General features: G+C 35.0%; 11 protein-coding genes and 1 long non-coding RNA gene across 28 annotated transcripts; 7 read left to right on the plus strand and 5 right to left on the minus strand.

Annotated features, from left to right (window-relative positions):
* The first annotated feature begins 881 nt into the window (after positions 1-881).
* Positions 882-6,979, plus strand: LOC115957573 (poly(A)-specific ribonuclease PARN-like). 2 transcript variants are annotated; one of them, XM_031075856.1, is made up of 7 exons: positions 882-1,367; positions 2,205-2,335; positions 3,073-3,401; positions 4,542-4,655; positions 5,119-5,245; positions 5,327-5,633; positions 5,936-6,979. In XM_031075856.1, exons 1-7 carry the CDS (start codon positions 1,012-1,014, stop codon positions 6,771-6,773), a joined length of 2,202 nt encoding a protein of 733 aa, XP_030931716.1. In that variant the 5' UTR covers positions 882-1,011; the 3' UTR covers positions 6,774-6,979. The 2 variants fall into 2 exon arrangements, with proteins under 2 accessions (XP_030931716.1, XP_030931717.1); XM_031075857.1 differs by having other exon boundaries at positions 5,327-5,597.
* A 202-nt stretch (positions 6,980-7,181) lies between these two features.
* On the minus strand, positions 7,182-8,296 carry LOC115954795 (early nodulin-like protein 2). Its single transcript, XM_031072733.1, has 2 exons — positions 8,048-8,296; positions 7,182-7,722 (listed from the first exon to the last, which is right to left on the minus strand). The coding sequence occupies exons 1-2, from the start codon at positions 8,247-8,249 to the stop codon at positions 7,343-7,345; spliced, it is 582 nt and encodes a 193-aa protein (XP_030928593.1). The 5' UTR covers positions 8,250-8,296; the 3' UTR covers positions 7,182-7,342.
* A 13,531-nt stretch (positions 8,297-21,827) lies between these two features.
* On the minus strand, positions 21,828-24,613 carry LOC115954984 (probable L-type lectin-domain containing receptor kinase S.7). The gene has a single exon (XM_031072998.1). It carries the CDS (start codon positions 24,156-24,158, stop codon positions 22,107-22,109), a length of 2,052 nt encoding a protein of 683 aa, XP_030928858.1. The 5' UTR covers positions 24,159-24,613; the 3' UTR covers positions 21,828-22,106.
* An 849-nt stretch (positions 24,614-25,462) lies between these two features.
* Positions 25,463-35,739, minus strand: LOC115955542. The gene is given in 10 exon segments (XM_031073696.1): positions 25,463-26,025; positions 26,212-26,316; positions 26,392-26,483; positions 26,737-26,897; positions 27,466-27,666; positions 27,757-28,106; positions 29,251-30,595; positions 31,503-32,127; positions 32,129-34,595; positions 35,402-35,739. Coding segments are annotated over 9 exon segments (5,457 nt in total). The 5' UTR covers positions 35,586-35,739; the 3' UTR covers positions 25,463-26,025; positions 26,212-26,284.
* Positions 35,740-47,505: 11,766 nt separating this feature from the next.
* LOC115955699 lies at positions 47,506-51,571 on the plus strand. Its single transcript, XR_004084184.1, has 3 exons — positions 47,506-47,781; positions 48,935-48,996; positions 51,557-51,571. It is a non-coding gene; the product is annotated as an uncharacterized LOC115955699 (long non-coding RNA).
* A 4,233-nt stretch (positions 51,572-55,804) lies between these two features.
* On the plus strand, positions 55,805-87,239 carry LOC115955697 (nicotinamide/nicotinic acid mononucleotide adenylyltransferase-like). 6 transcript variants are annotated; one of them, XM_031073949.1, is made up of 11 exons: positions 55,812-56,417; positions 56,581-56,676; positions 56,788-56,869; positions 57,017-57,090; positions 60,866-60,951; positions 61,549-61,632; positions 61,841-61,925; positions 62,458-62,537; positions 62,956-63,057; positions 63,371-63,429; positions 63,538-63,849. In XM_031073949.1, exons 3-11 carry the CDS (start codon positions 56,793-56,795, stop codon positions 63,638-63,640), a joined length of 750 nt encoding a protein of 249 aa, XP_030929809.1. In that variant the 5' UTR covers positions 55,812-56,417; positions 56,581-56,676; positions 56,788-56,792; the 3' UTR covers positions 63,641-63,849. The 6 variants fall into 6 exon arrangements, with proteins under 6 accessions (XP_030929811.1, XP_030929812.1, XP_030929813.1 ...); XM_031073950.1 differs by having other exon boundaries at positions 56,581-56,630; XM_031073951.1 differs by lacking the exons at positions 62,956-63,057; positions 63,371-63,429; positions 63,538-63,849 and adding exons at positions 86,393-86,494; positions 86,809-86,867; positions 86,963-87,239 and having other exon boundaries at positions 55,805-56,417; positions 56,581-56,869.
* LOC115955696 (nicotinamide/nicotinic acid mononucleotide adenylyltransferase-like) lies at positions 79,439-90,084 on the plus strand. Of its 4 annotated transcripts, XM_031073947.1 has the most exons (6): positions 79,439-80,719; positions 81,033-81,250; positions 83,515-83,600; positions 84,266-84,319; positions 84,547-84,631; positions 84,792-85,023. In XM_031073947.1, exons 2-6 carry the CDS (start codon positions 81,205-81,207, stop codon positions 84,836-84,838), a joined length of 318 nt encoding a protein of 105 aa, XP_030929807.1. In that variant the 5' UTR covers positions 79,439-80,719; positions 81,033-81,204; the 3' UTR covers positions 84,839-85,023. The 4 variants fall into 4 exon arrangements, 2 of the variants coding, with proteins under 2 accessions (XP_030929807.1, XP_030929806.1); XR_004084183.1 differs by lacking the exons at positions 83,515-83,600; positions 84,266-84,319; positions 84,547-84,631; positions 84,792-85,023 and adding an exon at positions 89,920-90,084 and having other exon boundaries at positions 81,033-81,388; XR_004084182.1 differs by lacking the exons at positions 84,266-84,319; positions 84,547-84,631; positions 84,792-85,023.
* Positions 87,901-94,691, plus strand: LOC115955695 (non-functional pseudokinase ZED1-like). Of its 5 annotated transcripts, XR_004084181.1 has the most exons (4): positions 87,901-89,081; positions 89,239-89,365; positions 90,387-90,445; positions 90,534-94,606. XR_004084181.1 is itself a non-coding variant. In XM_031073944.1 (3 exons), exons 1-2 carry the CDS (start codon positions 88,218-88,220, stop codon positions 90,412-90,414), a joined length of 1,176 nt encoding a protein of 391 aa, XP_030929804.1. In that variant the 5' UTR covers positions 87,901-88,217; the 3' UTR covers positions 90,415-90,445; positions 94,666-94,691. The 5 variants fall into 5 exon arrangements, 4 of the variants coding, with proteins under 4 accessions (XP_030929804.1, XP_030929803.1, XP_030929802.1 ...); XM_031073944.1 differs by lacking the exon at positions 90,534-94,606 and adding an exon at positions 94,666-94,691 and having other exon boundaries at positions 87,901-89,365; XM_031073943.1 differs by lacking the exon at positions 90,534-94,606 and adding an exon at positions 94,628-94,672 and having other exon boundaries at positions 87,901-89,365.
* Positions 92,073-97,234, plus strand: LOC115956130 (nicotinamide/nicotinic acid mononucleotide adenylyltransferase-like). Its single transcript, XM_031074599.1, has 6 exons — positions 92,073-92,163; positions 94,666-94,751; positions 95,651-95,735; positions 96,258-96,337; positions 96,756-96,857; positions 97,172-97,234. The coding sequence occupies exons 1-6, from the start codon at positions 92,073-92,075 to the stop codon at positions 97,232-97,234; spliced, it is 507 nt and encodes a 168-aa protein (XP_030930459.1).
* Positions 97,172-104,322, plus strand: LOC115955698 (nicotinamide/nicotinic acid mononucleotide adenylyltransferase-like). 4 transcript variants are annotated; one of them, XM_031073956.1, is made up of 8 exons: positions 97,172-97,230; positions 101,441-101,526; positions 102,129-102,212; positions 102,417-102,501; positions 103,023-103,102; positions 103,521-103,622; positions 103,934-103,992; positions 104,085-104,319. In XM_031073956.1, exons 2-8 carry the CDS (start codon positions 101,494-101,496, stop codon positions 104,185-104,187), a joined length of 546 nt encoding a protein of 181 aa, XP_030929816.1. In that variant the 5' UTR covers positions 97,172-97,230; positions 101,441-101,493; the 3' UTR covers positions 104,188-104,319. The 4 variants fall into 4 exon arrangements, with proteins under 4 accessions (XP_030929816.1, XP_030929815.1, XP_030929814.1 ...); XM_031073955.1 differs by lacking the exon at positions 97,172-97,230 and adding an exon at positions 97,261-97,412 and having other exon boundaries at positions 102,159-102,212; positions 104,085-104,322; XM_031073954.1 differs by lacking the exon at positions 97,172-97,230 and adding an exon at positions 97,272-97,412 and having other exon boundaries at positions 104,085-104,322.
* Positions 104,323-106,491: 2,169 nt separating this feature from the next.
* Positions 106,492-114,885, minus strand: LOC115956131 (nuclear transcription factor Y subunit B-9-like). Its single transcript, XM_031074600.1, has 4 exons — positions 114,866-114,885; positions 114,217-114,427; positions 113,783-114,017; positions 106,492-107,285 (listed from the first exon to the last, which is right to left on the minus strand). Exons 1-4 carry the CDS (start codon positions 114,883-114,885, stop codon positions 106,585-106,587), a joined length of 1,167 nt encoding a protein of 388 aa, XP_030930460.1. The 3' UTR covers positions 106,492-106,584.
* Positions 114,886-121,570: 6,685 nt separating this feature from the next.
* Positions 121,571-133,524, minus strand: LOC115957351 (NAD-dependent protein deacetylase SRT1). The gene is made up of 14 exons (XM_031075573.1): positions 133,125-133,524; positions 131,581-131,610; positions 131,382-131,474; positions 130,826-130,945; positions 130,225-130,325; positions 129,012-129,120; positions 126,977-127,056; positions 126,687-126,765; positions 125,752-125,805; positions 125,347-125,443; positions 124,563-124,645; positions 124,080-124,147; positions 122,831-122,933; positions 121,571-122,126 (listed from the first exon to the last, which is right to left on the minus strand). The coding sequence occupies exons 1-14, from the start codon at positions 133,221-133,223 to the stop codon at positions 121,827-121,829; spliced, it is 1,416 nt and encodes a 471-aa protein (XP_030931433.1). The 5' UTR covers positions 133,224-133,524; the 3' UTR covers positions 121,571-121,826.
* Between the last annotated feature and the right edge of the window lie 10,355 nt (positions 133,525-143,879).

Below are 143,879 nucleotides of genomic sequence, written 5' to 3' on the forward strand. Positions count from 1 at the left end.
TTAAAAAACATTTATTTATTCCTTTTTTTGGTTTTTTTCTCTAATTATTAAAAATACTGTTTACAAATTTTAAGGATTAAAAAAAAAAAAATTTAAAGTTTAGGGAGAAAAGAAAACTTTTGATAAAATTTAGGGCCTGTTTGGGTAAAGAATTTTCGTCACTCAATTTCCATCACTCAATTTCCATCACTCATCACTCATCACTTAATTTTTCACATCCGTTTGCCTTCATCACTCACTATTTTTCACACTATTTGGAGGGTCCACACCTGTCACGGTACAGTGTTTTTTTTTTTTCACTAGCAGCTTCTTTTTTTTTTTTTTTTTTTTCCCTCCTGGGTTGGCTGTTCGGTCTGGGGTTTTTTTTTTTTTTTCACTAAGTTTGGTGAGTCTAGGTACTTAAAAAAAAAAAAAAAAAAAAAAAAACCCAACGCCAACCCAGAAAAGAAAAAGAAAAAGGAAAAAAAAAAAAAAAAAAAAAACAGCCAACGCCAACCCAAAAAAAAAAAAAAAAAAAAAAGTTGGTCAAAAGTTGCGGCTGTGGGTCCCTCATGTGTGTTTATTTACGGAAATGCCATTGAGTTATGAGTTATGGAAACTGAAAACAGCCTTTTGTTGTTTTCAGTTTCCATAACTCATAACTCAAAAATCAGAGAATTGAGTGATGGAAACAGAGTTATGGAAACAGAGTTATCGTTTGGCCAAACAACCTTTTTGCTATGAACCCCACCATTTTTGAGTTATGAGTTATGGAAACTGAGAATTGAGTTATCAAAAAACTCAATCCAAACGGCCCCTTAGTACTCAAAATAGTATTTTGCCTTTTCTTTATTTATTTTTTATAATTTAGCCAAAAAATAGAAAGAGTTAAGAAATATCTTGACGAAACGACGACGTTTAGTTTAACGCCCACCCAGCTTCTTTTACCTCCTCTAAACCCCAAAATCCAAAACCACGAACAAAAACAAACAAACAGCATGCTCACACAGACACAGACACAGTCACACAACAATGAAGAAGCTCTATCCCATTACTCTCTCACGTGCGCTCTCACGTGCCCTATCTTTTTCATCTTCAACCTCAAGCTCAGCCCAATCGACTGCGTTCCCTCTGAAGCACGTGACGAAGGGGAACTTCGAGTCGGCTCTAGCGGAGCTCCGGCGCCACGTGGCGGCGGCGGACTTCGTCGCCATTGACTTGGAGATGAGCGGCGTCACCAGCGCCCCCTGGCGCGAGTCCTTCGAGTTCGACCGCTCCGACGTCCGCTACCTCAAAGTTAAGGACTCCGCCGAGAAGTTCGCCGTCGTTCAATTCGGCGTCTGTCCCTTTCGCTGGGACTCTTCCAAGCTCTCCTTCATCGCTCACCCGTATGTCACTTTAGCATTCCCTCACATTTTCTTTTTCCACGCTCTGTTTGGATGCTCAGAATTTCTTTGTTTTCATTATTTTATTAATTCTTTTTTTTAAGTTTCAATTTAGTGATTTATGATATTTGCAGTGTTGTGCTCTGTTTGGTTGCTCTGGATTTCTTTATTTATAAAAAGTGCTTTTATGGTGTTTAGGTTCAGAAAATGTAGGGAAATAAGCAATAGGGAGTTTATGGTTTGGGATGTTATGTTAAGTTATATGCTCTGTTTGCTTGCTTACATTTTTTCGCTATCAAAAAATTTGCTCACTTTGGCTGTTCAATTGAGTGAGTTTGTTTGGGGATGCTTGCACAATGCCAAATGGGGTTTATGAGCTTCTCAGATATTCAGCTTCATCTAAATTTAATGTGTACTTGTTAAAGAGGTAGAGAGATTTGCAGTGCTTACTTTAATCTATGAAATTTTGCAATGAATACCCTAATTTGATATTAATTTGTAATGTTGAACCACTATCCAAATTTTGTATCTGAGTTAACAGATTAGTCTCATCATATCAGGATATATTTTAGGATGCACATTGCTAATGCCCCCATCAAATGCTTCAGGTGTAAACATAGAAACTGATTTGGACAATGCGGTGGACATTGCAAAATAATCTCGTATCAGGGTGCTACTGCCAAATTTTATAATTTGGGATTCGCATTGCAAATTCCGTATAGCTTTTAGTTGACAGCTGTAATTAACTCACTTTTTTTGGCTCCAGGAAAAAATAGAAGTCAAATGATCTGAAGTTATTCTCACTTTGATAAATTTGACAATTATCATGTGCTTTGACAGGCACAATTTCTATGTCTTTCCGCGTCAAGAGGTTCCGATCGATGGCCCCTCTTACGAATTCCTCTGGCAGACAACATCAATTGAATTCTTAGCCAAATATCAGTTTGATTTCAATGCCTGCATACGAGAAGGTAGTTTATCTTGCTTTTGTTTTGGGTTGGATTGTATTGGACCTTTAGCTTACTATTATGATATTGTAGTTGTTGCACATGGTTTTTTGTTTTACCTGTGAAAGTTGTAATGTATAGAATTTGTGTTTGAATGGGCATGTAGTGCCTTAAATTAAATACAATAACACCCAGGATGTCTTATATATAAAATTATGAAAAGGTAGAACAGAAAGTTAGTGGGATTTCAGGGTGGGCAACTGGTCATGCTCTTCCCCACTGCCAGTAGATTGAACATTCAGATTTGAATGCATAAAGCCAAAAATGTTTCCAATTTGTTGCATTGATTATTAAGATCTGTCAATTAAGGAAGTAGTAAAAAATGACATGTCAATAGAGAGTATGACTTTGGATTGAGTAGAATGGCGAAAAAGAGTACATGTGGCCAACCTTGACTAATATGTTTAGGATCCATAGCTGACCCCAAAAAATTCAAGACTAAGGTTTGGTTGTTGTTGTTATAGAATTGATTATTAAGATCTAAGATGAGAAAACTGCAGGGATAAGCAGAGCTGCTGCCCCTGTGGAGAGGGAGAGAGGGGTGGGGGGGGTGTTTCCTTGCAGCATCTAGAATGCTAGAAAGGCTATTTTTTATTTAATTGATTATTTTGCCTTACAAATTAACACCTGTTTCCACCATGTCGTTCATCATGCTATTTATGATCTTTCAGTTTGAGAATTTAAATCTTGGATAATCTCAGGAATATCTTATTTATCCAGAGGACAAGAAGAGGAAGCATTAAGACGTTTGAGTATGGCATACGAGGATGAGTTATCAGATACATGGTGCAACTTGAAAGAAGTCAGAGACATTCCAATAAACCGCATGGCTGACGTTCTGTTTTCTGAACGAATCAAGAATACATTCAGCGAATGGCGTGATGGATTATTACAGGATAGAAATGGAGGGTCCCAACTTCAATTGAACTCAAATGACTCAAAGCAACAATTTCAAACTGTTTTCTTTAAAATGCGTCCAGCTCTTAGTCTGACCGGCTTTACTTCTCATCAGTTTAGGTTAATTCAAATGGTAATGTGTTGTATTCTCATTTATCTTCTAATTTAAGTTTGTTAATTGTGAGAAAATTCTCTTAGAAATGTAGTTTGGAAAATTATCCTTAGGAATGAGGTTGTGGGGTTGAAAGTTGAAACTCAGTGTGTCTAACTTACCAATTGAAAAATAAAAATAAAAATCCTTGAGAACTGTTTGGTAATTTCCCAAAGTCAGTCAGACCTTGTCTATCCACTCACCCTCTGTCATTCAGAGAAAATTATATCATTTTATATGCTAGATGTGGACTTACGTACAGCACTACAGCTGTATATTACCTAAAAAACAAAGTAAAATTTAATTAACTCAGTTTTTTCTTAGCAGACCTAGTTTCTTAGGCTTCTCGCAAGCATAGCTCAAGGTTTTTGTATGTATGTTTTGAGCATTAGGCATTTAGGAGTTGTGACCTGGATTTAGTTATTCACTTGCTTATTATGAAGCATGATGTACATTGAAACCATTTAACACTTAACTAACACTTCCTCAATTTTTTCTCATTGTTTTTTGATATACCTTATAGTCATAAACACTTTTTGGCTGTTAGCTGAAGTTAAAATGTGTTACGATCTTAAATCTAAAAGCTGTCGTCAACTCCAGTCTTCATAAAACATATTGAGAAATTCAACATTTTTTTTTTTGAGATTCTATTGTGCTCTGTCTAAGCTACTTTGAAATATTAAAAACTTATGTATAAGACATTAAACTTCTTAACTCAATTTCAATTCTAATTTTTTTCTACTATGCAAGATAGGTAGGTGGATTTTGGATGATTGATGGTTCAACTGGATTGCAAGTTGGTAGTTATGTTTTGCCTTTCCTGTCTTAACACTTCCTTTTGTCTTATGCAGTGTTCATTGTTAATGTACCAGGATTAGCATGCATGTTGGTTCTATATAGTTATAGCCTAATAAGATCTGCAAATGCATTTATTAACTTATCAAGTGTCTGCCTTATAGAACTTTAAAGTCCTCTTTCTAATCTCCAAATCTTTGTTTGGTCTGCAATTTATATCTAACATGTTTGAATTCATTTATTTATTTACTTTTTTGTAGATAATACGATGCTTCTTTTCTCACACAATGGCTTTATCTAGCTGAATATGAAATTGAAAATATGCAGGTCATTAACAAGCACTTCAGAGATCTTTCTTATGTTCGTGTGAATGGTGATGATTTATGTTCACAACATTTAGTAGTGTATACGGAATCGAAGGATGACAGGGGCATGCTTATGGTAAGATAAGTTTATATAAGTCCTTGGTGTAAAATCTATTTGATGTGCACATACATATGAAGTTATTTTCCAAATGTTCTGATATGGAAGTTGGTTAAATTGTTATCAATTTTTTTTTTCTTGCTTACAACAAGTGGGGGAAGGGGGGATTCGAACCCAACTAGGCCATGCCACTGAGGCTTTTAGCAATTATTATCAATTTCTAAAACTGTAATTTGAATTTATTTTTCCCTTCAAGGCAGTCTTAATGGTTTCAAGTTTTGTCTGGCTAGATTCTAAAATTTGAGCTCAGAATTTTAATTTCAGTGGATGAAAGGATAGAATTATTAAAATTTAAAAATATATATTGAAAATATGAATTCTGAGGCTTAGATTTTTGGCATCTCATGTCAAATCTATTTTTTGAGTGATTTCATCTGTACCTCACAAGAAATTAAATATTCTGTATCCTAATCTTTTGCAGAAAGAGGTGAAAGATGAAAATCGCAGAGTAGCAGAGATGAAAATCCAAGCTGCAATTGGGTTTCGCCATGTTATTGACCTCCTTTCAGCGGAGAAGAAGTTGATTGTTGGTCATAATTGCTTCCTGGGTACAATTTTCATTCCAAGTTTCATGAAGAGGTTTTTATCATTTTTTAGTATTACTAAAGTACTCTCCATCTGTGACACAGATATTGCACATGTATACAGCAAATTCGTAGGTCCTCTTCCTTCGGCTGCTGAAGAATTTGTCTCCTCTGTTAACAAGTTTTTTCCACATATCGTTGACACCAAAATACTTTTGAATGCCAATCATGTACTCCAACAACGGATGAAGAAGTCACGCACATCACTATCCTCAGCATTTGCTTTGTTGTGTCCACAAATTGCTGTTAGTGCTAAAAGTACGGGGCTTACTTTTCAGCAATGTGTGCAAGTGGAGGTTCAAGTGGATGATCTGAGGTGTGCTTGCCATTCTGCCCTTAAAACTATAGCTTGGTAGTGCTTTATTCCATTTGGTTTTGCAACTAAGTTATCATTGTAGACTTATACACTAGAGAACCATCCAAACTTGGTATATATTCAGTCTAATACACTAAATATCTGCATTATGGGATGTATAGTTGGGCACATATTGCTTCTGTGTCTTTCATACATCATAGTTATCTTCAACGCTTAAATATTCAAGCATAAAATGTTTACCATTTTATCTTGGCACAAATTGTTAATGAAGCATAGTAACTACTAGTCTTTTCTTATCCAAGTGGCCGAGTTGATACCTCTATTGAAAATATTTGCAGGTCCTCCAACTGGAACTCTGGAGCCAAGCATGAAGCTGGGTATGATGCTTTTATGACAGGATGTATCTTTGTGCAGGCCTGCAGTTATCTAGGCATTGATTTTAAACTCCATTCGCCCTCTGAAAATTTAGCTCACAATGAAAAGCTCTGTAAGCACGTCAACCATCTATATCTCAGTTGGATTAATGGAGACATCATTGATTTAAGTACTGGTAATAAGGTTGCAGAGTTGTTTGGAACTAATTACTTCAAAAAGAAGTACCTAAATATTTTGTTTGAGAACATTGTTTTAATCTGGGGATTCCCATCCAAACTTAAGGCAAGAGAGATAAGAGAATGCGTCTCTAAAGTCTTCGGCCCGACCTCTGTAACTTCTGTTTACCACTTAGATGAAACTGCAGTGTTTGTTCAGTTCAGCAAGCGAGAATTTGTCTCTGATTTTCTGCTTCTAAAGGAAACTTTAGAGAAAAGTGATGGTCCAATCTCAGTTTTGCATCCTCTTGCAAAACTTTTGGAAGGTGGAAACACTCGTGCTGGGAATTATGAAACTTATAAAGAGATTTGCAGCTCACCCATTTCGAAAGTCTTGTTTGCCAATCAGGCAGAGGCGGTCGGTATTAAATGGAAGAGGGAAGCTGTGGAACCCAAGATAGCAGTGGAGAGCAAAGAACATTCGAGTTTCTGGGAAGAAAATGCAGTAAACAATTCTACTAAATCTTCTGAAAAGTCAAAGCAAGGGAAGGTACACAATGCGGAAAAAGATATGTTGGGTGGCAATTATGAGATCATAGATTCTTTATATGCTGCTGAAGTCAATCAAATTAGAACAAAATTGTGACTTTGGTCCTAAGCTGCGGAATCTGTTACTTAAACGTTATTTTGTACCATTGCAATTCATTTAAAAAATGCCTTGTAAGCGTTGTATTTTATTAGTAAATGCTGTTTTTGGTTTACAAATGTTAGGATTAGGAATGTAACAAATAGGAACAGCAAAGGAAATTATATAATGAATTTGCATCAGAATGGCCTTTTCATTTCTCTTTATTATACTTTTTGAGCCATGTAATATTTGTGAGTTCACAATTTAATAATACGTTAGTTACTTCATTTTATCATCAACTGGCATGAAAGCCTGAATAAAAGCAACTGCACAGTATTAAGGGTTTCCAAATACTGACTGAGTTGCATCAACTCAATGGTTCCTTGTTGCTCAACTTGTTAATTAGTAATCACAACAGGCAAAGTACAATAAATTTAATGAAACTTGTAGCAACAAAAGCAAATTAAATAATACAACGCTCCATAGGCATTGATCAATCAATTTACAATACCAACAACCATAAAAATAAAAGATTAATCCCTAGGACTAGGATTACCTTAACTAATATAATCTATCCTATTAGTATTCTACATGAAAACATAGAAAATAAGCAACACACCCCCAAGAATAGTTAAAAAATATGATGCAAAAGAGAGCTTGATGGTAGAATTTAGTGGAGGCCCCCAGTTGAAATCCCAAGCATCATAATCGCCTGAATCACCACCTCCTTTAGGTGAAGGTGCGGAAGTTGGAGACTCAACTTCGGATTGCACCATTACGCGGATGACCAGTTTCTGACCAGCTTTGCAGTGATCAGGCTGCCCACTGATGAAGTAGAAAAACCCGTATCGATCAATTTGCAAAACTGTATTTCCATCTTCAAATTTGGAGATTGGGTTGGACACAACACAGTTCTGGTAATCAGTGTAGTTCACTACCAGCACTGAGTCATTCTGGTACTTAAAATCTGTAAGACATTTAAAGTAAGTAAGCAGAGTGTTAATTAAGTTTTTATTGGTTTAGATAGAAAATATTTAGTGAGAAATTCTTTAATCAAGAGAAAGAAGCAAATTTCATAGCAAAGAGATACTATTGCCTAAGGTAACTGAAAAGACACAAGTCCTCCTCAAAGCTTCACTAATGACCATTAACATCCTCATCAACAAAAACAACAACCAAGTCTTAGTTCAAAAATTTTTAAGCATACAATAGATTATAACACCCTCCAATACCAAAAACTTATTCAACAACTACATTCCATTGAAGAAAACCCTATGATGCTGTGAACTTACAAAGAATATCTCCAACATGGAACCTATTTTCTGTAGCCCACTTGAAGTAAGTATCAGACTCATTTCCAGTGGGTTTGATCCAACCCATCTCGCCACCAACTTGGAACTGAAAAGAAGACACAGGCACAGCAACCAAAGTGACACAAAATGCAGAAAAGATCATGACATTGTTGAAGAGTATAGTAACTGAAGGAGAAGCCATTGTCAAATGCTAGTGAAGAGTACTCAGCAAAATGGAACTAATGAAAAAGAAAGAGAGATCAATTCGAGAGTTTTAATGAGAGGGAAAAGAAAGTGGGATATCGGTTAAGTTAGTTATTCCTCACACGTTGGTGTGAAGCGGGGGAGGTGGGCAGTTAAAAACCTAGTAGCATTAGTAGACCACCACCTAGTACGGGGCACGTGCATGCGTGTTCGCACGTTCTATGATCAATTGGTTGAACGGTTTAGATCTTTTTTCTTGTGACACCAATTTTATCTGTATATATTAAGAGGATTCAAAAAGTTAATTATTATTTTTTTTCCTGTCAAAAATACTCTTAAATTAATTAACCAATAACTTAAAAATTGGGTTAAAATAGTAAATTGGCAAAAGAAAGTTAGTTATTATTTTTTTTTACTGTCAAAAATACCCCTACCTAAAACTTAAAAATGGAATTAAAATAGTAAATTAACAAAAATAATAAATTCATACTTCTACTTTGAAATATCTTCATGCTTCTAATAAACTCCTACTTTTACATTGATTTAAATTTCTACTTCTATTCACTTTCTCCCTACAAAATAGGATCACTCTTTTGTTAGTTTTAAAACTCCTCCAATCTACAAAACTCACTCCACGTATTATTATTTATTTATTTTATTTATTTATTTTTTTTGTAATTGAAAAAAGTAGAAATCCCAAATTATAATAAATGCAAATGATTAATCTTTACTCAAAAAATAGAAAAGCCTCTGAGCACGCGCTCAGAGGCTAGTATGTTATTAACACCCTTCTTTTGAGTTCCAGTTGATCAATTGGTAAAGTATGGTTGAATAAGAGATTTGGGATTCAACCCCCACTTATACTAAAGACTGATTGGTGTCTTAGTATGATGATAAAGAACTATTATCAGGAGCGGACATTATAGGTTGAAATTATCTATATAAAAAAAAAAAAAAAAATTTAAGTTGTGATTGGAGTAATACCATTTTTATTGTTTCACGCATTCTTACTAGAATAACTATTTAATATTTTTGTTGTTCCAATTAACTTAGTTAGGAAATTTTTTGTTATTAAATAAGATATTTGAGACTCCAACTCAGCCTACAGCAAGAGCTAATTGGTATTTTAGCTTGATGATAATAAAAAATTATTATTATGAAATGAGCGTCATAATTTAAAATTTTTTTTTTGTATCTATCAAAAAACAATTTAGTATTTCGGGAGTACATTGACTTGATACTCTCCCTTCATATGATAATAAGTCTCACTAATTAGATTCATACCAAAATCCATTATTCAAGGAAGGAGTTTAACATTACCGTATTCTAGTACTAGCTAAAAATTTTATATTCTATTGATAGGTTTTATTATATACCAATTACAATAAGTAGGAGTATGCATGCATGTGTCAAGTTGGAGGGTTTTTCAACCCAACCTGATGTTGGGTTGCGTTCAGTCAATGGATTGGATTTGGGTATACATGTGTTTATGTCTTGTTAAAATTTGTACCTTTATCATTTATTTAAATAAATTTTTAATAAATTATTATAGTTCACATAATATGCTTAAATTATATTCAAAAATTTCAAATTTATTAAAACTTATTAGCAAAATACATTCAATTAAACTAAAAATATTTAAATAAGGCTAATATTAATTGTCAACCCAAACTTGACTTGACTTGAGATTCAAAATAAAATTTCAACCTAACCCAACCCACCAACCCATGAAAATCAACTTGCACGCGTCGCATTGGGTTGGATTGATTTCATCAAGTTGGTGGATTTGATACATACCCCCTAACAACAGGTCATATCAATTATTTACACAATTTTTTTAAGAAATTATTACAGTTTACATAATATACTTAAATTATATTAAAAATTTTCAAATTTATTAAAACTTGTTCTCAATATACCAAAATCAATCAAAACTATAAAAAAAAGGTTAATAACTGTCAACCCGAATTCGACCCAACACAAGACTCAAAATAAAATTTTAACCCAACTCACAAAAACCAACCTAACATGTTGGTTTGGGTCGATTTGTCGAGTTGGTGGGTTTAATACACACCCCTAACAACAAATTCATCTCAATAATTATAAAATTTTGTGTCATTAATTATAATCGGTTTTTTTTTTTTTTTTCCCTTTAAATGAGAGTTATTTCTATATATTAAAAGGATTCAGAAAATACAAACTTTTTTCCTAAAAATTAGCATACTCTTTATTTGAATATATCTCCTGCAAGTTTAATACTGATAGAGACGCTTTTTGCCTATGTAAGCTGACGACCCTGTGAAGCTGTCGACTCCGTAGAGGCAGACAAACCCTTCAAGTGATGAGTGTCTCTCTCTCCAGGGACCGACGGGTGCATTGACCAACGGGGACCTTTGAAATAGTAGACGAGTTTAGATTAATGGAAGAAAAAGCCGACGGGTCCAGCGTGGCCTTGCGTGATTCTCACGATTACTCATATAAGGAAATATCTTGCGTAACACGCATGAAAACCCACTACTGATCCATATATCCCTCATACAGAAAGACACCCTAAAATCTTGGAAACCCTAAGTATCAAATCTCCCCTACTAGGAAAGATCCCTACTTTGAAGGGATCCCGATTCGCCACTTCTCACTATATAAACACCAAACCTTTTCCTTTCTCAGGTACGTAGAAAATCCCTAACTCCCTCACTATAGAATTCTTAGAGATTTCTCATTCCCTAACTTGACCTTCGGAGGATTCTTGACTTCTACCACATTGGTGCCTTCTGTTTGGTTCTTGTGTTTTTATTCCACAGGCACTCATTGGCGTGACTTGGAACTTACAATTCACTGACGATTTCACTTACAACTCACTGACGATTTCAACACATTATCAAATGCATTAATTTTTTCCTAAAAACTAGCACACACTAAACTTAGTATTAGATTAAGCTAGAGTTTAGAGAACATAAAAACAGTGCCTCAACCATGTACAACTCTACAACTTGACTGAACGAAACAAAACAACCACCAAACAGAGGCTTAAGACATGACCATCTTCCGCAACTTGACCGAGGAAATACACAGAACCGAGCTCGTGAGTCACAGAAACCACAGTAATCTTTTTGCAGAACCAGTACTGAGTACTGAACGTGTAACCCCGTTTAAAAGGAAAGTTCAAAAGAATATTTGCAGTAGGTCAACTATGGCTTCTTATGCTTACCTCATTTGCCTCTGCATGCATTAAGTAGCTTTGAAGTTACATAGCTTAGATGGAAAACTAAATGTGACAATACGATGTCATCCTTAAATTTATTGTTACCAATGTATATGTAATGATTTTAATGGAAAATATGACAGACAAATCAATGTGTTGAAGATGATATATTCATATGGAAGAAGCGTGAGATGGTTCAAAAACAAGAACCTGAAAGTGATGTCAATGAACATAATTTTGGAAAGGTACTGATGGACGCCCGCACGGGTTCATTTGGATTATAGCACTTGGAAATTAAATAATGTGTTTAATTTTTTTCTTCTATGTTTTCTTTTCTTCTGGGCTTGACCATGTTGGTTATAGTACTAGAATTTTCAAGTTGGATAGTTCTCTTTGGCTCTTCAAGATTTCTTGAGTATTAGAATACTAGATCGAAGCTAAAATCATTCCTCACAGAAAATGCTTAATATATTAGAATAATATTTTGATGAACATTGTCTGAAAATTGAGCTTGGTTGTTTACTGTACGATTGATTTGATTGCTTGGCTGTGATATCAGTTACATGGAGGAAAGAGAACGTTTATAAACACAAAATTATTTTGCAGTAAATTCTAAATGGTTAGTAGTTGATATATATATAAATATATATATATTAGAGGTGAACCCAAATGAGAATCAATACAAACTTGCAAATTTAATTATTATGAAAAATGTTATGAAATTTTTTGTGCATATAACATTGCTATGGAGAAAATATTGGAGGCACCCATGTCAATTAGAGTGTCAAACCAAGTAGTTGATGGTCAAATAATTTAAGATGATTGATTTGTTTTATTTTTTAAAAATAAGCTGAATAAAATTAAATTATGTAAAATAACAAGAAATCAAAAAATTGTACATATGTGACAATGAAAATAAGCTTAACTTTAAATTTATCTAAACACACTAAATATCAAGATATATAGCCCTTAATTGTTGAGGCTTCTGTTTAAGTTACATTCCTTGATCAATGGAAAATGAATTTGGTACAATATATGATTATGATCTCATTTATTATTTTTTGGCCAAAGAAGAATAGATCTAGTTGTCATATCAAGGAGGTGAAATTTGTGTTTTGGTTCGGAAAGAATAGTCCTAGGATGGTGGGAACCCACGCCCTTTCTATTTCAATTCAATAACCCCAAATTAAGGTAAGCAAACATTGACAGAGGTTAGAATTATTAAGGAAAGAAATGATGGGAGCAAATCTCATTATGGTGATATAGAAATTTTGTTTTTTTCTTCTTCTTCCTCTTCTTTGTTTTTTTTTTTTTAGCCCATTTACTATAGTAATGTATTGACATTTCTTGAGTGCCACTTTTAGAAATGTAGGTTGCAATTGTTACTTCTTCTTTTTTTGAACTGCAATTTTACTTTTTGATCTACAATTGGTACAGTATTTACTCTTGTGCTACAATCTATTCCTATTTGAGCATTCATTTTAGTCCAAGTTCAACTCTTCACAACTACATCATTCCTCATACAATAGATTCATCAAAGGACCCCAGTACTCTGTGCTATTGTCATTTATGAAATATGGAGGAGGTCAGTAGAGTCTGTTGGAGATGGACAACTAATGTGGATTCCAAGAGAGTTGTTGTGACAATTATTTTTCCCTATCTACCACGGAAGCCTTGTCTAACACGGACATGCATACTATATGGTCAAGTCATCTTCCCAAATTTTTCACAATTTTTTTTTTTTTTCCATTTGTGAATTGTGATTGGTCCAAATGAAATGAATGCATGAGAGAGTGAAAATTTTGATAAAAGTTTACCTATAACAACTCTTGTTTTTGGAAAAATTACACTTTACCCCCTAAAGTATACCCCATTTTATGATTACTTCATAAATTATGAAAATATACACTTTACCCCATTTGACTATAAGAATACACTTTTACGTTCTTAAACTATTAACCATGAGGTGTGGTGCAAAGTGTTATATAAGTAATAGTTTAGCGAAAGTGTGTACTCTCATAGTTATGAGGGCAAGCGCTACATGGGTAATAATTTAGGGAATAAGTATAAAATGGGGTATAGTTTATAGGGGTTTATAAAACATGCATATTTCTAATTGAAGATGTAGAGACTTCCATTTTAGATTGATGGTAAGTGCTTAAGTAGTGCATATAATGTGGGTGGAATTTGGTTTCATTTTGTTACTGCCTTTCAAATAAAACTGAACGAAAAAAAGAAAAAGAAAAAAGCAGAAATAAAAATTAGGCTTCAGGTATATTTTGGGCCCTAAAAATTTGGAGTTATTTTCATTTAACCCTTTACATTTTAAAATCTTCATTTTTGTCCTTCAAGTTTGATTTCATTTTCATATTTTTGATGTCGTCTATTTTCGTTAGTAATTTGGTGACACTTAGCATGATATGGGTGACATATCTTAATAGACAACACTTATCCCGCACTTAATAAGTAGATTACTAATAGGAATTGACTTATAAGGGTAACATATCTTAATGGACAACATTTATCTAGCACTTAATGGTCAAATTCATAACATTTATCTTACACTTAATAGACCTAATTACTAACCAAATTGTGCAACATGGCCAATACGAAAATGAAACCAAACATAAAAGGTCAAAATTAAAATTTTAAAACATAAAGTATGAAAATAAAAACAATCCTAAACTTTAAGGGGTAAAAATATATTTTAGTTTAAAAATTAATATGGTTGAACTTGATGACCTATATTTATAACGAAAAGCACTTTGTTATATCTTTAAAATATAAACGATAATGATCGAATCCAATATAGATTATATACAATAGTCAATCCTAAGCTAACTCTTAGGTTGTAATAATACTTACACCACAAAGATGTAAACAACCCTAAGCAGAACTCAGGTTAATTTATTTGCTCTTTTCAACCTGGCAAGTTGGAATGATGTAAGGTGAAATGATTCCCTAAAATATTGAAGTAACAAAATGAGTAAATATAAGTATATAAATCTTATTTCATACAATTTTTTTACAACTCGAGTTTGCATTAATTATTGGGAATTGAATTTTTCAACAGGGCAAGTTGGAATGATGAAAGGTGAAATGATTCCTTAAAAATGTTGAAGCAAAAGAATCAGTAAATATATGTATATAGTCTTTATTTCTTAGTACAATTTTTTTACAACCTGTGTTTGCATTATTGAAAATTGAGTTTATCTCATCTAAAATAAAACTTACAATTAATATGTCAAATATATAACAATACAGTTTTTTTAAAATTCTATATTTCACTATAGAAAAACATTCAAGTAAGTTCAAAATTCACCACCGCGCACTCTTGATGTGGTGGTCACTCCACAAGTATAAATGCTTGTGAGGTGTGGGGGGCAAAAGTCGGAATTCAAGTCTCCAGGAGGGAGTTTCACACATATACACTTAGATTAAGTTAGAGTAGAAATTTTATTTTATATAAAAAAAAAAAAGTAAGTCCAAAATTCTTTCCTGCATGCATTCCACGTGGCATGATAGTGGGGTCAATTTATCTCAAAAACACGAGAAAAAAGCCACTCTTAACTCCCATGCGTAAAACGGGTCTACCTGCTGTTAGCCAGTCACCCTCAGTCTCTTGAGATTTGGTTACCCATTTATGAGGTTTACTTCAAAACAAAAAGAAAATGGGGCCAGGCTAAAATAATGCTAAGGAGACTACCCTTTCCGGCAAACTGTTTACATGTCAACTTGTGAATGGTTGATAAGTTAGAAAAAAAAATCAGACACCTATATACAGTAATGGATAGAGCATAACGTGAAATACTATTTTGTATTCAACTTTTTTGTTTTTTTAGATAGGGTTCAACTGGCGTTCGCTTAGTTCTTTATTATTAAACTAAGATATCAATCGATTTTCAGTATAAACAGAAATTTAACCCCAAATCTCTTATTCAACCACCAGAAATTTACCAGTTGAGATAACTGGAAGTTACTTGTATTCACTTTATTTATTACATGTTAGACATGACATGTTTAATTTAGGGGCAATGATACTCTCAAACACGGTTTTTTTTTTTTTATATATATATATATTTTTATATCTACTTTCATGTTTTAAATATGGATATTTTACTTACTTTTTAAATTGTGGACATTTAGCATCAATTGTTAATGTTTGTATAAAATAATGGATGTAAACAAGTGTAAGAGGATAATTTTTTTCCTTAATTTGTTTACTATCCCTAGGCCTTACATATTAGACAACATATAGGATTCTACTCGGTAAGTAGAAATAAAATTGAAAATTCAACAATAGCACTCATTAAGGACAAAAATTCTTCTTAAAAAAAAAAAAAAAAGGACTAAAATTCTTCAACGGAATATGATCATTGATGAATAATGAAGCACTTTAATGCTAAAATCAGACATCAAACAATATTAATTAATAAGTAACAGTAGGATTCAATGAATCCTACCAATTAATTAATTATTCATATACATCATCATGAAAGGCTACAGAACGTAACAATAATTCTTCCTTAGGGTAGTCGGGTGAATTTCACTAACATCACAGACTTTGAATATCGATAGTACAAACACAAATTAAGCTGCATTAATATATTAAATAATAGTTTAAGTACTGATAAAGGAGAAAAAAAAAGTATTTTAAAAGTGGGTTTTAAAAAGAAAATTATATTGAATATAAAATTACGTAGTGTTGTAACAATAATTACTATTTTTTTTATTGAGAATTTCAACTTATAGCGTCTGCTTCTAATTGCTAAAATTTATACAATGTATAATTTGAATCTAGCCCACACACATATATATACACACTCACGCCCATGTGCACACATATATCCCATTGAAAAATTTCATGCTTTAGAAGAATGAAGTATAATAACACCTCTCAAAAGTTCTTAATTCAATTTCTTTTTTGAACTTTTAATATTATTAGTTTTAATTAGGTATCATCTTTTCATCTAAGATTTTATAAATTTCAATGAGAAATTATCATGCAATATTGAGAATTTTAAAAACATAATTTTATATTAATAAAATACAAATTAGATATTTTTATTGTGATTTGTAAGAAAAAATATTTTGTACATTCAGTATATTATGTCTCACAGGTGTGTTTTTAATATGCATGATCTATGACCCTTATATGAGAGGACATAAGATGTGGTGAAAAATTATAGTGGTTCATATCACATCCACATTGGCATAATGAATTAATGCACATTTTATTTTTTGGGTGAAATTAATAAATTTGACAGTGATGGTTCAAAAGTATAGTATTAGAAATCATAACCCAGAAGAATCCTAATTAAAATAGTAACTGCAAAATCATTATAAAAAAAATGCAGAAAGCATGGTAGTAATTAGAGAGAGGTCCACATTCACTCTCAATTGCAAGTCAAGTCCATGTTTTACTGGTTGTAGCCGGGGGGCAGGTGTCTATAAGGAGAGCTATCTAGCTAGACTCAAGTAGTGCAATGTTTTCCATTGTGGTCTAGAGTTTTTAGCTTTTACGTTTCTCTCTCTCTTTCTCTCTCTCCCTCTCTCTAAGCTTCATCTTCAGTTTTCTGCCTTGTCACCTGATTGGAAATGTTCTTTTTCTCATTGTTTTCTTCATGTTTAAACCAGTTGATGATTGTTTCTTTAGCTAAAGCCCAAAATCATCCTTTCATTTCAAACAAACCATCCATTTTGATGCTAGTATCTTTTTTTTTTTTGGTTGAAATTTTGATGCTAATATCAAGTTCTGTTTCTTTTACAAAATGATTCTTTCATGGAAAAGAAGAGAAACTTTCAGTTTTAACAAGCCCATCGGTCTCTCTTTCACTGTATTTTTGAATCTTACATAGCTCATAATCTATACTCAGTGGCCTAAGAAATAATAATCATTTCATGGGAGAATCTTGAACTGCTGTATACACAGAACAGGCAAGTTACTTGGTGCTTATCCTTATTTTTTTTTTCTTTTAATTTTTTATATGGTAATCTCTGTGTCTGGAACTTCATATATATTCTGTTATAATGCCTGCACATCCATACAATCATGCTAATATATTTAAAAAAAAAAAAATATATATATATATATATATATATTTTAATGGGGGAGGAAGGATTAAAACCTGGACACTATTAGAACACCAAGAAATACCATTTCACAACACAAAGAAGGGTCATTTGACTCAAAAGTTAGCCTGTGGCTAATGACTAATAAAATGATAACAAAGTTTAGCTCCAAACCGACAATTCATTTATGCATACATGGTACTGTACAAACATCTTGGCTAATGAGACAATTCATTTATGCAATACATGGTACCATACAAAGATTTTAATTTGTGTTTTTGTTCAATTGGTGCCTACATATGTAATTTTTTTTGTTTTAAAACATGGTTTTTATGTAAGAGATTGAGAATTTCAATTTTGCTGATGTTGATGGATTCTAACTCCAAAGACCCTATTACAAAGTCTTCCCCTTTTGTCTCATTTGGAGTATATGTTACGATAACTAGAGTCCTAAAAACCATTCGTTTAATATTTATGGCAAATTTTTGTACCCACAAGTATGCTTTTATGTTTCTCTCTTTCCCAATCAATTCCTTTGTATTGATGAATATAACATATACATGAATATGCATGGTTTGTGGCTTCATGCATAAATTGATCATGTATGAGTTCATACATCATATGGTGAGATTCAGATATATACATAGAAGCATGCATGTATCTGATCAGCTGTGATCTTATACTGAAGCAATTTTCATGGTTTTCCAATATTTCAGAGCTTGTTTGATGAGGAGGAATGCAATGCATATAAGGCAATGGCATTGATGGTGGATGTTGGAAATGGGATGAGAGTTCATGTTGACAGAAGAGAGAGAGCACAACCCGCCATTGGCTAAAGAGAGTCTTTGTCTTTGTTGGGAGTGTGCTTTCTCCTCTTCTGTCATCATCAGTTACATTACTTTATCCTTCTGGTCCTCATCCAATGGCAGTGTAAGATTTTTCTTTATTATTATCTTCTTAAAGTTTAAATCATACTTGGTACTGAAATTGGTTCATTCTGAGTCAAGAAGCCATAATTACATTTATCTTTTCCTCCTTGTACCAAAAAGTTTTCCTTTTTGGAAAAACAATAGGTGTGACACACAATATTTTTTTTATCATTTTTTTCACAATTATTGACATAATTTGTTGTGATTGTAGATATAATAAAAAAAGTGTTAATGGATACAAACGAAAAATATGTTACTCCAATTATAACAGACTATAAAAATATTGTGTCATTACTTTTGGAGAAAAAGCAAACGGGAATGCTAATTAATTAGGCATCAACAATGAGAAAATGAAGATTTAAAACCAAGGATTACAATTTAAATTTTTAGGAAATTATTTTTATTTGTTTTAAAGGGAGGAAATTATGTTTATTTGTGTTAAATGATAAAATACAATGATGAGGAACAGTTCATCCATTTATAGAAAAAGTACTTGACATAGTAAATAGAGGATATATATGGCAACTTTGAACATAGCTTTTTTTCATTATGCATTTCTAATTGCAGTGTCATCATCATTTACAAGAATATAGCTAAAACTAATAGGACATGCACAACTTACTAGAAAATGTGACTTTCTTGACCCCCCTAGAAGCTGAAATTTTCCTTGTATTTTCCTTGTGGTTACACATAGCGCTTCACTCAAAGAAGGTCAATTTAAAAATTCTACAAGGTGATGCACACTGCACAGTCCATAAGCTAGCTTCCAGTACTCTGTTGGCTGCTACTAGGGAAGAATATTTTCTGACACCACAAAAGTGTATGAGAAAAAACCCTGGTTAATTGTCACCCTGTGACAGGCACCACTGAAAGAAACCCTGGTTAAACACAAGAATGACAGTAATTCAAAACTATAGTACTGTCATTATGATTTAGAGCAATGTTAGTGACATTGAATGGTTCACATCATTTGGTTTTTGGGATGACTTTACTATATAGTTAGCATGCAATACTTATGTCAAGAATGAGGTTTACCATCTGCTTTATATGTTTTAGATATTAAATGTTAAATATACAGCTCAAGAGTCAAGTGCAAATCTCTAAGAAGATCATGAGGTGAAGGAATGTTCTCTTTTTGTTTTTTTTAATAACATGATTAATGATATTACAAGTGAAAGGATTAAGATAAAAAAGATTTGTAGAGCAAAAGCTGCTGTTGGTGAACTCCACACCAGACGCAGAAAGGGTTTTATTCCTTATAGATAAGGACAATAATGAAGTAAAATATGATATTATAATAGGAAGAAGTACAGGACCACAATTCTAGGGGATTTGGTAGCCCCTAGTAATCTAAAATTCACTAATATATACAGAATGTTACCTATGTTTTATTTATTAAAAAAGAAGGCCTATTCATAGACTTTAATTGACCCTAAAAGCATACTAGAACTTTTCAATCATAACGCAAGCAACTAAGCTGTAATACTAATCCTAAAAGATGTTATCTTTTGACATTCTCTATGCTATTTATCATGTGCTTTTTGTGCATGCCTGGTCTATCATGCTTCATTGCATAAAGATTTTACTTATTTCTTCCAAACTGACTTTACATGCTTCCAAATATTTGTTTATGATGCTTTGGGCCTACTAGTTCTCTCAATATAATTGGTTTTGAATCTTCAATAGCATTGAATCCAATGTTGAAAGGCTGAACTGTGACTTCTTTGTAATTGCAATCATAATGGTCAATTTGGAGAGAAATCATTTTTCATTATATCATGCGACAAAAGCCATCTTATATGTTTTTGGTACACATCATCCTCATGTTATTTATTATGTGCTTTTTGTGCATGCTTCATTGCATAAAGATTTTACTTATTTATTCCAAACTGACTTTACGTGCTTCCAAATATTTGTTTATGATGCTTTGGGCCTACTAGTTCTTTCAATATAATTGGTTTTGAATCTTCAATAGCATTGAATCCAATGTTGAAAGGCCGAACTGTGACTTCTTTTGTAATTGCAAACATAATGGTCAATTTGGAAGGAAATCATTTTTCCTTATATCATGTGACAAGAGCCTTCTTATATGTTTGTGGTACGTATCATCCTCTTGAGGGATTTTAATTCTTTGAGTTCCAAAATTTTTGATCATACAATGAGATGTACAGGTAAATTAATGCACTGTATAAAGCAGTAAGATCAGTTGCACTATTCCAACCATAAAAAGAGCATTCTTTGCATTTTGCATTAATATCACACAAGTGGGCTAGTGAACAAAAATCTCAGGTTGCTGTACAAGCCTAGTACAAACTGGAAGAAGAAATGGAACCCGGTGTAAATGCTGGATCAGAAGGGTCACAGTTGACAAGAGAGGCATCACAAGTATCATGACCAAGCTTTTCAGCCCAAGGCACATACAGTGGCCCAAGTAAAGCAAGAGGCACATCAACTTAATTTTAACAAACTAAGCCCAAAGGCTGGGAGACCTGATTGCAGATCTTTCTGCTGTGGCTTTGCCCTGTCTTCTAAGGGATTTCTTCCAAAAAGGAAATGAGAATAATACTTTGTAGTCTCTTGGAGAAGAAGATTGATTTGGAGTTATTGAGTTATTGGATAAGAACTCATTGTATTTAGTCCTTTTTACTAGTGTAAATTCTTGGTTGTAATAACTAATATTCCATTCAAATTATCACTTTCCCAGTTTCTGGTGGCAAAATAAGAGTTATCAGCAATTTGGTTTCAAATGTGAGTTTAGTGGTTTGCTCAATATACCATCCAATCAACCACTTTTAACATTAATACCAAATGACATCAAAAAACTTTCATCTATTTCCAAAATTAAGGTCACATTTTGTATTCAATTACATATTGTACCTATGACTCGAACACTCTTAAGCTTCTTACTACCCTTGCAATCTTGGACTCAAACCCCCAAAACAAGGAATGGTTTGCCAAGGGAAATATACAATCCAGAAGATCCTTATTCCATTGTTAAAGCCAATCTCAAGCCCAGAGTATTCTGAAGCATAAAACTTTTGTACACTTAATGCACACCTATAAAGCAAGGAACTTGAAACGAGCAAAAGAAAAACTTGACTTTAATTATACATCTTAATTTACTTATAATCATTATACTAAGCACTTCACTAAAGCTACAAACACATAGTTAAGGCTCTAGAATGAAGCTCAATAGAGAGACTCCCCCCATCGCAAGGCAGTGCAGCATTCAAAGATCAATCTGCCTCCAGACGCATTATATAATCACAAAATTTGTTCTGAGATTCATTTGCTTATATTAATACAAATTTCACAGAATGTGTCAAAAGTTACTCATTGCTTACCGCAAGAGAAAAAAGAAAACAATATCAGATTAAACTTTAAAGAAAAGCTTCATTTCAATAGCCACAAAGATGAGTTAGGACAGAGAACAAGTTCACAATTGAAACAATTAAGGCAGTTTCTTTTGTCCCAGATACAACAGAGACCACATAGTTCAATAGAAGTGTTTTGAACTCAGGCCAGTTAACTCCTACAGACTACAGCCTCTATTTTCCAAACTACAAAATAACTACACAAGAATATAGCTAAAAGAATAAAAGAATTCAAACTATCAATAAGCTTTGTGTAAGAAAAAATATGAATTCTTTCTTCAGTCAATTATAATCTCACGCATAGAGTTGGGGCTCTCACACTCTTCACCATCTGAAACGATGTCTTCTAGACTCAAAGGCAAACCATAAGAGAAACTGAAAGTAGGCTTAATCTTTGGCACGAAGAGTGGCTCCGCCTCGTTATTAAGGATTTGGAGCACTCTCCTCATGGTTGGCCTAGCCGCGCTATCTGGGTTTGCACAGCTTAATCCTACCAGTAACAGCTTCCTCATCTCTTCCTCCTTAAACTCCCCATTCAACCTTGCATCAGCTGCTTCAATGACCTTTCCTTGAGTATGCAATCCCCAAACCCAATCAACCAAATTCACCATCTTCATACTATCTGGTTCTCTCTCAATTGGCCTTCTCCCACAAGCCACTTCAAGTATAACCACACCATAGCTGAAAACATCAGTCTTCTCAGTTGCTTTCCCATACTGAAGATACTCAGGTGCAAGGTATCCCATTGTTCCAGCAGTAAGTGTTGACACAGGGCTCTTATCATGATCCATAAGTTTTGCCAATCCAAAATCACCAAGCCTTGGATTAAACCCCCCATCCAGCAATACATTACCAGTCTTTATGTCCCTATGAATGACTTGTTGTTCACATTCTTGATGCAAATATGTCAAAACTGAAGCTAACCCAACAGCAATGTTAAGCCTATGAGACCAATGTAACGATGTACCCTGCCCAGATTCTTGATACAACACCTTATCAAGACTCCCATTAGGCATAAAGTCATAAACAAGTAGTAACTCACTCTTGGCAACACACCAACCTTGGAGCTGAACCAAATTCTTGTGTCTTAAACCGGCTATAATAGACAATTCAGCTAAGAATTCAGTCTTACCTTCATGGGAATGCTTCGATCTTTTTACCGCTGCAATTGTTCCCCCCGTGGCTGATGACGTGAAAAAGGCCTTATAAACTGTCCCAAACGCCCCATGGCCAAGAATCCGGCTCGAATGAAAACCTTTTGTTGCTGAGTTTAACTCCTTGTAATTAAATTCTCTTGGCCCTGCAAGTAACTCTGCTTTGAAGCTCATCTGTGTCCTAATGCCTCTCCATTTTCTAACAGTAACATAACCAAAAACTGCAAGAACCACGCAGAAAAAGGCCGGACCAGCAATCCCAAGGCCGAAACCAATCTTATTGTGATGCTTATTGCTAGAATTCGATACGGGAATTTCTGGCATCACTGTCACCGTGTTTTCAGACACATTGTGAGGCCTTGATCTTGGCCTTGCCGGGACAAACCCGAAAGTCGAAAACCTCCAATTCTCGATCAAATGGAGCTCAGTGCTCCCCTCGGTTGAAGCTGAAAAACCCAGATACATAACCTCTTTTAGATGATCAGAGAGGTCGAAATTGACACTCAAGATTGGGTTTTCGGGCTTAGTTTTCGAATAACTCAAAGAAACATTGAGCTCTTGCTTATCATTCTTGTAATCAATCCAAGCTGTGATTGAAATCCCACTCTTGAGATCAATGTCTTGCAAGATTGGATCGGCAGTGTCAATGGATTTAAGGCTTTCAATATCCAAGCCGACATGGTTATCGTTCGGGTCACCAAAGAGCGAGTCGAGGCGCGTGTCAAATTCGATGGCCAAGAACTTGTTTTTGGTGAATTGGGACCTATTCACAAGACCCAAATAGCCTCCTGGGCTGCCGAGAGTCTGGTTATCCGGCGAGAGAAAGAATGCTAATCCGTCTCCAAACGAGCTCGGATTGACATTGGTGATGGAAAAGGAGAATCTTGTGGAGAAAGAAGCGGTGGTATTCGATTCGGGGTCAAAGAAAGTGACGGGTTTGTTGTAGATTGCAGTGCCGGAGCTCGAAGACGGGACGCCAAGCTGCCTGGTGAGGCCAACCACTCCGTCTCCTCGGAGGTAGGAGTCGCCGAGGAGAGTGAGGTTTCGGAGTGTGAAGGTGGGGAATTCAAGATTCACGTTGTTGGCTGAGGCAAAGGTGGTGAGAATGAGGAATAGTGATGCCAAGAAAACAAGAAGCCTTCTTGGAGACATGGGTGTGGAATTGTTGAATAGCATCACAACATTGAACAAAATTGAATGTAAAAGGATATGGGATTTGAAGAACTTGGGAGGTTCTTGTAGAGAGAGAGAGAGGCAAAAAGGTTATGACTTTGCAAAACTGTGAGAGTGAGTGTCTATGTGTCAGCCAAAAAGATTAACTTTGCAAGAGAGAGAGAGAGAGCCAAAGAGGTTAGATTTTGTGAGAGAGAGAGAGAGAGAGAGAGAGAGAGAGATATGTGGGGATGGGTGGGAAAATGGGGTTTAAACGGTGGGGGAAATAGGAGCCTTGGTCGGTTTGAAAGGGAAAAAGAATATAGGGTTTGTAACGGTCATTAAAAACTAGAGGTAGTGGGTGTAGAATATAAAGGAAACGACACCGTTTAAGAGTGGGGGCATTGTGGGCTAGTTGGACTCAGTCAAAAATTGGGGCACATTGAATTATATAGGATAAGGTGCGGGTCCATTTCAAAAAAGAAGAAGGTGCAGGTCATATAATGAGTAAAAAAGACTTAGTGAGGTAGTACTATAAAGGTAACCGTTCTCTTTTAAGATGTGTGTATTAATTAGTGTTTTTTTTCATGATAAGCATGTTGCTAATCCACGTTCTCATTAGCCCACTACTAAAATTGATGAGACTGCTAATGGTAATAGAAAATAGTATTATACGCTTTGAAAAGATTCTAAATTGTTAGTCAGCACTGTTCCTTTGAAAAGTGGGGGACTTTAATGGCACTGAATTTCACAATTTTTAAAAGCTTTTCACAAAAATTCTTTCACTATTGTTGTCGGTGAATTCAGTCCCTAAAATGATTCTTAATGAATTTGGAATTTAAACGGCAACATAAAAAGATTCTCTATCTGGCATTGAGCTTCGGAAATTGGGTCACTGTTAGTTTGTAGAATTCAATAATGACAATGGGAGGCCATGTGATTATGGGTCCCAAATCTATATCCATTATTTCAAAAGGTGAAAAATAATAGAATCACAGGTCATATAGCCGTTACAATTATGGACTTTTGTAGTGGACTGCTGTGTTGTGGTGTGATGAGAGGAAGAAGAAACTGGCCTCTTTAAAGTCTTTAATAACAGTGAGTAGATGGTCCAAAGCCATTGATGTTTCTTATAGAATAACTATACATAGTCCAAGGAAATTTTGCTTCAATTATTCAAGGCCTATATCAAAATTTTCCTTTCAAACCTCAAAAGTGTTACCTAGAAATCAACTTACTCTATTTGACTAGTTTTCAAAAGGAAACAGATTGGACAGATGTGCAACTTTTTAAACAATCAATTTACAATTTCATCTTTCTAGAACTCCTGCACGCCAAATCCTCAATTTAGATATGTATTGAAACAACTTGAGTCTCCTTGAATTTCTGCTAAAGCGTAAAAACAATTTATTTCCATTAAATAAGACTACAAAAAGATACACAGAAACTCACTATTTTTACAATTTTTTATCTGGACTATAGTCTTCCTCTGCTTTGGTAATGAGCCACTGTGGAAGCAACAGACAGTACATCTAGAGGTCAGAAACTTGTTTTTACTGGAATTCATTGAACGCTTGGGGGCTTTAAAATTAGAACTAGGAATTAGCAATGAGCAAGGAGAAGGGGGGAAGTAGGAGGATTAGTGTCTGAATTGGTTTATCTTCTATGGCAGCCATGGAAAGTTTGGCTTGATAAACCAATAAGCTGACCAACAGCTTCGCAATAGCCCTTCCCATTGACAATGGAACTTAGAAATTAAGGCCAGATTGTGAAATATCCAATATGACACAAAAGAAGTATATACATCATAAATTCTGCAATCTTCAGGTACAATCATGTTGGAAAGGAATCACCGAATCCTAAACTTTTCACAGTTATGTTCCTTGGAAGCCTGCCATATAAAACACAAACAATGACTTCCTGGTTCCAAATTTTGAAAACCAAAGAGGGAGGTAAAAATCTTGCTTCTTTAATTTTGAGTCTTTTGTTTAATGTGAATGGGCACAATAACACACAAAGCAAGCTAAAAAAGTAAAAAGGAAGACATGATGCTCCTCACATTCTAAAGGAAACATACCTAAACAGAATCTCTGATACTAGATGACTGAAGAAGTGCAAATTTATACAGTACATTTTCATTCTCCAGCGTGCTACTTTTTCTGAGGCTTCCGAGCTAGAAGAACTGCAAAAGCATAATTTATTTTTTTAGTCCATTTTCATTTATAGCTTTTAAAAAATAATAATAACAATATTTTACCTTCATCTATATTGCAAAAGCTTTCTAGGGGAAAAATGGATTCAGGATCTATTCTTTGCTGGGAAAAGACAACTTTAGCCACATAATGTCTACTGCAGAAACAAAACAGAGACTTGTGAGCGTTCATAGTCCAAGCAGCAACAGGATTCTATGCCTTTTCACCAGGATACAAATCAACAAAGAAATGGTTGCTATCATATCATCAGGCGCACTTATTCTAAAAGGAGAAATGGCTATGAAATAAGTCATTACACGGTTGCTTAGCTCTGTATGCGTGTGAAGTGATTCATATGTTGACTTTTGACAGCCATTTTTCATTTATGAGGATAAAACTGAGTGACAAACCTGGCCCATGAAGGAATAATTTTGCTGTTTGGTACATCATCGTCGTCGTCGTCATCTTCTTCATCATCTGAAACTTTGTATGGAGATATATCGTATTGTTCTTGATTTGTGTTGGCAAACGAGTTGTCTTTTTCTATTGCTTTGTCTAAATTGCTTGTTACCTTAAACAGTTATAGGAAGTCTCAGCATGAGGCAGTATATGCAAATCAAATATATACAGAATATTTTATAATTGTTCAAGTAATATAACTTTCTACAATTTCAGATTAAGAATTATATTAAGCTATTATAAATTTAACAAAAACAAATCCTTGCAATAGGAAGAGTAGAATGGAAACATTAAGGCCTCGACCGGTATTAAAAGGTCCATGCAAACAATAACAACAAAGGAATTGTGTTCAAGCCAACCTTTCATCTGATCAATCTGCTACATCCTAGCACAACTACAGTCCAGGTTGTCATACCACCTAGAACTTAATTTGAGATATCACATGACTTCTGAAGATGAATCCAAGACAGATGCACAGCGTGGAGTATGAGTGCAAAACCACTCACCATTAAGAGAAACTCTAGCTTTTTTTTTCTTTGGTGGGGGAAGGGGGAACAGGTTTGCTTGCTGTCAGATGAACCTCAGATTTTAAGTTCACTATATTTAAATTTATAATACATAAAGGTGAAACCATGAAGGAGAACTCTTTAGTGAAAAATCATGACAAAAATGAACTTTACCTGTACATTGTTACCAGAACCACTCAATGTCTTAGAATCTTCATGTAGAATGCTTGCTTTAATGATGTCACTTGTTGGAATACTGGTTGTCCTAAGTTCAGTTTCTGACACCTTCCTGATATTGTCCTCCCTAACTTTTTCAATGTTTCTATGCTTATCTGCTTCATTGTTAGATTCCTTCCTCTCATTTGTTCTTGTATCCTATAACAGACAGACAAATAAAATATGTTAATTCCTAAAACAGCAAGCACAAAGCAATCCTAAAATATATAGGAGCAAAAGGCATCTTACTGTGGCTCGGGATTTCAATTCTCTCTCATCTTTCTCGCCATGTAACTTCTCCTCATGTTCACGCTGCTGCCTACGTGATTCCTCAACACGTTTTCTCTTTCTCTCCTTCTCTTTTCTTTCATCTTCTTCCCTCTGCCTTTTCCTTGCTGCCATATCAGCATCTTTTTTCTTCTTTTCCTCTTCTTTCTTTCTCTTCTGCAACTCCAACTGCCTCAAATTTTCCTGCTCGAGTCTAGCTCGCTCAAGTTTCAAAGCTTCCTTCTTCATTTTACGTTCATTATCCTTCTTCTCTGCAAGACGTTTTGCAGCCTCAGCAGCCCCCAGGGCCTTCACTTTGATGTCTCTCTTCCCTATAAGGAAGCACAAGAACTTTCAAAAATACTATATAATCATTTAAAATAAAATAAGGAACTTTCAGAAAACATACACTGGCATCCAATTCAACAACTAAAAGAAGCTTATTCCAACCAGATTCTTAAATACCACAGAATTACAGACATGATTAACTAGTAGCTTCACTTTTAGAGGAAACCATTACTAAGCATATGAGATAAACAAAGGTTAATTGTAGCTACATCATACTTTCCCATTATCCCCAAGTCCTTATTGAACTCCTTGGGGTCAACAACATAGATCTTTCTAGCATTCCATTTTTATTACTATAATCATGTCTATTTAGGTAATCACATCAGGTTATGGCACAATCAACTTGAGCTTGTAATTCTTTTTTCTTTTCTTTTCTTTTCTTTTTTTAATAATTATATAAAACAGAGATTCCATTTCTTCAGGTAAAACTTAGCGTCTATGTCAGACGTTTTCAAAACATGTGCAAAGCATTTCATCCATGGCTCATTGTATCTATTGCATATTACTCCTCGATTTCAGAGATGATTTCTAGCATAAACCCTATTCACTTTTCCAACTATTCATACCAGAATCCACTTCTCTATTACAATTTATCTTGAGGGTACATAATTTACTTGGAAACTTTAAGGCACATGGCACCACTGATCCTACAGCTTGTTGGCAAAGAATTCTCTTTATAGTCTGATTTCAGACTTTTATGAAACATTATAGGACATAAGCTGAGAAAACAAGAAGCAAGCGTAGCAACAGCATTTCAGTTCCAGAGGATCAAGAGATGGATACCAAAATATCTGACTTAAATGGCATAGACTAATTTAAAATTTTAAAAAACAAAAGAACAAGCTAACAAATTGACCACAAAATGTAGTTCAACAAAGCACTTTGAAAAGAAAACTGAGACTTTCTTATGATCATGGTTAAGTTTGCAACGCCAAGTTGCATGGTCAATGGAACAGCAAATGATCCATGAAAAATCAAGTTGGGATCTCGTATACATTATCTTGAAGCATCTGTATACATGTGAAGCCAGATACCAAAATGAGGAGATCTTAACTTTTTTTCAGTAACCACATGTCAAAGAAAAACGGTGATTCTTCAACAACAAAAAAAGGAAGAGAAAAAAATTACCTGTGACAACTGCGGCTGCTTGCTTTTGTTGAACAAGTGGAATAAAGGAAGTGATATTGGAGATTATATTGTTAGTCTTTGACTCCCTCCCACTAGGGGCCCCATTTCTCATACTGGTTTTTCCAGATAATTTTGTCTTACTGAACCTACTATGGAATGATTCCTTGGCCCTCTTAACACCATTTGCTCCAATTGACACACTCTGTTTCTCTTTCACCTTCCTGTCATATCTTCTCCTAGAGCTGTTTTGGTTTCCATGCTTCTGTTTGACCCCAGTATGAGTCCCAGTGAAGCTGAATTCCGTGTTTACAGAATCTAGACTGTATCTATCAGCATGTATCTCCACCTCAGAAACTGATGCAGGAGGATTTGGATTTTCTGTCATGTCAGCAAGTGGTACTCTTTTGACTGAGCTAGTAGTCACTTCTGAAAAAATGCCTTCTGGTAATGTCTCGGCTACCTCATCTGCATTCTCATTTTCTTCATCAATGCAGGGAAGCTCTGGATTTGAGCTCACTTGCTTCTCTGAACTGCCAGTGTTTGATGTGATTCTATCCCAGAATTTCCCAACTGGAGATGAATAGGGATTTCTTATATTCCAAGTGGATTGACCACTAGAAGTTGGTAGGCAATCAGAATAGGACCTTCCATGAAAAGCAAACCCAACTTCTTCACTCAAGCAACCATTATGGAGCTGCTTGCCAGTACTATTCATAGAGAGGGTGCTTTTCATGTTAATGCCCTCTAGAAGCCCATTAGGAACAGACTGGTAAAGACTTGGTATTCTGTGCAATTTATGTGAAGTTGAAGAACAGGATAATGGGGTATTCATGCAAGCAGATCTGCATAGCTGCTCCAAAACACTAGCACGTTCTATTGCAGTATTTGGAAGGTCAAAGCTAATTCCCTCCTCAGCAATGCATGGCTGTTTGTCATCTGTTTGCATAATGAAACCCTCAAAATCAGGCATTATCTCATCAGCCCCAGTCAAATCCAAGGACTGGCTATGTGGTGAATTAACTGAGCAATATGAAAAATTTTCAATCCCTTCCAAATTACTTCTCTTTTCCTGCATGGTTCTTTCACTGTTAGTAAAATACTCTGTAATTCCCAGCTGTAATTTATCTTCAAGATGCAAAGGAACTGGGTTCTCTTCTACAAAGCATCGCATTCTTTCATCCAAGAGTTTGCTATTTGGATCAGCCACTCCTGCTTCCTCCGCTAAACTACCTTGAGAATCACCAGCAACCTGGTTAATCAAACTTGAGATATAGGAAACTCGTAACCCATCATCCATAAAAGTGAAAGGTGTGTTTCCATCCCAACCCTCCAAGCTATGTTCAACCTGTCAGACAATATTTCGACATATCCAATATCAGAAAAGCCTTAAGAAAAGCAAAAAATGCAACCTGTGGAGTTAAGAAAATGTTTCAAACCTGAACTTACAATAAAACAACAAAATGGTAATCAAAGTTATATGAGGTAAGAGCGAAATACACAACAGACAAGCATATAGCTTATCATAAGTGATTGCATGATTATATTACATATTAACAATTCCTTGTTAGTGTATTCAGTTACACATGCATAAGGCCATATACCCAAACTCCATCCATCCATAATCGGACCATACTAGAAATGAACAAGGATTGGTGATTAAAATGAAGTCTACCAAGCCAAACCATCTCTTCTGATAGACATATTTCAAAATCCCAACTACTTGAGGCTGATATATGAGTCCTTTTAGCCATTCAGCTAAAGCCATGTGTTTCCCCACTTTATCTACACATGCTCTTTTTGGTCACCACGGCAAACTTGGATATCATTGACCAACCTTGTCAAGGTTATGGGTAAACTTGGTGTGCTTATTTGCAGATGTGATAATTATCTAAAGTGTCAAAAATCGCTCTGGGGGAATGTAAATATCTAACATAATATCACAGAAAAGTGTCAGTGAAAAAGAAAAAGGACCAATTGTAAAATTTAAGTAATGAGTGTTCTAACTTAAAGATTATGATATTGAAGTGGTTGCCAATACTGAAGGCAACTGTCATTACTTAAATCACTTTTGCCTGAAGTTTTTTGGGATGGATGGTAAGTGACCAACCTAACCTGGTATTATTTTTTAAATTGAAATGACTATCAAACAACAAATCAAAGAATGTCCTAACCCAGTATACTTTTCCTGGGATTGTTGACGTGGCAGAAATCAACCTAAAAGGTTTTGGAATGTATGACAGAAAAACGAGTACCTCTTCAACTTGCAGCCCAGTTGAAGCTTCAGACCCTTCTATGATGTGGCCTTCCCCATTTTGTTGCAATTCTTCAACTGGGTTCTTACTGGCATCTGATTGTGCAGTGTCCTCCTCATAAGATAATGACAAGTGTTGAGATTCAAAGACAGCCTTCAGAATATCTTCTGCACCATCCAGGTTTTCACTAACAGAATCCCTGTCAATCAATTTAAGTCCCTCTTCCCTCAGGCTTGGTGAAGCTGAAAGGACTTCAGTTAGTTGAAAATCAATCTTTCTCCGCTTATGCTGAGGCTGCGAATCATGCAAGCCCAAGCTAAAACTTACACTTGGCATGCCATTATTCAAAATTTGCTCTTCAGTTGATTTTGAACCATAAACATGTTTGTCTTCACTGATAAAACTCCCCAAGGAGTCTTCATTTTGACACTGTGAAATGCCTGAATTTGTAGTCTGCTCCACCAAAGTACCTTCTGTTTCTTCCACCAAAACAGCACAAGGAGGCTCAAATGTAGAATCTCTTAAAGTTACGTCTGAATCTTTAAAAGGACCAGATCCCCTAACTATTCCAAAATTAGCACCTGTTAATTGCTTGAGATCACCACAAAGATCACTATCGAGTTTACACCAATTTGGTAGATTCTCCACCATCACGCTCCATGACAACATTCTCAACTGAAACATCCATCCTTGTATCAACACTATCATGCAACAGGTTATACCCCACTTGTTTTGGAAGTTCAAGCAAATCTTCACAGGAAAATTGCGATAGAGATAAATGATCTATCAAAGAAGATTCCTCCTCTTTGATAATTTTGTCACTTTCTAGCAAAGTGTGCGTAGCTGCATCCCTAGGAACCTGATATGTCTCTTTTACTGCTGACACAGCATTTCCATCTGAGCTTCTGATGGCTTCATCTGTCTTCTCCGCATGGACTTCAGATGAAAAACTCGGTTCCGATTCTTTTCTAAGATCTTCCTGCTCCTCCAGCAAAGTTTTCTCTTGAGATATGTTGCAATTTGCTTGGTAACTCACAGAGGCCACTTTGTCCATTATATCTGCAGGATCAGGCAAGGTAAGAGGACTTCTTTCTGTTTCTGATGACCTGCCCTGTATTTCCCTCTTGGATGCAGGACTTGAAACTACATTCAAACTGGACTCTTCCACATCATCAAAATTAAGTTGCTTGGGTCTCATAAGCACATTACAATCAGAGTGTGGCCTCGTGGCTAAAACCTCCACCCCAATCCGAAGGCTAGCAACGTCCAAGTTAGCCCCAGGAAAACCCGAACGAGCAGCAACAAGCTCATCAGGATCAATCTCAAATCCTGCAGCAGTTGAAGCACATCTCTCCGGGCCAACAGTATCACTGGTGAGAGTACAAGGCAGGACTTCTATTTGAGTGCCTGACACTTCCTTAAGGTCAATTTTCTCGGACCTGTTTAGAGATTGTGCAAGTGGAGGCTTGCTAGAAGCATTAGATGTGGAGTATGTAACTTTACAACCTAAAGCATGGGAGGAGTTGACAGGTTTTGATATTTTCTCAATGGTAGTAGTTTCTCCCCTTATATTTTTACCATCAGCAATATTTTCCTCATCTGAATAATATGCTGCATTAACTTTACATGGCTCTTTGTCTTGAATTGGCAATGACCCTCCATTGGAAATTTGAGCACCCTGAACTTTATTAGACTCAAAGGAAGCAGCAAATCTGGAGCAGGTAACTCTTTGATCAGACACATTGGAGCACACAGCCTTTGAACTTAATTTGATGTTATTAGTAGCAAATGATTTCCTTGAAATAAACTCGGCTTCAGAATTCCCCTTCATTGATTGTTCGCTTGCATCTGCTCTGTGAAACTCTTGATCCTTTTGACTTGGCAAGGACCTTCCATCATACATCTGAGGGCTCTCTCCACTTTGAAAAGCAGCATCTCCTCCAACCCAACGTGGAGATTGAGGCGGTTTTATGGATTTGCTAATGGACTGTGCCTGTGTGATACGGTTAACATTGTTGGATGGCTGGGAAGAACTTCTAGATTTTGGTATTCTACCAAAATTAACGTTGCTATCACAGTCCACTTCCTGCTTTGCTCCACAACTGTCATCAGTGATAACAGAGAATTTGACCAATTCCTTGGACTGATCAACATGGTTGGAATGTCCAACACCATCTACCTTATCCTTGTCATAAGAGCTATCCAGCTTCATCAATTTATTCATGTGGTTGGGCTGTTGACTAGAACTTCTAGATCTTGTTATTCTTCCATGGTAAACATTGCTTCGAATGTCCTCACTCCAGTTATCTCCTATTTTTGATTTCCTCCCCCTACTACTTCCATCAGTAATACAAGATGGTTCAGCTAAACCTGGTGGTTCATTCTCTTTTGATTTGATAATAGAACTTGCAAGTACATTACGATCTTCCCTACCAATATAAGAAGAGTTACCCTTGTTGAAAGAACTGACTTGCTGGCTAGAGCTTCTAGATCTTGTCATTCTACCAGAGCAAATATTGCTACCATCTTCCTTGCTGCGACAATCACCAATTTTTCCTTCTTCCACTACACAACTAACATTGTTGTTATCTACAGGATTGACAAACACCAACTCATCAACGGGGTCAGACTGGAGGGAAGCAATTGCAGACCCCGAAATCCCACCACCAAAAGTAGCAACAATATTCTCATCCCTTGCACAGCTTTTGGCTGCTTTTGCACTACTGCGAAGCTCCAGAGCCCTTTGTCTTGACTTGGACCTTTGAACTCTCGCCAATGATAAAGCTGGATTTTGGTAAGTGTCTGATATTCTCCTCTCTCTCGGATCTTGAGGAGATATAGCACTCGGACCCAGCTCAGAATCAGCACTCGGTGCACATCCAGCATGACACTCTGGCAAAAATGACGGCCCATCTTTGACGTCAAGGCCTTTGTCCAAAACACACACTTCTTTCAACGAACCATTTTGTGATGCACAATTATCACCTGCGACAACTGGCTTGTTGTACTGAGAGTAACGGCTACTAGAATAAGGGACAACAGGTTGTGGGCGTGGGAGCAACAATCCCGAAATGAGCTCCTCTTTATTGAACTCTGCAGTGACAAAAACAATGATTATGAAGCCATGGACATTAGTTCTTATCATACTCAAAAAGCTACCATATAAACACGATTTCATGTAAATCCAGTTTGAGCTATGAAATAAATTAATTATTTAGAAGAGATTGTGAAATTTTATAACTAGTGCCCTAAATCAAAAGGTTTATTATACCATACAAGAAGTTATTATGTAAACACAAATTATAAGAATTGTGAAGTACAAGAATTAGTGTTATTCAATAGTCACACTATAGCTTTTTATACTCTGTTTGGTTAATGAGAAAATTCTTAAATATGAACTTCCAATAAATTTTGCTCAAAAGCAGTTAGAAAATTACTTCCAGACTAACCAAACAATTCCTTACTGAATTCTAAAGCAAAACAAAGTTCAAAAATTGAACCAGATTTTTCACTATTTCATTTCTCGATTTGCTTGCTAGTATTAGAAGCAAAAGTCAAGGCAAATTTTGCTTCCAAAAAAGATAATCCAAAACCTAAAACACATAAACACGAAGGAATCGAACCAGAAACCTCGGAATTTTCCAAAATAACGAAACTAAAGCCACTATTTTCACTATTTTGCAAAAGTCAAGGCAAATTTTGCTTCCAAAAAAGCTAATCCAATACCTAAAACACATACACACTAAGAAATCGAACCAGAAACCTCGAAAATTTTCCAAAACAACGAAATCAAAAGCGCTTATTCACTATTCGATTTACAAATTAGGCACTTCGAAAGCAACGGTATCCAAACAAAACCTAAAAGAACAAAGTACGATTAGAGAGAGGTGTGAAATTACGATTTGGATCGGAGGAGTGAGCGTGGGGCGGAGGGGGCACCAGCCATGGAGGAGGGACGATGCCGTCAATGAGGAGTTTGGAAGCGAGGTTTTGGTCGAAGAGAAGGGTTTGGTGCTTGGCTTGGTCGATGATCGACCGTTTCCGATCGAAGATCTGCGCCAAAAGCTTCTCTATCGTCGACATTCTTCTTCTTCTTCTTCTTCTTCGTTCTTCGTTCTTCAGAGAATGGCCATGGAGATTCACTGTGAGAGAGAGAGAGAGAGAGAGAGAGAGAGAGAGAGAGAGAGAGAGGTTTGGGATGAACGGTGAGGATAGAGTGGCGTTTAGCGCGGAAAGGGATTTCAAATTTTGGGGAAATAGATAGTCAAATCAGAACTTATAGGTACAAAGGAAAGTTTACGTTGTGTTTAAAAAAAAAAAAAAAAAAACCAAGAAACCAAAATACTTTTTTTTTCCTTATAAAAAAATTTTTACTTTTTTTTCTTTTCTAATTTTCCTCCTAGTATTTGGTTTAATTGATTTTTGTACTTCTAATTAAAATTTTGTATTAATCCTTATTTTTTATTAAAAAAATTAATTTTTTGTTGTCTCAATTGTGTCAAGTTAAAAAATTTACTAGCTTTATAATGAATTTAGAATAAATGAAATGGATAGTTTTAAAAGCTTTCACGACTAAAATTAAATTGAGGATAAATTTTAGAGATGAAGAATATATTTCAACCTTTATTTTATTTTTATATTTTTGATTGAAACCTTTTTAAATAAATTTTTAATTAATTACAAGAAGTGTAATATTTTTTTTTTCTATTTAAAATAAATGACATAAGTTTCTTCGGGGACACTTACTTGTGGGTTTAATTATCAATGGATCTAAGGAATATGCCATAAGTTTAAAGGTCTCAAGTTTGGATTGAGATCAGGTGCAATACTTAGGGTACGCTTGGTATACTGAATGTGAATTATAACAGAAATGGTAATCTTTATTACCAGGAATAAAATGTGTTGTAATGGAATAACTAAACCTATTCATTAGTTTGGTTGTAAGTTGTAATATTAGAATAAAACTTATGATTTATTTTAGGAAAAATCTCATTCATACAATTACATTTCCTAGAAAATAATATATTTTAAATTTTAGAGAGATGAGTTATTTTTTTATGATTTTTTATTTCCATAATTGTTAGGTGGATATGAAAAGTTTATTTATTTGGAAATATATAAATGTTAGAAATTATTACATTTACTAAGGAATAACTATTACAACCCTTTTAGAGAGGAATAGTTATTCCTCGTTTTAAAGAATAGTTGTTCATAAGGAATGACTATTCCTTGTAATAAAAACATAACAAAACTATTGAATAGCTAAACCATAGGAATAACTATTATATTACAGTGCCTATTACAGTCTACCAAACATGCCATTAGGGTATTGCACCTGATGCAATTCTTATGAATGGTTGAGATTGATAGTTGCAAAAAACAACTTTCAATCTCAACCATTGTTTCAAAAAAGTGAGGGAAAGTAAAAAGTGAAAAAAAAAAAAAAAAAAATTGTAAGAAGAGATGGCTAAATTGTGCTGGATCCTAATCCCTCAAGTTTCATCTATTACACTATTAGCTTATGGGAATTTTAAGTTTTCTAATAGGCACAAAAGGATATAATGTTTGTCCAAACCCAACCAAGACTTGACAAAACCATCCAACCTAGAGCTACTTGAACCAAAACCAACTCAATCCGAGCAAGGAGCCGGTCAATGGCATGTCTCAGGCTTCAAGAACTGACTCTAGCAGTCAAGTGGCAAGTCTTCTTCTCTAAAACCCGATCTACCCAAACCGATCGACCAAATCATTGAAATAAAGCCAAATCTACCCAGATCCATTTAGATCTGACGACGATATGGTTTTTGTGGTCAAATTCAGTGAAGATCTGGTAGCATTTAGTCAAATTTGGTAAAGGTCTAGTCATTTTCACTTAGATTTGACGACAAGATAAAGGTTTTTGCTTAAATCTGGGCATAATGCGGTGTTTTTGCAAAAATTCGTCCAAGATCTAGTGGTTTTCACTTAGATTCAATGAAAAATATATAGATTGCCACCCAAAGATTGAGAAAAAACCTCTAAAAACTCCTCCATTGGCTTCAATCGAGCCTGACCATTGTCCAACTAAGACCAATTCGACTTGATCCATGGTTGTTTGTGGTCAAGGGCAAATCTTCTAGCCTTCCACTCAATGTCGCCAATTCTGATGTGAGTTGAGCATAAACTTGACCTACACCAACCCATAGACGCCACTTCCTTTTTTTAGAAAAAATTGACAATAATTTAAAATTAGTACAAAAACTTGGAATTGTCTTTTTGTTTTTTTGTTCTTTTAATTTTATATACAAAATAATTTTTCTTAAAACCCATTAAACCACTTATCATTGTTCACTCTTATATGCTGCATAGCCTTGTTAAACAAAAATCCATTATACGCTTTTGCAATTGCTTATCTTCCAATAACCACAAGCATATGTTTTTATAATCAAATTCACTACAAATGTAGTAAAACCATCAACAATCTGGTACTCATAATCACCAGCTTCTATTACCTTACAAAACCTTGAATCTTGTTGGATCAAGTCCAGTGTTTTCTTTATCTTAGGAGAAACCAAAGAATCTGATGTATTGGCCTTCTCAAACCTTTTATTTAGTCTTCCTATGATCTTGAAATGGATTCCATCTAACATGGTAAGAGTTGGTTTAGCTCTAAGGTCCCCAACCCATTGATTAAATGATTCTATCATGTTATTAGTTACATGGTCAATCTTAATTCTTGGATCATATGCATGTTTAGCCCACATGGTCAATCTTTATTCTTACTCCTATAGGCTACATCATTGTTCACTCTTGTACGTTACATAGCCTTGTTAAACAAAAATTCATTATACGCTTTTGCGGTAGCCCAAAATCTATCTTAAGCATGAAGCTTGGAAATTTAACCTTGTAATTATTGTATATGTGCCTACAACATAGCCTATGACTTGCTCCGAGGAAGACTTGAGCCACTGCATCAATTAAACCCTGAAAAACCATAATGACAAAGAAATGATTAACAACTTACCTTTCAAAAAATGCAATTCTTAAAAATAGAATATGTTCATGGCACAAACATACAAAAAATATATATATCTAATAATACTAGCTCTTAAAAAATAAAACAGCTTTACAAAATAATATCTAACTATATTACGATTGTGGCAAGTGCTAGCATTCAACTATAATTGACTAAACAAAGGGAAAAAAAAAGAAAAAAAGATTGATGAGTCAGAAGTTTATGATTGTCATTAATCAGAGATCGTCATTAACCAAGAGAAGACGTTGCGCATTTATTACGCTCATTGATGACAAAGTGTAATGGACAGAGCAACAATTACAAAGTGAGCTATGAACTTTAGACAAAGATTTTGTAATGCACTAGCCATTGAGCATAGATACAGCAATTCATTGCCCATTAATAAGGCACGTAGCTATAAAAAGAGAAGGCGATAGAAGTTAAAGGCACACACAAAATACTCTACAAAAATCACTCTCCAATCAATTCTCTCTAAAATCTTTCTCCCTTACTGACTTAGGCAGTGGAGGCAGTTTGGCTAACTCCACACCGGTGTGCTACTCTTTCACCTAGTTTATTTTTGCAAGTTTTCCTACAACAAAGACAACCCTAATCACAGCGTTGTCCATCCACTATTATGAGGAGCTCAACTACTAATTTTTTGCATCATCAAAGACTATAACAAATAAGATAATAATTATCAATGTCACTTTATGCTCCTAGCATATTAGATGCATTTGACATCCTCAAAGAGAGAGAGAGAAAAAAAACCCTTAGGGATTTAAAAAATTGACACATTAAAGTATTAAAAGAATCAATCTACATACCTTTTGCTAATCAGACATAATACAAAGCGCAGCTTATCAGTCATGCTAACCAATGCAAGATCTAAATGGTGCAAGAAAAATAGCCAATTACCCTTGCATTTAACCTCTACAATGGCGACTGCAACTGGAAATAAGCCATTGTCACCATCAAGAGAAATAGTAGCAAGTAGAACACCCCTAAATGGCCCCTTGAGGTGGCAACCATCAATTCCTAAGAATGACCTACAACCGTTGATAAAACATTTCTTCATAGCATCAAAGCATAAAAATAACCTCTTCAAGGTAGGATTAATTCATTGCAATGTTGGGTCTCTCATACTAAATCTTTGCTATACTGCCAAGGTTGGTTTCCAAGACCACATTAGCATAAGCTGGTATTTTCTTATAAGACCTTGCATGGTTTCCATAATCCTTTTCTCTAGCCTTTCTTTTTGCTCAATATAACCTCCTTTAGCTTACTAAAGCTTCAAACTATTGTTAAGCAAATCTTGTTGCATACTAGAATACCTCAAGTCAGGGTTAGCATAAAGTTTGCTCCTTAATTTCCTAGCAATCTAAGTGGAGGTAGCATTTGAATTTTTGGAGGACCTAATACATGTGTGTTGTGAATAGTAGGTTTTGATCCTAAATGTGATCTCATCGGGTGTTATAGCTAGTGGTAGAGTCAGGAATTTATCTTTGGGGGGTCATATATAATTTTTTTTTTTTTTTTGTGCATATGAAATCTAAAATGGTAATATAAAATACTTCATAACTTAATATGTGCTATAAACAACAACTAAATACATGTTAATTTTCTTTTGAAGTGCTAAATACATGTTAATATAGTAGCATATATTGTATATTTTAATCAAACTAATCAAGTACATTTATAAATTATAATGTCATACGGTATATAATATATTGATTAAAGCCCTTTTGGATATACACCACTGTCAATTTTTTTAAGACCTTCTTCTCTTTCCCCATGTGTGTGTGTTAAAATACTTAGTATTCTAAAAAAAAAAATTATTATAATAACAAATAATATATTATAAGGAAAAAAAAAAGTAAAGTAAAAAAATCAAAAGAAAGCAAATGAAAGTAAGGTAACAAAGGAGCACTAGACAGGGATGAAAGGCCTACAAAAGTTTCAAGCTTGTTTTTCACTTTTTCTTATTTAGTCTAGTCACACAAAACTTTTACTTTTATATTGTAAACACAATTGCAGCAGCAGTGGGAAAAGGAAAGAACTGGAAAAAAAAAAAAAAAAAAAAAAGACAAATGGTCAATGGAGAGAGAGAGAGAGAGAGAGAGAGAGAATCACATGTGAGAGCATTGTGAGAAAAATTTTCTGCAATTGTGTGGGGACTTGGTGCAGCGAATAAACAAAACTACTAATCTTTCAATTTTTCTATTGATATGGTACAAGTAAGCCCTAGATGTGCTAGGATGAAAATTAGAATTCCCCCTCCCCTTTTTTTTTTTATACAAGATAGAATTTCTACTATTGCCTAATCTAAGTGTATATATGTGTGAAACTCCCTTCTGGAAACTTAAACCCCGGCCTTTACTTCCCATACCCCACAAGCATTTATACTTGTGGAGTGACCACCGCACCAAATGTGCATAGTGGTTTTGTCTCTTTTATTTGTTAAGGTAATTATTAAAATACCTATGTGTTCATTTTAAAGATGCTAAATGTTTAATTATTGTAATTTTTTGACATATATATTTACGGGTTGTATTCTATTTTACAATATTTTTACAAAATTTTGATGTGGCTAACTTCTTATTGGTTTCATCTAGGCTAGCCATAAATATCACTTTTTCATTTATCAATAATCACTCATTACATCAACAGTTTGTAATATTTTTATAAAATAGTTTGTATCTCTAACATTATTCTTTTATTTAAATGAAAGTTATGTTTATTTTTATTTTTCTTAAATATATATTGTAGGGTCACGATTCGTATCAAACCACAACAGGGTTGGATTCGCACGTAAAAAGGCCCATACAATATCATTTGTAGAGCGTGAGTTTGAAAGGCTAGGCCCTGGTCACCAGGCGGTGGGTTTTTCGTGGTGTTCATGCATGGTTGAGTAGTCGTCACCCCTGGAGTCTTTCTTCTGGAGGTGGGCTGGGAGGCTCTGGTTTTTGGCCATTTTTCCCAGCCCCTTTTGGCGTAACTCCCTTTTTCCTTATATAGTCCATCTTGATTGATCCTAGCCCTCCACTTGTTGGTCGGGCAGATGTTTATTTCAGTATCCATCCCATCAATTGTCCCCTCTTACTTTTTACTAGTTACGAAGATCGAAGCTTACACCGTCCAAACGTCTTTTCTCATTAATCGGATCTGGACGTTGTCAGGTGCATTTAATGCGGAGGGGACGTATCTTCCTTGAGCCTGCTATGCACCGTACTTTCACGTGGGCCTTATTCCATTCACGTCCCCTTCAAAGGGCTGTTTGGGGATAGCCTTCACTAGGACGATGGTCTTCTCATTAAAGCCTCGGGGTGCCTAGGATAGGGTAATCCTCAGCCACTCCCCTTGGCACCCCGGCCATCGACCTTTCGTCCTCGGCACAAGACATCCTCGGCACGGGCCCTGGGCCCAGACAGAGTTTGGGCCGGATTGTAAACTTCCCGGCCCCACATATATGTATACTATCAAGTATAGGGGGCTAAAATGATAAGGTTCTTATAAAAGTTTTCAAATTATTTAGGATAATTCCATAAAAAATCCTCAATTTTATGAAAAATTTTAGGGGGGCCAAGCCCCCCTTAGTCATAATGATGGTCCGCCACTGGTTATAGTAGCATGAATCTGCCATAACACCCATCACTGGCACATGTGCAATCACTCTAGCTTTATTATTCTTCACCCTTACAAGTTCAAGTCCTTGAATTGCAAAATCCCTTAATGCTTCCCTAAACTCATTCACATTAGTAAGTACCATGACATTTTCTAGCCTTATTGAACCTTCTTCCTTGAATAACCCTATCCACATGAATATGCTTTATGTCAACATCAAAATCAAACCCATCCTCATCAACTTCTTCAGATCCATAGTCTGAAAGGCCACCATCCTCACCTTCAGATTTTTTTTCTCAACCACAGACCCATCTACTTCATACTTACTATCACTATCAATTTCATCTTCACTTTGCCACTCTTCATTAGAAGCACTAATATGAAGTTATTCTTCAAAATAATCAAACTCTACACCCATAGGAGTAAGAATATTAAAATCCTTAAGAACACTAGCCAATGCCAATAATATTTCATCAGTTAAACTCTTTCCCCTTAGTAACATTAATGTCATGGCTAAAATTCATAGCAGCCCTAGCCAAAAGATCATTGCCAAAATTGTCACTAAAATTAGGATCTTCAGATAAAGAAGTCATACCAACTATAGCTTATTCTTGAGTGGGTTGAGAAGTAGTGCATTGAGACTCATTAGGTACAAATGAAACATGAATGTGAATTTTATGACACCCTTCATCTTCATATGTGTCAAACATATGTAGCATATCAGTATCATTATTCACACTAGCTTGTAACTCCATGTATATGCATGGATATATTTAAAGATATATAATAAAATGCGTAATATAACTTCTATATATTAATTTAAATACTATTGATAGTCATTTTTATATTTTGTTAACTCTTTAAAAAAATTTATAAGGATATTATTAGGTATAAAATGCAAATTATCCCTTTTTTTAAATTATTGAGAAGCACTTTTTTTTATTTTTATGATTCATTTATTATAAACTCTTTGGTTTTTGTATTTAATAACTTACTTTGATGAATATTTATGATGTGGTCCTACATTTGATTCTAAAATTAAGAAATAAAATTCTTTTAAAAATAAATAATTTAGGACACATGGCACAAAATTGGAACTCTAATTTAGAATTCTAATTTGAGTTTCTCTCAGTTTCATCTATTATTATATATATAGATTCATGATGTCCATTGAATTTGGTATTTCACACTTGATGTTGATGTTTGCACCTATGTTTGCAGGCAAGTCCACAAGTACAATCTCTAATACATCTTGACACATATCCACATGGCAAGTCCACAAGTACAATCTCTAATACATCTTTACACATATCCATATACGAATACCAATTCGGATCAACATCGTGAATGATCGATGTTGTTGGACCATGATGAACAAGCAAAGAAAACAAAGTTGGTGTTGCTATCATTGATATCTATAAAACAAAGTTTGAAAAAGAAAATCAATAACTAAGATACAAAGTGGCCTTGAACACACTAGGTTTCTTGGCTTCAATTAAAATTAAAAAAGAAAAAAGGAAAACAATAAAACACTCTAAAACAGTTACATGCATAGTAATGAGATATTTTGCATGATTTTAGGATTAGAATAAGTTGTTGCATGATATTAGGATTTATTGCATTTGTGTTTGCATTTTAATAGGATTTTAATAGGATAAGGGAATATGTTAGTCATTTGATTGGATTTATTGAGGATACTTCAGAATAAAATTTTATTCACCATTAATGAAGCAAATTTGAATCAAGGATCCATGAATCTAGCAACTACAACAAACGTGGTAGCCAAAGTCAAATATATGCTAAATAAAGGAAATACTTAAATGATATCATTTAGAATATCATGATGAATAAACTTTGATTCTATCTAAATGATATTCATGATGAATAAACTTTGATTATGAAATATCCTCAATAGGATTGTAACGGCTAGTGGAGCTCTTTGAGTTTTATTAAGATAGGTTTTTCCTAAAATGCAGGGGTTATTTTGTATAGAAGTAGCAATAGTTTATTGGAATAAAATCATCAAAAAAACCATTTATGCAAAAATTCTATTGAGGTCAAGGATTTCTTAGTCGATCCTAATTTCTTTTTAGTGTTTATCCTTTAATTTCCATAAAAATCAAGTTCTGTACATACCAATACCTATAACTTAGAGAGGAAAAAAAAATCCAAGATTACATAACATAAGAGTCAAAATTATCAAGCAAAAGGGCCAAGTTGCTAAAAGTGCAACCTACAAAAGAAACCAGAACAAAAACTAAATCAACTATTTTTCAAGTAATTAATACTGATGGGGACTATGTTAAAGATATTCGTACATGGTGGTCGTCCACAGTCACCACGTTCATAACTTGATCACATCTAGAAAACCTTAAGAAGAGGAGAACAAGGACATTGTACTTAGGAGTAATACATGTCCCTTTATAAGAAGATCAGGTTAGTCGTCCATAGCACAAAAGCAAGGGCGACCAAATAACACTTGGTGAATTCTACAAAAGAACTTTTCATAAAGTTCCTTATGATTTGACCATAATATGCTACTCTTAAAACGTGGAAGGAGTTCCTCGTAATTCACTCCACATATTCCATTTACCTATTTTCTCCATTAACTACTCATATCACCCACGATGGTGGTGGATCCGAACAAGTAGACCCACTCCAAACTCTCTATAAAAGAAGCAAGTCCCATTCACTCGAGATAAGTTCTACTATTCACAATTTCCTATCCTTGTGTTCTAGAGAGAAAACTGACTTAACCGTCAAAAGGTCCTTGGTCGAGTTACATCGGGTTACATCGGTCACCCTTGACATTTATTTATTTTTTTAAGGATCATAGAGTGACTACCATAGTCTGAAGTATTCCAGCCTATTGATTTTCGTGCATTATCAGTTGGCGTCGTTTGTGGGAAAGACGAGTTAGTTAAATTTCAAAGCGTTAACTTCTTAGCTTTCCAAGACAAAAAGGCTGCATGGTTCGAACTAGGTTGATGGCCACCAGTTCGGGACACCAAGAGAGTGGAAACGCCTCCATTCACCCAAATCGTGCACCAGCACCCCCGATGATCGTTTAACAACAATTGCAGTCCTTGGCAGTAATGATGGCAGAACTGACACAATAGAACCAGGAGTTAACTAGAGAAGTTAATAGACAACATCAGTGAAGAATGAGGCAGAATTCAGAGAATGAAGGGGCTGAGAATAATGCTGAAGGAGACCAGTCCAAAGGTATCGTTACTCGTAGGGTACCACATTTGGAAAGGGAGATGGAGCAGATGAAAAGAGCCATGGAAAAGATGAAGGATTCCATGAAGAGAGCAAATCCTATGGATGACCTCGTCCACAGGACTGATTCACCCTTCATTGCTTCCATCACATGTCATCCCCTACCTTCCAAGTTCAAAATGCCTACCCTAGACTCATATGATGGGACGCATGATCCTTGTGATCACATTGCTACGTTCAAGACAACCATGCATCTCCAAAGTGTTCCAGATGAAATCATGTGTAGAGCCTTTCCTACCACGTTGAAAGGCCTGGCTAGAGTATGGTTTGGTAAGCTACCACCAAACACTATAACTTCGTTCCAGGAGCTAAGTAAGTTGTTCGTCAACAACTTTGTAGGGGGACAAAGGCAGAAGCGTTCCTGTTCCAGCTTATTAAACATAGAACAAGGAGAAAAAGAAAGTCTGCTTAATTACTTTCATTAGCCGTTTTAACAAAGAAGCCATGTTGCTGGATGAAATGGATGACAAAATCCTCTTAGCAGTTTTCTACAATGGTGTCAGTTTAGACTTGTTTATCCATAAGCTGTATGACCAAGAGCCGTAGATGATGGCTAAATTGATACATTCAGCCCAAAGTTTCATGAACGCAGAAGATGCAATCATTGCCAAGAAAAAGAAGAAAGGTGAACGGCTGGACAATGGTTATATACATCATCTAGAGCAAGGTCCTCATCCAAAGAAAGCTAAAGTAAGGGAGAAAAGGGATTGTGCGGCAAGAAGGCAGGGTCGTCCTCAGGACGATACTCCAACTACACTCCTTTGAATACTCCGCTTGACCAAGTGTTAATGCAGATCAAAGACAATCCATCCTTGAAGTAGCCCGAGGGGATGAAAGGAGATCTTAGCAAGCGAAACAAAAGCAAGTATTGTCATTTTCACTGCGATCATGGACATGATACAGACGAATGCTATGACTTGAAGCAGCAGATTGAAGCTCTCATTAAGCTGGAAAAGTTAAAAAAAAAAACTCTCTTGGGCAAGACCATAAGGACAAGAGACAGCTAACGAAGGGCAAAGCAGAAGAGCCAGCATGTCAACCGCTTGGAGAAATAAGGATCATTGTAGGGGTTATATCAACAGGATGCTCGTCCAAAGCCAAAAAGACCTACCTATACGAAATCCAGAATGTTCAAATATTTGGATGGCCACCAAGGATGATTAGAGTAGATGAACCAGCCATTGTTTTCACGGACGAGGATTTAAGACGATTGCACCATCCTCATGATGATGCAATTGTCATTATTTTGGCGATTGCAAATTATACAACTAGAAGGGTGTTAATAGATAATGGGAGTTCAACAGACATCCTTAACTATCAAGCCTTCCAACAAATGAGGGTTAACAAGGAATTATTTTGTCTAATGAATGTGCCATTGATCGGGTTTGGAGGAATGAAGGTTCTACCAATAAGCACCATCTCCTTACCAGTTGTGGTTTGCTCTTACCCATGACAAATCAGTAAGGAAGTAAATTTCCTTGTTGTAGACTGTTCGTCCTTGTATAATGCCATTATTGGACGACTAACTTTGAATAGTTGGAGGGCTGCAATATCCACCTACCACTTGTCTGTTTAGTTCCCAACAGAGTATGGCAATGGAGAAGTATAAGGAGATCAATTAGCTGCTAGAGAATGTTACTTAGTAATGTTAGCAATAGACGAGCAGACGCAAATAATGAACATTGAGGAAAGAAGAACATTTGTAACACCCCAATCCAATTTTTATAATTTAAACTATATGTTTAAGTGGTTAAGTATGATTAATATTTTAAGCCACTTACTTACAAAGTATTTAATGAACATATTATTTTATAATGTTATTGAATAAGAATTTGTAAAGATTATAAATAATTGAAATTACTATTTGTATTATAAAATATATTTAGCATGTACAAAACTATATTAGGTGGTTAAGTTATGAGATATATATATATATATATATATATATGCAAAGTGATATTATTATTTGTAAATGAGTGTGAATGCAAAGAAAAAAACTAAGTGTGAATGCAAAGAATATATATATATATATATATATATATAAGTGTGAATGCAAGAAAGTTGTGTGAATGCAAGAAAGTTGAAAGTGGGTGGGATATTTCTTTCCCTAGCCATACACGTATCCACCCCAATTTTCCACCTCTCTTATCTGATTTTGCTGCCCCAAAAGTCTTCACACTTTTCTCATTTTCTTGGCTGCATCAGATCAGAAGTCCAGCCCCTCTCTCTCTACTCCTTTTCCTCTTTCTTTGTTCTTCTTTCTCTCTTCTTCTGTTGCTTCTACACGGCAGCCCTCCCTTTCTCACCAACACAATATATTCCTCTCTAAAGATGAAATTAAACAATTAACCCTAAGGTTTCAGCTTCAAATTGTTGTGGGTAAGTAATTAAACCTCATCTGATTTTGTGTATTTGGATAGTATAATTGTTTGCTTACTTTCCCTCTTTGTTCTCTGCTCTGTTTTTGGAAGTTGAATTGGTGATTCTGTTTTAGTGATTTGAAGGTTTAATGATATTAAGGTTTATTTAATGTTTAATAACATATTTTAGTATGTTAATTATAGGTATAAAAATACCCAAATGAAATTAAGGCTTATTGCTATTTGTTGATGATTTTGTAAGAATGTGTACTGAAGCTGTCACTGTGACAGATTCTGTGTCCATGCATGTTAAATTATGTATTAAATTTTATATAGTGAATTTGGATGCTAGGGATAATTCCTATGAAACCGAAGACACTTGTGGTTGTTATTGAATTGGTCTCACAGCATTTGGATTAATATAAAAATAATGGTTTAATTTATAAGTTGCATGAAATTCTGTCAGGACAGATCTGAGTATACTATCTTGCGTGATTTTTAGTAAATCATGGGTTTATGTTTTGACTCAGAAATTTTTATGGTATATACTGAACATACAGGGGAGTAGTTCTGTAAATTTTCATGACAATTGGATGTGTTTGAGCAGCCCGTTTGTATTTTACAAATGGAGCCTATGCTGCTGGAATAGAACAGTGAGTAGTAAGGGACATGTCTAAATTTGTGGATTTAATTATCAAGTTAGGGTGAATGTTTTGAGCTATAATTTAATATGCTTGTCTTTTGGTATGTCTCGATCATAGATTAATTTTGTGTAACTTGTTTTGAGGTTTAGTACCCAAAGGAAGGGGTTGTAAACCATGGGGTGGTTGTATGTATGAAGCTGTTTTGCCCGACGTGTTGTATGTTATCATATGAATCTATATAGTTACATGATCATGCTTAAAAGATTTTATATTTATGCATGCATTATTGCCCTAACCTTAAAACACCTTTTGAAATAAAGTTAGCTCTTTTAGAGATATGAGATTAATATAAGAATGTTGGTTTCTCTAGGATTTTGTACTTGTTGTTGATGAATGTATTTTTTGTTTGTGGGAACCTCGTTGAGGTGAGATTAGGATTTCCTTAATTCTAAGAAATAGGCTTTGAGATGAATGTGAAGTTTATGGTAAAGAATTATGGATAGTAATAAGCTTTGATTTATGGTTTAGGTGTTACCAGTATCCAAGTCTAAGCTCCTTCGACTTTAGGCTCTCGGTTCCTCTGCTTTCAGGTAAGGGATAAGTTATATGAGCATTTGGTAAGTCATGAGGTTATTTTAAAGTATGTTATGCATTAAAATGTTTTTGATTAGAGATATGGCATGTAATCATTATTCTGACAATGATATGTTCGTGAGCTTTCGAAAAACTTATGTATATGATTTAAGCATATTGATGCTATTATTGATTTCACGAACTTGATGTTTAATGAAAAGAATGGAAATGCTATTATTATGAAATGTTATGCAAAATAAGAAATTTCAGTATGATGTAAAGTATGAAATGTTTTCGGGTTATGTCCTCTGATAATTTGAACTCAGCCAGTAGGGGTTAATTATTGGCTTTCCATGGAAATATGTTATCTGTTTGGCCATTTAAAGTAGAGGAAATGGGGCTGCCCGTAACTCTAGGCCATTTAAAGTAGAGGAAATGGGGCTGCCCGTAACTCTAGGCCATTTAAAGTAGAGGAAATGGGGTTGCCCGTAACTCTAATTTGACTAAGGCCTTCTCCCCAATGTGTACGGACGGCGGGGAGGAACAAAACCTGGAGGAGATGTGCCATCAGGCCTCTCAAAGGGGACAATATCATGCACATGAGGTTTTCCAAATGTGATGAGGCCTTCTCTGTACAGCTTATCAGACATGGACTAACCAATATGTTATGAACAGCTATGTTATGTTATTAATCATGAGAGAATTATTTTGTTTAAATGCATTGTGAAAAGTGAAAGCTCTCATGGCAAGAAGAAGTTTCTAATGAAAAGAAAAGCTGTTCATTAAAGATAAAAGTTTCTGAAGTTCTGTTATGCTATAAAAGTAAAGTTTCTGATAAAAGTACAAGTTTATGTTTAAAAGTATCAGATATCTGTTTTTATGAAACGTTAAGTTTCTGATCATGAAAGTTATAGTATTCTATGAGAAGAGGTTTATAAAGAAAGGTTTTCTTATTGGGTCAAGATGTTTCTAGTTTAATACAAAGTTGTCGAATAATTGATTTACGTTAAAATGATTATTTTGTAATGAGAATATATGTGGTGACTTTGTAGAAAATGATAGAAGTTTAATCTGAAAGGTTTTGGTAATATCAAGCTGATAAGAAAAGGGAGAACAATTATTTTCCTAGGAAAAACGTATAAGTTATTATTCTGAATAGTATAAAATACTAAGCATGAAAAGATGTTCTCCTATCTGAATAATCATAAAATGAAATGATTTACATGCATCCTTATTGAATTCTCATATATCTTACCTTTACTGAGCTGTGTAGCTCACCCCTTCCACTCTTTCAGTTAACAGGTTTTATTTTGGAGCAGAGGGAGCCTTAGTCGAGTTTTGAAAGGAGCTGGTTTTAGTTTGATATGTATAGATCCTAAATTAGCATTCTGACGTTTAGCTTTATAGTTATTGTGTATTTTAGGATCAAATGAAAGTTGTGTATACCTTAAAGTATCAAGCTATGTATTATGTAAAAGTGTGGAAATTAAATGATTGGTGGATTATGTTATTCTTTGGAGTACAATGTAGATGCTCTGAATGTCAAGTCAAAGGTTATATAATTTAAGTAAAGAAACAAGGATTGAAAAGAAAAGGAAAGCTTTCGGTAAAAGTTTTGTTAAAGTTAAGTGGTTCTTGTTAATATCGGGTTTAGGCTTGATATTAGCATGCCGGTCATGGTCACAAATCCGGGTATCGGGTTTGGGGCGTGACAACATTGGTTGAGCCAATTGAGGTATTGGAAGATGTACTGTTGGACGAGTCTAACCCAAAGAAGTTTACCAAGAATGGGACGAGTATGAGGGAGAAGAAGAAGTAGGATCTTGTTGGATTCCTCTAAAAGAGCACAGATGTTTTTGGTTGGAGCCATGAAGACATGCCTGGGATTGACCCCCATGTGATTACTCATCGTTTAAACGTGTCCCCCCGTCTTACAAGCCCGTTCTTCAGAAGAAGAGAGTGTTTGCCCCAAAATAAGATAATGCCATCAAAGAAGAAGTTCATAATCAAAACCATCTTCATGAACTTCTTTAGAGCCAAAGTTTGGGGGCCACCATCCTCACCTTTAGAATTTTCTCAACCACAGACCCATCTACTTCATACTCACTATCACTGTCAATTTCATCTTCACTTTGCTACTCTTCATTAGAAGCACTAATATAAAATTCTTCTTCAAAATAACCAAACTCTACACCCATAGGAGCATGAATATTAAATTCCTCAGGAGCACTAACCAATGCCAGTAACATTTCATTAGTAACCTCTTTCTCCGTAATAGCATTAATGTCATGGCTAAAATTCATAGCAGCCCTAGCTGAAAGATCATTGCCAAAAATGTCACTAAAATTAGGATCTTTAGATAAAGAAGTCGTACCAACTATAGCTTCTTCTTGAGTGGGTTGAGAAGTAGTGCGTTGAGGCTCATTAGGTGCAAATGAAGCATGAATGTGAATTTTACGACACCTTTCATCTTCATATGTGTCATATTTAACATATTAGTATCATTATTCACATTCATGATGTCCATTGAATTTGGTATTTCACCCTTGATGTTGATGTCCACACCTATGTTTGCAGGCAAGTCCACAAGTACAGTCTCTAATACATCTTAATACATATCCAGATATGAATACCAATTCTGATCAATATCATGAATGATCGATGTTGTTGGACCATGATGGACGAGCAAAGAAAACAAAGTTGGTGTTGCTGCCATTGATATCTATAAAACAAAGTTTGAAAAAAAATACCACTGGGTTTCTTGGCTTCAATTAAAATTAAAAAGGAAAAAAGTAAAACAATAAAACACTCTGCAACTGTTACGTGCATAGTATTTAGATATTTTACATAATTTTAGGATCATAATAAGTTGTTGCGTGAGATATTAGGATTTATTGCATTTATGTTTGCATTTTAATAAGATAAGGGAATATGTTAGTCATTTGATTGGATTTATTAAGGATATTTCGGAATAAAATTTTATTCACTATTAATCAAGCACACGTGAATCAAGGGTCCACAAATCGAGCAACTACAACAAGCGTGGCAACCAAAGTCAAATATGTGCTAAATAAATTAAATACTTAAATGATATCATTTAGAATATCATTCCATCTAAATGATATTCATGATGAATAAACTTTGATTCTGAAATATCCTCAATAGGATTGTAATGGCTAGTGGAGCTCTTTGAGTTTTATTAAGATAGGTTTTTCTTAAAATGTAGGGGTTATCTCGTATAAAAGTAGTAGTAGTTTATTGGAATAAAATCATCAGAAAAACCATTTATGCAAAAAATTCTATTGAGGTCAAGGATTTCTCAGTCAATCTTAATTTCTTTTTAGTGTTTATCCTTTAATTTCCATAAAGATCAAGTTCTTTACATACCAAAACATATAACTTAGAGAGAGGAAAAAAATCCAAGATTACATACCAAAAGAGTCGAAATTATCAAGCAAAAGGGCCAAGTTGCTAATAGCACAACCTACAAAAAGAAACCAGAACAAAAACTAAATCAACTATTTTTCAAGTAATTAATACTTCTTCCATCACAAGAATTTTAGCTATATTTTGACATCAAGAACTAATTTGTACCTCTCTTCAGATTAAAACTTGCATAGAAGCCCTCTTTCTCTTTGTTTCGTCTGAATAATTTTTTTTTTTGAATGAAAGTCTAAATTCTAACTCTGATGAAGACTGAAGATTGAAGAGAGCCATTGAACCAACCATGACTTGGTTTACTCTCTTTGGTTTATATTAAGAGCACTTATTGGTCTTGGGAAGAGCAAAAAATGATGTAAACCTGTTGGAGTGTTGACTAAAATGTGATGCTTAGAGGTGCATTTGGGCTGGCTAGAATAAATGAGATTTGTGGGGTACCCTTTTGGAACGTGTAGTCTTGGAAATGAAAAAAAAAAAAAAAAACTGTGCAGATTTTGTTTTATGTGGAGTGAACAAAAAATTGTTTGTGTTTAAGGACCAAAATGGTTGTTTTTCAATTGTCTTGGATGTGTTTGGCATTAGACCAAACCTTAGGATAGTTATCTGGAATTTACCTTTCTTTTTTTAATTTTCATTTATTTGATTGCACAATATGACTTTATCCAAATGAATTGATGGATCATGTCTAGAGTCTCAAGTACACTTGAACAAATTTGGAAGTCAAGCAACATTTATAATGATGAGAAGTTTTTGGAAGTGGTGATTAAGTCTAGGGCTTGGGATTATGGAAAAATGAGTTTTTTGTTTTTGTTTTTGTTTTGATAGGTTCAGAGGGGTCTTTCATTCATATATAAAGATTGGGTCTTTCATTCATAATTAATACTTCTTCCATCACAAGAATTTTAGCTATATTTTGATATCAAGAACTAATTTGTATCTCTCTTCAAATTAAAACTTGCATAGAAGCCCTCTTTCTCTTTGTTCTGTCTGATTTTTTTTTTTTTTTTTGAATGAAAGTCTAAATTCTAACTCTAATGAAGACTGAAGAGAGAAATTGAACCAACCATGACTTGGGTTACTCTCTTTTGGTTTTATATTAAGAGAATAAAGGTTGGGTCCTATTAACGGATGCCTTAGGGGCTTAGGGCATTTGTTAATAGATCATTTTAGGAAAATTTTAATAACATTTTCATGAGATTTTTAAATTTTTTTTTCCATAAAAGCTTTTAAAAACATTTCTTAAACCAATGTCCTTAAAGTATTTGTTAACTTTTTTCATAATAGTTTTTATGTTTCATATAAGTTTTTATTAACAATTACCCCAAAGGCACCTAGGACCATTTGTTTCATACAAATTTTTATGTTTTTCTCTTTAATTTATAAATATTACTTTGAGAATTTTGGTAAATCCTAGTCCTACTCCTAGATCCTTGCTCCAAATCTTTACCTAAGACAATTAGAAGAGTAATTCTAGAGATACAAATTTTTTTATAAACAATTTTACAAATTATTGATGTGGTGAATGGTTATTGGTAAATGAAAAATTGATGATAGTGGTTGACCTAAATAAAAATCAGTAAGAAGTTGATCACATCAACATTTTGTAAAAATGTAGTAAAATAGTTTGTCACTGTAGTATTTCTCCTATTAAAAATAATTATTGTAACACATACATACACTCTTTAGATAAGGTTTAAAAAATACATTATGGCTTATAATTTTTATGTATAACTAGCTGTGAACCCGCGCGTTGCGCGTGATAATTATTTTTATGGTGGTTTTATTAAAAAAAATTTACAATTTAGACTAATCTAATAATGAGTAATGTATTTATTAATTATATTTTTATTTATTATAGGAACAATCCAAAAAAACGTAAACTAAAAAAAAAAAAAAAAAACTTAACAATGATTAATTGAACCAATATTAGGATAAAATTTTGTTTTTGATAATCTATTAAGGTTATTTTCTTTGTAGAAATTATAATTTCGGCTGCCCAAAACATATTATCAAATAAACAATTATTAGCAAAATCTAAGAATTAAATTTCTATTCATGCATTGTTATAAAATAATAATAATAAAAATAAAATTACAAAAGTTAAAATTTGTCATCTATCTGATTATTTTCGTTTGGCTAACCTTTGTTTTTATTTTAAATAAATGGCATTATAGAGTACTTCTAATACAGCTATTAAGAGTACTTTGTCCACCACAAAGGATTAGAAAATAAATAAAAATTAGTAAAGTCTTATAGTTTAACATCTAAATTGAGCACTATAAAAAATCATGTTATATAACAGAATAAATATCAAATTATCCAAATCATGCTATGTAATAGAATAATATTATATTTTTATATGCTATATTTAATTCTTTAGAATGCAATAGGATAAAATCTAACAATCAAAGAGAATAAAAAATAAAAAATAAAAACAACAACAGCAATTTAAAAAACTAAACTAAATCACATTAACCCAAAATAGAACTTTAAAGAATATAAAAAATTATCAACCTAAAGTAGAAATGTAAGAAAAATAAAAAAAAAATCCACCAAAAAATTGAGAGAGAGAGAGAGAGAACCTTTTCTTTGGTGAGGGAAAACTATGCATAGAATAGAAAATATAGTGACAAATTTATAGTAAGGGGGTATGAATAAGAAGGAACAAAAATAATGGAAGATGAAGGGAAATAGGAAGAATGATATTAATGTAAAGGGTAGTGGAGAGATGAAAAGATTGAAGAAGTAGTGGAGAGATGAAATGGTAAGGGAGAGAGAAAGGTTAGAGAAGTATAAATATGAAAAAAAAAATGTTAAAAACAATTATAAGAAAATTGGGAAAAAAAAAAAAAAAAAACCCTAAAGCTTGAAAGGCTTCAACATTTTGTTTTGTTTTTTTTTTTTTTTTTTTTTTTTTTCCTTTAAGCTTAAAAGGTTCATACAAAATCGTAAAATTGAACTGAAAAGGTTTTGGGTTGGGCTTAATAGTGGAACAAAATAAATAAGAGGTGGGCTGAATTAATCATACAGATTTATTATAAAGTGATAGTGAAAGTAAATAAATAAGTAGTGGGCTAGATTTATTATAGGGTGATAGTGGAATAAATAAATAAGTAGTGGGCTGTATTTATAGGACTAAAAATTGTAAGAACCGTTTTAAAATTGTAGGAAAAATTATATTTAAAAAAAAAAAGAATAACGTAGCAGCTGATATGACGCAACGTGAAAACAGCAACATTAAACGTTACGCTTTAACTTTAGATATAAATATAGAATATAGAATAGGTATAGATATAGATTTTTTAAATCTTCACTTTTTATTACTTAATAATATTTTTTCAAATAAACTTTATTTACTCCATTCAAATAAACTTTATTTAAGACCTCCTCTCAGCAAAAAACAGTAGATTAATCGAATTTCTTCTCCTTCCGCAAATTCCATTTGTCTTCAGAGAAAAATATCAGTTCCTCAGGAAAAAAAAAACTCAACCCCCTTCCCCAGAAGTCACCGAACCCAAGCCAAGTCTCCTTCCCATCAATCAAGCTGAGATCAATCAAACTAGAACAATCCGGACCTTCCCCCAAAATCAACGCAGATCAGTTTCTTAAAATTAAAAAAAAAAAAAAAAAAAATCAACCCAATTCCATCGTCCTTCACAGACACGCCTCTGATGGTTGAGAGAGACAAGCAAATCAAGGCAGATCAGTTTCTTAAAATAAAAGATAATCAACCCAATTCCATCGTCCTTCACAGACACGTCTCTGATGGTTGAGAGAGACACAGCACGTGGAGAGATGGGTCAGAATTCATTGGTGTACAAAGTAAGATATTTTCCAGATTGTGATTTTCTACATGCATACTTAGGGCTGGCTTTTTCTGTGCCACTTTATGTGGCACTAGAAGGACTCAAATAAAAACTACACTACCAAACAGCCCTAAATTGACAGAGATCCGAAATCTCGTACCAATCAATCGTTGTCTTTCTCATTCTGAAAGGTATAACAAACTAGTTCAACCTCAAACTCACTTTCTCATTATAAAAATCGCCGATTGTAGATAAGACATATATAGAATAGAGCAAAATCACAGCGTTGCTGGCACCCTTCTTTCCTCTTTTTGTTGACGTGGACCTTACTTTTTTCGTTTTTGACGTGTCTAGTTTTGATTGGACCATTTGAACAACATCTCTCCGTCTCGGACGGACTCAAGGTCTCACACTCAAACCGCGTTGTTTACCCGCAAAAGCAAATACTCTGTCTCTCTCTCTCTCTCTCTCACTCCAAATCCCATCTATAAAAGTAAGCTCTCTCTATTTACAAAAACCACTTGTAAACGATTTTTCTCTGTTGAATTTGATATTATCTAGGTGTCATGGATACCCCATTACCCTTCTCTAAATTATCCTTTGGATTGATTGATCATGAAGATTCGCCTGGAACCACACCCAAGTAAGTATCACATACTCATTTCTAAGGGATACCCAGATGCCACCTAACATGTCATATAACGTTTTGCATTTTTGTTGTTGTTGTTGTTATATATTAGACCTTGGTTTAATTGGAAAAAAGTGGTAACTTTGCTTTGTTCTAAACTAGGGAGAAGGTGTATGTGGTTTTAGTAGCGAATGGAAGCTTCAATCCGCCGACTTATATGCATTTACGCATGTTTGGTAAGTTGGGGTGCGAGTTTCTGTTTTTGTTTTTTCTTGTTTTTACTTTTTGTTTTTGTTGTTTTTCTGTGGATAATTGAGGGTTTTATGTCTGTTTAGATGCTGTTTTTTGCTGAAAGTTGTTTGAAGTATAGTTGTGCTTAGATAAAGTGAGGCTAAAATGCTGTATGTAAGCAAATATGCTAAAGAGTTAAAAGAGAAAGTTGATGGTGGACAAACTCATCCTTAATCCTATGTCGTTCACTCTATGGTTATTGCTTTAAATCATGGCAAACTCACCCTTAATTTTATGTCGTTGGCTCTATGGTAGTTGCCTTTTATCATCAAACCAAGACATCAATGGATGTCTTTTTGGTGAAGAGAGGATTTGATTTCAGTCCCCTATTCGATGACAAGAGACTTTACCAATCGAGTCAACTGGAACCCACTTCTTCTTTTTATTTGAATGGCTATGGTTTTAGGGACAAGGGTGATGATGGGTGTGGTGGGGTTTTTGATGATCTAACTCAGAGTGCAAAATGGGTTATAATTAAAGACTTTAGCTTTAATATATTTTTTACCCATTTGGCTATGTTATTTGTCAAGTGAGGAACTAAATCAAGTACATGTGTTTAAGGTTTCATGGGTTCAAAAACATTGGGTACATGTGTAACTTACCAATAAAAAGAAAAATAAAAGTGTTAAAGATTTAGATACTCTTGTTGATTTCTGGGGATTTATTGTGTGATAGTGATGTACCATTGGCCCTTTGACTTTACTTCTCTTGTTTGCACTTGGAATCTCCTAGGATTTGTTTATAGTTTTGTATTCCTTTTAGAATTTTGTAGAACTTTTCCAAAGTCTTATTTGCAACATTTTATAGAGAGAGAGGTGAATAATTTCATAAGTGGTAGGTTGCTGTATGTGGTTGTGGATGGGCATACATGACTTGGTGCTTGTGCTCATTAGCCATGCTAGTAGTGGAGGCAGTGAGTGTAGTCTTGTCATATCTCTATGGATTGATGGTGTATCAACTATCCTTATAATGGTTAGGATGTACATTCGGTGGAGCAGTGATGGTACCATGGCACATGGAGCATTGTCTGGTGGTGGTTGATATGAATTTGTATATGATAGGCGTCATGAATTTGGACTTGCTTATGGATTATTATTGTAGGCTAAATCATGTTTCGTTGAAGCATTAAGGGATTGGATTTTGGTACCTTGTTTGTTGATTCAGACATGGTTCTTGTGAATTCTCACCTATCTGCAGGTTACATGGGGCTGCTTGCAGTAAGGAGTGATGGTATAGAAGTGAAGAGAATTTCAAATAGTATGCCATGTATGGCGGGGGGATGGGTAGTGTTGATGTTGGTAGTGGCAGGGTTATGGCAGCAGTTGTTGTGCTCTGATGGCTGGCTTCATTTAGGAAACTTAATGAATAAACTATTTTAGATTAAACTTTAGTACGGACTAATGTGCCCAAAAACAATTTATTACCAACTAAAATGTGCTTATTATTTTGATAAGAACCTACTTCTAGTGGGAAAGTGAGCTCTAAAAGGGATAGCTGTTTTGAGGGAGCTTGGCCTCCAAGGACAAGAAAGATTTAGAGAGAGAGAGAGAGAGAGAGAGAGAGAGAGAATTAGAGAAAAGAGCGAACTTGCTTGTACTTTACTGTTATGATCCTTACAGCAGTAGCAGGCAGCTATTTAGGCTTGCCTTAATATGTACAAGCTCAGGAATTCCCTAGCTAGATAACTAATCTGCTAACAGCTAGCCTAATTGATCAAATGGTAAATGCTATTAAGCACGTGGGTTCTAACTAACATTACTTAGGCAACTATACAAGAGAGTTACAACCAATAGGCTAGTATATCAAGGCCACAAGACTAACTACCAACTAACATAACTTGTACTTCACAAGACTGCTTCCAGCTGCTTGATAGACTACTCTAACTGATTAGTTGAGCTATTCACTGCTACTATACTGAGTGAGATAGCTGCTTAGTTGCTAATTACATAGTTCACCGCACATCTTGATAAGCCACTGCATAACTCTTGTAAATGAATATCCTGCTGCTGCATCACTCAAGGCTTCTACTGAAGGCTGCTGTATAACAACTACCGGCAGCACCAATATTAAGTAGGCAGGGTAGACAGGGTCTTAACATATTTAGGACTATTATGGCTGTTCAAGCCTACTTCAGAAATGTTATTTTTAAAGCCTACTTCAAAATTGGTCCTCAATTTAATGTTATTAATAAGTTGGGTTTTGGAAACAAAAAAACTGCAGTCTCTTTTTGGTAGATTCAATCGGTTGGATGTTTTTCATATTCACTCATCAAATTTCCTTGATGACCCTGATTCTGTTCTCATTAATTGGTAATCTGTCGAAGATTATTTTTTGATAGGTAGCAGAGCTGTTCTATTAATATTAAATAAACAAAAACTATATGTTCGCAATGATGAAACACAAAGGATCAACAAAGTACAAGAATATCAAGTGAAAGATCTAAGAGAAGCTAGGAACTTGAAAACGGAAGAACATTGTGTTAAACCCCAAGCTTTGGACCAATCATAAAGAGTGATCCTTTAAAGATGTCTTACTATTTGTTTGTATAAGAATTGTTTTATTATATTGGGCACTGTTCATCCTTACTAGTACTTCATCGATTTTGTGGGAGGAAGAGATGCCATTTGTGCTAGGCTCATTGGCTAATTCGTGAATGTAGTTCTAAGTTACAGTTGACAAGATGTTGAGCCAATTGTTGAATAACAGCCATTGAAATGGAAAAAAATTGATGCTCACTCAGAAAGAACAAAACTCAGTGATTACGAAATATATAAGTGCAACTTAAATGTAGAACTCTGTTACTAATTGTTATAATAATACATACATATTTATGCCTACTTCATTTCTCTAATGAAGTAGTCTTCTCTTAATACAGTTTTTCCTACTTATTAAAAAAAAAAAAAAATACATACATACATACTGGTTATGAAACTTGTAGCAGTGATACTTTGCTTATGAAATAGACTTGATGATTTATGTTGCACTGCATGTTATAAATACTATCAACTTAAATATCTAATCATGTTTAGATTTATATTATTTTTTAGTATTTAGACCTTGTTGATTTTGATGGGTTCATGGCAGTTAGATAAATAAAATCTATATCGGATGTACTAAGTTCTGAACTTAACTCATCATAATCACTAGTAGCATTACCTGCTAAGTCATTGTTTGAGCATTCCAAGAGTGTATTTTCAGATAATAATTTAGCAGATCTATTTGTTGTTTGAAGTGCCAGATATTATTTTGTATGTATGAAACGAGAAACACTATAATAAAGTTGTACACCTCACTCTGTCTTCAATGAAATTGTATTTGCATAAATTGATTGAAGTATATGGTGGCCATTCCTTCTTCTGAAAACTCACATGCCACTATCACTTGTTGTCTTGGGTTGGCTAATGAAGGTGCTTGTTGTTGAAAATTTATTCTCAAAATAAGTAAAATTTACTTTCCTCTTTCATTTTAACTGTGGTGCCTCAGCAAGATGATATCTTTCTCCATTTATTGTAAATGAACCCTTCTTGGATATCATTTTTGACCTGAATTTTGGCTAGTTTCATACAGAAAGATCTCATTTTAAAATTCGTATTCATGAATGGTGAAATTTGTGGAAAGTATTTTCTGTTCTATTTAAATGTGTATATGAATTTGATGGAATGCATTATTTAGTTTTCATAGGTATAATGTTGATTTGATTACTTCCAATGTTGTTCTTAGAGCTGGCAAGAGATGCGCTGAATGCAGAAGGCTATTGTGTTATTGGAGGTTATATGTCACCCGTTAATGATGCATACAAGAAAAGGGTATGTAGTTGCTTGAATCATATTGATAGAAATGTAATTTGTAGAGTAGCCTTTGTCAGCAAATGGATGTCATTCACTTTTTACACATTTCTTAAAACTTTAAAGCAAATGGCCTCTTTAGGAAGTGAGTTACAAACCTCAATTTCTCCAGGACTTCTCATCAATTTCTATGCCTGAATTTGTAACTATCTAACAACCCTATCTTCCCCCAACCCACTGGGGTGGGGTTTCCCAATGCACACTATGTGCGGGGATAGAGAAATTAAAACTACTACACACACAAATATATCCAAACACAAACATTGAGACTTTCCAATTTAATTGGAGTACTTATGTGTAACCTTATCCATTTGAGTGCTGCCTTGTAGGGACTTTTTTTCCCCCCTGCATGGCAGACAATGTTGATACTATTATCATTTGTCATGATTGATAGATATCTCATATCATCAGTCATGGGTTACTTGATTGAATTTGTTTCTATCAAGTTATTCTACGTTTTAGTTATCACCATCCTGCCTTCATAAAGTGATATACCCCCTATCTTTCAGTGACCAAATATCAATATAGTGTAACAAAGTAGTAAGAGTTTTTTCGCAGGACCTTTTATCTGCCGAACATCGTCTACAGTTGTGTCATCTGGCAAGCAAAAGTTCTGAATTTGTAATGGTTGACCCATGGGAGGTAAATTACTCCCTCTCTCAAGTTGGTTTTTTTTTTTTTTTTTTTTTTTTTTTTTGTGTGCAACTTAGAGCTGATGCTTGCTTTACTTTGTCTCAATTTGATATAAATGTGTTCTCATCCTCAAGTGTAAAATTCTACCGTGCTCTTATCTCATCATGTTTTGCATAGTTTGAAATTTAATTTTCGAAGTTCTGAACTCTTGTTACAGGCAAGACAAAGTACCTTCCAACGCTCTTTAACTGTTTTATCCAGAGTTAAGAGTATTTTATGCGAGAGTGGGCAGGTACCCAGAGGTATGTTTAGACAAAATGGTATCTTTTATTTGCTTTTGTGTGACTAGACTAAATAACTGTGATTGCATTATCTTGAATCTCTTTCTTCTGATATAAACACAAATATGGATGAGCACTCATGCACATTCACAAATAAAAATTGGATGGCTTTCATTTTAGGAGATTGGGTCAGGAATGCTTTGTCATTTTATATTTGGATTTGTATTTTTTTTTGGGGGGGGGGGGGTTCTGTTGTTGAAAACACCCTTTAAAAAGGAGGCCTTTGTGGTTGGGTTCAACCAATGGGAGCGATGGGATCTGGGGAAGGAGAGGGGAAATTCTACCCCTGGTGTGCAGCTTACTATCACCCTTAGTCCTTAGATTGAAAATATAGTAGTTTGTGTTACTGATTTTGACTATATATTTGTATTAATGACCTTGATTTATTATGTTTAATGAATTTCTTTTCTAACCTGGGTCATATTTATGTGTTTTCATTATTGGTTTAGGCAGAATGCTGAATAACATTAACTTGCTTTTCTCCTGCTTCTAGAATCCCTTAAGGTTATGCTTGTCTGCGGTTCTGATCTGCTCCAATCTTTTGGCATTCCTGGAGCCTGGATTCCAGACCAAGTATGTACTCTCAACATATATTGGTTCACACAAGTTAGGCGCTTATAATAAGATAAATATTTCACTAAGTCCTTGATTTGGGGATACTATTGTCATTTAATTCTCTTTTGCTATAGAAGACAATGACATGATTGTGAAATTTGGATATATTTAGTTCTTTAGTTCATGGGAGTGTAAAAATGCCAGTTTCATAAAATGGTAGTGTGTAAGTTCAAGTAGAAAGATTTATTTAAATGTTTCTTAATATCAGGAGCATATACTTGAGCTGAAATGCATATTGTAAAATTAATCAGGTGTTGAATTTCCTTGGTATGTAGATATGAAGTCTTTATGGGATATGGATCAAACCTTTTTGAATTGATCTATAATTAGTTGCCTTGGATTATAATGTTCTATAAATCTTGTTATTGTTCTCCAGGTCAGGACCATATGCAGAGATTATGGTGTGGTTTGCATTCGCAGAGAAGGACAAGATGTTGAGAAAATTATCTCTGATGATGAAATTTTGAATGAATTCAGGGTAATTAGAATATTTGAATTGCTCCCATGTTTCTTGATGTTTTTCAACTTTGAATTGCAATATATATCATGTCCGTCGTTGTTTGCATATTGATTGTCCACATTTTTGCAATTGACCAAATTCTGGAAATCATCTGAAAAGGTTAAAAGTGGTCCAAATTTTCTCATGGCTTCAGAATTTGAATCCTTTGTCTCAAAAGGAGCTTCACCCCAGTGGCTTTTATTGACTCAATTGTTTTAATTTATGGCTGCTTTACGACCCTTTGCTTGCTGGTCTACCCTAAATGTTACAACTCTAATATTGAATCTTTCAGGATAACATTAAAGTTGTGGATGAGCTTATACCAAACCAAATTAGCTCAACAAGAGTAAGGTAAAAGTAAAGCATATTTGTTTATTGCCAAAATAAAGATAAATTTAACACTGAAGGTTTTTTTTTTTTTTTTTTTTTTTTTTTAAATTAAATTTATATGTATCTCAGGGACTGCATTTCAAGAGGGTTGTCGATAAAATATCTGATCGCAGATGAAGTGATTGATTATATAAGAGAACATCATTTGTACCTGAACTCAGATGATAAGTGATGATCTCTTCAGCATCATTTATACTGTACATAATTGATCATCATCTGTAATAACCATAGCATAGGTTATATAGTGCCATGTGCCTAATTTATTTTAATTAATACTGGATAAATAATGATAGAGATATGTATTATTTATTCAAATAAATTAGTTTGGATTAGGATTAAGAATAGTTTTATTGATAGATAATAGGTATTTTTTATTATTTATTTTTATCTATTTGGAAGTTTGTACAAATTCAAATGTTGACAATGAATAAAAATAGTCATGAATTTTTAAATAATAAGTTGTACGTATGAACTTTCTTGAAGTGGTCTAGTCTATCAAATTGGAGGGCTTGGCTTTCTCGAAACAACCAATATAAACTGTGTTCATAGCACATGGTATCTTTCAAGTAAAAAGTCTTGTTTGAATGCATGCAATAAATGTGTTTGAAATTGATAGTCCACTTTCTGAATTTTTTGGTCATGAGTTTTTTACTACAATTCCGTGCAAGCTAACTGGACTTGACTAGTATTACAAGCCTTCTCGAGGGCATACCATTCAAGAAATTATTTGATATGATGGAATGTGATCCTCCCAATTAATACAATTCAACTATTATGGATTTCTTTTAAAGCAACTATGGTGGATTTTAGTGACTGTAAGAGCATTTTCATAAGGTGTTATATAAATATTCTATTTTGATACTAAAAAGCCTAATTTACAATTTTAGCACATCATTTTACAATACACTCTACATCATATATTCTATTATTCAATTCCATACATTAAGATAATATATATATGGACAAAGTTTAGTTACAAAATTGGTTGTAGCTTAAGGCTACAAACTCACTTAATAAAATAAATATTATAACATATTTTGAAAATCTAACCGTTGAATTGCATGTTCTTTACACCCTTAATACACATATTAAATTTTGTGTCAATCGGATATCATTTACTACATGATCTATAAGTTTATATTTTGTTCATAATTTTAAATTACAAAAACTTGCAATTTAAAAAATTTATTGATGACATAGATATTGATCTTTAATTTTCTTGAAATTTTGCAAGCATGAAGGATATAAGAAGAAGATGTAATCCAATGGTGGATTTGTCAAAATTCAAATCCAATAAAAAGATATTAAGTGAGTTTGTAGCCTAAGGCTACAACCAATTTTGTAGCTAAACTTTGTCCTATATACAATACATTGAAAAAACCAACAATATATAAAAATAAAAAATAGAAAACCCACCACCCCCATTGCCCCACATTTTACCTCACCAGTCACCACCGTTCATCACCCCACAACCCACCATCAAAGACACTAAAACCACCACATAAACACCCACAATCAAACCCACCACAACTTAGAACAAAAACCATTACCTCAGTGGTGAATCGACAATACTGAGATTGAATCAGCGATACCTTCAGTGAATCTGTGACATCGAAATACAAATCCAATAAGTTGAGATGCTAGACGAAATTGTAATGCTTTGCTTTGAGATGAACTAAACCGAACCAAGTAGCTTCAGTGTAAGAGATAGAACAGAGAGGAGAGGGCGAAAAAATAGGGAAAAAAAATAAAAAAATCGGTGAAGGAGATTTTATAGATTAGTGATGATGGAATTTGTGTGATAGTAGAGAAAAAATTGGTGGTGGCTCATGAATGGAAAGAGAGGAGAGCAATATGGAAGAGGAGAGAACAAAAGAGTCTGTGAGAGTGGAGAGGGTGAAGTAGTGAATGTGTGACTCAAAGTGAAGACAAGAAGAGATATTTTATTTGAGATGAGAGAGAAAGATGAATAACCAATAATAAAAACCAAATGACATTTCCTTCCGTACCATTCCAAAGATGAGATTCTACTGTAGCAAATGCCAAAACTTTTTGGCATTTAACACTCCTCATGATAGTCTGTTTTTGGTGTTTGGTGTGCCAAATGCCAAATATTTGGCATTTGGCACACCTGATTCTATAAAATTAGCAGTTGTTTAAGGAATACTTTCTTTTCACTGATTGGGAGGACTACAAGGCTGTTCTCACATTGTATTGAATAATTTCTCATCTCAAGCCTACTTAAAAACGTCTAGAATTTGTATGATTAACACAATGGCTATACCATCACTTGCAAAGAATTAACACAATGGTTATACCATCACTTGCAAAGAACCTTTTAACTGTTTCTCTCCAAACCTATCTCAGACATAACCTTTAACTATAACAGTATATAAATATTAAGTTCTTATTGAGAATTATTTGAGAGCTTTTTAAACTTGGCACACAGGGTTATCTTTGGAGATTGAATTTATAAAAGGTTATGTATTTTGACAATAAATTTTCAACCAGGCCTTTAAGATTTGCTTTTGCTGCGAAAGATTCTTTCAGTAGCATTTCCAATGTTTGGGTTGTATTTGCTGCAGTTGGTGTTTGGTGCTTCTCTTTTTTCTTCTTGATTTTGTGCTCCTTCCCTTTTGAGTTTGGGTCACTGTCGGATCTTGAAAAAAAAAATAAAAAAATGAGGTGCACAACATTAGGTGGCCCATGTGTGGTAATGTCCAAATGTAGTTGTAAGAGCGTGGCTTGGATTCTAAGCCCAAAGGGTAGAAGGCTTAAGGCCCATAGAGTCCAACATAATAAATTTGTAAAGAGTGGGTTGGAAACTAGGTTTTAATAAGTTAGACAACAATTATAATGGGTCCAGATGACAAGAAAACAAAGATAAACCGGTTTTATTCAAAGAAAATCTTCCTTGGTAAAGGCCGAGGAGAATAGTTCTTGTATATATCTCTCTTGAATCTAATTACAAGTTCAGTTCTTATTACTACAGTGTTTTTCTCTACAGATTCTCCGATGGGCCCCTTTGTAAAGGGGGTCTTTCTTCCTTATATTCTTTTGTTTTGCTTCATCTCTACCTTCCACGTGTAGGTCAAATTGCTTGCTTTGATCCTTATCCCATCAGCACTTTCCTGAAGTCTTTGGGAGTAGCTGTAAAACTGAATATCACTGTTCAGACATCACCTCCACATGAATGCGGCTAGAGGGTTAGCTACAAAGCCTTTAATGCGGTGGTAGCAGCTTTCTCTTAAATATTTCTTAGCTCCCCTTTGTCCTATTTCATCATGATGTTTATCCTTATCAGTAGAATCGTCCGGAATGTGGCTCTTGATGGCAGATCAAACCTTCTAACCTCTGCTTTACTTAGCTGATGAGGCATTTATCCTCAGACTACCTTCACAAACCTTCATGGCCAAAATCCTTCCATAATTCACTGACTTCTACGCTAAAGTCTATATGTCCTTGGACTACTAAATGTTCTCGGATAAGGTCACGGCCCAATATACATTCCTAAGCCTCTCGTCCCTATAGTAGTCAGTTAACCAAGCTGAAGCCAACTATGCTTTGAATTGAATCTTGAGTAAAAGCTTAAGTGATTAGCATGTAATCCTCTCGCCTCTAACTATCAAATTATAAAAAATAAAAAATAAAAAACCTTTTACTAGAAGCTTATGCTAACCTTGGAATATTATAGGTGTGAATATACATAGGGTTGAGTTGAAGTTAATATCATTGAATAATTTTTTATTATCTAATTAATTGTTATATTAATCATGATTGTAAAATACAAAGTTAATAATAGATGGATAATTATTTATTTTATAAAATGCTTATATTTTGAGATATTTTTGCACTTTCAAATTATTCACACAATAGGGTTATGAATCTATAATAAATGATAGCCAATTAACTCAAAGTTTGGGGTTCATATTAAAAATAACGAGAACGTGTAATTTAGCAAAGAGATTTTCAACGTATTAATCAAATAAAACAAATATTAAATGATATAATATTCACAAAAGTTAATATATATATATATATATATATATGAAAGAGAATATTTGAGTTAGGATTAAGTTGTGCATATAATGTAAGTTTGTAACTCTTAGAGATGTTAAACTAATCTATAACTTTATATATTATTGGATTTTAATAATTTTTTTAGAAGTATATTGGATTAATATTCTGAGAATTCGAATATATGTATATTCCACAGATGTTTATATTTCTAATAGAGTATCCAAAATTTTGTTTAAAGAAAACAAGAATTATTTTAGCTTTTGCTTGAGAGAGAGAGAGAGAGAGAGAGAGAGAGAGAGAGAGAGAGAGAGAGAGAGAGAGAGAGAGAGAGAGAGAGACCTTTGAGTACATTTGGGATTTGATTTTTCTAAGTGTCATTAGGGTTGCCATTCTAATTTTTTAGATAAACTTTTTTCTCGACACCACCTGTGAATGTAGATTTAAGGTCAATCCACATAATTTTTGTGCTTCACATGTATTTGTTTTCCATTTTTTTTAAAAATTTTGCATAAATCCATTATTCTTAGTGAAGATGATAAAATATAGAGCCTGTTGGGCCTACCTTAATGGGCCTGACGGGTTGGGACTATTGGACCTGTGTGAAGATAGTCCCATGCGCTGTGAAAGCCCATCGCTGACAGACGCAGTATGGGCCCATGATCCAAAATCTCTATCGCCCAGAAAAAGCCCTAAGATCCAATAAGGGAAATCGTTGTTCACCACATTTTGGAGAATTGGTGTCATAGTCCCACATTGGAAAGATCTGGAGGTCAAGAAGAAAAGCCAACTCTCTATTACTATAAAAGGAGTAACATTCACCAAATCAAGGTACGAAAAATTGACCCTCTTTAACGCTCTAGAGGAAAAAGGACGAATTCTGACTTGACCTTCGGAGAGTGTTTGGCCGGCACCACACCGGTGCTCTCTAAAGGTCTTCTTCCGTTCGTTCTTGGTGTGCAGGTTCGCTTTGAGTCGCGAGTACGGTGTGACTCATTGGTGACAATTTTCAACGTCATCAGTTGGCGCCGTCTGTGGGAAAGTGTAGCGCTTAATCGCTTCCTAGACAAAAGAGTTACATGGTACTCACACGCTCAATGACAACCACGAATGACGTTCAAGAAGAAGCCCCCACGACTGCCCTTGAAAAACAGGTCAAGACGCTCGCCGCAGCCGTGGAGCGCCTAACCAAACAAAACCACGACCTAGAAGAGCAGCTGAACCAAAAGAATGCAGCGGTCAATAACCAAGGAGCGGATCAAGAAGGGACCAGCGCTGAAAGGATAGATCAGGACGGACAGCAGGAGAGTAACGCCCCGAGCAGACCAGTGCGACGGGACGTTAACATCCCTTCCCCGACGGATACAGCTCCACAATCCATCATCGTGGAGATGCAGGCGATTAAGGAACAGATGGATGTAATGATGAATGCTCTCAAGGGTCGAGTGTCAAGTGATCTTGACGACCTTGTCAACCGGATTGACTCGCCCTTCACGACAACCGTCAACTCCTTCCCCCTGCCGAATAAGTTCCGCATGCCGAATATGGATAGTTATGACGGAGTCAAGGACCCTCTAGATCACCTAGAGACCTTCAAGACCCTGATGCATCTTCAGGGAGTGGCAGACGCGATTATGTGCAGGGCCTTTCCTACTACCCTAAAGGGCGCAGTAAGGATTTGGTTCAGCCGACTAGCACCCAACTCCATCAGCACCTTCAAGGAACTAAGTGCTCAATTTACCACGCACTTCATCGGAGGACATCGGTATAGAAAATCCACGGCTTGTTTAATGAACATCAAGCAGCGAGAGGAGGAGACGCTGCGGGCCTACATATCACGCTTCAATAAGGAAGCGCTCTCGATCGACGAAGCCGACGACAAGATATTGGTAGCAGCATTCATGAATGGGCTGAAGGGGGGTAAGTTTTTGTTCTCACTATACAAAAACGACCCCAAGACCATGTCGGAGGTACTTTACAGGGCCACCAAATATATGAACGCTGAGGATGCACTATTATCGCGAGAAGATAAACCCAGGAAAAGAGACAGACAGGAGGATTCCCGACAGGACCAGGGGCGGAAGAAAGGAAGGATGGGAGACCGAAGGGAGGACAGACGTCCAAAACCCATGGGCGGAAGGTTCACAAGTTTCACCCCGCTAAACGCGCCGATTGACCAAGTCCTAATGCAGATTAAGGACGAAGGGTCCCTGACGTTCCCAGGAAAGCTGAAGAGTGACCCCAGCAAAAGGTCCAGAGACAAATATTGCCGCTTTCATCGTGACCATGGCCACGACACAGCCGATTGCTACGACTTGAAGCAGCAAATCGAAGCCCTTATCCGACAAGGGAAGCTACAGAAGTTCGTCAACAAGGGGAGAACGGATCAACCCCCGCAGGAACAACAACTCCGCCGAGAAAACGAGCGACCAAGACCCCCAATAGGAGACATAAGAATGATAATCGGAGGAACTACTGCGACCGGATCGTCAAAGAAGGCTCGCAAAACATACCTTCGGATGGTACAGAATGTCCAGTTGACGGGCAGGGTGCCAAGGATAGCAGACAGAGAAGGCCCTATTGTTGGGTTCACGGAAGAGGATGCACGGCGCCTACACCATCCACACGACGATGCCCTCGTCGTCAGCATGCGGACAGGAGACTACAACGTGCACCGAGTGTTGATCGACAACGGCAGCTCGGCCGACATCTTGTACTATCAAGCATTCCAGCAAATGAGGATTGACAGGGAGCTGCTAATACCGACAGACGCCCCGCTCGTTGGTTTCGGAGGGAGTAGGGTATTCCCTTTGGGCTCGGTAACATTACCGGTGACAGTAGGAGATTACCCCCAACAGATAACCAGGAACGTGACATTCTTGGTGGTCGATTGCTCGTCCGCTTACAATGCTATTCTTGGACGGCCTACGCTCAACTCGTGGAAGGCGGCAACGTCAACTTACCACCTAATGATCAGGTTCCCAACGGAGTATGGGGTAGGAGAGTTACGTGGAAGTCAAGTTGCCGCACGAGAATGCTACGTAGCTATGATGGAGATGCAAGACCAAATCCAGGCTTTGAACATAGAAGAGCACCGAACGGTGGCGGAACCCACAGAGAAGCTGGAGGAGATAACTCTCGACAGTTCCAATCCGGCCAAAACAACAAAGATCGGGACGCTTGCCAAACCCGCAATCCGTCAAGAACTCGTAGCTTTCTTAAGGAGCAATAAGGATGTGTTCGCCTGGAGCCATGATGATATACCGGGAATCGATCCCTCGGTCATGGTACACAAATTGAATGTATTACCCTCATTTCCACCCGTCCGACAAAAGAAGAGAGTGTTCGCACCGGAACGAGACCGAGCAATAGCGGAAGAGGTCCGCAAACTCCAAGAGGCAAGCTTCATTAGGGAAGTCTACTATCCCGATTGGCTGGCGAATGTGGTAATGGTGAAGAAAGCGAGCGGCAAGTGGCGGATGTGCGTGGATTTCACCGATCTTAACAAAGCATGCCCTAAAGATAGCTATCCCCTTCCAAGAGTCGACGTCCTAGTAGACTCGACGGCTCAACACCAATTATTAAGCTTCATGGACGCTTTCTCGGGTTATAACCAGATCCGCATGCACGAGGCCGATCAGGAAAAGACTTCGTTCGTAACCAGCCAAGGACTATTCTGTTACAAAGTAATGCCATTCGGCCTGAAGAATGCAGGGGCAACATACCAAAGGCTAATGAACAAGATGTTCGTGCAGCAAATCGGGAGGAATGTTCAAGTCTATGTCGACGACATGCTGGTAAAGAGCCGGAAGGAGGAAGACCACCTGGAAGATCTTAAGGAAACGTTCGGTACGCTTCGATCCTATAACATGAAACTCAATCCGGGAAAGTGCGCATTCGGCGTAACAGCAGGCAAATTCCTAGGGTTCATGGTATCACAGAGGGGGATTGAGGCTAACCCTGACAAAATCCGAGCCATAGTAGAGATGGCCCCCCCGCGAAATGTGAAGGAGATACAAAGCCTTAACGGCAAGATAGCGGAATTAAATAGATTCGTGTCAAGAGCCACGGATAAGTGCTTGCCGTTCTTTCGCACATTAAAGAAATCCTTCGAGTGGACGGACGAGTGTCAGTGAGCGTTCGAGGAATTAAAGGCATACCTATCTTCACCACCACTATTGAGTCCCTCGCAGCCCGGTGATGAACTTTTTCTTTACCAAAGGCTAATGAACAAGATGTTCGTGCAGCAAATCGGGAGGAATGTTCAAGTCTATGTCGACGACATGCTGGTAAAGAGCCGGAAGGAGGAAGACCACCTGGAAGATCTTAAGGAAACGTTCGGTACGCTTCGATCCTATAACATGAAACTCAATCCGGGAAAGTGCGCATTCGGCGTAACAGCAGGCAAATTCCTAGGGTTCATGGTATCACAGAGGGGGATTGAGGCTAACCCGGACAAAATCCGAGCCATAGTAGAGATGGCCCCCCCGCGAAATGTGAAGGAGATACAAAGCCTTAACGGCAAGATAGCGACATTAAATAGATTCGTGTCAAGAGCCACGGATAAGTGCTTGCCGTTCTTTCGTACATTAAAGAAATCCTTCGAGTGGACGGACGAGTGTCAGCGAGCGTTCGAGGAATTAAAGGCATACCTATCTTCACCACCACTATTGAGTCCCTCGCAGCCCGGTGATGAACTTTTTCTCTACCTGGTTGTCTCCTCTGTCGCCGTCAGCGCGGCCTTAATTAGAGAAGAGGATAATGCACAGAAGCCTGTATACTACGCCAGCCGGGCGCTTCGCGGTGCCGAAGAAAGATACCAACCTATGGAGAAACTGGCTTTCGCATTGGTCACGACGGCTCGCAAGCTCAAACCCTACTTCCAAGCCCATACCGTGAACGTAATGACCGACAAGCCCTTGCGAAGGGCACTGAGCAATCCTGAAGCCGCAGGTCGACTAACGCTATGGGCAATAGAATTGAGTGAGTTTGATATCAAGTACCGTCCGCGTGTGGCCATTAAAGGACAAGCTGTAGCCGACTTCATAGCAGAGTTTACGCGTGACGAGGACAAGGGGGCAGAGGAACCCCCCAAGTGGAGCATCTACACCGACGGGTCATCCAATCGGCGAATTGGAGGGGCCGGCATAGTGTTGCTGTCACCCGAAGGAGACAAGATCGAATGTATGGTCCGTCTAGACTTCCCCATTACCAACAATGAAGCAGAATACGAAGCGGAGGCGGCAGGACTAGACCTAGCCAAAGCCGCCGGAGCTGAAAGTGTGGCCGTCCATTGCGACTCTCAGGTCGTGACCAATCAAGTAAACGGAGACTATGAATGCAAGGGGGAAAGGTTGAAGAGATATCTTGATCAAGTGAGGGCAAGAGTTAACGGGCTAAAAGCGACGGTCGTCCAAATCCCCAGGGGAGAAAATGAGCTCGCCGATCGGCTAGCCAAAGCCGCCTCAGCAGAACATGTGACGACACCGGGTAATGTACTTTCCTTTGTTCAACTCTTTCCACTAATAGACCCCGACAATATGCAGGAGATACGCTCTGAAAGAAACTGAACCACCCAGATAACTTCATACTTGAAGGACGGGTTATTGCCACAAGAGAAGGAGGCAGCGAGGAAGCTGAAAGTCCAAGCGGCAAGGTTCGTCCTGATAAAAGACATTCTTTACAAGAGAGGTTTCTCCCGCCCTTACCTAAGGTGCCTCGGGGTTGAGGAGGCAGACTACGTAATGAGGGAAGTACACGAAGGAATATGCGGGAACCACTCTGGATCGCGGTCGTTGGTGCACAAACTGGTACGGGCTGGGTATTACTGGCCAACCATGCAGAAGGATGCCGAGTCTTACGTTAAAAGCTGCGACAAATGCCAGAGGTTCAGCAATTTTATCGGACAGCCAGCTGAGGAGCTGATCCCTATGACGGCTCCATGGCCGTTCTCTCAGTGGGGACTGGATATCATGGGACCTTTCCCAACGGCGGTAAGGCAGCTAAAGTTCTTGGTAGTGGGTATTGACTACTTCACAAAATGGGTAGAAGCGGAAGCCTTGGCCACCATTACAGAAAAGAACATTAGAAGTTTTGTTTGGCGGTGCATCGTATGCAGGTTTGGTATTCCTAGAGTCCTTGTCTCGGATAACGGGAGGCAGTTCGACAACGGCCACTTCCGTGATTTCTGCACACAGCTAGGAATAAAAAACCACTACTCATCACCCGCCCATCCTCAGGCCAATGGCCAGGTTGAAGTCACGAACCGATCCCTGCTAAAGATTATCAAGACTCGGCTCGAGGGGGCAAAGGGAATATGGCCCGAAGAATTACCGAGCATACTATGGGCATACAGGACAACGGCGAGGACTTCGACAGGAGAGACGCCATTCAGATTGACATACGGGAGTGAGGCGGTCATCCCCGCAGAAGTTGGCCTCACAAGTTACAGGGTTCACAACCATGACGAAGGCAGGAACGACGAATCTATGAGGCTACAGCTGGACCTGATAGATGAGGTAAGGTCGGCGGCGGAGCAAAGGATCGCAAGATACCAGGATCGCATGGCCAGACATTACAACTCCCGGGTCCGACACAGAGACTTCCAAGTAGGAGACCTGGTACTCAGGAGGGTCATGGGTACAGCTAGAGACCCTGCACAGGGAAAACTCGGCCCCAACTAGGAAGGACCTTACAGAGTCACGGCATGGAAAAGGAAAGGAACATACCACCTGGAGACTCCAGAGGGGGAGAAGCTACCGCATCCATGGAATGCTAAGCATTTGAGGAAATACTACCAGTGACAGTAACACGGCGAACGGCAACAAATTTTCCATTTGGCCTTTATTAACTATTTATTAGTTTTTTCTTTAAACTGTGCTTCTCTTGCTACAATCTTGTCGTGCCTTTTTTAAGCCCAAGGGGGCAGGCACTTTTCCTTTACGCATCTCTATAATTAGATATAATTATGATCTTCTTCTACTTGGATGTCATTACATTGTCCTCAAAGTTAACGAATGCTAGTTAAAAGTCCACAAGATGGACGGACACAAAATAAAGTCCACAAGATGGACGGACCATCTTACACGGATGTCACCATCCTACATAGATGATCACTTGAAATTCAAAAGATGAATGTCCGACGGATCACCAAGACGGTGAGAATTATACAAGTCCATAAAGTGGACGGTATAACCTCCACAAAGTGGACGGATCACCAAAACGGTGAGAATTATACAAGTCCATAAATTGGACGGTATAGCCTCCACAAAGTGGACGGATTACCAAAACGGTGAGTAATTCTACAAGTCCATAAAGTGGACGGTATAGCCTCCACAAAGTGGACGGATCACCAAAACGGTGAGTAATTCTACAAGTCCATAAAGTGGACGGTATAGCCTCCACAAAGTGGACGGATCACCAAAACGGTGAGTAATTCTACAAGTCCATTAAGTATACGGTATAGCCTCCACACAGTGGACGGATCACCAAAACGGTGAGTAATTCTACAAGTCCATAAAGTGGACGGTACAGCCTCCACAAAGTGGACGGATCGCCCAAAACGTTGTATAAATTATATACGTACATAAAGCTTACGGTGTAGCCGCCACAAAGTGGACGGATCACCTAAATGGTGAATAATTTAATAAGTCCATAAAGTGGACGGTATAACCACCACAAGGTGAACGGACCATCGACTTGATAAAAAACTGCCCATAAAAGTGGACGAATAGTATATCGTATACGTCATAGACGGGTCCGATTAAAGTTGAGGAAAACTTTTTAAGTGGACGGACAAACAGAACAGTTTGTCCAAACTAACACTTAATATACAAGAAGACGGAGAGAAAATCCTTAAACGGATACAAATAATGAAGAAGCATATTATGAAAGAAAAACATTGTTCAGTACAAAAGCAAACTTAAAACAAACCGTTTACAAAGTACTAAAAATATATAAAAAGGGGACGGATCCTCCTCAACAATTACAAGGGGTTAATCAACTTTCTTGGCATCGGCAACAGGAACCACATTCGGCATAGCGGACTCTCCGTCACCCTGAGCTGCTTCGTCTCCAAAGAGGTCCTCCGTATTGTTTGAAGCGACGGGCAGAGCAGATGTCTGATCTTGGTCGCTGACGGATATCATGGACACGTCCAGATCTGGGTAGGCCTTTTTTATCTGACGGAGTGCATTGTCGAAGCCTTGAAGAAACGATCCCCCCAGCTCCTTCAACAATGCCTCTGAGTCGCGATACTCGTTGACGGCATCATCCTTGGCCTGACGGAGTTTCTTCTTCAGGTCCTTCACTTCGTCTTCCTTTCCCTTCAAGGCCTTCCCAGCTTCTTCCGTCCTCTGTTCGAACTCTTGCCTGGTCTTCTCAGACAGTTCAAACTTCTGCTCCATTGTGGACTTCCACTTGTACAGTTGGCTAAGCTCCTCCTCCGTCTGCCCAGCCTTTGTCTGTACACGCTCCAGAGCCGCTTCACGGTTAAGGCAGCGATCCATCAAGCCCTTCATCATAACCAAGGACTGAAATAGGCAAAATCAAAGTGTTAAATAGAAAACTAAGAGTGGACGGGCATACAATGACGGATGTAAAAAAAAAAAAAAAACGGTTACCTGTCCAACGGCGAATAAGCCCGTCTCCCCCATTGCCTCCGTCGAATGATTCCCCAGATCCTCGTAATCCTCTGAGGAAATTATCGACGAAAGTTTCTCCAAGGCATACTTCGAGTCGTCACGGAGAAGGGAAGGGGGCTTCTCCTCGTTGACGGGTGGGGCATGCATTAAGCCCTTACCGGTTCCATGTTTGGCTTGGGTGACGGTCTTAACACCCTCAGCCATCAAGCCCACAACAGGTTCCAAGGAAACCTTTGGCTGCTTGTATGGACGGTCAGACTTTGGCGGCTGCTTCCTCTTAGCCGACAACCCCGGCATCTTAGGAACCACAACTTCACCCGTCTTCTTTTGCTCGACGGCTAGTGATTTTATCATCGCCCTTCTCTTTGCGTCGTCCATTTCTGCAAATACAGGACGAATTAAGATTTTTACTCAAATTAAAAGCTAAGTTCAAGAGTGAAAGTTGACGGACTCACGTTTGTGTATTCTTTCGTCGTATGCAATGGCCTCGCGAGTAGGTTCTGGACCGTCACAATACCAATGTATTGTCTTTGGATTCACTAACTTGGCCCAGGTCCTTTCTTCCGGCTTAGTTTTTCTGCAAATCTCTTCAAGGAAACTGAATTCCTCAAGGCTAACTTGCGGGCGCCGTCTACCTACAGAGAAAGACGATCAGAATATACACAGAAAAATGGACGGATATGAAAAGCAGAACAAAACTTAGACGGGTGCATACGCAATTGGTTTATCACTGCCCAGGTTGTGTCAACGGGCAGGTACTCCGTCTCCCCTGGATGGTTCATCCATCTGCTACCCTCCAGGAAGAAGTAACGACTCTTCCAGTCTCTATTTGAGTCTGGGGTCTCAAAGATCACCTTCAACAAGGGGCTCCGACTAGCAAAACTATACATCCCCCTTGACCCAGAGATCTCGTCTGGACGGTAGCAGTGAAGAAATTCACGTACCGTCAGTCTCCTCTCTCCGTTCGACCATGCACCATAGAGAATCTCCATGGCTATGAAGACTCTTCAGGCGTTAGGGGATATCTGTGTGACGGACAGCCCTAGGTAATGCAAAAGTTCCCTATGAAGTGTAGAGAGCGGGAACCGAAGTCCTGCCTTCAACGCCTGCTCGTATATTCCGACACCTTCTACCCCTTCATAGTAACACTTCTCCGACACATGGGGCAGACGGATGGAAACGTAGTCCGGTATTTGGAAGTTAATTCTAAAAGTGCTGAAATGTTTCTCCCTGATGACGGATGTGAACTTATGCACTGTCCACTCTGGCAACATGATGAACTTCCTCAGTCCATCAGCACCTACAACGGACTCCAGTGCTTGATTCCCGTCGTCATCAGAACCATCTATTTCAACTATCTCCACATCCTTGTCTGTAGAGGACGAAAAGGAGGCGGACGGACTCCTATCTTCGCCGGGGCTCTCTTGGTCTTTATGACCGGACGGGTATACATTCTCGTATTCCGTCCCGTCACGAACCACCGACTGGTTACTTGACGCACTAGACATTTCCTACAATTGACGATAAAACCTAAGACTGACGGGTTTGAAATCATTGACGGGTATAGTAAGCCTAACAACAATGCATGGACAGAAATGTAAATTGGTTATATATTGAAGTACTTACCACACTTGGCGGATTAGGGGTGACGGTTGTTATAATCGGTAGATTCACGTCCACGACGGAGTGCTCTGACAAGGTTGACGGCTTCGCTCTGACAGTCGATTTCTTGTTAAAAATGTGAAAATGGAAGTAAGGCGCCTTATATATATATAGGAGATGCACGGAAGACGAAGCGACGCTTCGATCCTATACAACGGCCACTCAGAGATTGACACGTGGCAGGATTAATAAATGATGACAACTTGTCAGGGCACATCAACAAATTGTACCCTTCATGTAACCGTCAACTTGATGAATCTTCTTTTGACGGGTTGATCCGCTGGAACCGTCATACTATATTCCATAAATCCGTCAATCAGTTTAATCTTTCTTGGTCTCACGGACACCTTTCCGTCACAAAAATACCCGTCATGCCCCTACGTTAGGATTGTCACCCCATTGATCCTTTGACCCAAAAAACAGACGGATCATTGGGGTGAAGGGGGCAACTGAAGATGATAAAATATAGAGCCTGTTGGGCCTACCTTAATGGGCCTGACGGGTTGGGACTATTGGACCTGTGTGAAGATAGTCCCATGCGCTGTGAAAGCCCATCGCTGACAGACGCAGTATGGGCCCATGATCCAAAATCTCTATCGCCCAGAAAAAGCCCTAAAATCCAATAAGGGAAATCGTTGTTCACCACATTTTGGAGAATTGGTGTCATAGTCCCACATTGGAAAGATCTGGAGGTCAAAAGGAAAAGCCACCTCTCCAACACTATAAAAGGACTAACATTCTCGGGAATCGAGGTACGAAAAATTGACCCTCTTTAATGCTCTAGAGAAAAAGGGACGAATTCTGACTTGACCTTCGGAGAGTGTTTGGCCGGCACCACACCGGTGCTCTCTAAAGGTCTTCTTCCGTTCGTTCTTGGTGTGCAGGTTCGCTTTGAGTCGCGAGTACGGTGTGATTCATTGGTGACAATTCAACGTCATCACTTAGAGTGTGTTGTGGACAAAGTACCTTTTTTTTTTTTTTAATTTTTTTATAGTGTTTATCGAAAGATATGGTATTTGGTAATTTTTATGTTAAATTTGTTACAAAAAGCTAAAAGTTGGATTATTTTCAAAAAATTTTGAGGCAACAAACAAAAAACAAAAATTTTGACGACAATACTTTTTGGTTTCTATATTTTGGTCATATTTATAATTTGGTCTTTAAGTTTTTATAATTTTATTTTGATCTCTATATTTTTAAACTTGTTGTCCTTTTGGTCCCTATTACCATCTCATTTACAAAAAATGTTTAAGTAATAAATGGACTTATTTACAAAGAATGCCTAAGTAATAAATGGAATTCACTACAAGTTTGAAATTATTATTATTTTTTTAAGTGAGATGATGTCGGGATCAAAATATCAGTAAGTTTAAAAATATAAGAAAAAAAAAGTGAAGTGTTATAAAAAATTGAGGAACAAATTAAAAACAGAACAAAATAGAGGACCATAAAATAAATAAATAAAAGCAAATCCTACAGAAACCGTGCAGCCCTCCAAAGTCAACACACGGTATGGAATCTATGGATTGGCATTAAACGGCTAATGTGAAAGGAAAGCAAAAGGTATACTTTACTTCTGAAATTTAAATAAAAATAAATAAATAAAAACTAATAGAGGAATTCAGCTGCACTTGCACTATATAGTTTCGATGAAACCTCCTTTACAATAAAAATGCCCTCATTGTCATTCAGCTAGCAGAGTAGTAGTAGAGCAGAAACAAAAGAGAGCAAGGAAGGACGTTCCACATTCAAGCTATTATGCGCTGGAGTTGGTTCATGCCATTTCATCATTTCTTTATTAAAAGAAAGCAAAGAGAGAGAGCGTTTTATGAGAATGGAAGGCTGTTACTTGAGAAGCTGATTGCCTCTTGCAATGCCAAGCCTATTCCCATCCGTACCTTCTCCGCTCAACAGCTCCGCCAAGCAACCAACAACTTTTCTTCTGAACAGCTGGTAACGGGGTTCTCTATTCGGTACAAGGTTTCTCTTGAAGGACGAATTGTTCTCATTAAAAGTTCTTTTGTTCAAAATGCCAAGCCTATTCCCATCCGTACCTTCTCCCCTCAACAACTCCGCCAAGCAACCAACAATTATCCTCCTCAACATCTGGGAATTTATTGGTACAAGGGATCTCTTGAAGGACGAATTGTTCTCATTAAGCGTATAGATTATTTGGGCCGTATAGCCATCAATGATTTAGTGATTTCTGCACAAATGAGTGGTCACAGCAATGTATTAAAGCCCATAGGCTGTTGTCTCCACACTCCATATCCCTTTTTAGTGTTTGAATTTGCCGCCAATGGTTTCCTTTCTGATCGAATTTATGTCTCCCGTGTTACTGAACTACAACATGAGCCGATGGTGTGGGAGAGAAGGTTAAAGATTGCAAGGCAGATTGCTCATGCTCTTTCTTATCTCCATACTGCCTTCCCAAGACCTGTCATCCACATGGGTATACGAATGCGCTGTATCTTATTAGATGAACATGATGTTCCCAAATTGTCCAACTTTTATTTTTCTGTATCAATTCCTGAAGATGAAGCTGACGTGGAAGGTTTTAATGGCCTTCGATATTTAGGTTTCTGCGCCCCCGAGTTTGAAGCAACAGGCAAGGTAACTGAGAAAGCTGATGTATATGATTTTGGTCGGTTTCTTCTAGAACTTTTAACTGGAGAGGATTCTTGGCAAATATCTAGATTGACAATTGATAAAGATTCTAGTTTAGTAGCATACATACATAACCGTGCTCAAGGTAGTTGCATAAACGAGATTGTGGACCCTGCAATCTTGGCTGAAGATGGGGAAGGAGGTGCTAGTTTAGAGCATCAATTACAAGCTGTGGTGGACCTTGCCTTGACATGTACAGAGGAAGATCCACAAACAAGGCCAACTATGGTTGATGTCACCAAACAACTCAGACGGATTGAGAGGTTCGTTCCGTCAGTAATTATTTACTCACTTGATTTCATCCAATCATATGTTATAGATAAACAGATTCACATTATTGCATATCCAAATGTTTTAGGCATGACAACAAACAAAATTTACTCACTTGATTTTCAAACAAATGGCCATGGATGGAATTTAGAAAAGTTAAAAAAGCTAATTTGATGGAGAGCCATTTAATGACATTATTAAATCCCCATTGCTACTAAGAAGCAGGCCTAATAAACTGGTATGCATCTTAAGTAATAAAGGAGAATTCTCAATGAGATCAGCTAATGGTATTTCGCAATCACACAGGTTCACACAAACGGGTGAAGAGCTAGGGGGAAATTTGCAGAATTTAAAGCTTCTTGAGAGTGTTGAAGAGCATGCTTCTGCATAATTGAAAAGGAACGCTTCTAGTGATGAAATCCAAGCAGTGAACGAAGCCTCTGAAAGGCCTCTTGAAGTTTAATTGTGATGCAACTGAATGATGACAAAAGCTTGTATGGCAGTTTTAACCTGTAATTGGGAAGGTAAATTAAAAGTTTGGTGGGCCATGAAAATTCTGTGGGTTTCACCAATAGCAGTAGTAGTTCAGGCTATTTTTTTGGAGCATTTAGATTCTAAAGAGATGAAATTGCAGAAAGATATCATTATGGCAGACCCTTAATGTATGTACAAGCTCAGGAATTCCCTAACTAGATAACTAATCTGCTAACAGCTAGCCTAATTGATCACATGGTAAATGCTATTAAGCACGTGGGTTCTAACCAACATTACTTAGGCAACTATACAAGAGAGTTACAACCGATAGGGTAGTATATCAAGGCCACAAGACTAACTACCAATTAACATAACTTGTGCTTCACTGGCATGCTTGCTGTTACTGCCTAAGCTTTACTACTGCAGTCTCTAGACACTACTGTCTGCTGCATCCAGCTGCTTGATAGGCTACTCTTAACTGATTAGTTGAGCTATTCACTGCTACTATACTGAGTGAGATAGCTGCTTAGTTGCTAATTACATAGTTCACTGCATATCTTGATAAGCCATTGCATAACTCTTGTAAATGCATACCCTGCTGCTGCATCACTCAAGGCTTCTACTGAAGGCTGCTGTATAACAACTACCAGCAGCACCATTATTAAGTAGGCAGGGTAGACAGGGTCTTAACATATTTGGGACTATTATCGCTGTTCAAGCCTACTTAAGATTTTTTTTTAAAAACCTACTTCAAAATTGGTCCTCAAGTTAATGTTATTAATAAGTTGGGTTTTGAAAACAAAAAAAATGCAGGCTCTTTTTGGTAGATTCAATCGGTTGGATGTTTTTCATATTCACTCATCAAATTTCCTTGATGACCCCAATTCTGTTCTCATTAATTGGTAATCCGTCGAAGATTATTTTTTGATAGGTAGCAGAGCTGTTCTATTAATATTAAATAAATAAAAAACTTGATGTTCACAATGATGAAACACAAAGGATCAACAAAGTACAAGAATATCAAGCGAAAGATCTAAGAGAAGCTAGGAACTCAAAAACGGAAGAAAATTGTGTTAAACCCCAAGCTTTGGACCAATCAAAAAGAGTGATCCTTTAAAGATGTCTTACTATTTGTTTGTATAAGAATTGTTTTATTATTTTGGGCACTGTTCAGCCTTACTAGTACTTCACCCATTTTGTGGGAGGAAGAGATGCCATTTGTGCTAGGCTCATTGGCTAATTCGTGAATGTAGTTCTAAGTTACAGTTGACAAGATGTTGAGCCAATTGTTGAATAACAGCCATTGAAATGGAAAAAATTGATGCCCTCTCGGAAAGAACAAAACTCAGTGATTATTAAATATATAAGTGCAACTTAAATGTAAAACTCTGTTACTAATTGTTATAATAATGCATACATATTTATGCCTACTTCATTTCTTTAATGAAGTAGTCTTCTCTTAATACAGTTTTTCCTACTTAAAAAAAAAAAAAAAAAAAAAAATACATACATACTGGTTATGAAACTTGTAGCTGCGATACTTTGCTTATGAAATAGACTTGACAATTTATGTTGCACTGCATGTTATAAATACTATCAACTTTTATATCTAATCATGTTTAGATTTATATTATTTGTTAGTATTTAGACCTTGTTGATTTTGATTGGTTCATGGCAGTTAGATAAATAAAATCTATATCGGATGTACTAAGTTCTGAACTTAACTCATCATAATTACTAGTAGCATTACCTGCTAAGTCATTGTTTGAGCATTGCAAGAGTGTATTTTCAGATAATACTTTAGCAGATCTATTTGTTGTTTGAAGTGCCAGATATTATTTTATATGTATGAAACGAGAAACACTATAATAAAGTTGTACACCTCACTCTGTCTTCAATGAATTTGTCTTTGCGTAAATTGATTGAAGTATATGGTGGCCATTCCATTTTCTGAAAACTCACATGCCACTATCACTTGTTGTCTTGGGTTGGCTAATGAAGGTGCCTTTTGTTGAAAATTTGTTCTCAAAACAAGTAAAATTTACTTTCCTCTTTCATTTTAACTGTGGTGCCTCAGCAAGATGATATCTTTCTCCATTTATTGTAAATGAACCCTTCTTGGATATCATTTTTGACATGAATTCTGGCTAGTTTCATTCAGAAAGATCTCATTTTAAAATTCGTGTTCATGAATGGTGAAATTTGTGGAAAGTATTTTCTGTTCTATTTAAATGTATATATGAATTTGATGGAATGCATTATTTAGTTTTCATAGGTATAATGTTGATTTAATTACTTCCAATGTTGTTCTTAGAGCTGGCAAGAGATGCACTGAATGCAGAAGGCTATTGTGTTATTGGAGGTTATATGTCACCTGTTAATGATGCATACAAGAAAAGGGTATGTAGTTGCTTGTATCATATTGATAGAAATGTAATTTGTAGAGTAGCTTTTGTCAGCAAATGGATGTCTTTCACTTTTTACACGTTTCTTAAAACATTTCTCAAATTTTACACTTTTTACACGTTTCTCAAATGGCCTCTTTAGGAAATGAGTTACAAACCTCAATTTCTCCAGGACTTCTCATCAATTTCTATGCCTGAATTTGTAACTATCTAACAACCCTATCTTCCCCCAACCCACTGGGGTGGGGTTTCCCAATGCACACTATGTGCTCGGATAGAGAAATTAAAACTACCACACACACAAATATATCCAAACACAAACATTGAGAGGCACTTTCCAATTTAATTGGAATACTTATGTGTAACCTTATCCATTTGAGTGCTGCATTGTAGGGACTTTTTTTTTCCCCCTGCATGGCAGACAATGTTGATACTATTATCATTTGTCATGATTGATAGATATCTCATATCATCAGTCATGGGTTACTTGATTGAATTTGTTTCTATTAAGTTATTCTATGTTTTACTTATCACCATCCTGCCTGCCTTCATAAAGTGATATACCCCCTATCTTTCAGTGACCAAATATCAATATAGAGTAACAAAGTAGTAACTAGAGTTTTTTCGCTGGGCCATTTATCTGCTGAACATCGTCTACAGTTGTGTCATCTGGCGAGCAAAAGTTCTGAATTTGTAATGGTTGACCCATGGGAGGTAAATTACTCCCTCTCTCAAGTTCTTTCTTGTTTTTTTTTTTTTTTTTTTTTTTTTTTTTTTTTTTTTTTTGCAACTTAGAGCTGATGCTTGCTTGAATGGTACTTTGTTTCATTTTGATATAAATGTGTTCTCATCCTCAAGTGTAAAATTCTAGTGTGGTCTTATCTCATCATGTTTTGCATAGTTTGAAATTTAATTTTCGAAGTTCTAAACTCTTGTTACAGGCAAGACAAAGTACCTTCCAACGCTCTTTAACTGTTTTATCCAGAGTTAAGAGTATTTTATGCGAGAGTGGGCAGGTACCCAGAGGTATGTTTAGACAAAATGGTATCTTTTATTTGCTTTTGAGTGACTAGACTAAATAACTGTGATTACATTATCTAGAATCTTTTTCTTCTGCATATAAACACATATACAGATGAGCACTCGTGCACATTGACCAATAAAAATTGGATGGCTTTCATTTTAGGAGATTGGGTCAGGAATACCATCGGATTTCAAAGTAGCACGATCTAATTCAAAAATTTCGCCCAATTAAGCGCGTCAAGCATATTTTTTCACAGTAGCAGGATCACTATAACTGACTTCATTCAGTTCGCCACCATAGAACTCCACAGTTACACCTACTTGTTCGACACTATACTTCGACTGTACCCTTCGAAACGGAACATCGGCTCTAACAATACCGTCTCCGTCTACCACTATAGGGAGAGTGGGTGCTATGTGACTTGGATATGCCGAGTCATCCAGCACTTGAATTGCCTGACATGATAGGCTTTCAATGCCTGGGATGTCCATTCACTGTGGTGGCATAAACTCCTTGAGAGTTATTGAAAACTTAGACACGAGATCCATATATTCACTAGGTGAGTCTGAATTCCTTTACTCTTTCTTTGGTCTTTGCCCCCTGCCTACTTTATTCGGATCGTTCTGATGATGCTTATTCTTTTCTTTTTGATATAACCTCGTCTCAAGGGCCGCCTGCATAGCAATCAATCGTCCTTGGCGCTTCCTACTCCTTAGGCTAACACGGGTGCTCCATTCTTAGAGGTCTCCCCACAACGGGAAAGAAAGTGTGCCAAGTCTTCTACTTCAGGAACAGGTATAAAGAAATTCCTTTAAATAGCTTTCTAATTTTTTAGAAATAATTATTTCTATAATCTAATCTTTTATTTTATTATATATCTTTTATATTAATAATTTTATAGTAATAAAAAATTATTATTAAGAATAAATATATAAATAAATATATAAATAAGTATAAGGGTCTCTTGTTGAAAACACCCTTTAAAAAGGAGGCCTTTGTGGTTGGGTTCAACCAATGGGAGCGAAGGGATCTGGGGAAGGAGAGGGGAAATTCTACCCCTGGTGTGCAGCTTACTATCACCCTTAGTCCTTAGATTGAAAATATAGTAGTTTGTGTTACTGATTTTGACTATATATTTGTATTAATGACCTTGATTTATTATGTTTAATGAATTTCTTTTCTAACCTGGGTCATATTTATGTGTTTTCATTATTGGTTTAGGCAGAATGCTGAATAACATTAACTTGCTTTTCTCCTGCTTCTAGAATCCCTTAAGGTTATGCTTGTCTGCGGCTCTGATTTGCTCCAATCTTTTGGCATTCTTGGAGCCTGGATTCCATACCAAGTATGTACTCTCAACATGTATTGGTTCACACAAATTAGGCGCTTATATTAAGATAAATATTGCACTAAGTCTTTGATATGTGGATACTACTGTCATTTAATTATCTTTTGCTATAGAAGACAATGACATGATCGTGAAATTTGGATATATTTAGTTTTTTAGTTCATGTGAGTGTAAAAATGCCAGTTTCATAAAATGGTAGTGTGTAAGTTCAAGTAGAAAGATTTATTTAAATGTTTCTTAATATCAGGAGCATATACTTGAGCTGAAATGCATATTGTAAAATTAATCAGATGTTGAATTTCCTCGGTATGCCGATATGAAGTCTTTATGGGATATGGATCAAACCTTTTTGAATTGATCTATAATTAGTTGCCTTGGATTATAATGTTCTATAAATCTTGTTATTGTTCTCCAAGTCAGGACCATATGCAGAGATTATGGTGTGGTTTGCATTCGCAGAGAAGGACAAGATGTTGAGAAAATTATCTCTGATGATGAAATTTTGAATGAATTCAGGGTAATCAGAATATTTGAATTGTTCCCATGTTTCTTGATGTTTTTTCAACTTTGAATTGCAATATATATCATGTCCGTTGTTGTTTGCATATTGATTGTCCACATTTTTGCGATTGACCAAATTCTGGAAATCATCTGAAAAGGTTAAAACTGGTCCAAATTTTCCCATGTCTTCAGAATTTGAATCCTTTGTCTCAAAAGGAGCTTCACCCCAGTGGCTTTTATTGACTCAATTGTTTTAATTTATGGCTGCTTTACGATCCTTTGCTTGCTGGTCTACCCTAAACGTTACAACTCTAATATTGAATTTTTCAGGATAACATTAAAGTTGTGGATGAGCTTATACCAAACCAAATCAGATCAACAAGAGTAAGGTAAAAGTAAAGCATGTTTGTTTATTGCCAATATAAAGATAAATTTAACACTGAAGGTTTATTAAAAAAAAAAATTAAATTTATATGTATCTCAGGGACTGCATTTCAAGAGGGTCGTCGATAAAATATCTGACCGCAGATGAAGTGATTGATTATATAAGAGAATAGCATTTGTACCGGAACTCAGATGATAAGTGATGATCTCTTCAGCATCATTTATACTGTACATAATTGATCATCATCTGTAATAACCATAGCATAGGTTATATAGTGCCATGTGCCTAATTTATTTTAATTAATACTAGATAAATAACAGTGGCGACTCCAGGAATTTTTTGCAAGGTGTTCCTTAATGAAGCATAATTTTTTCTAGTAGCGGTTCCAGGAATTTTTCCTAAATTTATTGTTGTTTAGTTGTTTCATTAATTTGTTTGTCTTTTATAAACTATAATTTGTTATATTGTTGTTTCATTAATTATAAAATTATTAATTGTTTTTTTTATAGCAAAATTATTAATTGTTGCTTAGCCTAACATAATTTAATTTGTTTGTCTAATATAATGTATTTGTTAATTAAATTATTAATTATTGTTTATTAGTTGCTTTATCCAATTAATTATTGGTTAATTAATGTTCCAAACAAATAAAATTAATTAGCTCAACTAATTACTATGGTTGTTTGATACTTGGAATATCACACTATCACTTAACAAAAAAAAAGGAAAGTCAATAAATTGTACAGCACAAAAATATATAGGCAGTATAGCTTAAGTCTAAGTCTTAAAAAATAGGGATTTATTACATATTTTATGATCATTAGTTGAACTAATCAACTAATACATAGCACACAGCCATATTTATTAATTATTAGTTGCACACTTGCACAAGCACTATCACACAGCACATTTGCACAAGCACTATCACACAGCACATTTGCACTACCCCAGCCCCATGCCCCATCCACCACCTAATTCAACAGACAAGCATTAAATAATGATAGAGATATGTATTATTTATTCAAATAAATTAATTTGGATTAGGATTAAGAATAGTTTTATTGATAGATAATAGGTATTTTTTATTATTTATTTTTATCTATTTGGAAGTTTGTATAAATTCAAATGTTGACAATGAATAAAAATAGTCATGAATTTTTAAATAATAAGTTGTACGTCTGAACTTTCTTGAAGTGGTCTAGTCTATCAAACGTACACGAAACCTCCTGAAATGAATTTACAATAAAAATGCCCTCATGGTCATGTCATTCAGCTGACCCTCCATCCCTCACTAGCAGATTAGTAGAGCACAAAGAAAAAAGAGCAAGGAAGGACGTTCCACATTCAAGCCATTATGCGCTGGAATTGGTTCGCATCATATCATTTCTTTTTTAAAAGAATAGAGGAAAGAAAGCAAAGAGAGGAAAGAGAGAGATTGTTTTATGAGAATGGAAGCAAGTTACTTGAGAAGTTGATTGCCTCTTGCAATGCCAAGCCTATTCCCATCCGTACCTTCTCCGCTCAACAGCTTCGCCAAGCAACCAACAACTTTTCTTCTGAAAAGCTGGTAATGGGGTTCTCTATTTGGTACAAGGGTTCTCTTGAAGGACAAATTGTTCTCATTAAGGGTTCTTTTGTTCACAATGTCAAGCTTATTCCCATCCGTACCTTCTCCCCTCAACAACTCCGCCAAGCAACCAACAATTATCTTTCTCAACATCTGGGAATTTATTGGTACAAAGGTTCTCTTGAAGGACGAATTGTTCTCATTAAGCGTTTAGATAATTTGGCCTATATAGCCATCAATGATTTAGTGATTTCTGCACAAATGAGTGGTCACAGCAATGTATTAAGGCCCATAGGTTGTTGTCTCCACACTCGAATTCCCATTTTGGTGTTTGAATTTGCCGCCAATGGTTTACTTGCAGATCGAATTTATGTCTCCCGTGTTACTGAACTACAACATGAGCCGATGGTGTGGGAGAGCAGGTTAAAGATTGCAAGGCAGATTGCTCATGCTCTTTCTTATCTCCATACTGCCTTCCCTAGACCTGTCATCTACATGGCTATGGATCTGCACAGTATCTTATTAGATGAACATGATGTTCCCAAATTGTCCCACTTTCATTTTTCTGTATCAATTCCTGAAGGTGAAGTTGACGTGGACGCTCCTTTTCTTTCAACGTTCAAATCCCCCGAGTTTAAAACAGCAGGCAAGGTAACTGAGAAAGCCGATGTATATGATTTTGGTCGGTTTCTTCTGGAACTTTTAACTGGAGATGATTCTTTTAAAGATTCTACTTTCATAGCATACATACATAACTGTGCTCAAGGTAGTTGCATAAACGAGATTGTGGATCCTGCAATCTTGGCAGAAGGAGGTGCTAGTTTACAGCACCAATTACAAGCTGTGGTGGACCTTGCCTTGGCATGTACAGAGGAAGATCCACAAACAAGGCCAACTATGGTTGATGTCACCAAACAACTCAGGCGGATTGAGAGGTTTGTTCCATCACTAATTATTTACTCACTTGATTTCATCCAATCATATGTTATAGATAAACAGATTCACATTATTGCATATCCAAATGTTTTAGGCATGACAACAAACAAAATTTACTCACTTGATTTTCAAACAAATGGCCATGGATGGAATTTAGAAAAGTTAAAAAAGCTAATTTGATGGAGAGCCATTTAATGACATTATGAAATCCCCATTGCTACAAAGAAGCAGGCCTAATAAACTGGTATGCATCTTAAGTAATGAAGGAGAATTCTCTATGAGATCAGCTAATGGTATTTCACAATCACACGGGTTCACAAAAATGGGTGAAAAGCTTGGGGGAAATTTGCAGAATTTAAAGCTTCGTGAGAGTTTTGAAGAGCATGCTTTTGTATCATTGAAAAGGAATGCTTCTAGTGATGAAATCCAAGCAGTGAACGAAGCCTCTGAAAGGCCTCTTGAAGTTTAATTGTGATGCAACTGAATGATGACAGAGCTTGTATGGCAGTTTTAACCTGTCATTGGGAAGTTATCATTATGGTAGACCCTTAAGGTATGTATTGATGCTATAAGAATTGGAGGATAGGTTGTTATTGGCAAAGGAGTTTGATAATTGTTCTTTTGTTTGACTAAAAGGAATGCAAACTAAGTAGTTCATGCTCTTAGTAACTAGCTATGTATAGTGGTTTGTTGAGGGAAAAAAAGACTTTCGTATTGTTTATTTGGTTTGTAAATTTTCTTTTTCCAGAGTATATATGATTTCTCAATTTAGTTTGGCAAACCTTTTTCCTTTTGCAAAATAGTCTTAAATTTTGCAATTGACCAAATTCTGGAAATCATCTGAAAAGGTTAAAAGTGGTCCAAATTTTCCCATGTCTTCAGAATTTGAATCCTTTGTCTCAAAAGGAGCTTCACCCCAGTGGCTTTTATTGACTCAATTGTTTTAATTTATGGCTGCTTTACGATCCTTTGCTTGCTGGTCTACCCTAAACGTTACAACTCTAATATTGAATTTTTCAGGATAACATTGAAGTTGTGGATGAGCTGATACCAAACCAAATCAGCTCAACAAGAGTAAGGTAAAAGTAAAGCATATTTGTTTATTGCCAATATAAAGATGAATTTAACACTGAAGGTTTAAAAAAAAAAAAATTATATGTATCTCAGGGACTGCATTTCAAGAGGGTTGTCGATAAAATATCTGACTGCAGATGAAGTGATTGATTATATAAGAGAACAACATTTGTACCTGAACTCAGATGATAAGTGATGATCTCTTTAGCATAATATTATATTGTACATAATTGATCATCATCTGTAATAACCATAGCATCGGAATATAGTGCCATGTGCCTAATTTATTTTAATTAATACTGGATAAATAATGATAGAGATATGTATTATTTATTCAAATAAATTAGTTTGGAATGGGATTAAGAATAGTTTTGCTGATAGATAATGGGTATTTTTTATTATTTATTTTTATCTATTTGGAAGTTTGTATAAATTCAAATGTTGACAATGAATAAAAATAGTCATGAATTTTTAAATAATAGGCTGTACGTCTGAACTTTCTTGAAGTTCTTCTCAAAGAAATATATAATTGTTTGAAGTATAGTTGTGCTTAGATAAAGTGAGGCTGAAATGTTGTATGTAAGCAAATATGCTAAAGAGTTAAAAGAGAAAGTTGATGGTGGACAAACTCATCCTTAATCCTATGTGGTTCACTCTATGGTTATTGCTTTAAATCATGGCAAACTCACCCTTAATTTTATGTCATTGGCTCTATGGTAGTTGCCTTTTATCATCAAACCAAGACATCAATGGATGTCTCTTTGGTGAAGAGAGGATTCGATTCCAGTCCCCTATTCGATAACAAGAGACTTTACCAATCAAGTCAACTGGAACCCACTTCTTCTTTTTATTTGAATGGCTATGGTTTTATGGACATGGGTGATGATGGGTGTGGTGGGGTTTTTGATGATCTAACTCAGAATGCAAAATAGGTTATAATTAAAGACTTTAGCTTTAATATATTTTTTACCCATTTGGCTATGTTATTTGTCAAGTGAGGAACTAAATCAAGTACATGTGTTTAAGGTTTCGTGGGTTCAAAAACATTGGGTACATGTGTAACTTACCAATAAAAAGAAAAATAAAAGTGTTAAAGATTTAGATACTCTTGTTGATTTCTGGGGATTTATTGTGTGATAGTGAAGTACCATTGGCTCTTTGACTTTACTTCTTTTGTTTGCACTTGGAATCTCCTAGGATTTGTTTATAGTTTTGTATGCCTTTTAGAATTTTGTAGAACTTTTCCAAAGTCTTATTTGCAACATTTTAATAGAGAGAGAGGTGAATAATTTCATAAGTGGTAGGTTGCTGTAAGTGGTTGTGGATGGGCATACATGACTTGGTGCTTGTGCTCATTAGCCATGCTAGTAGTGGAGGCAGTGAGTGTAGTCTTGTCATATCTCTAAGGATTGATGGTGTATCAACTATTCTTATAATGGTTAGGATGTACATTCGGTGGAGCAGTGATGGTACCATGGCACATGGAGCATTGTTTGGTGGTGGTTGATATGAATTTGTATATGATAGGCGTCATGAATTTGGACTTGCTTATGGATTATTATTGTGGGTTAAATCATGTTTCGTTGAAGCATTAAGGGATTGGATTTTGGTACCTTGTTTGTTGATTCAGACATGGTTCTTGTGAATTCTCACCTATCTGCAGGTTACATGGGGCTGCTTGCAGTAAGGAGTGATGGTATAGAAGTGAAGAGAAGTTCAGATGGTATGCCATGTATGGCGGGGGGATGGGTAGTGTTGATGTTGGTAGTGGCAGGGTTATAGCAGCAGTTGTTGTGCTGTGATGGCTGGCTTCATTTAGGAAACTTAATGAATAAACTATTTTAGGTTAAACTTTAGTACAGACTAATGTGCCCAACAACAATTTATTACAAACTAAAATGTGCTTAGTATTTTGATAAGAACCTACTTCTAGTGGGAAAGTGAGCTCTAAAAGGGATAGCTGCTTTGAGGGAGCTTGGCCTCCAAGGACAAGAAAGATTTAGAGAGAATGAGGGAGAGAGAGAATTAGAGAAACGAGGGAACTTGCTTGTACTCTACTGTTATGATCCTTACAGCAGTGGCTGGCAGCTATTTAGGCTTGCCTTAATATGTACAAGCTCAGGAATTCCCTAACTAGATAACTGATCTGCTAACAGCTAGCCTAATTGATCACATGGTAAATGCTATTAAGGACGTGGGTTCTAGCTAACATTACTTAGGCAACTATACAAGAGAGTTACAACCAACAGACTAGTATATCAAGGCCACAAGACTAACTACCAACTAACATAACTAGTGCTGGACTGGCATGCTTGCTGTTACTGCCTAAGCTTTACTGCTGCAGTCTCTAGACACTACTGTCTGCTGCTTCCAGCTGCTTGATAGACTACTCCAACTGACTAGTTGAGCTCTTCACTGTTACTATACTGAGTGAGATAGCTGCTTAGTTGCTAATTACATAGTTCACTGCATATCTTGATAAGCCACATAACTCTTGTCAATGCATACCCTGCTGCTGCATCCCTCAAGGCTTCTACTGAAGGCTGCTGTATAACAACTACCAGCAGCACCAATATTAAGTAGGCAGGGTAGACAGGGTCCTAACATATTTGGGATTATTATGGCTGTTCAAGCCTACTTCAGAAATGCTTTTTCTTTTTAAAGCCAACTTCAGAAATTGGTCCTCAAGTTAATGTTATTAATAAGTTGGGTTTTGGAAACAAAAAAACTGCAGTCTCTTTTTGGTAGATTGAATTGGTTGGATGTTTTTCATTTCACTCATCAAATTTCCTTGATGATCCTGATTCTGTTCTCATTAATTGGTAATCGGTCGAAGATTATTTTTTGATAGGTAGCAGAGCTGTTCTATTAATATTAAATAAACAAAAACTTTATGTTCACAATGCTGAAACACAAAGGATCAACAAAGTACAAGAATATCAAGTGAAAGATCTAAGAGAAGCTAGGAACTCAAAAACGGAAGAACATTGTGTTAGACCCCAAGCTTTGGACCAATCAAAAAGAGTGATCTTTTAAAGATGTCTTACTATTTGTTTGTATAAGAATTATTTTATTATATTGGGCACTGTTCAGCCTTACTAGTACTTCATCGATTTTGCGGGAGGAAGAGATGCCATTTGTGCTAGGCTCATTGGCTAATTCGTGAATGTAGTTCTAAGTTACAGTTGACAATATGTTGAGCCAATTGTTGAATAACAGCCATTGAAGTGGAAAAAATTGATGCCCTCTTAGAAAGAATAAAACTCAGTGATTACTAAATATATAAGTGCAATTTAAATGTAGAACTCTGTTACTAATTTTTATAATAATACATGCATATTTATGCCTACTTCATTTCCTTAATGAAGCAGTCTTCTCTTAATACAGTTTTTCCTACTTATTACAAAAATTTTTTTACATACATACTGGTTATGAAACTTGTAGCTGCGATACTTTGCTTATGAAATAGACTTGATGATGTATGTTGCACTGCATGTTACCAATACTATCAACTTATATATCTAATCATGCTCAGATTTATATTATCTGTTAGTATTTAGACCTTGTTGATTTTGATGGGTTCATGGCAGTTAGATAAATAAAATCTATATTGGATGTACTAAGTTCTGTACTTAACTCATCATAATTACTAGCATTACCTGCTAAGTCATTGTTTGAGCATTGCAAGAGTGTATTTTCAGATAATAATTTAGCAAATCTATTTGTTGTTTGAAGTGCCAGATATTATTTTATATGTATGAAATGAGAAACACTATAATAATGTTGTACACCTCACACTGTCTTCAATGAAATTGTATTTGCGTAAATTGATTGAAGTATACGGTGGCCATTCCTTCTTCTGAAAACTCACTTGCTGAGATCGCTATCACTTGTTATCTTGGGTTGGATGAAGGTGCTTGTTGTTGAAAATTTGTTCTCAAAACAAGTAAAATTTACTTTCCTCTTTCATTTTAACTGTGGTGCCTCAGCAAGATGATATCTTTCTCCGTTTATTGTAAATGAACCCTTCTTGGATATCATTTTTTACCTGAATTCTGGCTAGTTTCATACAGAAAGATCTCATTCTAAAATTCGTGTTCATGAATGGTGAAATTTGTGGAAAGTATTTGCTGTTCTATTTAAATGTATATATGAATTTGATGGAATGCATTATTATGTTTTCATAGGTATAATGTTGATTTGATTACTTACAATGTGTTCTTAGAGCTGGCAAGAGATGCGCTGAATGCAGAAGGCTATTGTGTTATTGGAGGTTATATGTCACCTGTTAATGATGCATACAAGAAAAGGGTATGTAGTTGCTTGAATCATATTGATAGAAATGTAATTTGTAGAGTAGCCTTTGTCAGCAAATGGATGTCTTTCACTTTTTACACATTTCTTGAAACATTAAATTAAATGGCCTCTTTAGGAAGTGAGTTACAAACCTCAATTTCTCCAGGACTTCTCATCAATTTCTATGCCTGAATTTGTAATTATCTGACAACCCTAACTCCCCCCAACCCACTGGGGTGGGGTTTCCCAATGCACACTATGTGCCGGGATAGAGAAATTAAAACTACTACACACACAAATATATCCAAACACAAACATTGAGAGGCACTTTCCATTTTAATTGGAGTACTTATGTGTAACCTTATCCATTTGAGAGTGCTGCCTTGTAGGGACCTTTTTTTTCCTGCATGGCAGAAAATGTTGATACTGTTATCATTTGTCATGATTGATAGATATCTAATATCATCACTCATGGGTTACTTGATTGAGTTTGTTTCTATTAAGTTATTCTATGTTTTAGTTATCACCGTCCTGCCTTCATAAAGTTATATACCCCCTATCTTTTAGTGACCAAATATCAATATGGTGTAACAAAGCAGTAACTAGAGTTTTTTTGCAGGGCCTTTTATCTGCTGAACATCGTCTACAGTTGTGTCATCTGGCGAGCAAAAGTTCTGAATTTGTAATGGTTGACCCATGGGAGATAAATTACTCCGTCTCTCAAGTTCTTTTTTTTTTTTTTTTTTTTTTTTGGGGTGCAATTTAGAGCTTATGCTTGCTTGAATATAGTACTTTGTTTCATTTTGATATAAATGTGTTCTCATCCTCAAGTGTAAAATTCTACTGTAGCCTTATCTCATCATGTTTTGCATAGTTTGAAATTTAATTTTTGAAGTTCTAAACTCTTGTTACAGGCAAGACAAAGTACCTTCCAACGCTCTTTAATTGTTTTATCCAGAGTTAAGAGTATTTTTTGCGAGAGTGGGCAGGTACCTAGTGGTATGTTTAGACAAAATGGAATCTTTTATTTGCTTTTGAGTGACTAGACTAAATAACTGTGATTACATTATCTTGAATCTTTTTCTTCTGAAATAAACACATATACGGATGAGCACTTATGCACATTCACAAATAAAAATTGGATGGCTTTCATTTTAGGAGATTGGGTTAGGAATGCTTTGTCATTTTATATTTGGATTTGTATTGGGGGGGGGGGGGGGGGGTCTGTTGTTGAAAACACCCTTTGAAAGGGAGGCCTTCACAGTTGGGTTCAACCAATGGAAGTGAAGGGATCTGGGGAAGGAGAGGGAAAATTCTACCCCTGGTTGGCAGCTTACTGTCACCCTTAGTCCTTAGATTGAAAATATATTAGTTTGTGTTACTGATTTTGACTATATATTTGTATCAATGACCTTGATTTATTATGTTTAATGAATTTCTTTTCTAACCTGGGTCATATTTATGTGTTTTCATTGTTGCTTTAGGCAGAATAACATTAACTTGCTTTTCTCCTGCTTCTAGAATCCCTTAAGGTTATGCTTGTCTGCGGTTCTGATCTGCTCCAATCTTTTGGCATTCCTGGAGCCTGGATTCCAGACCAAGTATGTACTCTCAACATATATTGGTTCACACAAATTAGGCGCTTATAATAAGATAAATATTTCACTAAGTCCTTGATATGGGGATACTACTGTCATTTAATTCTCTTTTGCTATAGAAGACAATGACATGATCGTGAAATTTATATATATTTAGTTTTTTAGTTCATCTGAGTGTAAAAATGCCAGTTTCATAAAATGGTAGTGTGTAAGTTCAAGTAGAAAGATTTATTTAAATGTTTCTTAATATCAGGAGCATATACTTGAGCTGAAATTTATATTGTAAAATTAATCAGATGTTGAATTTCCTCGGTATGTGGATATGAAGTCTTTATGGGATATGGATCAAACCTTTTTGAATTGATCTATAATTAGTTGCCTTGGATTATAATGTTCTATAAATCTTGTTATTGTTCTCCAGGTCAGGACCATATGCAGAGATTATGGTGTGGTTTGCATTCGCAGAGAAGGACAAGATGTTGAGAAAATTATCTCTGATGATGAAATTTTGAATGAATTCAGGGTAATCAGAATATTTGAATTGTTCCCATGTTTCTTGATGTTTTTTCAACTTTGAACTGCAATATATATCATGTCCGTCGTTGTTTGCATATTGATTGTCCACATTTTTGCAATTGACCAAATTCTGGAAATCATCTGAAAAGGTTAAAAGTGGTCCAAATTTTCCCATGTCTTCAGAATTTGAATCCTTTGTCTCAAAAGGAGCTTCACCCCAGTGGCTTTTATTGACTCAATTGTTTTAATTTATGGCTGCTTTACGATCCTTTGCTTGCTGGTCTACCCTAAACGTTACAACTCTAATATTGAATTTTTCAGGATAACATTAAAGTTGTGGATGAGCTTATACCAAACCAAATCAGCTCAACAAGAGTAAGGTAAAAGTAAAGCATATTTGTTTATTGCCAATATAAAGATGAATTTAACACTAAAGGTTTAAAAAAAAAAAAAATTTATATGTATCTCAGGGATTGCATTTCAAGAGGGTTGTTGATAAAATATCTAACTGTAGATGAAGTGATTGATTATATAAGAGAACAGCATTTGTACCTGAACTCAGATGATAAGTGATGATCTCTTCAGCATCATATTATACTGTACATAATTGATCATCATCTGTAATAACCATAGCATCGGAATATAGTGCCATGTGCCTAATTTATTTTAATTAATACTGGATAAATAATGATAGAAATATGTATTATTTATTCAAATAAATTAGTTTGGATTGGGATTAAGAATAGTTTTGTTGATAGATAATAGGTATTTTTTATTATTTATTTTTACCTATTTGGAAGTTTGTATAAATTCAAATGTTGACAATGAATAAAAATAGCCATGAATTTTTAAATAATAGGCTGTACGTCTGAACTTTCTTGAAATTCTTCTCAAAAACATATATAATTGTTTGAAGTATAGTTGTGCTTAGATAAAGTGAGGCTGAAATGCTGTATGTAAGCAAATATGCTACAGAGTTAAAAGAGAAAGTTGATGGTGGACAAACTCATCCTTAATCCTATGTGGTTCACTCTATGGTTATTGCTTTAAATCATGGCAAACTCACCCTTAATTTTATGTCGTTGGCTCTATGGTAGTTGCCTTTTATCATCAAATCAAGACATCAATGGATGTCTTTTTGGTGAAGAGAGGATTCGACTCCAGTCCCCTATTCGATAACAAGAGACTTTACCAATCGAGTCAACTAGAACCCACTTTTTCTTTTTATTTGAATGGCTATGGTTTTAGGGACATGGGTGATGATGGGTGTGGTGGGGTTTTTGATGATCTAACTCAGAGTGCAAAATGGGTTATAATTAAAGACTTTAGCTTTAATATATTTTTTACCCATTTGGCTATGTTATTTGTCAAGTGAGGAACTAAATTAAGTACATGTGTTTAAGGTTTCGTGGGTTCAAAAACATTGGGTACATGTGTAACTTAACAATAAAAAGAAAAATAAAAGTGTTAAAGATTTAGATACTCTTGTTGATTTCTGGGGATTTATTGTGTGATAGTGATGTACCATTGGCCCTTTGACTTTACTTCTTTTGTTTGCACTTGGAATCTCATAGGATTTGTTTATAGTTTTGTATGCCTTTTAGAATTTTGTAGAACTTTTCCATAGTCTTATTTGCAACATTTTATAGAGAGAGAGGTGAATAATTTCATAAGTGGTAGGTTGCTGTATGTGGTTGTGGATGGGCATACATGACTTGGTGCTTGTGCTCATTAGCCATGCTAGTAGTGGAGGCAGTGAGTGTAGTCTTGTCATAACTCTATGGATTGATGGTGTATCAACTATTCTTATAATGGTTAGGATGTACATTCGGTGGAGCAGTGATGGTACCATGGCACATGGAGCATTGTCTGGTGGTGGTTGATATGAATTTGTATATGATAGGCGTCATGAATTTGGACTTGCTTATGGATTATTATTGTGGGCTAAATCATGTTTCGTAGAAGCATTAAGGGATTGGATTTTGGTACCTTGTTTGTTGATTCAGACATGGTTCTTGTGAATTCTCACCTATCTGCAGGTTACATGGGGCTGCTTGCAGTAAGGAGTGATGGTAGAGAAGTGAAGAGAAGTTCAGATGGTATGCCATGTATGGCGGGGGGATGGGTAGTGTTGATGTTGGTAGTGGCAGGGTTATAGCAGCAGTTATTGTGCTCTGATGGCTGGCTTCATTTAGGAAACTTAATGAATAAACTATTTTAGGTTAAACTTTAGTACAGACTAATGTGCCCAACAACAATTTATTACAAACTAAAATGTGCTTATTATTTTGATAAGAACCTACGTCTAGTGGGAAAGTGAGCTCTAAAAGGGATAGCTGCTTTGAGGGAGCTTGGCCTCCAAGGACAAGAAAGATTTAGAGAGAGAGAATTAGAGAAAAGAGGGAACTTGCTTGTACTTTACTGTTATGATCCTTACAGCAGTGGCTGGCAGCTATTTAGGCTTGCCTTAATATGTACAAGCTCAGGAATTCCCTAACTAGATAACTAATCTGCTAACAGCTAGCCTAATTGATCACATGGTAAATGCTATTAAGCATGTGGGTTCTAACTAACATTACTTAGGCAACTATACAAGAGAGTTACAACCAATAGACTAGAATATCAAGGCCACAAGACAAACGACCAACTAACATAACTAGTGTATCACCGGCATGCTTGCTGTTACTGCCTAAGCTTTACTGCTGCAGTCTCTAGACACTACTGTCTGCTGCTTCCAGCTGCTTGAAAGACTACTCTAACTGATTAGTTGAGCTTTTCACTGTTACTATACTGAGTGAGATAGCTGCTTAGTTGCTAATTACATAGTTCACTGCATATCTTGATAAGCCACATAACTCTTGTCAATGCATACCCTGCTGCTGCATCCCTCAAGGCTTCTACTGAAGGCTGCTGTATAACAACTACCAGCAGCACCAATATTAAGTAGGCAGGGTAGACAGGGTCTTAACATATTTGGGACTATTATGGCTGTTCAAGCCTACTTCAGAAATGCTTTTTTTATTTTTATTTTTATTTTTTTAATTTAAGCCAACTTCAAAAATTGGTCCTCAAGTTAATGTTATTAATAAGTTGGGTTTTGGCAACAAAAAAACTGCAGTCTCTTTTTGGTAGATTCAATTGGTTGGATGTTTTTCATTTCACTCATCAAATTTCCTTGATGATCCTGATTCTGTTCTCATTAATTGGTAATCCATCAAAGATTATTTTTTGATAGGTAGCAGAGCTGTTCTATTAATATTAAATAAACAAAAACTTTATGTTCACAATGTTGAAACACAAAGGATCAACAAAGTACAAGAATATCAAGTGAAAGATCTAAGAGAAGCTAGGACCTCAAAAACGGAAGAACATTGTGTTAGACCCCAAGCTTTGGACCAATCAGAAAGAGTGATCTTTTAAAGATGTCTTACTATTTGTTTGTATAAGAATTATTTTATTATATTGGGCACTGTTCAGCCTTACTAGTACTTCATCTATTTTGTGGGAGGAAGAGATGCCATTTGTGCTAGGCTCATTGGCTAATTCGTGAATGTAGTTCTAAGTTACAGTTGACAAGATGTTGAGCCAATTGTTGAATAACAGCCATTGAAGTGGAAGAATAAAACTCAGTGATTACTAAATATATAAGTGCAACTTAAATGTAGAACTCTGTTACTAATTTTTATAATAATACATGCATATTTATGCCTACTTCATTTCTTTAATGAAGCAGTCTTCTCTTAATACAGTTTTTCCTACTTATAAAAAAAAAAAAATACATACATACTGGTTATGAAACTTGTAGCTGCAATACTTTGCATATGAAATCGACTTGACAATTTATGTTGCACTGCATGTTATAAATACTATCAACTTATATATCTAATCATGCTTAGATTTATATTATCTGTTAGTATTTACATCTTGTTGATTTTGATTGGTTCATGGCAGTTAGATAAATAAAATCTATATTGGATGTACTAAGTTCTGAACTTAACTCATCATAATTATTAGCATTACCTGCTAAGTCATTGTTTGAGCATTGCAAGAGTGTATTTTCAGATAATAATTTAGCAGATCTATTTGTTGTTTGAAGTGCCAGATATTATTTTATATGTATGAAATGAGAAACACTATAATAATGTTGTACACCTCACACTGTCTTTAATGAAATTGTATTTGCGTAAATTGATTGAAGTATACAGTGGCCATTCCTTCTTCTGAAAACTCACATGCTGAGATTGCTATCACTTGTTATCTTTGGTTGGCTAATGAAGGTGCTTGTTGTTGAAAATTTGTTCTCAAAACAAGTAAAATTTACTTTCCTCTTTCATTTTAACTGTGGTGCCTCAGCAAGATGATATCTTTCTCCACTTATTGTAAATGAACCCTTCTTGGATATCATTTTTGACCTGAATTCTGGCTAGTTTCATACAGAAAGATCTCATTCTAAAATTCGTGTTCATGAATGGTGAAATTTGTGGAAAGTATTTGCTGTTCTATTTAAATGTATATATGAATTTGATGGAATGCATTATTAAGTTTTCATAGGTATAATGTTGATTTGATTACTTACAATGTTCTTCTTAGAGCTGGCAAGAGATGCGCTGAATGCAGAAGGCTATTGTGTTATTGGAGGTTATATGTCACCTGTTAATGATGCATACAAGAAAAGGGTATGTAGTTGCTTGTATCATATTGATACAAATGTAATTTGTAGAGTAGCCTTTGTCAGCAAATGGATGTCTTTCACTTTTTACACATTTCTTGAAACATTAAATTAAATGTTCTCTTTAGGAAGTGAGTTAAAAACCTCAATTTCTCCAGGATTTCTCATCAATTTCTATGCCTGAATTTGTAATTATCTAACAACCCTAACTCCCCCCAAGCCACTGGGGTGGGGTTTCCCAATGCACACTATGTGCCGGGATAGAGAAATTAAAACTACTACACAAACAAATATATCCAAACACAAACATTGAGAGGCACTTTCCAATTTAATTGGAGTACTTATGTGTAACCTTATCCATTTGAGTGCTGCCTTGTAGGGACTTTTTTTTTCCTGCATGGCAGAAAATGTTGATACTGTTATCATTTGTCATGATTGATAGATATCTCATATCATCACTCATGGGTTACTTGATTGAGTTTGTTTCTGTTAAGTTATTCTATGTTTTAGTTATCACCATCCTGCCTTCATAAAGTTATATACCCCCTATCTTTCAGTGACCAAATAGCAATATGGTGTAACAAAGCAGTAACTAGAGTTTTTTCGCAGGGCCTTTTATCTGCTGAACATCGTCTACAGTTGTGTCATCTGGCGAGCAAAAGTTCTGAATTTGTAATGGTTGACCCATGGGAGGTAAATTACTCCCTCTCTGAAGTTCTTTTTTTTTTTTTTTTTGGGTTGCAATTTAGAGCTTATGCTTGCTTGAATATAGTACTTTGTTTCATTTTGATATAAATGTGTTCTCATCCTCAAGTGTAAAATTCTACTGTGGCCTTATCTCATCATGTTTTGCATTGTTTGAAATTTAATTTTTGAAGTTCTAAACTCTTGTTACAGGCAGGACAAAGTACCTTCCAACGCTCTTTAACTGTTTTATCCAGAGTTAAGAGTATTTTATGCGAGAGTGGGCAGGTACCCAGAGGTATGTTTAGACGAAATGGTATCTTTTATTTGCTTTTGAGTGACTAGACTAAATAACTGTGATTACATTATCTTGAATCTTTTTCTTCTGATATAAACACATATACGGATGAGCACTCATGCACATTCACAAATAAAAATTGGATGGCTTTCATTTTAGGAGATTGGGTCAGGAATGCTTTGTCATTTTATATTTGGATTTGTATTGGGGGGGGGGGGGGGGGTCTGTTGTTGAAAACACCCTTTAAAAGGGAGGCCTTCGCAGTTGGGTTCAACCAATGGAAGTGAAGGGATCTGGGGAAGGAGAGGGAAAACTCTACCCCTGGTTGGCAGCTTACTATCACCCTTAGTCCTTAGATTGAAAATATATTAGTTTGTGTTACTGATTTTGACTATATATTTGTATCAATGACCTTGATTTATTATGTTTAATGAATTTCTTTTCTAACCTGGGTCATATTTATGTGTTTTCATTGTTGCTTTAGGCAGAATAACATTAACTTGCTTTTCTCCTGCTTCTAGAATCCCTTAAGGTTATGCTTGTCTGCGGTTCTGATCTGCTCCAATCTTTTGGCATTCCTGGAGCCTGGATTCCAGACCAAGTATGTACTCTCAACATATATTGGTTCACACAAATTAGGCGCTTATAATAAGATAAATATTTCACTAAGTCCTTGATTTGGGGACACTACTGTCATTCAATTCTCTTTTGCTATAGAAGACAATGACATGATCGTGAAATTTGGATATATTTAGTTCTTTAGTTCATGGGAGTGTAAAAATGCCAGTTTCATAAAATGATAGTGTGTAAGTTCAAGTAGAAAGATTTATTTAAATGTTTCTTAATATCAGGAGCATATTCTTGAGCTGAAATGCATATTGTAAAATTAATCAGGTGTTGAATTTCCTCGGTATGCAGATATGAAGTCTTTATGGGATATGGATCAAACCTTTTTGAATTGATCTATAATTAGTTGCCTTGGATTATAATGTTCTATAAATCTTGTTATTGTTCTCCAGGTCAGGACCATATGCAGAGATTATGGTGTGGTTTGCATTCGCAGAGATGGACAAGATGTTGAGAAAATTATCTCTGATGATGAAATTTTGAATGAATTCAGGGTAATCAGAATATTTGAATTGCTCCCATGTTTCTTGATGTTTTTCAACTTTGAACTGCAATATATATCATGTCCGTCGTTGTTTGCATATTGATTGTCCACATTTTTGCAATTGACCAAATTCTGGAAATCATCTGAAAAGCTTAAAGTGGTCCAAATTTTCCCATGTCTTCAGAATTTGAATCCTTTGTCTCAAAAGGAGCTTCACCCTAGTGGCTTTTATTGACTCAATTGTTTTAATTTATGGCTGCTTTACGATCCTTTGCTTGCTGGTCTACCCTAAATGTTACAACTCTAATATTGAATTTTCAGGATAACATTAAAGTTGTGGATGAGCTTATACCAAACCAAATCAGCTCAACAAGAGTAAGGTAAAAGTAAAGCATATTTGTTTATTGCCAATATAAAGATGAATTTAACACTGAAGGTTTAAAAAAAAAAAAAAAAATTATATGTATCTCAGGGACTGCATTTCAAGAGGGTTGTCGATAAAATATCTAACCGCAGATGAAGTGATTGATTATATAAGAGAACAGTATTTGTACCTGAACTCAGATAATAAGTGATGATCTCTTCAGCATCATATTATACTGTACATAATTGATCATCATCTGTAATAACCATAGCATAGGTTATATAGTGCCATGTGCCTAATTTATTTTATGAGATATGTATTATTTATTCAAATAATTTAGTTTAGATTAGGATTAATAATAGTTTTATTGATAGATGATAGGTATTTATTATTATTTATTTTTATCTATTTGGAAGTTTGTATAAATTCAAATGTTGACAATGAATAAAAATAGTCATGAATTTTTAAATAATAGGTTGTACGTCTGAACTTTCTTGAAGTGGTCTAGTCTATCAAATTGGAGGGCTTGGTTTTCTCGAAACAACCAATATAAACTGTGTTCATAGCTCATGGTATCTTTCAAGTAAAAAAGTCTTGTTTGAATGCATGCAATAAATGTGTTTGAAATTGGAAGTCCACTTTTTGAATTTTTTGGTCATGAGGTTTTTACTACAATTCCGTGCAAGCTAACTGGACTTGACTAGTATTACAAGCCTTCTCGAGGGCATCCCATTCAAGAAATTATTTGATATGATGGAATGTGATCCTCCCAATTAATACAATTCAACTATTATGGATTTCTTTTAAAGCAACTATGGTGGATTTTAGTGACTGTAAGAGCATTTTTGTAAGGTGTTTTATAAATATTCTCTTTTGATACTAAAAAGTCTACTTTATTATTTTAGGACATCATTTTACAAAACTCTCTACATCATATATTCTATTATTCGATTCCATATATTAAGATAATATATACAATGCATTAAAAAAACCAACAATATATAAAAATACAAAATAAAAACCCACCACTCCCACCGCCCAACATCCTACCTCACTAGTTACCACCGTCCATCACCCCACAACCCACCATCAAAGATACCAAAACCATCACATAAACACCCAAAATCAAACCCACCACAACTCAGAACAAAAACCATTACCTTAGTGGTTAATTGGCGATACTTTCAGCGAATCGGTGACATCAAAATACAAACCCAATAAGTTGAGATGTTAGACGAAGTAGTAATGCTTTTCTCTGAGATGAACTAAACCGAACCAAGTAGCTTCAATGTATGAGATAGAATAGAGAGGAGAGAGCGAAAAAACAGGAAAAAAAAATAAACGGTGAAGGAGATTTTATAGATTAGTGATGATGGAATTTGTGTGATAGTAGAGAGGAAATTGGTGGCGGCTCATGAATGGGAAGAGAGAACAAAAGAGTCTGTGAGAGTGGAGAGGGTGAAGTAGTGAACGTGTGGCTCAAAGTGAATATAAGAAGAAATATTTTATTTGAGATGAGAGAGAAAGATGAATAAAAAATAATAAAAACCAAATGACATTTCCTTTGATATCGTTCCAAAGATGAGATTCTATTGTAGCAAATGCCAAAACTTTTTGGCATTTAACACACCTCAGAGCATTCCCATTAGGTGTGTCAAATGTCAAATATTTGTTATTTGGCACACCAAACACCAAAAACAGACCATCATGAGGCGTGTTAAATGCCAAAACATTTTAAGACATGCTACAGTACAATCTCATCTTTGACATGGTATAGATGAAAATGACATTTAGTTTTTATTATTTTTTATTCATCTTTCTCTCTCATCTAAAATAAAATATCCCTTCATCTACACTTTTAGCCACATTCACTACTACACATTTTGCATTTTTTTTATATTGTTAGTTTTTTAATGATATTTTAAAAGAATAAGAATAGAAAATGTGATATACGGTGAATTGTAAAATGATATGTTAAAATAATAAAGTAGTATTTTTAGTGTGTTAAAATTGCATATTTATAGAACATCTGATAATAATACTCTCATGATAGTCTGTTTTTGGTGTTTAGTGTGCCATTTGGCATTTGAAATGCCTGATTCTATAAAATTAGTAGTTGTTTAAAGAATAGTTTCTTTTCATTGATTGGGAGGACTACAAGGCTGTTTTCACATTGTATTGAATAATTTCTCATCTCAGGCCTTCTTAAAAACATACATCTAGAATTTGTATGATTAACACAATGGCTATACCATCACTTGCAAAGAACCTTTAATTGATTTTCAGCTCAAAGAGATTGATCCCAAGATGAAAGATTAACATTTAACTGTCTCTGAGCCATTGAACCGATGACTATAATTCATCTTTATGTAAAGAGTAAGCAATGGTTTAATAATGCAAGCCCAAAAATTGACTCAAACAAATAAAAATGTTCATTAAGGACTCAATAAACATTTATAGGAACTAGAAATCCATTGTAATTGAAAATCAAAAGGACTAATAATGTTTCTCTCCAGACCCATCTCAGACAAAACCTTTAACTATAACAGTATATAAATATTAAGCTCTTATTGAGAATTGCCACTCCAACATTACTATTACTACCTATTCATTTGAACTGAGCATAAGGATCAAAGCTAGGCAGACCACTGTTCTGAGCACCGGAAGAAGAAGAAGAAGACCCACCAGCGCCAGACCCATTATGGTACTCACCACCACCCATTGCAGAAGCATCAAACATACCCGGGTGATGGGCCATCGGAAAGCCCGGCCCATAAGATGGTGGGCCTGGCGGCACACCAATAGGCCCATAATCCATGCTACGCTTAAAACCAACATAAGGCAGCTGATCAACACGCATATTGTTGCGATCATTCTCTGCCTCACGGTAGCGGTTGAGGTACACAGTGAGTGGCTCAACATAGTCATCAAATCCCAGCTTCCCCATTGCCCAAAGCACGTCCTCCGCGGTCACGGTCTTGCGCTGCTCGCGCTGGCAACGCTCGTTGGCCTCGCCGGTGATGAAGCTGATGTATTCAGACACACACTCTTGGATGGTCTCCTTGGCATCGTCCGATATCTTTGCATGGGATGGGAGTATGCGGCGCATGATGCGTATCACGTTGGCTATAGGCATGTACTGGTCTTGTTCACGTATAATGCATGGGTGGGCACGTTGATTTCCATTGCTAGTGTTGGCATTGGCATTGGCATTGACATTGAGATTAGCATTGGCATTGTTTGTGTTGATGTTGGTGATGAAGTTGGGTATGTTGCTGTTTGGGTCGACAGGCAATACTAGCCTCGGAGCTGAAATGAAACAAACAAAACATTGTACACTCATGAAAACCTCAAAAAGATGTAATAATAATGATAATAATAACAATAAAAGTAATACATATTTACAATGATAGTGTTACTTGTACAACTCTTGTATTTATTAATTTTTAGTGAAATTATTTAGTACACATGATTAATTATAATATTCTCTTGCATTAAAATAATCCTTATATGTAGATCTCGCACATGAAATCAACCTTTCTATGAGAGAAAGATATGGTACACAAGGTGTACCGAATAATTTCCTCAAATCTCATATTAGATGATTAATATCACAATTCACATCCAATTGTTATGTCTATCTATAATTTTAATTTAAAATTACAAGTAGAATTAAGAATCATTCTATACATACTTGGTGTCCACAAGTTTTTCACATATATGCCGATCCTATATGCGAGGCAGATATATAAGACCCATCTTTTAATGATAAAAAGATCTAGTACTATACCAAGTGCATTTGAATAATTTTACCGGAGATAGAGAGATGTATGAATAAACTTTTTTTTTTTTTTTCTGTCTATGTCAATTATAGTGGTGTCCAAACTTAAAACAAATCTAAAACCAGTTTTCAAAAAAAAAAAAAAATCTAAAACCAAGAACATCCATTTTGGGACACAATAACAACAATAAGACATAGTATAAGAATTAGTAGTTCTTACAACCACTAAACACATAAGTAGAAAGCACATATTGATCGGTCTTTCTCTCAAACAGAAAAATAAATAAAAATTTAGTCCTTGGAGTCTTCAACACAAAGACCAAAACAAGAAAAACACAGGGAAAAGAAAGGAAAACTACCGTAGCCTATATGAAGTCCAAAACCAAAACAAAGAAAAAAAGATAGTGTCAAGAAGCGGGGGTACATGGCTAACTTAGTGCGCGTATGGCTAACTTAGTGTGCGTTTGGATACAGCTTATTTTGCTGAAAACTGAAAACAATAATTATTTTTTTTTTTACTGTTTATTACTGTTCAGCACTGTTTATTAGCCTAAAATCACTGTTCATGGCCAATGAACAGTGCATAATGCGCTGGACTTAAAAAAAAAAAAAGGCCCAAAACTTGCAAAACGCGAACGCAGCCACACTACCCAAACGAACCTTTATATTAAAAGTGAGTGTGATAGCCACATGTCACGCGCCATCGACCGAGCCTTGAATGAGCCTAGTAGCTCTAGTTACCTTAATACTAGATATTAGACTAAAAATGAAAAAAGTGGTTCTAGGACCACGAACTATTCTATAACTTTTTATCACTATTCTGATATGATAGATTGTGAGTGATGTTCATCATTTACACATGAAAAAAAAAATGAAAAAAAAAGAAAAAGAAAAAAGATTGTGTCAAGAAGTGAGGGTATGTGGCTAACTTATATTAAAAGTGAGTGTGGTAACTACATGTCACGTGTCACCACCAAGCCTTAAATGAACCCAATATCTTTGGTTACCTTAATACTAGATATTAGACTAAAAATGAAAAGGGTAGTTCTAGGATTACAAACTATTTCATAACTTTTTACTACAACTCTAATATGGTAGATTGTGAGTGATATTTATCATTTACACATGGAAAAAAAAAAAGAAAAAGAAAAAAGATTGTGTCAAGAAGTGAGGGTATGTGGCTAACTTATATTAAAAGTGAGTGTGGTAACTACATGTCACGTGTCACCACCAAGCCTTAAATGAACCCAATATCTTTGGTTACCTTAATACTAGATATTAGACTAAAAATGAAAAGGGTAGTTCTAGGATTACAAACTATTTCATAACTTTTTACTACAACTCTAATATGGTAGATTGTGAGTGATATTTATCATTTACACATGGAAAAAAAAAAAGAAAAAGAAAAAAGATTGTGTCAAGAAGTGAGGGTATGTGGCTAACTTATATTAAAAGTGAGTGTGGTAACTACATGTCACGCGCACCACCAGCCTAGTCCTCTGGTTACTTAATACTAATATTAGACTAAAAATGAAAAGAGTGGTTCTAGGACCATAACCTATTCCATAAATTTTTACTACAGATCTGATGTGGTAGATTGTGAATGATGTTTATCATTTACACATGAGAGAGAGAGAGAGAGAGAGAGAGAGAGAGAGAGAGAGAGAGAGAGAGAGAGAGAGAGAGAGAGAGAGAGAGAGAGAGAGAGAAGTGAGGGTATGTGGCTAACTTATATTAAAAGTGAGTGTGATAGCCACATGTCAAACGTCACCAACTGAGCCTTGAATGAGCCTAGTAGCTCTGTTTACCTTAACACTAGATATTAGACTAAGAATGAAAAGAGTGGTTCTAAGACCACAAATTATTCCAAAAATTTTTACCACAACTTTGATATAGTAAATTGTAAGTGATGTTTATCATTTACACATGAAAAAGAAAAAAAAAAAAGATTGTGTTAAGAAGTGGGGGCATATGGCTAATTGATATTAAAAGTGAGTGTGATAAACACATGTCATGCACCACCAATCGAGCCTTGAATGAGCCCAGTAACTCTAGTTACCTTAATACTAGATATTAGATTAAGAATGAAAAGAGTAATTCTAAAATCACAAACTATTTCATAACTTTTTATCACAATTCTGATATGGTAGATTGTGAGTGATGTTTATTATTTATAAATAGACCCGTTTTTTTTTACCAATCACACTCTACCACATCACAATCATAACAAAGAAATTATGTAATAAATAATTTGTGGTACTACAATTTTTTCCGAATGAAAAAGGTCTAAAGCCATTTATAAAAGAAGCATCTCCATCACTCAATTTTGTATGTTTCTATGAATCTATAACCAACACAATGAACCAGACAAAAATCCACCTGGAACCAAAAAAACCCGACACCTCACGCGCTTGCATGACCAACGTGACACACCAGGTGGGTTCCACAAAACCACTGTTCAGATTCTATGATTGTACTATAATTTTTTTTTCTTTTATTTATTTATTTAAGAATATACTTGGACTTAAACTATGTTAAGAAAATATTAGGTTTGACGGGTCAATTGGGTCGGGTGTAATCAATCTCTAGCTTACAAAATGATCCCTTAAGATTTAATTTCTTATATCTAATAATATATATTTCGTCATGTTATTATTTTTAAATTTATAAAATTTTATTTGAATTATTAAATGAATCAAAATAGAGAATATTAGTTTCCTATGAGTCTATGACACATAAGTAAATATCTACATGGCTTATGAGTGGAACCTATTGTTATCTACCGTTATGTGAAAAGGATAGAAAATCGGTTTAATAAATCTAATAATTCCTCGTATGTACTAAAATAACTAATTTAATTATTTCTAGTAATTTCTCTACTCTAAAATGGGTTTAATAATCTCTAATATATTAACATGGTACTCTCCTAGGAAATCTTAGCTAAGGCCAGAGCTAGGTCTCTCCATCTCTCCCATGTCTATTGTCTCCTGTTCTAGTGACTTGGCTAGCCTAGTTTGGTAATATTAATTTAATTTGGTATCTCGTCATCTTTCTAACAGAAACGTTTAGAGAATTTGAATTCCTCTTCCTCATTAAAAAAAAGTATATAAAAACAACAAAACTCATTTAGGTATAATTAATGTCCTTTTTTCTCTTCACGAAAAAGGTGATGGAGAAGGAATCTTTTTCTTTTGGTAAAATGCAGAAAATATCACACATTTTCAATGCCTACATTCAATTAAGTTTGTTTTTATGCCTAGAACAGAAAACAAAAACACAAAATTAGTTTATTTTTAAAGAAATTTTCTCTAAAATTTCTTTAAGAATATATAAAATGGTACAAATGGGGTTTAAAATCACTCTTATTATCCAGAGTGACTAAATAGGATGGACCCACTTATATAGATTGTAGGCCCTGAGCCCCAAGAGTCCTGCATGTGTGACACGTCATTAACATATGTTCAAAAGGATAAATAGAGTAAACACAAACTGGTTCATCTCATTTTCATGGAAAGAGACTCATACAATGGTAAACAAAGGAAGACTTAAAAGAGGAGACCCTTTTGAGCAAGCGTTACAGTAGAAATAAAACGACAAATAGTGTCAAAAAGGTTGCAAAAATAGACTATATCTTTCTTTTATTTTTCGACCCTGAAAATCAGCTAGAAACAAGGTTAAAGTTTTTGACAAAAAAAATTAATAATACCCTTACATATATAATATATACATCCTTTATCAAGAAAAAATAGAGAGGAAAAAGAAGGGCTTTGGGATTGATTGGCATTGCCTCTCTCTAAAGAGTAGGCCAAGGTTGGAACCTTGCAAAAGATATCAAGGAGAGATTGTAAAGAAGCTTTAGGGACACCAAGCCTATTTGCTGACTTTCACTCCCTCTCTCTCTCTCTCTCTCTCTATGAAGAGGAGGCAAACTTGTATGGTTCTAAAAAGAAAATTATATATATATATATATATATATGAAATCGATTATTGGGGAGAAGAGATTTGAACTTAAACGTTTCTATTGGAGACAACAGAAAAAATCAGATGAATTACAAGGTTTTGGACAAGCAGAACCATTTTATCAACAACAAATATTGTGGAAATCTTAATCAAAGGCCATAATATATATATATAGAGAGAGAGAGAGAGAGAAGAAGAAAATTCAACAATTGAAAGTCTTGTATCTCTTTGGTATTATCTAGCCTCCCAAAAAGAAAATCTGGGTTTAAACCACTCTGTCCCACTTATTGTAAACAAATAAAAAAGAAATCGATATAACACATGCATGCAATATATCAAAAATACGAAAAAAAAAAAAAAAGGCCTATACATTTTCTTTAATCAAGCAATGTAAAAATGTAAAACACACACATAATTAAACAAAAGAAAGAAATTAAAATCAACAAAAAATAAAAAGTCATTATATATTTTATACTTTACCAGAGCTTGATTTTGCATGTCTGTTGCCAAAGTGAGGGAACTCAGCTCCACGTTCCATAGTTTCTCTCTTCTCTCTCTCTCTGAACTTTTTGACAGTATTGTATATATATATATATATTTTTTAAAGCTTTGTCTGTTGAATGGGCAGTAGACCACTGCAATGGGACTCATAATTTATAGACCTCTCTAGTCTCTCCTTATGGTGGAGTCCAAGTGTCAACCGGCGTTTTCAACGAGGTACCTAGTAATGCCGGTAGTGATAGCCCCTGTGATTGGCTGATGGGGTTGCCTTTACCGGCTGTAACAGGTGGCCAATCAATAACCCCATGTGTAAGACTTCAATAGCCTCGGCTTGATTACGAGGCTATTTGTGACTAATGCTTCTTGTTTAATGACACCTCTAGCCATAAAGAGGAGTGTTAATTTTACTTAATACTCAATTAATGAGGTAAAATGAGAAGTGTGCTCATATGATTTATTACTACACTTTTCTTAGAGGAAATATTTAAAATTTTGTTGAGATTATTTGGCTATTCTTAAATGTGGTCAAATGATTTTATTTTTATTTTTATTTTTATTTTTGACATAGCAAATGATTATTGGTTTATTTAATATTAGTATGGTGACTTTCACTACATCTTGGACCACAAGTTATGATATTGATCTTTGTCATTTGAGTTATTCATGAGACATTTTCCTCAAAATTTTAGAAATATTTCCTTTCTTTTTGGGAGAAAAGGGAGTGGGGGCTTGCATTTGAAGTTTTTAACTTATGGCTTCCTATTAGTACTTTTTTTTTCTCTTTCTTTTAATTTCTCCTTCTCCTTTTTTGCTTGAAAAGCAAAAATAGCCCATTATGATAGAGCTTGTGCTATTTGGGGTTATAAGGAAATAATGTTTAGTGTGATCTTAAGTAAACATTTTTATATTCTGTGTCAAGTAAATTTGTATAAACTCATTACCCAAAGTGGGAAGCTATTGGCATCTCATGTGTTATTTGTAATTCTTATACTTTTGGTTCAATCTTAAAAGATTTTTCCAGTGACATGTCTCATGTGTTATATTCATAAAGATTATTATGATTTCATGATAATGAGTTTTTTATCTTACTTTTTCAAGTAGTAAACAACTTAGGATTTTTTTTTTCTTTAAAAAAAAATAAATATGCTTAATAATCATTTATTTACTTGCCATCGACGTGTTGTGACTTAAATACTTAATAAAAGTTCATTTGTGAGTTGAATTACAACAATACCTATATCATTTCATGACAATTCATTAGCTCACTAATGAAATATTGTTTGTCATTATCTTAAAGTGAGTAACTATTATTTTCTGTATCCAGATAAACTTGTCATATATTCACTAACTAAATTGGTAACCTATTGACGTTTCATGTGCTTTTGAAGCTCTTACTTATAATTTTAGCTCAATCTTAAAAGATTTGTCTTAAGAGTGACAAGTTTCAAGTTCATAGAGATTCTTGTTGTAAGAGTCATATTTGCAAATTGCCATATCCTAAAACAAAACATGTATTTGAGTCTTAGTTTCTAGTGTGTTCAAGAAGACCTTAAAGTAATTTCACAAGTGGTATTATTGAAGAAACGAGAACACTCAAAGAACTGCTCAAGAAAAGCTGAAACTGCAGATGCTGATACCTGCTCGATACCTGTCGATCTATCAAGATTTAATGAACCTCGATGCCTCCTCAATGCCTTCTTGACACCTCTTGATCTATCGAGCTTTGGGTATTTTGAATTCCAAAGATCAGTTTTAGGCCCATGATGGCAAGGCTTTTTAGGAATTTGTTTACGAGGATTCTAGAACATATAAAAGACATTTAACAGTTGTCATCAGGTGTACAAAGAAACACAACAAGATACGCGCTTAACAAACGTTGTTGCAACTTTTTGTGCACCTTAGGGTTTTGTGCCAAGTTGCTTCTAGATCTTCAAACGTGGATTGAAGAACTCTGCCAAACTACAACAATCAACAATTGTTGTGGTGTTAGTCACATACGATAATCCATGCAAATGAGAAGTCTTCTACAAGAACAAGTCCAATCGAGTATTGGAGTTGATACTGGAATAGGTCAATAGATTCTATTGTTGGTAGGTACTTTGGGATTAGGCCGGTTAGAATGAGATTTCTTGTACTTATAACCGCTTGATTCTTGATTAGTGGATTTTTCGGAAATGGTGATCTGACATTCATTAGGTGGGACTTTTGCCTGCAAGAGTTTTCCCCTAAATGTTCAAATAGTGTATAAAACATATATGAACATTTAGACCCCCAATTTACAAATTGCCAAAACAAACTTATAATCAAACAATGTATGTGCGGAATATGATAATAAGCTAAAACAAAATTGGTAAAACAATCTAAACCATAATTAATCACAACCACAGCAGTAATTAAAAGGCAAATATTAAAGGAAGAAAGCTGCAAATACAAAGACAATACAGCGATGTGTTATCCAAGAGGAAATCGAAGTGCTCGGCATAAAACCTCTCTGTCGCCCTCCAAGCTGTCAATAATCCACTGAAGTATAAAGTTGGGATACATGAATAGCAGAAGAACCTCCAAGCCTAATCCACCTAGTGCACCTAAGCCCTCCAAGCTTCTTGCACCAACAAGGTTACACCAAACCTTGTCTTCTATAGCTTACCGGATCCCGCAATAGCCCATTGCATCAACCAAAATGAATTGGTCTCTTCTGAACTGCTTCCTAAGCACTAAAATACTTTCTCATAGATATGGGTATGGTGAGATAAGGATTTGGCTAATATGTACATCTCAAGGATGTATCAATAGAGAGGGTGAGAGTAGAGGAATTTGGAGAATCAAAAGATAAATATTGTGGATGAGTCAATCTTGTTTTTCTCTAGGGTTTCTCTCTCAAAATTCTCTCTGGAATCGCTCTACATTTCGTAGGTATAAAGGTATTTATAGTAGGGTGTGTATGAAATGCGAAGAGTCAGTTACAACCAAACAGGGTGTTCTAGCGACTCGAGCTCGCGACTAAAACGAGTCGCGTGTTTGAGTCGCAAGCTAACTGCCTGGCCAGACTAGAAGTTTTGTCCTGTAGTGCAACAGCTGGCGTGACCCTTCAGCTCCCCTGCTTACTTCACATGTGTGCCAGCTTTGACGACTTGCCAGTCGCAAGATCCAGTCACGAGGCTCTTCTTGAGAGCACACTTTTGAACTTTTCTTCACACTCTCTCATACACTACCCTTACATGATTTCCACCTAAATACAGGGTTTCTAAATGCTGAATTACAAGCAAATTTGACACGGAATAAAGCCAACTAATGATTGAATAAATTCAATGTTATATCTCCATTGTGATTAAATCATAGTGTCAAACTTATTTTCCAATACATTTAATTTAGTTTAGTGATTTGATTATGCCATAATTTGATTTATATGTAATTTGACTAATTAATTAACTGGGATAATTGGATTAATCATTAATTAGTTAGGGTCAATCTTTAACCCAACACTTGTAATACTTTTTAATGAGTGTACTATTTCACCTTGAGTAAAATTTCCATTCAGTGTTCCTATGCATCGAACATTGGGTTGACACATGGTCATGCGTTATGCCTATGCCTCCTTCAGTGCATAAGAGCAATGGAGGTAAGCCAAACTAGCCCCTTTTACTTTTCCATGTGTATATTGATTGTTTTTCATGCACATTTTATTTTTATTTCATAGACATGATTAGTAATCATTTTATGAACTTATTATGAGGAGTAGTAGTTTCAATATTGCATTATTGGTTGAATTAAGACAACACCTTTTTTTTAATGAGTTTTCATTAGTCTTTTGAGAAAATATTTATATTCGTTTTCTTTGAGAACAATCTTTATTTTCTTCATTCTAGAAAAGCTTGTCATAAATCCATTAACTAAAGTGGGAAGTTATTGACATCTCATATGTTTTTGATAGGGGTGACAAAATCTGACACGACCTGTGAACCCGACACAACTAACCCATTTATAAACAGGTCATAGGTTGAAGCTAAATAGATTTGGGACATATTCGGGTTAACACGACTAACCCGTTTAATAAACGGGTCGAGTTCATGTTCAACATGCGAAGCCATTTGACCTATTTAGTTTATTAAGTTATTCATTTTATTTATTTATTTATTTATTTATATATTATTGCTTGATTTATAGCTGTTTTTATATGTTTATTACTATATTTATGGTTGCAATTGTATTTTAATTTTACATGACTTGTCAATTAAATGAGTTAACATATCGGGTCGAGTCGACCTGTTTAATTAATAGGTCGTGTTTGGGTTGAGGATTCCTAACACGTTTACTAAACAAGTTAGGTTCGAGTCAACCCATTTAGCCAAATACTCATGGCTTGACACAACACAAACCCGACCCGTGAACACGAATTGCCACCCCTAGTTTTTGAAATGTTTACACTTTTAGTTCACCCTTAAAAGATTTGTTAGAATAGTAATGTGTCTCACATAAAGATTCTTGTGATACTTGATAATGATGTTTTATCTCACTTTCACATGTATATTGGTAAATGACTTTTTTCTTTTCATGTTTTTTGACAAAAATTTAATAACCATTTGTTTACTTGCTATCAAAGTGCAGTGACATCCACACTTATTTAAGAACGTATATAACACCTTTATCATTTCATGAGTTTTCATTGCCCCTTTGAAGAAATATTATTTGTCGTTTTATTAAAGTGAACAACTGTTATTGTCTGCGTCGAGATAAGCTTGTCATATTTTTATAAACTAAACTAGAAAAGTTTGTTTCACATGCTTTTGAAGCCGTTATACTTTGATTCATTCTTAAAAGTTTTGTCATATTGGTGACACATTTTGAGTATTGTTCATAGAAATTCTTGTGATGCCTTGCTAATAAGTGTTGTGACTTAAATACTTAATAAGAGTGCATTTATGAGTTGAATTACAACAATACCTATATCATTTCATGACCATTCATTGGCTTGCTGATGAAATATTGTTTGTCATTGCCTTAAAGTGAGCAACTGTTATTTTCTACATTTAGATAAACTTATAATAGATTAATTAACTAAAATAGAAAACTATTCACATTTCATGTGCTTTTGAAGCTCTTGGTTATACTTTAAGTTCAACCTTAAAAGTTTTGTCTTAAGAGTGACAAGTCCCAAGCTCATAGCAATTCTTGTAATGCTAGTTAATGAGTGTACTATTTTACTTTGAGTAAAACTTCCATGCATAAGAGCACTATAAGTGAGCCAATCTGACCCTTTTACTTTTCCATGTATACATTGATTATTAACCATGCACATTTTATTTTTATTTTGTAAACATGTTTAATAATCATATAAACTAATTCTGAGGAGTAACAGTTTTAAATAAGAATGCATTTATGGGTTGAGTTAAGACAACAAATTTGTTGTTTTATGAGTTTGCTTTGGTCTTTTAAGGGAATATTAATTGTTGTTTTCTTAAAAAACAACTATTACTTTCTTCGTTCTAGAAAAAACTTGTCATAAATCCATTAACTAAAGTGGGAAGCTATTGACATCTCATATGCTTTTGAACTTCTTACACTTTTAGTTAACTCTTAAAAGATTTGCTAGAACGGTAATGTGTTTCGAGCATTATTCATAAAGATTCTTGTGATAACTGATAATGAGGTTTTATCTCACATTTCACATGTATATTGGTAATTGGCCCCTTTTTTGTAACAAAAATTTAATAACCATATGTGTGTAATGGCTTCCACCCTTATTAAGAATGTATACAGCACCTTTACTATTTCATGAGTTTTCATTGGTTCTTTGAAGAAATATTATTTGTTGTTTTCTTAAAGTGAACAACTGTTAATGGCTGTGTCGAGATAAACTTGTCATAGATTCATTAACTAAAATGGAAAGCTATTGACATTTCATGTGCTTTTGTTTTGAAGCTCTTACTTATACTTTTCATTCAATCTTAAAAGCTTTGTCTTGAGTGACAAGTCCTAAATTCATAGAGATTCTTGTAATCCTAGTTAATGAGTGTACAATTTTACTTTGAGTAAAGCTTCCATCCAATGCTATGCATCGGACATTGGGCTGACACATGGTCATGCACTGTGCCTATGCCTCCTCAATGCATATGGGCACTAGAGGTAAGCCAATCCAGTCCTTTTACTTTTCATGTGTACATTGACTATTTTTATGCACATTCTATTTTTATTTTGTAAACATGATTAACAATCATATAAACTTATTATGAGAAGCAACAATTACAATATTTAATAAAAATGCATTTATCAGTTGAGTTAAGACAACATCTTTGTTATTTTATGAGTTTTCATTGGTCTTTTAAGGGAATATTAATTGTCGTTTTCTTAAAGAATAATCGTTATTTTCTTCATCCCATAAAAGCTTGTCATAAATCCATTAACTACAGTGGGAAGCTATTGACATCTCATGTGCTTTTGAACTTCTTACACTTTTTGTTCACTCTTAAAAGGTTTGTTTGAACAGTAATGTGTCTCGAGCATTATTCATAAAATTCTTATGATAATTGATAATGAGGTTTTATCTCACGTGTCACGTATATATTGGTAAATGAATCTTTTTTTTAGTAACAAAAATCTAATAGCCATTCATTTACTTGCTATCAAAGTGCAGTGGCTTCCATACTTATTAAGAATGTATACATCACCATTACTATTTCATGAGTTTTCATTGGCCGTTTGAAGAAATATTATTTGTCGTTTTCTTAAAGTGAACAACCGTTATTGGCTGTGTCGAGATAAACTTGTCATAGGCTCATTAACTAAAATGGGAAGCTATTGATAATTCATGTGCTTTTGTTTTGAAGCTCTTACTTATACTTTTAGTTCAATCTTAAAAGCTTCATCTTAAGAGTGATAAGTCGCAAGTTCATAGAGATTCTTCTAATGCTAGTTAAGGAGTGTACTATTTTACTTTGAGTAAAGCTTCCATCCAATGCTTCTATGCATCGGACATTGGACTAACACATGGTCATGCATTGTGCTTATGCCTCCTCAATGCATATGGGCACTAGAGGTAAGCCAATCCAACCCTATTACTTTTCATGCGTACATTGATTGTTTTTTATGCACATTCTATTTTTATTTTGTAAACATAATTAACAATCATATAAACTTATTATGAGGAGCAACAATTACAATATTTAATAAAAGAGTTTGACTTACCTCCAGTACTTTTTAACTGGAGATTTCCTTTTATTTTAAATACACAATGGCAAGTGGTAATGGATTTTAATCTTCACATTTTATTTAGTTAGTGGGTAATGTGACAATTTCTCATTAAAACAAAATGAGATTTCAGTTTAAAAAAGTACTAGAAGTAAACTAAACCCTTAATAAAAATGCATTTATCGGTTGAGTTAGACAACACCTTTGTTATTTTATGAGTTTTCATTGGTCTTTTAAGAGAATATTAATTATCGTTTTTTTTAAAGAACAACCGTTATTTTCTTCGTCACAAAAAAGCTTGCCATAAATCCATTAACTAAAGTGGGAAGTTATTGACATCTCATGTACTTTTGAACTTCTTACACCTTTTTTTCATTCTTAAGAGATTTGTTTGAACAGTAATGTGTCTCGAGCATTATTCATAAAGATTCCTGTGATACCTGATAATGAGGTTTTATCTCACGTTTCACGTGTATATTGATAAGCAGTTTTTTTTTTTTTTTTAAATTCTTTTAACGAAAATTTAATGACCATTTATTTACTTTCTATCAAAATTCAGTGGCTTCCACACTTATTAAGTATGTATACTACACTTTTACCATTTCATGAGTTTTCATTGGCCCTTTGAAGAAATAATATATTTCATTTTTTTTGAAAGTGAACCATTGTTATTGTTTGTGCCGAGATAGACCTGTCATATTTTTATAAACTAAACTAAGAAAGTTCATTTCAAGTGCTTCTGATGCTATTATACTTTGGTTCATTCTTAAAATTAAAAGCTGTCATTTAGGCGACACGTTTTGAGTATTGTTCATGGAAATTCTTGTGATGTCTTGGTAACAAGTGTTGTATATCTAGATAAATATGTATCCATAGAGTATATATAATAATAAAACAACAGGAGTAACACTCCTAATTAAGGAAGAGAGAGACCATTCGACTATTATTGTATGAGAAAGATTGAGATAATCAGTGGGTATCCTATTCATATGCTGGTGAATTTTGTCTGGTTTAGAATTAGCAATCCACTTGATAAGGAGATCTAAAGGACTTTTTCCACCTAATGACAATGTATCTTTGGGTTATAAATTGTGGATTCATCTCATCCTTTTTATTAGTTGCAATATCCAATTTTTAACCATTTTTTTCCTCAATAAAGGACTAGCAATGTTATATCTACCACCCTTTCCCACCCCCCCTTTTCTTCATGGTTTCTTTTACCTCATTGAAAGTTTAAGGGCTGGGCTTGGGCTATTGGTCTTTGAAATTGAGCCTCCTCTAAATATCTAATGTTTCTTCACTGCATTAGGCCATATCGTTTTAAATAACACTCAAAATAAAACCAAGCCAATTATGAAGGTGCCATGCTCTCCACCACAAGGTGGTGTCTACCACCAGGTGTCGCACGAGGGAGGTCCAGAGGTGTGAGATTTGTTAATCCCACATTCTTCTAGTCGGTGATATATATCACTACAAACTAATATTTTAAGGTCATATATGTAACTATGAAACCATTTAAAGCATGAATAAATGCAATCGTAAAATAGAGGAATAAAGGTAAAAACACCGTGATAAAACAACAGGAATACCATTCCTTTGAAAAGAAGAAATAGACCATTTGAATGTTGTTATTGTATGAGAGAGCACTTGGATTGTCATAATAAATGGGTATCATATTCAGATGATGGTGAGTTTTGTCTGCTTTAGAATTAGCAATCCACCAGTTATGGAGATCTAAAGCACCTTTCCACCTAATGAAAACGCATCTCTGGGTTATAAATTGTGGATTCATCTCATCTTTAACCATTTCTTGTCCTAATTGAAAGTCTAGGGACCGAGCTTGGGGCAATTGTCCTTTGAACTGACCCCCTTATAAATTTCTTATGTTTCTTCATTGCATTGGGTCATATGGATACAAATTACACTCATAAGAAAACCCAGCAAGTCATGAAGGTGCCATGCTTTCCAATTCAAGGTGGTATCTACCACCGCACGCCTCACAACAAGGAGGTCCAGAGGCGTTTTATTCTCATGTCTCACAGAATGCTCATTGCATAGTGACAACTAGATATCTTTCGTGTGCTAATATTTGGTTATATGACATCATTTGAATTATAAATTTGTAGGAGAAATAATAACACATTTGAAGATTGCAATCACCAGTGCATACTAAAAATAAGGGGTGGGGGAGGAGTCAATTGAGAGGTTATTAGCCAATGGTCACTATGGAATCCTCAATGATCTCAGAAACTTACAGACTGAAATTCTGCTAACCAATTAACCAACACATCATCCCCTACCCATATAACTGGGGAGACCGAGTGTAGTATCTAACAAAATTCACCCAGTCCCTACATATTATAATTTTTGTTAGTTTTAATGAATACCATATATACAAAACTCAGACCACAACCTTCTATTTTCTAATATCTAGATTTTCTCCTATGCACTTTTGATCGCTTCCTAGATGTTCCAGTACCATTTACACTTTCCCTTTGCCTTTTTACATTGCCATTACTGAGAGAATCAGCTAAGACGTTGGAGGTTTTGATGTACTGAACAATGTTGGTGACAATGGCATAGACAGTTACCTCACTTTTCGGCATCAAGAAGGCCGTTCTCTCAATAACTGCATTCTGCCCGCAGCATAAATCTTGAATTGCTGTTTCTCTCAGCCTTTGAAGTACAGAGTCTTTGTCAGGGTTAAAGCAGTCAATTGAAACCTGCAAAGAGATAGGTATAATTTGTCTGGCTTTGGTAGGAACAAGATTATTATACAAATGTGAGAGCAAATGAGTATCGGTTCAATCCACCTAGAATATCTCCATCAAAGGACAATCAATACATGGAAAATCATCTGATCTACAGCTGTCTGTGTTTATCTACAGACAGAAATACTAACAAACATGCATACACGTATATACATATGAGCATACTTATTTTCATTCTCACATACAGGTACTCAAATTATTTGGAGAGATCGAGTACAAACTAAAGATGCTGACAAAAGCAATGGCTGACATGTGATGACCAACAGGCTGGCATAGTTTAGAAGTTATTCAGAAACTTTAAATATTTGTAGTGTGCTCGTGATTGCTAAGGATTCTTCTATTATTTTTTTCTTTTTTCTTTAAGGAAAAAAAAAAAAAAAACTAGAACGTTGTCAAAGAAAGGAGCACCCTGACAGTAAGTAAATACCAAACAAGCACTGTAAGCTACCATCAGTATCGTGTGCCATTGTTTTATCAAGCAAGTGAAAAAGACATGTAAGAGATGGCCTAATGAGCTCTAGCATAAATGTCACATCCTCACCCCATATTAATGGAACAAAAGGCGATCTCAAAATGCTTGTGCAAATTACAAAATTAACAACCTAAATAAAAGAAATCACACACATGAAATAAGTAGAACTGGTCCTTCTTCTCACCTTAAAATCAATAGGGATATTAATTTCAACAGACTGGCAGCCACAACCATCAATGAAGTTGACTTTTAAGACCAATTCAAATGATTTTGCCTGCATGGTTCTCCTGACACATATCAATAACAACATGTAAGAAGAAAAAGAAGCATAAATAAAATAATGTCTAGCCAACTTACCAGGGGAAAGAAGTGATTAATATTTTCAATTATAAGTGTTTAGTAGGTGAACTCGAAAAGCGGAGAGAACAAAACATTTGTCAAACTCATATTATATTCATGTACTGATTTATTTTTTCATGAACTAGAGGGATAAGATTGTCGAATAATCTAATTCTCTCCTATTTTTCCTCCCATTTTGAGAAGATTAAAAATGGCAGATTTCTTCCACTTTTCTATTCTACCAAACGGATATAATATCAATCCATCTTCCATTTTCTTTCCAAACTTTTCCATCCTCTTACTTTTCCATCCAACCATGTGCACTCGAAGGGTCAATAAGTCCATTCACATTTTGATTATAAACAGTCAAGCAACTTGCCCAATCCAAAATTATTGGCAAGTACCATACATCTTTTTTTTTTTGGTAAGTAATTGTAATTTATTAAACTTAGAAAAGCATATACGGGAAGTATACAGAGATTGAAAAAACAGAATGAAACTAAAAAAAGAAAATGAAGCTATAAGATTAGCAATAAAAGTGCAATGAGTCTAAAATATGGCAAGTACCATACATCATTCACTGAATCATATACAATTAAGTTCCGTGATGCCATATTTTCTCATTTTGAAGCAAATCCCTTTAAATATGGAAAGCTTATTTTTTACTTAAAAAGCATATATGATTAACTATACAACAATAACAAAGCCTTGGTCTCAAAACTTTAGGTCAACCATGGATCCTCAAGAGACTAATTGGGATTGGCCACATGTATTTTTCTCCACCATTCTATCCTATCCAAAATCAGTCTCTGTTACCACCTCAATTAACATATCCCTTTTTATTACATCTCCTAGTGTTATTTTAGGTCTTCCTCTTCCTCTTTTTGTTCCCTTAACTTGAAAGAAATCTATCTAAATTTTTGAAGCTCCAATGGAATCTTTACAGTGCAGAACAGTATGACATTGCAAATTACTGAATATTTAGGTCTTCCTTTTCTTTTCTTTTTTGGCAAAACACAGCATAAAAACTGTTCTATTAAACAAAAAAGGCATAAATACTACACACTCAAACATGGGGATAGTGTTGAAGCCACCTTTTCAGACGAAATGGTTGCATTTGTAGGATAGCTTCTTTATAATCTTGGTTGTCCAAGAAGGAAACCTGGAGACATGCAGCAGAAAAGTTAATTCTAATTGGAAGGCTACATAAATAAAATGACTTGGTAATTAAAATGTTTGACACGGAGTATGATAACCATCCTAAAGTGGTCTTACATAAGTTAATCTTTTGTAGTAACAGTCATTGATTTCATATTTACAGTTTATTTGTTTACCATGGAGAGGCAGAGAAGTAAACACCAGAGCAAGAAAATGACTAAAATATATTTCATGTTAATAAAGACAAGCATACAACCTTGCATTAAAGTAGTCAAAATAAACTGTAAATATGCATTCATGGATTGCTCACAGCCTTGCTTGAGAGTTAGAATAAAGACTCTCACAGAATTTTACAAAGACTTTGGAATTCTTTTTCAAGGGAAATTAGCAGCTGCATGAATTTCTAAACATAAAATCACCTCAACAGATTTGATGAAGGGCAATGGAGCTCGCCGTCCATGTGCACTAGCAACTTGGAGGGTCCAGTTCACATATTTTCTATCTGTAGTTCAAGCAGAAAGATTATGTAAAAAAGCTATAGTTCAAGTAGAAAGATTATGTTAGAAAACTATAAGACTACAGCCTCAAATAATTAGAAGAAGCTCCTATAACTCCTTGTTTTGGTTGCTTCATAAGAATGACATCTAGGAACTAGTAATATAACAGAGACAATAATTTGACCTCACAGGGTTAATTAATTTAACAGAAAACAATTTCATAAAAAATGTCACCTAGACTTGGCCCAATTAAATTGAGTGACATGAACCAGAAAAAGGTCCTTGTTCAAAGTCTAATGAAGTTCTTATGTCTGCTGAAACAGAAATCAAGGAGATTTTGTCCAGATACAATATGCATTACACAAAGTAAAATAGAAAGGTCAAGTATAGTTGTGTGCGGAAGATGTGATATTTAATGCCAAACCTAATGGTAAACTCAGGGACAAAGTAAGCATCCAGTTTATTCTATAAAATAAATATATAAATAATATATATGTGTGTGTGTGTGTTAAAAGTACACATCCAGTTTTGAATGCAGATGGTGAAGCCCATCACTACCACTTAAATTTGTCATTGTCAACAAATAGCCTAAAGATGAGCCCATTGGACTTGGATAGATAACATCTGCTTCACATGTATAACACATATGTCATTGTGACAGCATTCCAGACTAAGGTACATAATATTGCAAAGCCAAGAAATTTACCTATACTTAATGCTTGAGTTAGAATGACCTCAAAAAGATCAATCCTTACAAATGGCGGAATCTGCAGTTTAAGAAACTCCATGGCACTAGCAATGACCTGTTCTATTTCAAATTAATTAATAATTCATTGCAAACATATGCCTGATAATGAGCAATTAAAAGCTAAGTGCAGTTACAATGTTAAAACTGACAAGCTCCAATTGAAATATATCTTTATTATAAGACTTGAATGCTAAGACACATAGATTCCATATATAGATATAAACTCAAGAGGGTAAATGGACCTCAGCTAGGTAAAAGAAACTGCAAACAGTGCCTCTGGATGCTATTTCAAAATTTCAGAACCAAAGGGGAAAAGAAAACAGGAAAGATCTCTCTGCAATTAAAAGACATAAATTGCAATACCTTATCTACCCGCCCATGGATCACTAAACTTGCTTTCTTGTCCTTTGGAGTTTTCTGTAAAGTAGAAGAATGCACATTTTAAGCAACAAGAGTTTAGGCTAATAAGCAAAAATGTATATACCATTTTCAAAAATATTGAACCAGCAATCAAGGGAGAAATAGAGAGGCTGACAATTCAATATTTTACTTGTTAGAATATTGGTTAGATGATTAAATTTACCATTTCCTATAGCATAAGCTTGTGGGACAATCAAGAATTTACATGGTATTAGAGCACATGATTTTGAGTTCAAACAATGTCTTTGCTCTAATTCGATTTAAAAAATTATAAGTCTCGTGTGTTGGGATCCATTTATTAAGGGGAAATTTGAGCCCACACTTGAGGGGAAGTGTTAGAATGTTGGTTAAATAATTAAATTCACTATTCTCTAATAGCTTAAACTTTTGAGACAATTGGTAATTTATCAGCACTAGTTTATTTTAATATATGGAACTGGCTTCTAAACAGGAAAGAATGAACTGTAATTAAGGAAAGGGTTGTAGTAAACAAATAGATCATAGGCCAAATAACAAAACTTATAAAATATCCTAGTGTCAGCTGGTAGAAACCTTCAGCCAAACACATAGAATCCAGATTTGTTATCTAATTGTGGTCTTAGATATTTAAGAGCATTGGTAAGAAATTGTTACATGAGACAGACAATAAAATGATAACTTGTTATTGTTAACTGATAATAAAATTAAATAACTAATATTAGAGTGAGTTTATATGTGCAAGCCCCAACCACTCATCATCACTCCAGCTTTCAATTTGGATTATGACTGAGCTCTTAATGCACTTTTTCTTCCTCTTCTCTCCCCCCCACCCCCCCAAAAAGAAAAAAAACCCACCCACAAGTAGGCAGTGAATTCATTTTGAACAAGAGAGGAAGTACCTGAAGATTCACAATTATAATCTTTCCCCCACCACGGAGTGATTTAAGAGGTAGGTTACATGCTGGAGTTATTTGTAAACTGCAGAGAGAAATTATGCACACGACCATTAAACAAAGCATGAATGGTAGAAGACTCATAGTTGAAACACAAGTGATCTTCAATCCAATTTGCCAAGGATGTCAACAAAAGTACTGAAAATGGGGCTGTACTATGGATTTCTCATAAAAGATAAGTTGAGAATTCTGGAGGGGGCAGTTTAATACTGTCAAGTAAAAAATCTTGCTCTTACCTTGTCCCCAAGCATAATACAACATCAGCCATCCTGCAGTGCTTCTCAGCAGGATCCATCTCCTTAGGGGGTAAGGCATCCTGCAGAAAGAGAGTATTTATCAGGAAACTGTTCTTCAATGAATTTTTTTTAAATACACACACACACACACACAGACACCAGCATCATCCAGTTTTCTTCACTATTTTTAGCCTATACATACATACATATTAACTCCATGAAGCCTTTATCATTTTATGTTTCATAGAATGGCACATTGCACTATGGCAAATCTCAGCCTTTTAACAATTCCTAGCGACTGCCCAAATATCAGCTGTTATTTATGAATTTCATAGATATGTAATTTCAAAAAATACTCTTTTTTTTTTTTAATATATAAATAGTAGTTTGAAAAAATTCTTCACTAGAGAGAGTATAAAAAGAGAATTCTTCCCTGCATAAATCATAAAAATTAGTCCATAACCCTTTTTCTGGGCTTGGGATCAACTGTGAATAAAATATATTATATACTAGTCGCTAACCCATGCGATGCACGGAAGAGCTATTAAATATGAGTTAAAAGATTATTCACTCACACAAACAATCTTCTATTTTTTCCTATTTGATTTGATTTATTCTTTCTATTTTTTCTCTCTCCTATCTTTATCTTTAATCTTTATTTAATTTTTATCTTTTTCTTTCATCCACTGTAGAAGTTAATAACTGATTAAAAAAAAAACTCTACGCTCTGTTTAGGAACCGCTGATTTAGCTGAAACTGAAAACTTTTTGCTGAAAGTACCATAGATAAAGTTAAAAGGTAACTGAAATAATACAATAGAACCTATGAATAGTACCAAAAAGTATAATGAGACCCATGAATAGTAGTAAAAATAAGCTAAATAGTTAAAAAAACTGGCTTTTTATACCAAGCCACAAGCTAAATGTATATCTATATATTACTTTAGACTTATAAAAAAAGGGATTTGCCTTACCTTTAGTACTTTTTTAACTGGAATCTCCTTTTATTTTAATGAAAAACTGTCATATCACCTACTAACTAAATAAAATGTGAAGATTAAAACTTACTACCATTTGCTATTATGTATTTAAAACAAAAGAAGATTTTCAGTTAAAAAAGTACTTGAGATAAGCTAAACTCATAAAAAAAATACTATATTTATGATTTATCTACTCTTCTACACGTTAATATCTTTTATTTTTCCTTTTTACTTTCTTCCCTCTTTTTTCTTCGCATATTATTTTCTCTGCTCCACAGCTGGCATCAGCCACTGACACAAGTTACCTCTCCACACTATTTGACACACTGCTCCACGTCCACATCCACAAAGGGTAAATTAAGATCTGATTTCAAATAAAAACATATATTTCACTCCCTTTCAGTCTTTCCTCATACAAGTTGCAGATCTCTTTCTGTTTCCTCATACAACTGGCAGCCATTGCATCAAGTATTGGTCCACGGATGAAGGTCTCTCTCAGCAGCAATAGCTGAAGTTCTTTCTGCTTGGTAAGGGACTGCGTTTTTGTGTTTATATTAGTACCAGTCAAAGTGCCGGTACGAAACATATCAGCCGTACCAGCTAATACGGTACAATATTCACTCCCTTGGTTGAAAGGCTGAGAAAAGAGAGAGAGGGTAGCTGCTTCGAAGGAGGGAGAAGAGAGATGAGAAGAGAGAATTTTGTTTTTTTTTTAAGTATCGGGATTTGTGATTTGTATTTGATGGGAAAAAAAAAGATATTTATTATTTTTTTTTTATAATGCTGATGTGTAAAAATGTGGGAGCTCTAAAGGTTTCAGTTAAATATATATATATATATATATATATAGATGATACTAAGTATAAGGGACAAGTGGAGTTATTTTATGTTCTTATGAATATAAATTTCACTAACTTGCCTTCCTAGTAATTAATAAACTTGCATTAGAAACAAATGGTTTAGTCTGAAATCACTTCCAAGCAATCATTGATCCCAAATAATAATTTTAAATTTTGAACCTCACCAAACTGAAACAAGTAAAAATAAAATTATTACCTCCCAGTCAAGAACCGTATCCTTAAGTTTAGCACCACATTTTACATCAGAACAACGCCTTGATGTCTCCTTCAAACCAATAGTTTCCACCTCAAAATCCCGCAAGTACCTAGACAGACGTAAATAATAATTTAAATTTATGTTGTTATAAAAGTGATATTCATACACAGGAATAATGATTCTGAATCTAGGATGGGTTGCAATAAGATGAGTTGGTGTTTGAATGAGAGAGGTAAGTTTGATGTTTGATCTTATTATATGGCTATTTGTGGAACCAATACTAATTCATTCCCTTGGAATAGTATATGGTGTGTCAAGGCCCCAAACAGGGTGTCCTTTGTCTAGACATTAGCTTGGGGTAAGATTCTTAGCTATGACAATCTTATCAAGATGGGTTTCTCTGTAGTTGGCTGGTGCTGTGTGTCTCAGTGCAATGGGAAATGGTGGACCATTTTGTTGCTCTACAGTGATGTTGCTTAGGTTCTGTGGAGTGCATTTTTTGATATGTTTGAGGCTCAGTGGTGGTGTCTTTGACAGTAGCAGACCCATTATTTGGGTAGAGGAATTGCTTTGGGAAGCACTCTTCAGATGTTTGGAATCTTACCACATTATCTTTAATGTGGATAGTGTGGAAAGAATGTAATAGCTGTACTTTGGGGGATATTGAGAGACCTCTTGATCAGTTGAAATCATTGTTGGTTCATACCTTGTTTGATCGGTCTTTCAGGGTTTTACACATTGTAATTCTTTTGCTTTTTCTTTTTTTAATTTTATGAATATTGTAATTCTATTTTTGAGTTCTACGACTCACTTCAACTTTCTGTATGATTCTTTGTAGTTCTTAAGATACTTTATGTTCATCATTGTAGAGTGAGTTTACTATCATAAACACATTGTACTTTTTTTATCAATAAAATTCTTATTACCTATAAAAATTAAAATTAAAATTAAAAAAAAAAGGCATGAAGTAATCCACTCATTCAATAAATATTATTACTTATCAAAAAATAATAATTCTAACTTCATAAATGGAAGAGAGAAACTTTCCACAGAGTAATAAGAACATCAGCAATTTACTACATTTTCAGGCCAAATATCAACTTAAACAGCATATTAATGAACCCAAAAAGGAAAGGGGGACGGGGAGAAACATCCAATGATAGTAATACAATAGGATTAGAAAATCAGTTTCTGTCGAAATATATAGCCTTACTCGGCTCCACATGAAGGGCAAGCTTCCATAAACGAGTTCCCATGCAATTCAGCAAGTTTCTCCCTTGGAATTCCAGACCGAAGATGGAGGCCATCAACATTCTAGGATTTAAAACAACAGATTGTAAGATATGAAATATGTTTTCAAATAACTCCCCATAAAACCCAATTATGGAATGCTTAAAGACACAAGAAAAACATTAAGTGATTACATCTTTTGACATATCAAAAATAAAATAAAAAAGTCTTTGCACCTTTTGACATTATTTTGCACTTAGCATTATTTAGAAAAGAATAAGCAATGTCGCCAAAACTAACCAAAGACCCAGAATGCCAGTATAGTATCAGTAGCAGTCTAAACTATTCCAAATAGCAAAAAATATATGAACCTTCATCACCACACATTTATGGTAACGGGACCCAAAAAAACCACTTTAACAATTGATAGCTTGAAATTGCGAGCGAGCATCAAAAGAAGGCAACAGATTTTAAGCAAAATTATGATGAAACTAGATTAAGCACTCATTAATAAAAGTTCGAGCTGAAGTATTTCCCAATGGGATAATATCAGAAATACAGTTAAGGAAATAATGCAGCCATACCTGACTAATAAGGAACTTCAAAATACCAGCCTTCTCAAGTTCAACCAAAGCCATATGAGTCAAGCTTGGCATTGCACGGTGAAATGGCAGTGATGCTTCAGGCAAGGCTTTGCCTTCACGCTGTACTAATAATTGAGGATTAGAAGATACATACATAGGGATTTACAATGGGTGATTATTTTTCTGAATGCTAAGACAAACCATGGTAAGGTGCATGTGGCAAGCAACTGCACTAAAAGCATGGCAGCTGTTGAGAACTTAAAGAAATGAGTTCCTTCTTATTTTTTTTCAAGTTAAGTTGCTTGCAAACATAAATATCATATGAGTAGCATTTGAACAATAAGAAAAAAAAAAAACACAAAACTTTATAATAGATCTTAAATTAATTGTAAAAAAGTTGACAATAAGCTGCTTATTAAATTTAAACAGCACATTCTAGTTCAACAGAAATTATTGAGGCAGGGGATAAAGGATTACTAAATTAATACAGTTCGAATAAAGAACAAAGAGAGTCTTATTTAAACTCATGACACAATATGAATTTCACAATTATCACCTGAAGGGTCCATATTCCCTTGGGACCTCGGAAATCTGGTATACCACAAGAAGTTGATATCCCTGCACCTGTAAACACCACTAGATGCTTACTCTGCAAGTAGAAAGAAAAAAAAAAATGTGACAGCATTGATTAATAGAAAACCTTAAAAGAACTTAGCTAACATCAATTAGATGAGTGAGATGTTGCAAGTTCAAACCTTTTTTACCATCAAGGCAAGTCGTTCAATCTGCAGAAAAATGCCAAGGTCAGCAAAAATAGCAAACACATAAAAATTCCTAATAATTTCAATTTATTAAACACAGGAAGAAATTTTTTAAAGAAACCAACAGCACATAAGTGAAGAAGTTTGCAATAATATTAATTGAATAAGCAGCTAGATTGTATACTATCTTCCACAGGGTATGAATAGCGATTTTGGTTTAACTGAACCAATAAAATTTAAAAAGGCTAATTCAAAACTATAATTGAGTGGAAAAGGGCTTTTCACCAGAATGAATATAATTCACAATAGATAGTTCAATAGTGTATCATAATGAAATCTGAGCAAGGAAGAACAAAGAACAAACCAACATTTTGAGTGTCTTCTGATTTTTTTGGATGCCAAAAAGATGACAATAAGGAAGAAAAACATATAAAAATCTTAAGCTGACAAATACGTCTGGAGGATTCGAAACATTTTTTTTTTCTCCTTACATCAAATAATCTATCAAGGATCCATAGCCAACCCCAAATTTTGGGACTAAGGCGTTGTTGTTGTTGTTGTTGTTGTACATCACCTAAAAGTCCAATTGAATTTTTCTTGAGACCAACCACATAGTAGGCAATATTAAACCAAATTAATTTTTTTAATCATTTCACTATAAAAATCCATTATTCTATTGCATCTTTCTCACACTTGATTCTTATGAAAAAGCCATATTTCTAATTTTCTATTACATCATTGATAATTCCACACTATTACCTTCCTTTCCTCATCATGAGAGTACCAGGATGTACCTCAACTATATACCAAAACAGAGCTTAGTTCCACAACTATCCAAAAAGTCGATATAAATCCTTAAACCTACATGGTTACAACCCTAGGCATGTATAATTTCAACATCCCAAGTCCAAAAACACGATTCACCCCATCACAATCATTCAACTACTGCATGCATAGTCTCACATCTCAACAAAATTAGCATCCCAAGTCCAAAAACACAATTCACCCCATCAAAATCCTTCAACTACTGCATGCATAGTTTCACATCTCAACACAATTGGCATCCCAAAGAAAAGATGGAAACCTTTGCAAATTCCCATGAAATGCGTATGGGTGATAAAAAATGCCTCACATTATTAACCTACAATACTGAACCATCATACCCATATCACAAGATCAATAATGGGTATACGAGTTTCAGCTTAATAACCAACAAACCAAAGTGAAATTCAATTCCAGTGAATCCAAATGCCAAAACCCAGAAATGGGATCTCACAAAACAAGCCAGAATGGAACAAAGAACAAATTTCCACAGCAAAACAAATTGCAGAACCACCAACAAAAAACCCAAACTTTCACCAAGTTTAAGCACGTAAAACTAAGTTACATTCATGGGTATCACAGTATCATACAAGATCATCAAAAGTTATCAATCCCATAAGGTCAATTAGCAAGCAAACTAGAAGCACCCAAAAACAAAACAAAACAAAAAGACCCAAAAGAGCAAGAACGTGAATGGGGAGAGATAAAGTCTCTACCTTTTCTTGCAAAACATGAGGTGGGTCGAAATATTCTGTCATTCCAACATTGCCCACATCTTCTATGTACGAAAGCTTCTCTGCATAGCCTAAAGACATGGTGTGTCTCACTCACTCTTTTCTCTCAGCTAGCTTTCTCTCTCTAAAAACCTCACTCTCTCTCTCTCTCTCTCTCTCTCTAGAAAGTTGATAAAAACTTAAAAAGTTTGAGACTTGGGAGAAGAGAGAGAGACCCCTTAGCTTCTTCTTCCCTCTCTTTCTCTCTCTATTCTATTGTTCACACAGACAGGGCATTTATAATTACAAACATTTTTTGCTTCTTTTAAGGAGACCCCTCAAAAGCCAAAACTAGTACTCATGACTCACTTCCCTGCATATCAGGAAAGAATTTCTTGCATACACCTCTCTGGATTACCACAATGCCCTTGATTTTCCTTCTATTATAGTATGTTTTGTGTCAATACCTTTTATTGAATTTAGTGACTTTTTGTGTCCCTTATCACAGTTTTTAATATTTATCACAACTTGATAAAGTCATTGACAGCCACTTTTTTCACTACCTTTTTAATTGATAATTTCAAAATTGCAATACAAAAGTTGTATCTTTAAAATTTTCTTAACAGATAAACTATTGTTTTATGTTCATTGTCCACTTCAAAGTTTGATACAAAAGTTGTGTTTTTAAATTTTCTTAATAGAGGAGTAATTGTTTTATATTCATTGTCCATTTCAAAATTGTGATACAAAATTGTATTCTTAAATTTTCTTAAAATAAAAATTATTGTTTTATGTTATTGTTATACACTTTGTTTATATAACATCTATAATTTCATATGTGATATATACAATTTTTGTTGTTGTTGATTTTCATATTTAAAACTTAAATAGGGTGATGTGTTTGATGTAAACTAACGTAAAGTAATCGTGGGTTCTAATTAGTTCAACTGGTAAAGTTTTTTATGGTTAAATAAGAAATTTGGGATTCAATCCCCGCCTATATCAAAAATAAATTGGTGTTTTGGTCTGATAATAAAGAGTTATCATTAGGAATGAATGTCATATGTTAAAACTCAAAAAAAAAAAAAAAAAAGGTAATTGAGGGTCTTCTCAATATTCTTGGGCTAATACGTGTTTTTACGACCACATGTGTGCCAACTTCACTAGCCCATTTTGCTAAAAATTATGTACAGAAAGAATGGATTGGACTTAAAAAAGTTTGCCCTTGTTCAAATTACGCTCTAATTTCCAACTATGAAACTTTTCATTCTAAAATTTCATATATATATATATATATATATCTATATATTGCAACCATATAATTGTGTGTCTTGTGCAGATACTGAAGGAAAAAGAGAAGGGTGTCTCTTATTATCTTAATTTCATATAAATATAGCATTTTTCATTGAATGGTTTGAAATATGTTACGTGCATATTGGGGAATTCCAATAGACAGCCATTAATTGTGACTTGTTGGCTTTTGTGAGTTAAGTTAAGGAGATAATGCATTAATGATTTGCCTAGTGAGGCATTTAGAACTGAACAAAGTTTGGAGAGAAACTCTACAAACTCCTCATATATTTCTATATTGAGTGTGAATTTTAAAAATCTAACTGTTAGATTACATGTTCTTATTATATTCTTCACGCATGTAAAATTTCAAAAAAAATCAAAAATCAATTGCTATCTTATTAAACAAATGTTAAAATATCAAACTTTTATAATCTAAAATTGTATATAAAAAATAAATTTATTAATCGAATGGTAAATAATATTCAATTTGAATGAAATTTAATATGCATGTTAAAAACATAAGAATTATGAAATTCGATGGTTAGATTTTCAAAATTCATAAAAAAAAAAAAAAAAAAAAAAAAAGAGAGATATATGAGATGTTTAAAAATTTTCCCTTCAAACTAGTTTGGAAAAAAATTTTGCTCGAATGGAAATGATTAGCTGCACTTTGCCACTGGCAGCCTCCATGTCATGCTGCTTTGATACTGGCTTTAACTCACCAATCACTGTGAGTTTGGAATAACTTATTTTATTGATTTATTTTGTTTAAAAATAAAATAAGTAAAACTATAATTGTACTTAAACAAAAAGACATATAAACTGGTTTAAAAGATAAATAAACCAACTTACAATTTACAAACCATACCAAACATGAAACATGCCTAGCCAAGAAGTTTGCCTGGGAAACAAACAAACTTCCAAATATTTTAAATTCTATCTGAAGTTGAAAGTTTTTTTCCCCATTGTTTTCACGTTATATTCAGTTTACACATAATATGACAAGATTAGTGTAATGTAAACACCCAGGAGCTTAAAAGTGGTAAAGGGAGTTCTGACTTTGAATGTGCTTAAAGCTTTCAGATTAACTTTTAATCATTACACTATCTGTATTTTTTGGCACATTACATTAGCAAATGACCTTATGATTCATGCTTCAAAGCAAGAAACATCATGGGGTCAATCAGATTAGACTGCTGATGGAGCTTCAACTTGGACTCACATGTTTTACCTACCATTGTTGTACTATCATTCCCCGTGTATTCTACAGAATGTCCTAAAGGTATTGTTTTTTTCTCTTATCCCAAAAAAAAAAAGTACTGTTTTTTTTTTTCTTCATTTTTTCCCTTTTTCTGTCACAGCAATCACATCAATTCGTACAAATTTTTTATTTATTTTGCAAAAAAAAAACATACCTTTTATATTTTATACATTCACTTTTACAAAATACTGACATCAATTTATCTATTCTACACATTTATTTAATAAAATATTCATTCCTTTTACATTTTTTATTATTTCCTTTCCTTTTCTCTCTGAAGCAAATTCACAAACTCGGCTTCTCCGTCGAGCCACACCCACACCTAGCCAACCACCCTTCAACAAAATCCGTCGAGCCACACCCACACCCATCCTTCAACAAAATCACCTACACCCAGCCAACCACCATGTTCTCCATCGAGCTATAGACCCAACACAAACCCAAAATCACTCACACCCAACCACCACCAGCCATCAACGACATCAAACAAAAATGACATTGACTCACTAAAGGACCCCGATCAAACAACCCAATAATCAAACCCTCCCTGCGATTCGACTCGTTCATCACAACTCATTTCGCCAACTCTGACCCACTCAAAGACTCGACCACTGATTCACTGATCTTCCACAACAACAATCACAAAAACAATGACACCTCTTTCTCCACCAGAGATGACACGTTCGCGTCGCAATTAGTCTTAGAAATCTACACCGATGAAGTAATCGGTGAGGACTTCAATAGAGGGTTTCCTGGATCGGACGGTTCGATTTTGCCCCCTCCGATGGAGATGGAGCTTGAGGAAGGCTTCGCTCTCAAGGAATGGAGAAGGCTGGACTGAGGGACTAGAGAGAGAGGTCAAAGTAGAAGCTGAAAAGGAGAGAGTGAGGTGAGGAGAGAGAAACAAATAATAAATTAATAGATAGATAAGCTACAGTAATCGTGTAAATATACATGGTTACTGTAGCTCACAAAAATATTTACACATTTTTACACCAACTGATGTGAGTATTTTTTTTGCTCAAAATGTGAAAAATTTGTACTTTTTTCCTATTTTTGAAGACTATAGATGAGCTAATGTGGTTGCTCTTAGAGCATTCCCATCAAAGTTTTCATAACTGCTAAAATGCTATTTTTAACATCTGAAACCACAAAATGCTGCTCCATCAAACATGCTATAACCTAAAAAATTTGCAATCTTGCTATAGTGCGCTCTTATTTTTGAGAGCACACTATAGCAAAGTGTTATCATTTTTTAAATATTTTTCTTTCTCTCTCTTCAAACTATCACTCTCACTCTCTCATTCTCGTTCTCTCTTATCTCTCTTTCTCAGATTCTCCCTCTCGTGGGTTTAATGGGTCTTGATGACTGCAAGTGGGTCGTGGATCCGACGGTGGTGGGTATGACGGTGGTTGGGGTTGGTTGAGACTGTGGGTTGAGGGCGTGAGTTTGTGTCGTGGGTTGAAGTTGGTTGAGACTGTGGGTTTGTGTCGTGGGGTGAGGTTGGTTATGCCGATGGGTTGAGGATATTGGTTGTGGGTTTATGGTGGTTGGGTTGCTAGGGTGGTGGTCGTCTGAGAGGTTGGTGTGGGTTTTGGTTGCGGTTTTGTGGCAGTTTTGTGGTGGTTTTTGGCTATGGGTTGTGCCGTGGGTTTTTTTTTTTTTTTTTTTTGTTGGGGGCTTGAGATTGTGGATGGTAGTGGCGGCTGTGGCTGTGACTGTGACTGTGATTGTGGCTAGAGGTGATGAGCTTGAAAAGCTTAGGCTATGGAGGTTTTGAGAGCATAATATCAGAGAGAGGGAGAAGCTTCTAAACTGGGTTGAGAAAGATGGAGAGACAGTGGGATAGAGAGATAGAGGGAGAGCGAGAAATAATAAAGAAAGAATATTTAAATGAAGTGTTAAAAAAATAGAAGTCTTGATGTAAGGAATATTGTAAAGTGATATGTTATAAAATTGGTTTTTGAGATGGTAAATGCTAAATTTTTTAGAAGTTTTGATGGGAATGCTCTAAATAAATTAAGGATGGGTGTTACTGTAGCAAAAATCAATAATAAAAAATTTTTATTAATGAAATGTTGTGCAACTCCTTTAATTAGATCCTTAAATTAAAGTTTAAAGAGATTTTTTTTTCTTTCTTTTTTAATGAAAGGAAATTTTCATTAATTTGATCATAGACAAATCACACAGCTAAACCTTAAAAAAAAAAATGTGGGAGTTTTTTTTTTTTTTTTTAAAAATAAAAAATAAGGAAGATAGTTTTATTATTGTAAAGAAGAATACAGTTATACAGGGGTATGAGCATTAGCTTTGCCTTCGGGCTTGGGCCACTTCTAGCAAAGTAAGAAAAAGGTGCGACGGAAAGATTTGATCCATGACTAAAGAAAACAGGACAATATCAGAGAAGAAGCTATTGGAGACCATAAGCCCATCAAAAGATTCAAAACCATTCTTCAAAGCCCATTTACATAGCGTATGTATCATCTACTGAGAGAATTTGCATTTTGCATCAGCCCATGCAAAATGGCCTAAATAGAAAATTTTGGCCAATCAACCTAAAAAAAAAAAAAATTTCACATTAGTCTTTGTAAAGTTACGTATCTATTGTCCATTTTTCATTCTAGTTATAGGAAAAACTTTGTAAATTTATTGTACAATGTATATGCATTTTTTATTCATTCTTTATGATTTTCAATGATGAAGGAAGAGAATTGATGATAGTTGTGACGTGTGAAAATAGAGAAACAAATGAAAAATAAAGAAAATTTTATATTTTAATAAAATAAATAATGGAATAGATAATTTGAGATTCTGATGAGTGTTTTAAAATAATGATTATGTAAAATAGAAAAGTAGGTTATTATGCTAAAATAGACAAAAATAAAATAAAATAAAATTGCACAAGCTAATACAAATGCTCTAATGCATTTTATATGTTTTGATCGAGATATTGACTCATTTTTTTCATTTTTAGTTGCCATCTAGAAAGTGAATTGATATATATATATATATATAACTTAAATAGAAGAGAAAGTCTATAGACACACAAAATTTGACAAAAAATTTCATAACTGCTGATGTGACAGATTGTTAATTGTAACTCGTAAGTAAAAAAGTGATATTAGTAGTAAGTCCAAATGACAACCAATAAAAGTTTTGATAACTCAGCTGTTGTAAAAATACTTATGAAAACATATATGTAGCATTGCTCTAAATATAAAATCGTTAAGATTTTATCTAAATTCAAATAATTATATGTATAAACTTTCCTTCACATCGTGAATATTTATACAGAGCAGCTACAACATCAGCCTCTCTTTTTTCAGAAGGTTTAAACTACAGGAAGGGGAAAAGAAGACATGAAAAATACACATTTACTAGCTCATAAATATTTTTTTATAAAATAAAACAAGTAATTATGAAAAATAGTTAACATTTCAAACCATTTATGTAACCATAAAAATAGTTGAACATGCCAAAATGGAAATTGTTTTAACTCTAACAGCTTTGTTTTAAGGGTGAAAAAAAGGGGCTTCCTCTCCAAATCTTATTGTTTTCCATGGCCAAGATACAAGTTTCCTATTGAACAGAGTTTTTTGTCATATTAAAAACCAAAAATACATAAAATATTTTGTAAAAAAAAAAAAAAAATCCCGCTAAGACAAATCTTCAAGCTTCTTTATCTTACGCTCAAACAATTTATTAGATTTTTGCCATTCATATACATTTAAACAATTTAAGAGTGGCGGGCGATTTAGATCCAGTGTCCAGTGGCATTAAACCCGTTGAGATGATGATACGTGTCCATTTTTGGACATGTGTCACTGTTTGACGGGTCCAGTGCACTGGACCTAATCCGAACTCTTAAGAATGCTCAAGTAAACCTAGACTAGACAAAATCTGTCATACCCAAGCTGATTTGATGTGAAATAATAATCTTTGAAAAGCTAGTTTGGTTAGCTAGAGGTTGTAAAGTTATTGTATATAAATTACTTGAGACTGTACAATCATGTGTGCGGTGTAACACAAGACAATTGGCCCTAGAGCTCAATAGACCTATATACATTAATATAAATAATGAAACCCCGTGAGATCAGGTTGAATGTCCCATTGGGGAAACTTGATAAGCCTGACTCATTTGAAGTCTTGTGTTTAAGAAAAATTCTTAGGTATTCTCAGATAATAGTGAAATAGTGCTTCCTTTTCTCACATTTATGGTGGAATCTATTCATAAATGTGAGAAGAGGAAGTACCATTCTCTATGCTTTAAGAGTATCTAAGAATTACTATGTGTCTAGTACCTTACCTTATTCGTCATTACCATGGCATCAATTACCTTATTCGTCATTACCATGGCATGATTGGCATCAATATTCCTTTCCCTATTCCCATTTTATTTCTTGTTGTCCCTTACCCTCCCATTACGGCATTGTGGCACCCAATCTACAAGAGCTTTGATGAAGATCTTAAGATCTCTGTTAGCTTGCTAACATCAATGTCATCCTAGGTCACAGCATTGATAGATTCAATTGCTAATATAACTTTATTGGATTGGTCAACACAACCCACACGTTCTTGGTATGACAATGAAATTCTTTCAAATTCAATGTGATTGGCTTGATTGGATTTGGCAGGTTGAGTCAGTTGATACTTTACTTGAAACTAATTAACTTGTTATCAACCCTAATTTCACCATTGAAGCAGTGTGATACTTGGATACAAAAATATAATAATATTTGACTGTTATATTAATTGTCATCTTATTACCTTTTATTTTGTGCCAAAATGCAAAAAGATCTCCTAGAATTTGGATTAGTGGCAAACTAACTCACCTCCTATCAATTTTGTATTATTGATCTTTGAGGTATATGAATTGTCCAAATTCACCATTCTATCTCAATTTCGCTAACTATAAATGATAAAAAAAATGATCATGTGTTTTGCACGCAATCACTATAATCAATTAATATATATACACATCACTTTCAAAATAAAATATTTATCTTAAATTTTAATTTAATGTTTTAGAATCACAGATTACTTAAGATTGTACAAATATGTGTGGTGTAAGACAAGACAATTGGGCCTAGAACCCAATGGAGCTATATACATTAATATAAAGGCCAAGTTCCAAAACTTACTCTCTAAATTTCATTGTTTTTCATTTCAGTCATCTAAATTTGCGTTCTCTCATTTCAGTCCTCTAAATTTCAAAACTTCTCAATTCAGTCTTCCATTAAGTAGACATTCACTGTTGCCATTAAATCCCCAAAACTAAATTGGTTTGCCTCTAATTTAATATTTATTTTTTACTTTAATTTTTTTATTTCTTAATTTCTAAAAAAAAAAAATGTTAATTAAAGAATAGTCCAGAAATTTGTTTAAAAAAATTGCCATACACGGTCCCCTTTGCAGTAAAATAAAAAAAATAATAACCCATCACTCCCAAAATCCCTACCCTAATCCAACTGAGAGAGAAAGAGAAAAGAAGAAACTGAGATGGAGATGGAGAAGGAGATTGAGACCACGAGAGAGAGAGAGAGATCTATTTTCGGATTCTCCAGGAAACCCAAAATCAAATCGACTTCGATAGCTCGAGGGAGGTATTTTCAACATCTCTAGCCACCCTTTAGCATCTCGACTGCCCTTCAGCATCTCCAGCCTCTACCCGGTTTGTTTGATTTCAGTCATCACCAAAATATCTGGACCCTGTTATATTTTTGGTTCACAGGGGAAATTGATTTGCAAATAATGAAATCAAACAAATTGAAACTGAAAATCAAAATTTTTTTAAACTTACCCAACCGAGTAGGGATTTTGATTTTACTAAGGAGGGGACTGATCGTGTATGGAAATTGTTTTTGTTTAGTTTTATTTATTTATTTATTTTTAAATTTTGGACTTTTTTTAATTAAATCTTTTTTTAATAAATGAAGAAGTAAATATTAAATTAGGACAAAACGACATAGCTTTGGGAATTTAACAACAACAATGGATGTTTATGACTGAATTAGGGAGTTTTGAAACTTAGAGGATTGAAATAAGAAAACGTAAACTTAGAGGACTGAAATAAAAAATAGTGAAATTTAGAGGGTAAGTTTTGGAATTTGGCCTAACATAAATAATGAAACCAGATCAGGTTGAATGTCCTATAGGGGAAACCTAATAATCCTAACTCATCCTAAACTTTATGTCTAGGGAAAATTCTTAGTTACTTTTGGAGTATAGTGAAATGATGCTCCCTCCTCTCATATTTATAGTAGACCTCACCATGAATTTAATGAATGAATGCCACCATGAATATGAGAGGAGGGAATATCATTCTTCATGCTCAAGACTACGTAAAAATTACTGTGTCTAGTACCTTACCTCATTGGTCATCACCATGACATCATTCATTTCCTTGTTCCCATTTTATTTCTTGTTGTCCCTTACCCTCCCATTACGGCATTGTGGCCCCCAATCTACATGAGCTTTGATGAAGATCTTACAATTTCTTCCAAATACGATAATGACCTTTAGATCTCCATGCTCCAAGAGTACCTAAAAATTACTCTGTGTCTAGTACCTTATCTCATTAGTCATCACGATGGCATCATTCCTTTCCTTGTTCCCATCTTATTTCTTGTTGTCCCTTACCCTCCCATTATGGCATTGTGGCCCCCAATCTACATGAGCTTTGGTGAAGATCTTACGATCTCTTCCAAATACGATAATGACATTTAGATCTCCACTAGATCCAATGGATTTCTTAAGATCTTAATTAGCTTGCTAACATCAATGTCACCCTAGGTCACAACATTGATAGATTCATTCAATTGCTAATATAACTTTATTGGATTGGTCAACACAACCCACATGTTCTTGGTCAAACCCAATGTGATTGGCTTGACCCTAATTTCACTATTAAAGTAGTATGATACTTGGATACAAAAATATAATGATATTTGACTGTTATTGATTGTCATCATATTACTTTTTTATTTTGTGCCAAAATGCAAAAAGATCTCCTAGGATTTGGATTAGTTGCAAACTAACTCATCTCCTATCAATTTTGTATTATTGACCTTTGAAGTTTATGAATTGTCCAAATTCACCATTCTATCTCAATTTCGCTAACTATAAATGATAAAAAAAAATGGTCACATGTTGTGCACGTGATCACTTTAATTAATTAATATATATACACATCACTTTCAAAATAAAATATTTATTTTAAATTTTAATTTAATGTTTTATAAATTTTAAATTTAAATTTAATTAATTGAAAAAAATCACATTCGACTAAATGAAAATCGTAAAATTAAATTGAATTAAAAAATTACATTTGACTAAACCTATTTGATTAATAAGAAAACATAAAAAATTACATGAATACAATTTTGAATCCTACTACAATTAATTGAATCCTCTTATTACAAGCTAAGATACTACTTGCATCATAGCAAAATTGCCCATAAGGAACAATGGAATCAATCATTACAAAATTTTGGATGTCCTACATTTGAATCTTTTTATTGCTAGCTAAAATTTTTCAAGGGTTACAAAATATTGCTTATCCCGAACAAAGAAAAAAACTATGACAACAAAAACAACATCTCCATAAACAATTCCACCAACCAAGCATATCAAATCAACCATCAACCATTCTTCCACAACCTTGACAAAAAACAGAACATTTCTAGAAAAGTCACAATTTTTTTGCTCCAAAAGAGAGAAGGAGATCCACGAAACAAATATAAAGTCTTCCATGGCCTTGACAAAAAATAGAACATTTCCAGAATACTCACAATGTCTTTGTCCAAAAGAGAAGGGGGATCCACAAAACAAAGACAAAGTTGACGTCTAAAGTTTTTTTTTTTTTTTTTTTAAAGATTTTATTTCACAATAAAGGGACAAAATGGGCTTCTGCCCTTTTCGGGCAAATTAATTAGCCTTTTGCCCTTCTTCCCAAACTAAATAGGGAAATACCTCTCTTTTGAAAATCGAGTTTTTCAAAATCGATTTAAGCCCTATAGTGACGTTTTCAAGGACCTATAGTGACGTCTATAAAGACCTATAGTGGCGTTTTGTAACTTGATATTCATGAAATCGAGTTATAGGTAATTTTATTGCCTATAACTCGATTTCATGGATATCAAGTTATAAAACGTCACTATAGGTTCTTAAAATGTCACTATAAGTCCTTAAAAACGTCACTATA

This window comes from Quercus lobata, chromosome 8, assembly GCF_001633185.2.
Source record: "Quercus lobata isolate SW786 chromosome 8, ValleyOak3.0 Primary Assembly, whole genome shotgun sequence".
NCBI classification, from domain to species: domain Eukaryota; kingdom Viridiplantae; phylum Streptophyta; class Magnoliopsida; order Fagales; family Fagaceae; genus Quercus; species Quercus lobata.

Bases quoted from the DNA above. Each gene is read 5' to 3' on its own strand.
- LOC115957573 (XM_031075856.1), top strand. From the start codon at position 1,012: ATGAAGAAGCTCTATCCCATTACTCTCTCACGTGCGCTCTCACGTGCC. The intron at 4,656-5,118 runs GTAAGATAAGTT...AATCTTTTGCAG, and splicing joins ATGACAGGGGCATGCTTATG to AAAGAGGTGAAAGATGAAAA. The intron at 5,634-5,935 runs GTAGTGCTTTAT...AAATATTTGCAG, and splicing joins GCCCTTAAAACTATAGCTTG to GTCCTCCAACTGGAACTCTG.
- LOC115954795 (XM_031072733.1), bottom strand. From the start codon at position 8,249: ATGGCTTCTCCTTCAGTTACTATACTCTTCAACAATGTCATGATCTTT. The intron at 7,723-8,047 runs GTAAGTTCACAG...AATGTCTTACAG, and splicing joins CCATGTTGGAGATATTCTTT to ATTTTAAGTACCAGAATGAC.
- LOC115954984 (XM_031072998.1), bottom strand. From the start codon at position 24,158: ATGCTATTCAACAATTCCACACCCATGTCTCCAAGAAGGCTTCTTGTT.
- LOC115955697 (XM_031073949.1), top strand. From the start codon at position 56,793: ATGGATACCCCATTACCCTTCTCTAAATTATCCTTTGGATTGATTGAT. The intron at 57,091-60,865 runs GTAAGTTGGGGT...TGTTGTTCTTAG, and splicing joins TATGCATTTACGCATGTTTG to AGCTGGCAAGAGATGCGCTG. The intron at 61,633-61,840 runs GTAAATTACTCC...CTCTTGTTACAG, and splicing joins TAATGGTTGACCCATGGGAG to GCAAGACAAAGTACCTTCCA.
- LOC115955696 (XM_031073946.1), top strand. From the start codon at position 79,548: ATGCGCTGGAGTTGGTTCATGCCATTTCATCATTTCTTTATTAAAAGA. The intron at 80,720-81,032 runs GTTCGTTCCGTC...GCAATCACACAG, and splicing joins CAACTCAGACGGATTGAGAG to GTTCACACAAACGGGTGAAG.
- LOC115955695 (XM_031073941.1), top strand. From the start codon at position 88,218: ATGCGCTGGAATTGGTTCGCATCATATCATTTCTTTTTTAAAAGAATA. The intron at 89,366-89,678 runs GTTTGTTCCATC...ACAATCACACGG, and splicing joins CAACTCAGGCGGATTGAGAG to GTTCACAAAAATGGGTGAAA.
- LOC115956130 (XM_031074599.1), top strand. From the start codon at position 92,073: ATGGTTCTTGTGAATTCTCACCTATCTGCAGGTTACATGGGGCTGCTT. The intron at 92,164-94,665 runs GTATGCCATGTA...ATGTGTTCTTAG, and splicing joins AGTGAAGAGAAGTTCAGATG to AGCTGGCAAGAGATGCGCTG. The intron at 96,338-96,755 runs GTATGTACTCTC...ATTGTTCTCCAG, and splicing joins GAGCCTGGATTCCAGACCAA to GTCAGGACCATATGCAGAGA.
- LOC115955698 (XM_031073954.1), top strand. From the start codon at position 97,310: ATGTATCTCAGGGATTGCATTTCAAGAGGGTTGTTGATAAAATATCTA. The intron at 101,527-102,128 runs GTATGTAGTTGC...GTTTTTTCGCAG, and splicing joins ATGATGCATACAAGAAAAGG to GGCCTTTTATCTGCTGAACA. The intron at 102,213-102,416 runs GTAAATTACTCC...CTCTTGTTACAG, and splicing joins TAATGGTTGACCCATGGGAG to GCAGGACAAAGTACCTTCCA.
- LOC115956131 (XM_031074600.1), bottom strand. From the start codon at position 114,885: ATGGGCTATTGCGGGATCCG. The intron at 114,428-114,865 runs GTAAGCTATAGA...AAACTCTTGCAG, and splicing joins ATGGGCTATTGCGGGATCCG to GCAAAAGTCCCACCTAATGA. The intron at 114,018-114,216 runs GTATGTGACTAA...TATATGTTCTAG, and splicing joins TCTCATTTGCATGGATTATC to AATCCTCGTAAACAAATTCC.
- LOC115957351 (XM_031075573.1), bottom strand. From the start codon at position 133,223: ATGTCTTTAGGCTATGCAGAGAAGCTTTCGTACATAGAAGATGTGGGC. The intron at 126,766-126,976 runs GTAAGAGCAAGA...TTCTCTCTGCAG, and splicing joins GTATTATGCTTGGGGACAAG to TTTACAAATAACTCCAGCAT. The intron at 125,806-126,686 runs GTACTTCCTCTC...TCTACTTTACAG, and splicing joins TTATAATTGTGAATCTTCAG to AAAACTCCAAAGGACAAGAA.